Genomic DNA, 144179 nt, shown 5'->3' with positions numbered 1-144179 from the left:
TCGATAAGACATACTAATGCAAATTTTCTGGTTCTCTAAGACCAACGCTCGGATACCAACTGAAATGTCCCGTTCTTATTCATTAAAAACGTTCCATATTAATTGATTTCGTTGCGAGGTTTTGACCTCTATATGAGATGTTTTTCAAAGACTGCATTCATTTTAAAACAAACCATAACCTTTATTTCATCAATAAAGGTTTAAAAAGCTTTACGTAGATTATCAAATAATGATAATCTAAAATATCCTGTTTACACACGACCATTACATAATGGTTTACAATACAAATATGTTACAACAAAATAAGTTTCTTGAATGCAGTTTTTACACAATATCATACAAGCATGGACTCCAAATCTCGTCCTTATTTAAGTATGCGACAGCGGAAGCTCTTAATAATCACCTGAGAATAAACATGCTTAAAACGTCAACAAAAATGTTGGTGAGTTATAGGTTTAACCTATATATATCAAATCATAATAATAGACCACAAGATTTCATATTTCAATACACATCCCATACATAGAGATAAAAATCATTCATATGGTGAACACCTGGTAACCGACATTAACAAGATGCATATATAAGAATATCCCCATCATTCCGGGACACCCTTCGGATATGATATAAATTTCGAAGTACTAAAGCATCCGGTTCTTTGGATGGGGTTTGTTAGGCCCAATAGATCTATCTTTAGGATTCGCGTCAATTAGGGTGTCTATTCCCTAATTCTTAGATTACCAGACTTAATAAAAAGGGGCATATTCGATTTCGATAATTCAACCATAGAATGTAGTTTCACGTACTTGTGTCTACTTTGTAAATCATTTATAAAACCTGCATGTATTCTCATCCCAAAAATATTAGATTTTAAAAGTGGGACTATAACTCACTTTCACAGATTTTTACTTCGTCGAGAAGTAAGACTTGACCACCGGTTGATTCACGAACCTATAACAATATATACATATATATCAAAGTATGTTTAAAATATATTTACAACACTTTTAATATATTTTGATGTTTTAAGTTTATTAAGTCAGCTGTCCTCGTTAGTAACCTACAACTAGTTGTCCACAGTTAGATGTACAGAAATAAATCGATAAATATTATCTTGAATCAATCCACGACCCAGTGTATACGTATCTCAGTATTGATCACAACTCAAACTATATATATTTTGGAATCAACCTCAACCCTGTATAGCTAACTCCAACATTCACATATAGAGTGTCTATGGTTGTTCCGAAATATATATAGATGTGTCGACATGATAGGTCAAAACATTGTATACGTGTCTATGGTATCTCAAGATTACATAATATACAATACAAGTTTATTAAGTTATGGTTGGAATAGATTTGTTACCAATTTTCACGTAGCTAAAATGAGAAAAATTATCCAATCTTGTTTTACCCACAACTTCTTCATTTTAAATCCGTTTTGAGTGAATCAAATTGCTATTGTTTCATATTGAACTCTATTTTATGAATCTAAATAGAAAAATATAGGTTTATAGTCGGAGAAATAAGTTACAAGTCGTTTTTGTAAAGATAGTCATTTCAGTCGAAAGAACGACGTCTAGATGACCATTTTAGAAAACATACTTCCACTTTGAGTTTAACCATAATTTTTGGATATAGTTTCATGTTCATAATAAAAATCATTTTCTCAGAATAACAACTTTTAAATCAAAGTTTATCATAGTTTTTAATTAACTAACCCAAAACAGCCCGCGGTGTTACTACGACGGCGTAAATCCGGTTTTACGGTATTTTTCGTGTTTTCAGGTTTTAAATCATTAAGTTAGCATATCATATAGATATAAAACATGTGTTTAGTTGATTTTAAAAGTCAAGTTAGAAGGATTAACTTTTGTTTGCGAACAAGTTTAGAATTAACTAAACTATGTTCTAGTGATTACAAGTTTAAACCTTCGAATAAGATAGCTTTATATGTATGAATCGAATGATGTTATGAACATCATTACTACCTTAAGTTCCTTGGATAAACCTACTGGAAAAGAGAAAAATGGATCTAGCTTCAACGGATCCTTGGATGGCTCGAAGTTCTTGAAGCAGAATCATGACACGAAAACAAGTTCAAGTAAGATCATCACTTGAAATAAGATTGTTATAGTTATAGAAATTGAACCAAAGTTTGAATATGATTATTACCTTGTATTAGAATGATAACCTACTGTAAGAAACAAAGATTTCTTGAGGTTGGATGATCACCTTACAAGATTGGAAGTGAGCTAGCAAACTTGAAAGTATTCTTGATTTTATGAAACTAGAACTTTTGGAATTTATGAAGAACACTTAGAACTTGAAGATAGAACTTGAGAGAGATCAATTAGATGAAGAAAATTGAAGAATGAAAGTGTTTTTAGGTGTTTTTGGTCGTTGGTGTATGGATTAGATATAAAGGATATGTAATTTTGTTTTCATGTAAATAAGTCATGAATGATTACTCATATTTTTGTAATTTTATGAGATATTTCATGCTAGTTGCCAAATGATGGTTCCCACATGTGTTAGGTGACTCACATGGGCTGCTAAGAGCTGATCATTGGAGTGTATATACCAATAGTACATACATCTAAAAGCTGTGTATTGTACGAGTACGAATACGGGTGCATACGAGTAGAATTGTTGATGAAACTGAACGAGGATGTAATTGTAAGCATTTTTGTTAAGTAGAAGTATTTTGATAAGTGTCTTGAAGTCTTTCAAAAGTGTATGAATACATATTAAAACACTACATGTATATACATTTTAACTGAGTCGTTAAGTCATCGTTAGTCGTTACATGTAAATGTTGTTTTGAAACCTTTAGGTTAACGATCTTGTTAAATATTGTTAACCCAATGTTTATAATATCAAAAGAGATTTTAAATTATTATATTATCATGATATTATGATGTACAAATATCTCTTAATATGATATATATATACATTAAATGTCATTACAACGATAATCGTTACATATATGTCTCGTTTCAAAATCATTAAGTTAGTAGTCTTGTTTTTACATATGTAGTTCATTGTTAATATACTTAATGATATGTTTACTTATCATAATATCATGTTAACTATATATATAACCATATATATGTCATCATATAGTTTTTACAAGTTTTAACGTTCGTGAATCACCGGTCAACTTGGGTAGTCAATTGTCTATATGAAACCTATTTCAATTAATCAAGTCTTAACAAGTTTGATTGCTTAATATGTTGGAAACATTTAATCATGTAAATATCAATCTCAATTAATATATATAAACATGGAAAAGTTCGGGTCACTACAGTAAGAATTGTCCAAATCTTTACAAAATTTGAAATCAATTTTTTTTTTTTAAAAAGCTAGCGACGAACAAACAAGGACTGTCATGATATTTTTTTTCTTCGTTTCATTTTTTTTGAATTAATTCAAGGGTTAATATAGATTGATTCTATATTGTTTGAAAAGTCCTAAATCTATTTAATTAATTAGTTGATAATTGGAACCTGGGCTCTAGTTGTTACGATCTTGCAGGAGAAAGAGGTTAAACAAAAAATTAGATAAATACATATAGGATTCTTATAATGTCAGATAAATGAGATAAAGTAGATGGTTAAGAGGGGTATTGGTTTATCGAATGGTTGGAGGTTCGAGCCTGGTTACCGGATTCTTTGTCTAATTTTTTTTTATCGTTTTATAAGTTGGGCCGAGGGTGTATTGCTGATGGGCCGAGTTCCTTTTCTTCGCTTGGGCTTGTAGGTTATACATCAAGGTATAAAGGGTAAATAAACATAAGTGGGAAAATAGAACACAAATGATGAAACAGAGGGATGGTTTGATGGTGATTTGGGATAACAAGAGGTCGAGGGTTCGAATCTGAGGAGTGATATATCTTTTTGAAAGCCTTTGTTAAAACCTTTTTAAGGTAACAATTCATGTCTACTAATTATTATTATTATTATTATTATTATTATTATTATTATTATTATTATTATTATTATTATTATTATTATTATTATTACTACTACTACTACTACTACTATCATTATTATTATTATGAATGTTATTGTTATTGCTAAGTATTATTGATTATTGTTATAATTGTTATTTGTACTAATATTATCATCATTACTTAGTATTATTGTTATTATTATTACTAATATTAATATATGTATTATTATTATTATTATAATTATGATCATTATTATTATTATTATCATCATTATGAACATAATTCCAACTATTTTTATAAATATTATTATTAGTATTATTTTACAAATTGGTTGTATTATTATTGTTATTATCGACGAAAGTATTAGTAATAACATCATTATTATTAGTATGGTTAAAATTGAACTTATTATCATAATTAACAAAATAGATATTTTTATAATTATTATTATTATTGAGAATTAAGAATTATTATCAAAATTAATATTTTCATGACCATTATTATTAAATTATTCATTTTATTAAAAACTACTAATATTATCATTATTGTGAGATTGATTATTGAAAACTTTCGTTAATATGTTTATTAATAGAACTATAAATAATATTATAATTTTTATTAATATTAGCATTAACACTATTAATATTTCAAATATTACCTTAGTATTACTAAAGTACTGTTTTAACTAACAAATAATATATATATAAATATATAAATATATTTATTACATATAACATAATTAAACTTAATATTTTTATATAAGATGAATATAGGTTATTAATATAAAAATTATATCATTAATAATAATAATATATATATTGTTCGATTACAAGTATAGGTATATATATATATATATATATATATATATATATATATATATATATATATATATATATATATATATATATATATATATATATATATATATATATATATATATATATATATATATATATATATATATATATATGAATGATATAGGTTCGTGAATCCAAGGCCAACCCTACACTTGTTCATTGTCGTCATATATATTTTTACTGCAAAATACATTAGGTGAGTTCATTTGATTCCCTTTTACTCTTTACATTTTTGGGACTGAGAATACATGCGCTACTTTTACAACTACTTTATTAAATGCTTTTGAAATACATTTTGAACTGCGAATACATGAAATGCTTTTATAAATGTTTGACGAGATAGACACAAGCAAAACATTCCTCGAATGAATTATGTAGACGTGATAATTGCCACCATTGAATTATGTGGACGTGATAATTGCCACAATTGATATGAATATTTTTCCCCTGATTATTATTGCTTGGTAACCTAAGAATTAGGGAACATCACTAATTTTGAGAATTAGTGCACTCCTAATTGACGTGAATCCTAAAGGTAGCTACCGGGTTTAACACCCCCACCCAGAATGTTCACTAGACGGAAGGGCTAGTGGGTGTGGTGTTTAGTACTTCGAAGTTTATATGATTAGTATACAGACGAGATGTTCTGTTTTGGGGATATTATTATGCGCATTATATGTTAACGTCGGTTACCAAGCGAAGCTATGAAAGAAATGAAAAGTGAATGTTATGTATCGAGAGAATGATTTTATACACAGGTTATGTGTATGTTATTTTTGTGCACGAGATATGTGTACAGTTACTAAGATTTATGAAAGATGATTTCGTACACGAGAAAGGTATACTATATTTAAAAGTAATCGCATGTACATTACAGGTGGGTATAGGATTCAGGCCCATTTGTATTATGCAGCATTTAAATTTTGTGGTCTATCAAAATGATGAATTTTATTGTTTTATGATAAACCTATGAACTCACCAACCTTTTGGTTGACACTTTAAAGCATGTTTATTCTCAGGTATGAAAGGAACCTTCCGCTGTGTATTTGCTCATTTTTGAGACATTATTTGGAGTCGATCATCGCAATGGGACCAGATGTTGGTGACTTCCTCCAGATGGATTAGGACGGGGTATGACAATCACCACCCCTTCCATCACACCTGTCGGACACCGAAGCCACCAAGAACCCACGAACACTACAACTACTATTAAATCTATTCATATATGTTCTAGTCTGTTATTCCTTCTACTACTCGAACCCAAGCTCATCGAACCCCTTTTGAGATTATTGTTTATAGTTTTAAACCGCCTACACAAACCCATATCATCAAACAACAATATTGCTTGTTCTATTTAATGTTTAAACCCGAACACCCACGAAACACGCATCACCCTTATCGTTTTTGATAACACGAACAACCATCTCCTAACACCACTGCAACTTTTATTGATTTAGTTTTTTTTTTCGAACACCATAAACTCTCCACCACCGAGAACACCCAACATCACTAGACCCAATTACCATCTTCAACCCATGTTAAAAACTGTTTCTTGCTGTTGAACCAAGACAAACATCGAAACCCATTTGTTTTGCTACCATTATCTTTGAACTACCATAACCATCTACAACCGTTTTTCGGTTATGATTTACAAAACACCATCACCATGATTGTCTACTACTGCAACACGTCTCTTTTCCTGTTGAAACTAAAAGTTTTTCTTATTTATGTTGTTCACCAATCATCACCACTCCATCGTGTCTATTACTTTCTGTTTCGTTGATAACCTGCAAAACACCACTGTTACTATTACGTTGCTTAACAAACCTCAAATTGATGCAAGACCGAAGCCAAATACCTTGATTGTACTATTGTTACAGCCACTGCTATCGTGTTCCTGTTCAATCTCAAATCACACATGCATCGAATGTCTCTACTTCTATTTCGTTCAATCAACCAAAACCCATTTGCAAATCACTGCTACTGCAGCCTTCTGTTTCCTTCTATTTCCTTCTATTTCTTTTACGAATAAACGATGATGATGATGTAGTGACCCAAACTTTTCCATGATTATATATTAAATGAAAACTATATTTGCATGATTAAATGTTTTCAACATGTTAAGCAATCAAACTTGTTAAGACTTGATTTATTGAAATGAGTTTCATGTAGACAATTGATCACCCAAGTTGACCGGCGATTCACGAACGTTAAAACTTGTAAAAACAACATGATATATATATATATATATATATATATATATATATATATATAACATGATATTATGATGAGTAAGTATCTCACCAAGTACATTAACAATGAGTTATATACATAAAATGAAAGTAGTGAATTAAGAAACGCGAAACGATATATATAACGGCTATCGTTACAACAACGTCTTACTAAATACATATGTATCATGTTAAGATATTAATACACTATGTTTAACATCATGAAATGATAATTACATATATCATTAAGCGTATTAACAATGAACTACACGGGTAAGATGAGACTACTAACTTAAGAATTTCGAAACAATACATATATGTAACGATTATCGTTGTAATAGTATTTTACACATATTTATATGATATTAATATATATTAATACACCATGTTAACATGTTAACATAACAATTTAACATCTCATTTAAGTGTAATAACAATGGATCAATTACATTTAACAAGATCGTTAACTTAAAGGTTCTGAAACAACACTTACATATAACGACTAACGATGACTTAACGACTCAGTTAAATGTATATACATGTAGTGTATTAAGATGTATTAATACACTTTTGTAAGACTTCATGACATATATCAAAGTACTTCTACTTAACAAAAATGCTTACAATTACATCCTCATTCATTTTCATCAACAATTCTACTCGTATGCACCCGTATTCGTACTCGTACAATACACAGCTTCTAAGATGTATATACTATTGGTATATACACTCAATCATCAGCTCCTTAGCAGTCCATGTGAGTCATTAAACATGTGGGAACCATCATTTGGCAACTAGCATGAAATATCTCACAAAATTACATAAAATATTATAAATCATTCATGAATTATTTACATGAAAACAAACTTACACATCCTTTATATCTAATCCATATACCAATGACCAAAAACACCTACAAACACTTTCATTCTTCAATTTTCTTCATCTAATTGATCTCTCTCAAGTTCTATCTTCAAGTTCTAAGTGTTCTTCATAAATTCTATAAGTTCTAGTTTCATAAAATCAAGAATACTATCAAGTTTTCAAGATTACTTCCAAGCTTTCTAATCCAATCCAAGTAATCATCTAAGCTCAAGAAATATTTCTTATTTATAGTAAGATATCTTTCTAATACAAGGTAATACTCATATTTAAACTTTGATTCGATTTCTATAACTATAACTATCTTATTTCGAGTGGAAATCTTACTTGAACTTGTTTTCGTGTCATGATTCTACTTCAAGAACTTTCAAGCCATCCAAGAATCCTTTGAATCTAGATCAATTTTTGTCACTTCCAGTAGGTTTACCTACTAAACTTGAGGTAGTAATGATGTTCATAACATCATTCGATTCATATATATAAAACTATCTTATTCGAAGATTTGAACATGTAATCACTAGAACATAGTTTAGTTAATTCTAAACTTGTTCGCAAACAAAGTTAATCCTTCTAACTTGACTTTTAAAATCAACTAAACATATGTTATATATCTATATGATATGCTAACTTAATGATTTAAAACCTGGAAACACGAAGAACACCGTAAAACCGGACATACGCCATCGTAGTGAAATTGGGGGCTCTTTTGGGTTAAAAAAAATAAAAAGTATCTTAATCTTTGAATTAGAAGTTTGTTTTCTGGAAAAATGATATTACATATGAACATGATACTATATCCAAAAATCATGGTTAAACACAAAGTGGAAGTATGTTTTTCAAAATGGTCATCAAGATGTCATTTTTTCGACGGAAATGACTACCTCTTTAAAAAATGACTTGTAACCTGTATTTCCAACTATAAACTTATACTTTTTCTGTTTAATTTCATAAATTTCAGTTCATTATAAAACCATAGCAACTTGAATCACTCAAAACAGATTTGAAACGAAGAAATGACGGGTAAAATAAAATTGGATAAACTTGCTAGTTTTAGCTACGAAAATTTTGTAACAAATCTAGACTAAACATATCCTAACTAATTTATATTGTATTATACATATTATGTAATCTTGGGATACCATAGACACGTATACAATGTTTTGACATATCATATCGACCCATCTATATATATTATTTGAAACAACCATAGACACTCTATATGCAGTAATGTTTGAGTTAGCTATACAGGGTTGAGGTTGATTCCAAAAATATATATACTTTGAGTTGTGATCTAGCCTTAGACGTGTATACACTGGGTCGTGGATTGATTCAAAATATATATATATACATATATATATATATATATATATATATATATATATATATATATATATATATATATATATATATATATATATATATATATATATATATATATATATATATTGATTTATTTCTGTACATCTAACTGTGGACAACTAGTTGTAGGTTACTAACGAGGACTGCTAACTTAACAAACTTAAATCCTAAAAACGTAATAAAAAATGTTGTGAATATTTTCCGATCATAAATTGATATATATGTACATATTTATTATAGGTTCGTGAATCGACCAGTAGCGAAGTCTTACTTCCCGACGAAGTAAAAATCTGTGTAAGTGAGTTATAGTCCCACTTTTTAAATCTAATATTTTTGGGACGAGAATACATGCAGTTTTATAAATGTTTCACAAAATAGACACAAGTACGTGAAACTACATTCTATGGTTGAATTATTAAACCGAATATGCCCCTTTTTAGTCTGATAATCTAAGAATTAGGGAACAGACACACTAATTGACGCGAATCCTAAAGATAGATCTATTGGGCCTAACAAGTCCATCCAAAGTACCGGATGCTTTAGTACTTCGAATTTATCATGTCCGAAGGGAGTCCCGGAATGATAGGGGATATTCTATATGCATCTTGTTAAGGTCGGTTACCAGGTGTTCACCATATGAATGATTTTTATCTCTATGCAGTTTGTGAAATGCCTGATACGATATGTGTATTTATGAGAAATGAAATCTTGTGGTCTATTATTACAATTTGATAAATATATAAGTTAAATCTATAACTCACCAACATTTTTTGTTGACGTTTTAAGTATGTTTATTCTCAGGTGATTCTTAAGAGCTTCCGCTGTTGCATACTAAATTAAGGACAAGATTTGGAGTTCATGCTTGTATAATATTGTTTAAAAACTGCATTCGAAGGCATATATTGATGTGTAATATTATTGTAAACCATTATGTAATGGTCGTGTGAAAACGCTATATTTTAGATTATCATTATTTGAAAATCGTAGTAATATTTTAAAAGTTATGGTTTATTTTAAAATCGAATGCAGCCTTTGAAAAACGTCTCATATAGAGGTCAAAACCTCGCAACGAAATCAATTAATATGGAACGTTTATAATCAATTTGAACGGGGCATTTCAGTTGGTATCCGAGCGTTGGTCTTAGAGAACTAAAAATTTGCATTAGTGTGTCTAACTGAATTTGTTAGGATATATTAATGAGTCTGGACTTCGACCGTGTTTTCTTTAAAAACGATTGCTTAACATTTTTTTTGTTGGAAACTATATATTATTAACATGTAAATATTATGTGATATATTAATCTCTTAACGTAATTGATATTGTGTGATAGATGTCTACCTCTAATACAAATCCCATCGACTCACCTAATAATAATGAAGAGTCAAATATATATTGGGAAGATTCACAAATTCCCGAAGAGGAACCGGAAAAAGTGGAATCGGAAGAAGAGGAACCCGAAGAAGAAGAGGTTCCGGGGGAGGAAATATTAGAAACCACTGAAAAATAGATAAAAAAAAGAAAATCCTCAACCAATGGACCAAAATTAATAATGGTCAATGATGTTTCCACCGAGGAAGCAAAATATTGGGAAGATTACCAATTTTCCGATGAATCGGATCCCGATGAGGATTCCGATGATGTTATAGAAATTACCCCGAAACAATTTGAAAAGGCAAAAGAAAATAATAAGGGAATACTAATGGGTAAGGCCGCAGAAGAGTTTTCAATATTAATGCGGCAGAAGCGCAGGAAGACCCGGAGCTTGTTACGGGTACGTTTCTTATTGACAATACATCTGCTTATGTTTTATTTGATTCGGGTGCGGATAGAAGCTATATGAGTAGAGATTTTTGTGCTAAATTAAGTTATCCACTGACGCCTTTGGATAATAAATTTTTACTCGAATTAGCAAACGGTAAATTAATTACAGCAGATAATATATGTCGGAATTGAGAAATTAAACTGGTTAGTGAAACATTTAAGATTGATTTGATATCAGTAGAGTTAGGAAGTTTTGATGTGATAATTGGTATGGACTGGTTGAAAAAGGAGAGAGCAGAAATGAAGGAACTCCAAAGCCAATTACAAGAACTTTTAGAGCTTGGTTTCATTCGACCAAGCACATCACCATGGGGAGCTCCTGTTTTGTTTGTCAAAATGAAGGATGGTACATTCAGGTTGTGTATCGACTATCGAGAGTTGAACAAACTTACCATCAAGAACCGTTATCCACTACCGAGAATCGATGACTTATTTGATCAACTACAAGGCTCTTCGGTTTATTCAAAGATCGATTTACGTTCTGGATATCATCAAATGTGGGTGAAGGAGGATAATATTCTGAAAACAGCTTTTAGGACGCGTTATGGTCATTACGAGTTTATGGTTATGCCATTTGGTTTGACTAATGCACCAGCTGTGTTCATGGACCTTATGAACCGAGTGTGTGGACCATATCTTGACAAGTTTGTCATTGTTTTCATAGATGACATACTTATCTACTCAAAGAATGATCAAGAGCACGAAGAACATTTGAGAAAAGTGCTAGAGTTGTTGAGGAAAGAAAAACTGTACGATAAGTTTTCAAAGTGTGCATTTTGGTTGGAAGAAGTTCAATTCCTCGATCACATAGTGAACAAAGAAGGTATTCAGGTGGATCCGGCAAAGATTGAAACCGTTGAAAAATGGGAAACCCCGAAAACTCCGAAACACATACGCCAATTTTTAGGACTAGCTGGTTACTACAACAGATTCATCCAAGATTTTTCCAAAATAGAAAAAACCTTAACTGCATTAACGCATAAAGGGAAGAAATTTGAATGGAAGGATGAACAAGAAAAAGCATTTCAATTGTTGAAGAAAAAGTTAACTACGACACCTATATTGTCATTGCCTGAAGGGAATGATGATTTTGTGATATATTGTGAAGCCTCAAAGCAAGGTCTCGGTTGTATATTAATGCAACGAACGAAGGTAATTGCCTATGCGTCTAGAGAATTGAATATTCACGAGCAAAATTATACGACACATGATTTGGAACTAGGCGCTGTTGTTTTTGCATTAAAGACTTGGAGGTACTACTTATATGGGGTCAAAAGTATTATATATACCGACCACAAAAGTCTCTAACACATATTTAATCAGAAACAACTGAACATGAGGCAGTGTAGGTGGATTGAGTTATTGAATGATTACGATTTCGAGATTCGTTACTACCCGGGAAAGGCGAATGTGGTAGCCGATGCCTTGAGTAGAAAGGACATAGAACCTATACGGGTAAAAGCTATGAATATAATTATTCGTACTAACCTTACTACTCAAATAAAGGAGGCGCAACGGGGAGTTGCAAAAGAAGGGAATTTGAAGAATGAAATACCCAAAGGATCGGAGAAACACCTTAATATTCGAGAAGACAGAACCCACTATAGAGGTGAAAGAATTTGGGTGCCAAAGTTTGGAGATGTGAGAGAAATGGTACTTGGGGAAGCACATAAAACCAGATACTCAATACATCCCGAAGTGGGAAAGATGTACAAGGACCTCAAGAAACATTTTTGGTGGCCGGGTATGAAAGTCGATATTGCGAGATATGTAGGAGAATATTTGACGTTAAGGTCAAAGCTGAACATCAGAAACCATCAGGTCTACTTCAACAACCTAAAATCCTGGAATAGAAATGGGAAAACATTACCATGGATTTCATTACTAAATTTCTAAGGACTGCAAGTGGTTATGATACTATTTAGGTAATAGTCGATCGTCTCACCAAATCAACACATTTTCTGCCAATGAGAGAAGATGACAAAATGGAGAAGTTGGCACGATTATACTTGAAAGAAGTTATCTCCAGACATGGAATACCAATCTCTATTATCTCTGAAAGGGATGACAGATCTGTTTCAAGGTTTTGGCAGATATTACAGCAAGCATTAGGAACTCGTCTAGACATGAGTACTGCCTATCATCCACAGACTTGAAGACATGCTATGAGCATGTGAGATTTTGTAAACAGTTGGGATCGACATCTACCATTAGCAGAATTTTCCTACAACAACATTTACCACTCGAGTATCGAAATGGCACCGTTCGAAGCACTTTATGGTAGAAAGTGTAGATCTCCGATTTGTTGGAATGAATTGGGGGATAGACAAGTTACGGGTCCAGAGATAATCCAAGAAACTACCGAGAAAATCATTCAAATTCAATAACGGTTGAAAACCGCTCAGAGTCGACAAAAGAGCTACGCGGACCTTAAAAGGAAAGATATAGAATTTGAAATTGGAGAGATGGTTATGCTTAAGGTTTCGCCTTGGAAAGGCGCTGTTCGATTTGGTAAACGGGGGAAACTAAATCCAAGATACATTGGACCATTCAAGATTTTAGATCGTGTCGGACCAGTAGCCTACCGACTTGAATTACCTCAACAACTCGCCAATGTACATAATACCTTTCACGTCTCGAATCTGAAGAAGTGCTTAGCTAAAGAAGATCTCACTATTCCTTTAGATGAAATTAAAATCAATGAAAAACTACAATTCATTGAAGAACCCGTCGAGATAATGGATCGTGAGGTTAAAAGGCTCAAGCAAAATAAGATACCGATCGTCAAGGTTCGATGGAATGCTTGTAGGGGACCCGAGTTCACCTGGGAGCGTGAAGATCAAATGAAGCTGAAATACCCATACCTATTTCTAGAAGATTCGTCAACACCTTCAACAGCTTAAAATTTCGGGACGAAATTTATTTAACGGGTAGGTACTGTAGTGACCCAAACTTTTCCATGATTATATATCAAATGAAAACTATATTTGCATGATTAAATGTTTCCAACATGTTAAGCAATCAAATTTGTTAAAACTTGATTTATTGAAATGAGTTTCATGTAGACAATTGACCACTCAAGTTGACCGGCGATTCACGAACGTTAAAACTTGTAAAAACAACGTGATATATATATATATATATATATATATATATATATATATATATATATATATATATATATATATATATATATATATATATATATATATATATATATATATATATATATATAATATATATATACATCATAATATCATGTTATATATATATATATATAACATGATATTATGATGAGTAAGTATCTCACCAAGTACATTAACAATGACTTATATACATAAAATGAAAGTAGTGAATTAAGAAACGCGAAACGATATATATAACGACTATCGTTACAACAACGTCATACTAAATACATATGTATCATATTAAGATATTAATACACTATGTTTAACATCATGAAATGATAATTACATATATCATTAAGCGTATTAACAATGAACTACACGAGTAAGATGAGACTACAAACTTAAGGATTTTGAAACAATACATATATGTAACGATTATCGTTGTAATAGTATTTTACACATATTTATATGATATTAAGATATATTAATACACCATGTTAACATAACAATTTAACATCTCATTTAAGTGTAATAACAATGGATCAATTACATTTAACAAGATCGTTAACTTAAAGGTTCCGAAACAACACTTACATATAACGACTAACGAAGACTTAACGACTAGTTAAATGTATATACATGTAGTGTATTAAGATGTATTAATACACTTTTAGAAGACTTCATGACATATATCAAAGTACTTCTACTTAACAAAAATGCTTACAATTACATCCTCATTCATTTTCATCAACAATTCTACTCGTATGCACCCGTATTCGTACTCGTACAATACACAGCTTCTAAGATGTATATACTATTGGTATTTACACTCAATCATCAGCTCCTTAGCAGCCCATGTGAGTCATTAAACATGTGGGAACCATCATTTGGCAACTAGCATGAAATATCTCACAAAATTACAAAAAATATTATAAATCATTCATGAATTATTTACATGAAAACAAACTTACACATCCTTTATATCTAATCCATATACCAACGACCAAAAACACCTACAAACACTTTCATTCTTCAATTTTCTTTATCTAATTAATCTCTCTCAAGTTCTATCTTCAAGTTCTAAGTGTTCTTCATAAATTCTATAAGTTCTAGTTTCATAAAATCAAGAATACTATCAAGTTTGCAAGATTACTTCCAAGCTTTCTAATCCAATCCAAGTAATCATCTAAGCTCAAGAAATCTTTCTTATTTACAGTAAGATATCTTTCTAATACAAGTTAATACTCATATTTAAACTTTGATTCAATTTCTATAACTATATCTATCTTATTTCGAGTGGAAATCTTACTTGAACTTGTTTTCGTGTCATGATTCTACTTCAAGAACTTTCAAGCCATCTGATGTGCGTAGAGGTGTATACGAAATAGCTTATATTTTACTAGGAAATACTATTAAATATGATACAATTTTACACAAGTTATTTAGTTATTTATAGAGTGGATATACCTAAACCTTGCTAAAACACTTATAGGCAGTGTACCTAATCGTACAGTAGTGTAGTTTTTAGTAAGTCCGGTTCGTTCCACAAGGATCTAGCCAAGTTTAACGCTATATTTTTAAAACTATATTTATATATAAATATGTATATAGGTAGTATTATAATTATAAAAGGGGGTTTTTACCGTTTAATGACTGGTTTTTCGATTTTAAAACTTTAGTCGCAGTTAAAACCTAATGTAAAATAAAAATAACTTAATTTAAAGCGTAAAGTAATTGACAATAATTAAAGTGCGATAAATTAAAGTGTGATAAAATGACAATAAATAAAATTGCGATAATTAAAAGTGCAATTAAATAAAATGACAGTAAATAAAAATGCGATGAAATATGAAATAAAGGAATTATGCTTTTTTAAACTTCCGTAATCATGATGTTTGACGTGTTGATTTTAATTTATTACCATGGATTAATTGTCCTTTGTCCTAGATTATTCGATATGTCCATCTGGTTTTTGTCCATAACAGTCCATCAGTCATAAATATAAAGTGCAAGTATCCTCGTCAAATTATCCTTATATCCGAAGTCAAATATTCCAACTAATTGGGGACTTAAACTATAATTACACCAATTTTCCTTGTATATAATTCACCCCTGTTTTAATAAATCCATTAACTATTAATCCATTCCCGTGTCCGGTTAAATGAACGATTATTAGTACTTATAAATATCCCGCCCATCGTGTCCGATCGAGTGTATGTGGTTATTTATAGGTACGTCCAATTGTAATTTTTATATTAAATTAATGAACTATCATTCAATTAAACAAATATCAAGATCATTAATAGCCCATAGTCTAATTTCCACAAGTGTCGTTCTTTTGTCCAAACCCCAATTATGGTACAAAGCCCAATTACCCCGTCTTTAATATTTAGCCCAACATCACGATTACTTCAATTTAAATAAGCATAATAATAACTTAGCTACGAGACATTAACTTCGCTAACATACCCTTATTATTATTATTAAATTAAAATTAAAATTATAAATTATATATATATATATATATATATATATATATATATATATATATATATATATATATATATATATATATATATATATATTGTAGAGATTGAGAGATAGATTGAAAAAGGATGTGTTAAAATCGATCAGAATGCGCGACTTTTATAGCCCCACATTTCACTGTAGATCTCCGCAAGTGCTGAACTTTTAAGCTTTAAACCTCCGGGAGTGCGGAGGTCTGGAATCCAGCTCACAAATTGAATTAAACGTGGGCTGCTTTGATTAAAATAATATATATATATATATATATATATATATATATATATATATATATATATATATATATATATATTATATATAATATTATATTCTTGTGCATAGTTAACTTGTAATTTTTGGTCCGTTGCGTCGCGCACTGAAAGTTGGTTCATGTCTCGGTTCCGGATTTTCGAACGCCTTTTCGTACAATTTAATATCTTGTACTTTGTATTTCACAGCTTGTACTCTTATAATTTTTAGACGTTTCTCATCAATAATTTGAACCACTTTGATTGTACTTTGTACTTTTTAGCTTTTTGGTCATTTGCGTCTTCAATTCGTCGAATCTGTCTTTTGTCTTCACCTTTTATTATTTAAACGAATATCACTTGTAAATAGAACAATTGCAACTAAAAGCTTGTCTTTCTTGAGGGATAATGTTATGAAATATATGTTCGTTTTTAGCATTATCAAATATTCCCACACTTGAGCGTTGCTTGTCCTCAAGCAATATAGTCTTGAAATAAAAATACTAGAATCACTTCTTTATTCTTCACACTTTGTACATCAGTGATTTTTATACGGCGGTATGAACAATGGTAATAACAATGTGGTTTACAGTCCCACATGACTATAAAAATTTAGATCCTTTAGGAAATTGGATCTTTATGAAAACATTTGATCTTTTGTAAATTCAATCTAGCTTTTACCCTGGATAAGTTTTCCGGAATAACCCTTCACCGTTGTTTGCAAAATGTTTTTGTGGGTTTCAAATTTGAAAATTTTAGCTCAAAACTTGCGATTTTAGCTCAAAATTTTATGCTAACCTTGTATTGGGAAAGCAACACGTCCAGTATACTTGCTCCGTATATTACCTTTCGGTAAACTACCGTCCGGTTGTAAAGGAAAGCGTTGAACAAGCAACTGTTAAGGCAATGTCCAGTGACATGCTTTTGATTATGGTCTATATCGTGTCGGATGCAATTACTATCCTTTGTAGGAGCAATAGTAAAGCTCACCCTATGGTTTTTCGGTCTGGCACAAGGTCCTGTCTTTGACCATGCTATGCAACCACCATTCTTACGATTGACACCCGATTTGGTTCTGGTGACCTAATGAATTCTAGGTGAATTCCTAGGATTTTACGTTCAATGGTAATGAACGCATTGAAAATAGGGTTTTCAGAAAACAAATCGATTTGTAATTTGACCAAAATATTTTCTCGTTCAAGCTCGTGTTTAGATATCATCGAATTCCATGAGTTTGAATTCTCAATCTTTAAGGTCAATCTTAAGGATTGAGTAATATCAGGCTTAAAAGCTGATTTTTGATCTTTAAGGAGATTATCCTTTATGGGGATCTGATTCATTAGTCTTATAAGCTAATTTGCACGGTGCCCCCCATTGTACGAGACAGATCCTCTCATGGATTAGGATAAGTCTGACCACTTGGCGACCCTGTTTGATGCTGAGGTCCGTGGATTTCCAGCTTATTTTCAAGAAAACTTTTCAAGGTTTTTTATAGACTCTACAACTGGTCTGGACGACAACTTCCTGACCTAAATCAAGAAGCGCGTGTCTTTTTCTCGGAAGACTTTACTTCCTTTTAATGATGGAATTGATTCATCGTGTAGATCCATCTTTTTTTCAAATATATTACAATTTACCGGGTAAAACAGTTAATTTCGTCCAAAACAAAAGTATCTTCAATTATTTGTACAAAAATATATGACATATGTTCTAAATAACTTGGTAAATTTTTCCCACACTTGGCTTTTATTTTCCTTTCTTTGCCTTTTTATTTTCCTCTATTCCATTTTAAATGAATTCTAACATTTTGGGTTGTTTCTCAATTTATGTCCTTTACGAGGTAACAATAATTTCGGTGTTAACACCTAATTTTATCGTTCATAAATATGTATAAACATGATTTTGAGTTCATTTAATTGAAAATTTTGAAAATTTTTACTAGAATTGGGTAGTCAGTATATAAGACTAGGGCTGTTCTTTATTATCAGAGAGCACTAGATTCTAATACAACTACTGCATTACTAGTATTTTTTAATGGTAACCAAGTGTTTAAATTAAAATTTTAAAAACCCGAAAGAATTTAACCCCTTCCCACACTTAAGATCTTGTAATGCCCTCATTTGCAAGAAATCAGTACAATTTAAATTATTGAGGGTGATTAGCGTTGAAAAATGATTAAATTTTACCAAAGTTTCCAAACTTATTGGCGTTTGTTTGTTAAATGATAAATGGTGCACATCATTTGTTCATTCCGTCTTGTTGTTATATCACATTTGTTTTTCGTTTTATCGTCAAAATTAGTAGCTTTTGCTGAACTTAATGCCAGTCTTTGAAAGTGTGCTGTTTTACCCTGTTGTGTACATAAGATAAACTACAAACATACATAATATTTTTATTTTTATTATTATTTTTTAATAAAATCTTTATTTATTAAAACAATTTAAATGAATAATTTTTTAAAATTTTGTTTCCTTTTACTTTAGGTTGTTTCGGTATGTTTACCTAGTCCGTCCCTCGACAAAATTTAAATTTTGTCATTTTTAAAGCGATTGTTTTAAAAGCAAAGATTTTTGAGTTTTTTTTAAATTTTTTTGGCATACTTTAAATCAAATAAGATTAAAAATAATGATAATAAAATTTCTCGTCCCACCCTCGGGTAAAGCAATTTCGATTCAATGACCTAGTCTTCAACTCACGACGAATTTTAAATATCAAATTTTTAACTTAATGAAATAAAGTAAATTTTTGTTTTTAAGTTCACATCAAACTTAAATTTAAAATGCATAAAATTAAAAATTCATATAAATATAATTAATATTTTTGTACATTAATTTTACAAACTTATATTAAAAATATTAATTTTTAAACTATTTAAAAACTTAAATATATTGATTTTAAAAATTTACATTAATAATTTAATATTTATATATTAATTTTAAAGACAAGGAAAAAATTAAAATTAAAAATCTTTTTGGTCTTTTATCCCACTTTAATCAATCAAATATTATCAAAAATATACGCTCCTCTTTTCGGTAAAGTAATTTCGGTTCCATTACCTAGTTTTACTCCTGACGAATTTCTGAAATATTTTGGATTGATTGATTAAAGATATTTATACCTTAAGAATAAACGGTAAATTTCGCAGTGATGTAATAAATTTTTGTATGATATCAATAATTTCGGTTTCGCATACCTAATTTTATTGAATACCAATTTAATACTTTATAGCGAACGATTTAGCGTTTATTATCAAAAGGTTAAAAGCAATAAAAATAAAAATAAAAACTGTACATACTTACCTATGAGAAAGAATTCTCATAGACCTGCTTTAGCCGACTCATATGAGAGTCGTGTGATTTGATTTTCCATAGCTACGTAAGCGTAACCTCAATTCTTCAATATCTTTTCTTCTAAATATATGAACGGTCCTTCTCTGCATAGAGTAACAAATTCGGTATTTGAATATGTTTGATTATTTGAACATTTACCTTCGTGTGACCATTTTCCGCATTTATAACATCTTTCAAGGTGTCGTGCTCTTCTTTTTGTTGCGGATTTTGATTTTCCTTTACCAAAATGTATCTTATGATGATCTTTCCTGAGTTCTTTCCTTACTTCGTCACATCTGCTTCTTATTACTGACACTAGGTCACTCGGGAGTGTGTCATTATTACATTTAGTGATCAAAGCGTGTAGCATTAGACCATGGTTTAAATCAAAGGAATTCTTCATCTCGTAAAACCTAAAAAAAATAAAAATTCAGAATGGAGGGAGAAGACAAGTTCTTTAGGGTCTGCTAGGGAAAGACCATTCAGATTCCATTCTCGGAAACTACACGAAAACAGAATATCTAACTCTAACAGAAATATATATTACCCTAAAAAGATTCGAACCTTCCCACACTTAGTTAGATGTAGTATCGAAATTGTGATTAACTTCATCTTCAACTTTCATCGGATTATCTATGTAATGTTTAACTCTGTAACCATTAACCTTAAATTCAACCTCATTTGAATTTATTAATTCTATTGTTCCATATGGGAATACTCTTTTGACTATGAATGGTCCAGACCATCTTGATTTCAATTTTCCATGAAATAGCTTGAATCGTGAATTGAAAAGAAGAACTCTGTCTCCTTCTTTAAATTCTTTTGAACTTCTGATTCTTTTATCATGCCATTTCTTCATTCTTTCCTTATAGATTAACGAATTTTCGTATGCTTCATGTCTTAATTCTTCTAATTCGTTTAGTTGACTTAACCGTAGACGTCCGGCTTCATGTAAATCAAGATTACATGTCTTCAAAGCCCAAAATGCTTTGTGCTCAATTTCTACTGGAATGTGACATATTTTTCCGTAAATGAGTCTAAACGGTGTGGTTCCAATTGGAGTTTTGTAGGCTGTTCTAAAAGCCCAGAGTGCACCCTCCAATTTCATGGACCATTCCTTCGGATTTGATCCTACGGTTTTCTCTAGAATACGTTTTAAAGCTCGATTGGTATTTTCAACTTGTCCACTTGTTTGTGGAAGATAAGCAGTTGAGATTTTATGAGTTACTCCATATCTTTTAAGAATTTTCTCAAGTTGATTATTACAGAAATGAGTACCCCGATCACTTATTAAAGCTTTCGGTATTCTAAACCTTGCAAAAAGACGTTTTAAGAAGTTGACTACAACTCGTGCATCATTAGTCGGGAGAGCTTGTGCTTCCACCCATTTAGATACATAATCAATGGCAACGAGAATGTAGAGATTATTATGAGATTTTAGAAATGGACCCATAAAGTCAATACCCCGAATGTCAAATACTTCACATTCTTGAATGACATTTTGTGGCTTTCATCACGTTGACTTATTTCTCCAGCCCTTTGACAAGCATCGCAATATTTACAAAGAAGGTGTGCGTCTTTGAAAATTGTAGGCCAATAGAATCCAGCATCGTAAACTTTTCTTGCTGTGAGTTGAGGCCCATAATGCCCTCATGTTGGTCCTGTGTGACAATAGTTTAAGATTTGATTGGCTTCATCCTCGAATACACATCGGAGTATTATTCCATCGGGACAACTTTTAAACAAATGTGGATCTTCCCAAAAATAGTGTTTTATATCACTAAAGAATTTCTTTCATTTTTGGTACGACAACCCTTTTTCAAGGAATCCACATACTAAGTAGTTTGCATAGTCTGCAAACCATGGAATTTCACTATAATCTATCTTCAATAGATATTCATCAGGAAAGTTATCTTGTATGGCCGATTCATTTAGAACTTCTAATTCGGGATTTTCAAGACGAGAAAGATGATCAGCGGCGAGATTTTCTGCTTCCTTTTTGTCTCGAATTTCAATATCGAACTCTTGTAAGAGTAAGATCGAACAGATTAATCTTGGTTTGGCATCTTGTTTTGAAAATAGGTATCTAAGAGCAGAATGGTCGGTATAGACCACCGTTTTAGCTAGATCTAGATATGAACAAAATTTGTCAAAAGCAAAGACAATAGCAAGGAGTTCTTTTTCAGTAGTTGTGTAATTTGTTTGTGCTCCTTGTAACGTCTTACTAGTGTAATAAATAGGTTGAAATCGTTTTTCAATCCTTTGTCCTAAAACGGCTCCCATTGCAAAATCACTTGCATTGCACATGAGTTCAAATGGAAGATTCCAATTTGGAGTTATCATGATCGGCGCATTAGTGAGTTTTTCTTTAAGAATATTAAAAGATTTGATGCATTCATCTGAAAAGATGAATGGAGCATCCTTTTCTAGGAGTTTATTCATAGGAGTGGCAATTTTAGAAAAATCTTTTATGAAATGTCGGTAAAAACCGGCATGCCCTAGAAAACTCCTAACTCCTCTAACATTGGTGGGATGTGGAAGTTTAGAAGTTACATCTACTTTAGCTCTATCCACTTCAATTCCTTCCTTTGAAATTTTATGACCAAGAACGATGCCTTCTTTAACCATGAAATGGCATTTCTCCCAATTAAGAACTAGATTTGATTTTTCGCATCGAATAAGCATTCGTTCAAGATTGACTAGACATGTTTCAAAAGTATCACCGAAGACTGAAAAGTCATCCATGAAAACTTCCATGCATTCTTCTATCATGTCGTGAAAAATCGCCATCATGCACCTTTGAAAGGTTGCAGGGGCATTGCAAAGTCCAAATGACATGCGTTTATAAGCAAAAGTACCATAAGGGCACGTGAACATGGTTTTCTCTTGGTCCTCGGGTGCTATTGGAATTTGAAAATATCCGGAAAAACCGTCAAGAAAACAATAGTAACTATTTCCGACTAATCTTTCCAACATTTGATCAATGAAAGGTAAGGGAAAGTGATCTTTTCTGGTGGCGTCATTTAATTTTCTATTATCAATACAAACACGCCATCCTGTTACAGTCCTAGTAGGAATAAGCTAATTTTTTTCATTTGTGATGATAGTCATGCCACATTTCTTAGGTACGCATTGAACTGGGCTTACCCATGGACTATCAGAGATTGGATAAATTAAACCTGCATCTAGCAGTTTAATAATTTCTTTCTTAACAACATCTTGCATATTAGGATTTAGTCTTCGTTGGCGTTGCACATAGGTTTTATGGCCTTCTTCCATAAGGATTTTATGTGTGCAATACGAAGGACTTATTCCTTTAATGTCATGAATCTTCCATGCAATAGCTGGTTTATGAGCTTTTAATACAGAAGTGAGTTGAGATTTTTCATTTTCAGTAAGAGAAGACGATATTATTACAGGTAATTCAGATTCACCTTGTAAATAAGCATATTCCAAATGGTTTGAAAGTGGCTTTAACTCTAATGTCGGTGGTTCTTCTATCGATGATTTGTATCGATATCTGTCTTCTTCTTTTAGCATTTGAATTTCTTCTGTTGTTGGTTCATATCCATTAGCCATGAGTGCGGCTAACATTTCAGCTTTATCAATTGGTTCAGTTCCTTCTCCTAAAGAACATTCTCCTGTTCCTTGTAGTTCTGTAAATTCTTCTAACAATTCTGCATGTGAATCTATAGTTTGAATATAATAACATGTATCATCTGCAGATTTCGGTTTTTGCATGGCTCTATCCATAGAAAAGGTAACACTCTCGTCCTCTATACTTAGGGTCAGTTTCTTACCGAACACGTCTAATATTGCTTTAGCCGTGTTTAAGAATGGTCTTCCTAATATGAGAGGAACTCGAGAATCTTCTTCCATGTACAGAATAACAAAATCTACTGGAAATACTAAAGTACCAACTTTAACTAGCATGTTCTCCATTATCCCTCTAGGATATTTTACTGATCGATTGGCTAGTTGTATGCTTATTCGTGTTGGTTTCAATTCTCCAAGGTCTAGTTTAGCGTATATTGAATACGTCATTAAATTTATACTAGCACCTAAATCTGCCAATGCTTCTATTGAACTAAGACTTCCCAGAAAACACGGAATCGTGAAACTTCCTAGATCTGATAATTTTTCTGGTATCTTATTTAATAGTACTGCAGAGCAATTAGCATTCATTGTAACAGCTGAGAGTTCTTCCATTTTCTTTCTATTTGTGATTAGATCTTTCAGGAATTTAGCATATCTTGGCATTCCTAAAATTACATCAATGAAAGGAAGATTTACATTTATTTGTTTAAACATATCCAAGAATTTGGATTGCTCGGCTTCAAGTCTTTCTTTTCTCATTTTACTCGGGTAAGGAAGTGGTGGTTGGTATGGTTTAACATAAGGTTTAGCCTTAACTGTGTTATCTTCATTAACCTTTTCAACTACCGGTTCTTTTTCCTTTTCTTGCTCAGACTGTGGTTCTTGTGTAGTAGGAATAGAGTCATCAGAAATTACAGGTATTTCAGGTGGTTTAAGTGTGATACCACTTCTTGTGGTAATAGCTTTAGCTGTTTCATTCCGGGGGTTAGCATTTGTATCACTAGGTAAACTTTCCGGTTTTCTTTCACCTATCAACCTTGCTAGGTTGCTTACTTCTTGTTCCAAATTTTGGATAGAAGCTTGTTGATTTCTAAATGCTTGAGCATTTTTTTCAATCGTTTGTTTCTGAGATGTGAAAAACTGCGTTTGAGATTCAACTAGCTTTGACATCATATCTTCTAAATTTGGCTTTTTATCATCGGTTTGTGGTGGTTTGTTTTGAAAAATAGGTCTTTGCTGATTGTAAGTATTGTTGGATACTTGTTGATTGCTAGGACCTTGTTGGTTATTGTATGGAACATTTCGGTTATAATTCTGATTTTGATTGTAAATTGGTCTTGGCGGTTGATAATTATTCTGATAATTATTTCCAGGCCTTTGGTTAATATATGAAACATTCTCTCTTTGTTCCATTGTTTGTTCAATACTGAGATAATCTTTTGTCAAATGTGGTCCTCCACACTGCTCACAACTAATTCGTATTGAGTGAATATCTTTAGTCATCTTTTCCATTCGTCTCTTGACAGCATCTATCTTTGCGGTAATGGAATCAAAGTCATGGCTAGAATCGGCTCTAGCTGCTTTAGATGATCTAATGATATCTTTTTCTTGGTGCCACTCATGTGAGTGGGAAGCAGTGTTATCAATAATTTTGTAAGCTTCAGTTGCGGTTTTCTTCATAATGGAAACACCAGCTGCTATATCGATGTCTTTTCTTGTAGTGATGTCGCATCCTTGGTAGAATATTTGTACTATTTGATAAGTGTCTAAACCATGTTGCGGACATCCTCTCAACAACTTTCCAAATCTTGTCCACGCCTCATATAGAGTTTCATTTGGCTTTTGTGTGAACGTAACTATTTCTCCTTGAAGTCTTACTAAAAGGACCCGTTCATATACATTATAAACGATTCACAATAGTTAATTACATTGCGAGGTATTTGACCTCTATATGATACATTTTACAAACATTGCATTCATTTTTAAAAGACAAACTTTCTTTACATCGAAAATTGACAGGCATGCATACCATTTCATAATATCCACTATCCAACTATAAATTGATTTAATAATAATCTTTGATTAACTCAATGACTCGAATGCAACGTTCTTCGAAATATGCTATGAAAGACTCCAAGTAATATCTTTAAAATGAGCAAATACACAGCGGAAGATTTCTTTAACACCTGAGAATAAACATGCTTTAAAGTGTCAACCAAAAGGTTGGTGAGTTCATTAGTTTATCATAATCATTTATTTCCATCATTTTAATAGACCACAAGAATTTCATTTCCAGTTCTCATAAATATACGTCCCATGCCTAGAGACAAAAATAATCATTCATATGGTGAACATCTGGTAACCTACATTAACTAGATACATATAAGAATATCCCCTATCATTCCGGGATCCTCCTTCGGACATGATATAAATTTCGAAGTACTAAAGCATCCGGTACTTTGGATGGGGTTTGTTAGGCCCAATAGATCTATCTTTAGGATTCGCGTCAATTAGGGTGTCTGTTCCCTAATTCTTAGATTACCAGACTTTAATAAAAAGGGGCATATTCGATTTCGATAATTCAACCATAGAATGTAGTTTCAATTACTTGTGTCTATTTCGTCAAATATTTATAAAAGCGCATGTATTCTCAGTCCCAAAAATATAAAGGGTAAAAAGGTAAATGAAACTCACCATACTGTATTTCGTAGTAAAAATACATATAACGTCATTGAACAAGTGCAAGGTTGGCCTCGGATTCACGAACCTAAATTAATTATATATATTTATGTGTTGGTCAATATTTGTCTAATAAATTAGGTCAAGTCATAGTGTACCACATTCCTAATGCTCGAGACTAATATGCAAAAGTCAACAAAAGTAAATTTGACTCAAAATAATTTCCAAAAAACTATACATGATTAATATATAGTTTAAATATCGTCGTTTTATATTTTTAAATATTTTTAAAAGATTTATTAGAGTAAATAATATAATTTATTTATTAATAAATAAAATTTTATATTAAATTTATATAATAAAATATACTTTTATATATATTAAGTAATAAAATTTATAGGGTTCATTTAATATCATAAAGATAATATGATAGGTATTATTAAAGTAAGTTATTACACGTAGTAAAATATGTTTGTATCACATATTTATTTGATAAAATAATATCTATAATGATAGTAAGTAAAAGTTGTATTATTTTGTAATAATAATTATTATTATAAAAATATCAATATTTATAATTACTAAGATGACATTATGATAAAACGATAATTCTAATTATGATAACTTTAATATTTATGATAATTTTTAATATTATCTTTAAAATAATAATTCTATTTAAAATAATAATAATAATGATATTTTATAGTAACAATGACATTTCTATTAAAATGATAATTTTTGTTAAAATGATAGTTTTAATACTAACGATACTTTTAATAATAATAGTAATGATAAAAATAATAAGAACGATAATTTTATCTAAATCAATATCTTATAATATTTTAATTTCATCATGATACTCTTACCCATTATTTCCTAATCGTTTCGTTTAATAGCTTTTAATCGTCTTTTATATCGTGTTCATAATAATGATAATAATAGTAATCAAAATAATTAGGTGTTACAAATATTTGTTTTAATTACACTAATATTAATAATGATAGTTACTATAACATTATTAATGATAATACTAATAATTATCTTAATGATAATATAGTAATAATAATAATAATAATAACAAACAATAACTATTTTTAAATAATGATATATATATTAATAATGATAATAATAATAATACCAATAATAATAATAATAATAACAGTAATAATTGGATAATAATAATAATACTAATTATAACTTTAACGATAATAACGATAGTAATAATAATAAAAAAAATATAACAATTTTTAATGATAAATCCCTTTTATTGATAAAGATAATAATAATGATAATAATAAGATAAAACTAGAACGACAATAAAAACGACGATAATAATAATCATTTTTAATAAAAATATCGAAAATTCAATTGATTATAACTTCTAATCCGTTCATTAAAACCATTCGATATCTAAAGGAAAAGTTCTTAATATTTCGCTAGCTTTTCAAGGACATGCATATCTTATACCTTATATCAACTTCAAGTGTAACTAATTCAAGATTCAACCTCACCTGTCTAAGGGCAATATCAAAAGTACAAGCATGCATAATCCTAAATACTCGAGCACTAGTCAGGGATGCACTATTAGTATGTAAAAGTTAAATTATGAGTACTCACGTATCAATATTGAGATTCAATATTGCAGGAAAGGTACGTAGGCGCAACGGAAATGATAAACACTATATTGAGCTCACAAGCATACCCATGAACCATATACTCAATCACCTCCATAGCTATAACCCATAATTTCCTTATTCCTATCCCACTCGAAAAACAATTTCAAAATCACTCGGACAGCACTCCTTCGTAATATTTTATGTATACTAATAATATCTTAAAATAATACGGAGTAAATATATATATGTAAATCGATTGAGAGAGTTTAGAGAAAAATATTTTCAAGTTTGTATGAAATAATGAAACCTATTGAATTTTATTTATAATAGATTTTTGAATTATTAAAGTGAATTATTAAATTATGAATTATTAAAGTGAATTATTAAAGTATGAATTATTAAAGTGAATTATTAAAGTATGAATTATTAAAGTGAATTATTAAAGTGAATTATTAAAGTATGAATTATTAAAGTGAATTATTAAAGTTAAAGTAAAGTAAAAATAAAGTAAATGTAAAGTTTAAGTATAGCAAAAGTATAAAACTATGTACGTATAATACGCATATAAATATATATAATATTAATTTAAATCGTTATATATATATATTTAATAAAATAAAATATAAATATCGTTATCTTTATCATACTAGTTAAGTAATGAGTTGTCAAAAGTGGTTCTAGATATTTATAAAAGTTATGTACGTTTTAATAATAAAGTTCTTTTTAAACTAAAAACTTTTTTGTACGTTTGAAACTAAATAGATCAATCGAGTCTTTATGAGATTCAATCTTCCACTATCCTTTGTCTAGTTCTCAATGATTGACAATTTGTTCTTATTTATAAATCACTTTACCATTTTTCGAATATTGTTAAAATGGAAAGATTTCTCAAATCAACGTGGGCCTTTCAATAGAGACTTGTAATCATAATGCAATATATCTGATAATTCAATCATTTGATCTTATCTTCTAATTCCATTGATAAACATTTTGAAACAGATACAATCATATAAAGTATTTAATCTAATATTTTGTTTACGTTTCAAGTTATAATATATATACACATATACATATATAATCATATTCGTTTAATGGTTCGTGAATCGTTGGAACTTGGTCGAGGTTGAATGAATGTATGAACATAGTTTAAAATTCTTGAAATTTAACTTAACAAATATTGCTTATCGTGTCGGAAACATATAAAGATTAAAGTTTAAATTTGATTGGAAATTTCCGGGTTGTCACACTTACGGCTTTAGATGCCGAAAAGAATTGTTTAAGAAATTTTTCAACTAAAACATCCCATGTATCAATCGCCCCTTCAGGTAACGATTCTAACCTATCTTTGGCTTCTCCCTTTAAAGTTCAGGGAAATAACATGAGGTATATCTGTTCATCCTTAACTTCTCTGATTTTAAATAGTGTACAGATCCTATTAAAAGTACGAAGATGTTCGTTTGGATCTTCCTTCGGCGCACCACTAATATGGCATTGATTAGTTACCATGTGTAGGATTTGTCCTTTAATTTCATAATCTGGCGCATTAATGTCTGGTTGAGTAATTGCATGACCTTGGCCAGTGCGTTTAGCTCTCATTCGGTCTTCCATACTTAAAGGTTCCAGATTTTCCATGATTGAATTTGTTAAATCTGAATCACTAGAGGATTCTGATTTAATGGTTTGTTCCTCGACAATCTCTATTTGAATGATTGGTGATTTCGGAGGAAAGATTAATGGTTCAGGATCTCTGAATTATCCTGAATATCCTCCGGATTCTCAATTGTGAGGTCAGGTTCAAAAAATGGATTATCGGAAATTTTAATTGGAGTACTTGGTCGACTTGATGACGATTCTAAAGAAAAATCAACGGCGACAATATTGGCTAGATGTCTTGATCTGGTTACAGGTGGTGAACGTATAAAAGGTGGTGAACGTTTTGCTCGGTGCATTCACTGAATATCCTATTAGTTATAAAAGATAAAAAATTATATAAGTTATCAAATTAATAGACTTTTCTGATTTTGCCCATGTTTTGAATAGCCAATAGATGCAGCAGGTAGCCAGGACCCTTTAAATCGGAATCTCACAACTCGCCACTAACAAATCCAACTATTACTACGAACCAGAAAATTTTGGATGTCTATCAATTTAACCGCTTAAAATAATTTTTCGTTGAAATTTTAAAGAAATTAAAGAAAATTATATGTCCTAAAACTAGAACGTCGAGAAATAAGAAAGAAAAAGAGTGCGTCGAAAAACGTTGAAAAATAAAAGATCGAAAAATAATAAAAAAACGTAGCGCGTCAAAACATAAAATGCTAAAAATTAAAAATTAAAAGTTGCGTCTAAAAGTATTAAAGCTTAAAAGGAATTCTATATCCAAAACGGCAATAACTTAAGGTACTAAAATCTTAAAACGGCGTCTCAAAATTCTAAAACACATATATCTTAGTCTAAAGAAAAAGCACTTAAGTGATTTTACGGCAAAGCCTAAAAATCTAGAAATAAAAATAACTATGGCAAAACTATATTAAAACTAATTACGAGCGATAAAAATAAAAATTACGTACTAAATAATAAAAATATACAATTTATAAAAAGAGACAAAAAATGATAAAATTACTAATTTTTATAAAAATATTATTTTTATATTATTATTTTTATAAAAGTATTAATTTTATAAATAATAAAACTAATTTAAACTAAATATTACAAATTAAATAAAATTAAAACTAATTAATAAAATAACTAACCCTAATTAGGGTTTAATAATAATAATATTTATTAATTTAAACCCTAAATCGTAATAATTACTGTCCAATGTTTGACCTGTCAGAAACCTCCGCGAGTGCGGATCCCAGCTGGCAAAAAGTACCGCGAGTGCGGATTATGCAGACTCAGCTGAGGTGCAGGTCAAATTTGTGCAGATTTAGTGTTTTTTTTATTATTATATTTTTTTGTATATATAAAATATAAATATAACTTATTACTTTTTTTATAACTTTTTCACAATAAATAAAAAAATAAACTTTTTAATTTAACTAAACTTAAAAATATATAGATATATTTTTCTTTTTCTTGTATTTTTAATATTTAAAATGTATATTTTTACAGAAATAGATTACGACTTAATAAAAATCTTTTTTATAGCATTGCGCTTTCGGCGTTTAGGGTTCCCGGCAACGGCGCCAAAAATACTTGATGTACATAGAGGTGTATACGAAATAGCTTATATTTTACTAGGAAATACTATTAAATACGATATAATTTTACACAAGTTATTTATTTATTTATAGAGTGGATATACCTAAACCTTGCTACAACACTTATAGGCAGTGTACCAAATCGTACAGTAGTGTAGTTTTTAGTAAGTCCGGTTCGTTCCACAGGGATCTAGCCAAGTTTAACGCTATATTTTTAAAACTATATTTATATATAAATATGTGTATAGGTAGTATTATAATTATAAAAGGGGGTTTTTACCGTTTAATGACCGGTTTGTCGATTTTAAAACTTTAGTCGCAGTTAAAACCTAATGTAAAATAAAAATAACTTAATTTAAAGCGTAAAGTAAATGACAATAATTAAAGTGCAATAAATTAAAGTGCGATAAAATGACAACAAATAAAATTGCGATAATTAAAAAGTACGATAATTAAAAGTGTAATTAAATAAAATGACAGTAAATAAAAATGCGATGAAATATGAAATAAAGGAATTATGCTTATTTAAACTTCCGTAATCATGATGTTTGACGTGTTGATTTTAATTTTTTACCATGGGTTAATTGTCCTTTGTCCTGGATTATTCGATATGTCCATCTGGTTTTTGTCCATAACAGTCCATCAGTCATAAATATAAAGTGTGAGTGTCCTCGTCAAATTATCCTTATATCCGAAGTCAAATATTCTAACTAATTGGGGACTTAAACTATAATTACACCAATTTTCCTTGTATGTAATTCACCCCTGTTTTAATAAATCCATTAACTATTAATCCATTCCCGTGTCCGGTTAAATGAACGATTATTAGTACTTATAAATATCCAGTCCATCGTGTCCGATCGAGTGTATGTGGTTATTTATAGGTACGTCCAATTGTAATTTTTATATTAAATTAATGAACTATCATTCAATTAAACAAATATAAAGATCATTAATAGCCCATAGTCTAATTTCCACAAGTGTCGTTCTTTTGTCCAAACCCCAATTATGGTACAAAGCCCAATTACCCCGTCTTTAATATTTAGCCCAACATCACGATTACTTCAATTTAAATAAGCATAATAATAACTTAGCTAAAAGACATTTATTTAAAAAGGTTGAACATAACTTACAATGATTAATAATAGCGTAGCGTTACACGGACAGAATTTCGACTTACACACTTACAACATTCGCTAACATACCCTTATTATTATTAAATTTAAATTAAAATTATAAATTATATATATATATATATATATATATATATATATATATATATATATATATATATATATATATATATATATATATATATATATATATATATATATATATATATATATATATATATATCGTAGAGATTGAGAGATAGATTGAAAAAGGATGTGTTAAAATCGATTAGAATGCGCGACTTTTATAGCCCCACATTTAACTGTAGATCTCCGCGAGTGCTGAACTTTTAAGCTTTAAACCTCCGCGAGTGCGGAGGTCTGGAATCCAGCTCACAAATTAAATTAAACGTGGGCTGCTTTGATTAAAATAATATATAATATATATATAATTAATTATATATAATATTATATTCTTGTGCATAGTTAACTTGTAATTTTTGGTCCGTTGCGTCACGCACTGAAAGTTGGTTCATATCTCGGTTCCGGATTTTCGAACGTCTTTTCGTACAATTTAATATCTTGTACTTTGTGTTTCACGGCTTGTACTCTTGTAATTTTTAGACGTTTCTCATCAATAATTTGAACCACTTTGATTGTACTTTGTACTTTTTAGCTTTTTGGTCATTTACGTCTTCGATTCGTCGAATCTGTCTTTTGTCTTCACCTTTTATTATTTAAACGAATATCACTTGTAAATAGAATAATTGTAACTAAAAGCTTGTCTTTCTTGAGGGATAATGCTATGAAATATATGTTCGTTTTTAGCATTATCACCATCCAAGAATCCTTTAAAACTAGATCAATTTTTGTCACTTTCAGTAGGTTTACCTACTAAACTTGAGGTAGTAATAATGTTCATAACATCATTCGATTCATATATATGAAACTATCTTATTCGAAGATTTGAACATGTAATCACTAGAACATAGTTTAGTTAATTCTAAACTTGTTCGCAAACAAAGTTAATCCTTCTAACTTGACTTTTAAAATCAACTAAACACATGTTCTATATCTATATGATATGCTAACTTAATGATTTAAAACCTGGAAACACGAAGAACACCGTAAAACCGGACATACGCCGTCGTAGTGAAATCGGGGGCTGTTTTGGGTTAAAAAAATAAAAAGTATCTTAATCTTTGAATTGGAAGTTTGTTTTCTGGAAAAATGATATTACATATGAACATGATACTATATCCAAAAATCATGGTTAAACACAAAGTGGAAGTATGTTTTTCAAAATGGTCATCAAGATGTCGTTTTTTCGACGAAAATGACTACCTCTTTAAAAAATGACTTGTAACCTATATTTCTGCCTATAAACTTATACTCTTTCTGTTTAGTTTCATAAATTTTAGTTCATTATGAAACCATAGCAACTTGAATCACTCAAAACGGATTTGAAACGAAGAAATGACGAGTAAAACAAAATTGGATAAACTTGCTAGTTTTAGCTACGAAAATTTTGTAACAAATCTAGACTAAACATATCCTAACTAATTTATATTGTATTATACATATTATGTAATCTTGGGATACCATAGACACGTATACAATGTTTTGACATATCATATCGACCCATCTATATATATTATTTGGAACAACCATAGACACTCTATATGCAGTAATGTTTGAGTTAGCTATATAGGGTTGAGGTTGATTCCAAAAATATATATACTTTGAGTTGTGATCTAGCCTTAGACGTGTATACACTGGGTTGTGGATTGATTCAAGATATATATGTTGATTTATTTCTTTACATCTAACTGTGGACAACTAGTTGTAGGTTACTAACGAGGACTGCTAACTTAACAAACTTAAATCATAAAAACGTAATAAAAAATATTGTGAATATTTTCCGATCATAAATTGATATATATGTACATATTTGTTATAGGTTCGTGAATCGACCAGTGGCCAAGTCTTACTTCCCGACGAAGTAAAAATCTGTGAAAGTGAGTTATAGTCCCACTTTTTAAATCTAATATTTTTGGGATGAGAATACATGCAGTTTTATAAATGTTTTACAAAATAGACACAAGTATGTGAAACTACATTCTATGGTTGAATTATTAAACCGAATATGCCCCTTTTTAGTCTGGTAATCTAAGAATTAGGGAACATACACCCTAATTGACACGAATCCTAAAGATAGATCTATTGGGCCCAACAAGCCCCATCCAAAGTACCAGATGCTTTAGTACTTCAAATTTATCATGTCCGAAGGGAGTCCCGGAATGATAGGGGATATTCTATATGCATCTTGTTAAGGTCGGTTACCAGGTGTTCACCATATGAATGATTTTTATCTCTATGTAGTTTACGAAATGCCTGATATGAGATGTGTATTTATGAGAAATGAAATCTTGTGGTCTATTAATACAATTTGATAAATATATAGGTTAAACCTATAACTCACCAACATTTTTTGTTGACGTTTTAAGCATGTTTATTCTCAGGTGATTGTTAAGAGCTTCCGCTGTTGCATACTAAATTAAGGACAAGATTTGGAGTCTATACTTGTATAATATTGTTTAAAAACTGCATTCGAAGGCATATATTGATGTGTAATATTATTGTAAACCATTATGTAATGGTCGTGTGAAAACGCTATTCAATATTTGATAATCGTCGTAATATATTAAAAGTTATGGTTTGTTTTAAAATCGAATGCACATTTGAAAAATGTCTCATATAGAGGTCAAAACCTCGCAATGAAATCAATTAATATGGAACGTTTATAATCAATATGAACGGAACATTTTAGATGATGATAATGAAACATGATAATTCGATGCAAGATGATGTATGTGATTTGATCATATGATGAAGAGAATAACCCACCACCATCGTGTTTGTAAACTGTCGGCTAGGAATACCCCCAAAACCAAAAACATTCGATTCTTATTTGATCAATAATCTACTGCTAGTGCGTATTCTATCTTCACTTGTGGCCGACAAATCCATAAACCAAATAACCCCACTTTTAATTTAATAAAGGTTGAAGTATCACGTTTCTATTAAAACCTATCGACTTTAAACCACACTTGGGCCGTGATTTTATGGTGTTAATGGACTTAATAGGTAGACTTCTAATTAGATTAGGTTGGGCCAAGCATTGTTTGGTTAACGGACTAGAAACAGAAAACCAAATCAATGGGTATAAGGGAGAAAACAGTCGTATAGGTTATAAGGATACAAACCGTGAATTAAAATAGAAAAGAAATAGTGGAGCAGTGGTTAATGGGGTGTGTGCTTATTCAAGAGGTCCTGGGTTCGAACCCAGGCCACCACAATATTTTTTAAATTATCAGAAGAAGCTGGGCTATGTTAAAAGCTTGGGCCTGTTGGGCCGAATACTTGTGTTTCGTGTTGGGCCAAGTGTGATTGAGCTGATTCAGGCTTAAAACAGAAAATGGATTAAAATAATTTGTTTGGGTATTAAATCCGGAAAGTAACAAATGGAGCATTAGTTAAGGATGTTAACGGGTTAGCGGGACGTCGCGGGTTCAAACCCGGACTTGGGCATTTGTTTAGGACAACTTCTTTGAGGTAGTTTACTTATTACTCATTATTATTATTATTATTATTATTATTATTATTATTATTATTATTATTATTATTATTATTATTATTATTATTATTATTATTATTATCATTAACATTAAAATTAATATTTTAATTAAAATTATTACTATCATTGTTATTATTGTCATTAACATGATTTTTATATATAAATTTATTTACATTATTTTTATTATCACTATTATTATCATTAGTATTATTATTATTACAGTATTATTATTACTACAAACATAATAACATTATTATATAAATATTACATATAACAAATTATTGATTTTTGATATAATACCAACTACAAATATATATATATATATATATATATATATATATATATATATATATATATATATATATATATATATATATATATATTGTAATATAATTATATGTATGAATATTGATTATTTACAAAATAATTATATATAAAATATAACTGTAGATATAAAATATAAATAAAGTATATATATTTATATAACTGCAACACTTAATATATATAAATTATGTAGGAGGAATTATCTGATTATATGTGTTAATATATATACTTGATATAGGTTCGTGAATTCGAGGCCAACCCTGCATTGTTCAGTTCTGTCGTATGCATATTTTTACTACTAAATATCGTATTGTGAGTTTCATTACTCTCTTTTTAAATGCTTTTGCAATATTTATTTTTGGGACTGAGAATACATGCGCTATTTTTATAAATGTTTTACGAAATAGACACAAGTAATCGAAACTACATTCTATGGTTGGATTATCGAAATCGAGTATGCCCCTTTTTAGTCTGGTAATCTAAGAATTTGGGAACATACACCCTAATTGACACGAATCCTAATGATAGATCTATCGGGCTCAACAAGCCCCATCCATGTCACGGATGCTTTAGTACTTCGAATTTATCATGTACGAAGGATGTCCCGGAATAATGGGGATATTCTATATGCATCTTGTTAAGGTCGATTACCAGGTGTTCAATCCATATGAATGATTTTTATCTCTATGCAGTTTGCGAAATGCCTTATATGAGAATGATGTTTATGAAAAATGAAATCTTGTGGTCTATTAAAATTATGGAAATGATTGATTACAATAAACTAATGAACTCACCAATCTTTTGGTTGACACTTTTAAGCATGTTTATTCTCAGGTATGAAAGAAATCTTTCGCCGTGCATTTGCTCATTTTAAGGATATTACATGGAGTCGTTCATGACATATTTCAAAAGACGTTGCATTCAAGTCGTTGAGTTCAACAAGACTATTATTTAGTCATTTATAGTTTGGATATATTATGAAATGGTATGCATGCCGGTCAACTTTCGATGAAATGAAAGTTTGTCTTTTAAAAACGAATGCAATGTTTGTAAAACTTATCATATAGAGGTCAAATACCTCACAATGAAATCAACTATTTTGAATCGTTTATAATCGGTATGAACGGGTCATTTCAGTTGGTATCAGAGCGGTGGTTTTAGCGAACCAGGTCTTGCATTAGTGTGTCTAACTGATAGTTGTTAGGATGCATTAGTGAGTCTGGACTTCGACCTTAGCTGCATGTCAAAAAGTTTTGCTTATCATTTCGTGTCAAAAATTACCTGCTTATCATTCTTAGGGAATCACTTGCTTATCATTCTTAATTTAGACATATTTTACTGCCTGGATTGCATGATTAGTGTACATACAAAAATTCATATCTTAGCGTATCTGTTGCTGTAAGCTTTGCCTTACATATTCCATAAATTCCTCCATAATTTACAACATCTCTTGTTCTAGATATAGATATTCTATGTAATTAGAATATCATCCAATATCCGAAAATCATTTCATACCAAAAAACCCTTACTCAATCGTACGAAATGGAACTCACCACTAGTTCAAGTTCTTCGGAATCCGACAGCTATTCCGACATGGATGTTCATCTAAGCTCCGAAAGCAGCGTCACCGGAATGAATAAACCAATCAGCCATCATCAATTCTGGATGAATTGGGGATGGGTTCGTAGTCGACTTAATCAATGGAGATGCGAAGAAGGCGATCCTTTCCACCAACTAAATTGCCCTCTTGACGAAGAACCTAAAGCACTTACCGGCGAACCAGTCTGAAACACCATTTTCACCCTCATTTCCCGAATATCTTACCACAATTATATTCTATCTAAAATTCTAAACCTTATTCATCTGCTCGTTACGACCGACAATCATCCCGGAATAATAGAAGAAGTCAACGAACTTCACGCTCGAGTAATCAATTTGGAGAATATGGTGCAAAATTTACCAGCTTCAACAGCATCACAGACACCAACATTACCATTAGTAACAGCACTAGTACCATCAACAATCCATACCTCGAACTTAATCATCATTCTACGAATTGGTCTACATTATTTATCTTCGTTCTTCATGATGATTATGTAATCTCTAATGTTTTAGAGATTATGTATCCTAGATCTAACGATAAATCAAATGAGTCTAATATCATATTGACTCATTAAATCCATGATTACATCTGAAGAAAATATATATGTATATATGTTTTCATAAAGGTTGTAATTAAAAATTCTTTTGTACAAACTGTTAATGGTGAGAATATTTTAACGGGTAGGTAATACCCGAGGAATATTTAGATTTCACATTAATAAGTTACACTGTATATTCTTCGAATCTGATTCAACAGTCATTTACTATCCTACTTACATCCACAAGATATACGAATCCGTTCACCACAGAATAACCATTTTCATTCAATTTCATATTTGGATTTTGACTTATCAGAATCCAACAAGTGGCATAATGAAGAAAACATTGGACAAAATAAAATTTGTTAGAAACAAACAAATTAACTATGAGAAATTTTGTTAAGAATCCACGATAACAATATCCTAGCTAACTGTTCCTAATTCCTTATTACATTTTAATTATCGCAAATTTTAATTCTCGCAATTTTATTTATCGTCATTTAATTTCCGTTATTTATTTTACGCACTTTATTTATCGTCATTTAAATACTGTTATTTACGCATTTTAAATATCGGGACACGTATACAATGTTTTGACATATCATATCGACGTCATCTATATATATTATTTGGAATAACCATAGACACTCTATATGCGGTAATGTTTGAGTTAGCTATACAGGGTTGAGGTTGATTCTAAAATAATATATATACTTTGAGTTGTGATTGAATCTGAGACATGTATACAATGGGTCACGATACATATTAATTAATTCGAATATTATATATTAAACTATATATCAATTATTGAATTACTAACTGTGGACTACTAACTGTGGACTACTAACATTAGACAATTAAAATGAATTAAAATATTGATTATAACATATGAAACTAAAAATTTCTTTAAGTTGCCACTTGATTTCATCTTAAAACATCATTTGTATATTAACGATTACAATCTGCGTTCAAACCTTTCATGATTCTTGAAAACACCTCAATCGAGAGGATGAACCAACCGCACTTCATCTTCAGAAGAAAAGATTGATGCATATAGTTATGCACCTGAAAACACTCGGAACCTGAGTAAACGTTTAACACGTATCTGTGTTAGCTCCTTTGGCATTGTTTTTACCGAAAATAACTTTGCAATTCCTTTTCACAGTAGCCAGTTTTGTCACAGCTCCAGCAAGTCAACTTCGACTTTTCGTTCGAAACAACCTTATTATAACCTTGATATATATGCGTGCTCTATTATTGTTATCGGAGAACCTTTTATATTTCCCCATATTACCAGCAGACGTACCAGCAACCTTGTTGCTCCTTGGCTTAAATATCTCCGACAAATCACTATATTTATCTATTGAAGTCTTATCATATACTCATCCGCATCTTGTAACGAGAATTGCCATACCAATTACCGAGAATTAGTAATCAGTATTTTTAATCTCGCAGTGTTTCTACATCAACAGTTATATGAATAAGTATAACATTTACCTCTTAGAATTATGATCTTCAACTCTGAAATTCTGAAAAGGATCCAGACTATGAATCAATACTCGGAATGTTGAAAAAGCTGAATGAAGTCGCAAAAACTGTAAACGACCTTAACAGTCAGAAGTTTGATGATAAAGAATAGTATGTGTAGTGACCCGAACTTCTCCATGTTTATATATATTAATTGAGATTGATATTTACATGTTAAATGTTTCCAACATGTTAAGCAATCAAACTTGTTAAGACTTGATTAATTGAAATAGGTTTCATATAGACAATTGACCACCCAAGTTGACCGGTGATTCACGAACGTTAAAAGTTGTAAAAACTATATGATGACATATATATGGTTATATATATAGTTAACATGATATTATGATAAGTAAACATATCATTAATTATATTAACAATGAACTACATATGTAAAAACAAGACTACTAACTTAATGATTTTGAAACGAGACATATATGTAACGATTATCGTTGTAACGACATTTAATGTATATATATCATGTTAAGAGATATTCGTACATCATAATATCATGATAATATAATAATTTAAAATCTCTTTTGATATTATAAACATTGGGTTAACAACATTTAACAAGATCGTTAACCTAAAGGTTTCAAAACAACATTTACATGTAACGACTAACGATGACTTAACGACTCAGTTAAAATGTATATACATGTAGTGTTTTAATATGTATTCATAAACTTTTGAAAGACTTCAAGACACTTATCAAAATACTTCTACTTAACAAAAATGCTTACAATTACATCCTTGTTCAGTTTCATCAACAATTCTACTCGTATGCACCCGTATTCGTACTCGTACAATACACAGCTTTTAGATGTATGTACTATTGGTATATACACTCCAATTATCAGCTCTTAGCAGACCATTTGAGTCACCTAACACATGTGGGAACCATCATTTGGCAACTAGCATGAAATATCTCATAAAATTACAAAAATATGAGTAATCATTCATGACTTATTTACATGAAAACAAAATAACATATCCTTTATATCTAATCCATACACCAACGACCAAAAACACCTACAAACACTTTCATTCTTCAATTTTCTTCATCTAATTGATCTCTCTCAAGTTCTATCTTCAAGTTCTAAGTGTTCTTCATAAATTCCAAAAGTTCTAGTTTCATAAAATCAAGAATACTTTCAAGTTTGCTAGCTCACTTCCAATCTTGTAAGGTGATCATCCAACCTCAAGAAATCTTTGTTTCTTACAGTAGGTTATCATTCTAATACAAGGTAATAATCATATTCAAACTTTGGTTCAATTTCTATAACTATAACAATCTTATTTCAAGTGATGATCTTACTTGAACTTGTTTTCGTGTCATGATTCTGCTTCAAGAACTTCGAGCCATCCAAGGATCCATTGAAGCTAGATCCATTTTTCTCTTTTCCAGTAGGTTTATCCAAGGAACTTAAGGTAGTAATGATGTTCATAAAATCATTCGATTCATACATATAAAGCTATCTTATTCGAAGGTTTAAACTTGTAATCACTAGAACATAGTTTAGTTAATTCTAAACTTGTTCGCAAACAAAAGTTAATCCTTCTAACTTGAATTTTAAAATAAACTAAACACATGTTCTATATCTATATGATATGCTAACTTAATGATTTAAAACCTGGAAACATGAAAAACACCGTAAAACCGGATTTACGCCGTCGTAGTAACACCGCGGGCTGTTTTGGGTTAGTTAATTAAAAACTATGATAAACTTTGATTTAAAAGTTGTTATTCTGAGAAAATGATTTTTATTATGAACATGAAACTATATCCAAAAATTATGGTTAAACTCAAAGTGAAAGTATGTTTTCTAAAATGGTCATCTAGACGTCGTTCTTTCGACTGAAATGACTACCTTTACAAAAACGACTTGTAACTTATTTTTCCGACTATAAACCTATACATTTTCTGTTTAGATTCATAAAATAGGGTTCAATATGAAACCATAGCAATTTGATTCACTCAAAACGGATTTAAAATGAAGAAGTTATGGGTAAAACAAGATTGGATAATTTTTCTCATTTTAACTACGTGAAAATTGGTAACAAATCTATTCCAACCATAACTTAATCAACTTGTATTGTATATTATGTAATCTTGAGATACCATAGACACGTATACAATATTTCGACCTATCATGTCGACACATCTATAAATATTTCGGAACAACCATAGACACTCTATATGTGAATGTTGGAGTTAGCTATACAGGGTTGAGGTTGATTCCAAAATATATATAGTTTGAGTTGTGATCAATACTGAGATATGTATACACTGGGTTGTGGATTGATTCAAGATAATATTTATCGATTTATTTCTGTACATCTAACTGTGGACAACTAGTTGAAGGTTACTAACGAGGACAGCTAACTTAATAAACTTAAAACATCAAAATATATTAAAAGTGTTGTAAATATATTTTGAACATACTTTGATATATATGTATATATTGTTATAGGTTCGTGAATCAACCAGTGGCCAAGTCTTACTTCCCGACGAAGTAAAAATCTGTGAAAGTGAGTTATAGTCCCACTTTTAAAATCTAATATTTTTGGGATGAGAATACATGCAGGTTTTATAAATGATTTACAAAATAGACACAAGTACGTGAAACTACATTCTATGGTTGAATTATCGAAATCGAATATGCCCCTTTTTATTAAGTCTGGTAATCTAAGAATTAGGGAACAGACACCCTAATTGACGCGAATCCTAAAGATAGATCTATCGGGCCCAACAAGCCCTATCCAAAGTACCGGATGCTTTAGTACTTCGAAATTTATATCATATCCGAAGGGTGTCCCGGAATGATGGGGATATTCTTATATATGCATCTTGTTAATATCGGTTACCAGGTGTTCACCATATGAATGATTTTTATCTCTATGTATGGGATGTGTATTTAAATATGAAATCTTGTGGTCTATTATTATGATTTGATATATATAGGTTAAACCTATAACTCACCAACATTTTTGTTGACGTTTTAAGCATGTTTATTCTCAGGTGATTATTAAGAGCTTCCGCTGTCGCATACTTAAATAAGGACGAGATTTGGAGTCCATGCTTGTATGATATTGTGTAAAAACTGCATTCAAGAAACTTATTTTGTTGTAACATATTTGTATTGTAAACCATTATGTAATGGTCGTGTGTAAACAGGATATTTTAGATTATCATTATTTGATAATCTACGTAAAGCTTTTTAAACCTTTATTGATGAAATAAAGGTTATGGTTTGTTTTAAAATGAATGCAGTCTTTGAAAAACGTCTCATATAGAGGTCAAAACCTCGCAACGAAATCAATTAATATGGAACGTTTTTAATCAATAAGAACGGGACATTTCAGTTGGTATCCGAGCGTTGGTCTTAGAGAACTAGAATTTTGCATTAGTGTGTCTTATCGAGTTTGTTAGGATGCATTAGTGAGTCTGGACTTCGACCGTGTTTACTTGAAAAATGATTGCTTAACAAATTTTGTTGAAAATTATATATTTTTAACATGTGAATATTATGTGATATATTAATCTCTTAACGCGTTTGATATTATGTGATAGATGTCTACCTCTAGAACAAGTCCCATTGACTCACCTAATAATAATGAAGAGTCAAATGTAAATTGGAATGATTCGTGGACTGATTCACAAGTTCCCGAAGAGGAACCGGAAGAAGAGTCGGAACCGGAAGAAGAATCGGAACCGGAACCGGATGAAGAAATAGAACTGGTGGGGGAAATAATAAAACGGTTAAGTAAAAGAAAATCCTCAACCAACCGACCAAGGTTAATTATGGTCAATGGTGTTTCCGCCAAAGAAGCAAAATATTGGGAGGATTACCAATTCTCCGATGAATCGGATTTCGACGAGAATTCCGATGATGTTAGAGAAATTACACCAACTGAATTTAAAAAGGCAAAAGAAAATAATAAGGGAAAGGGCATAAAAATAGAGAAATCTAATTCCAACCCCGATGAACTTTATATGTATCGTCAACCCCCGAAGTCCTTAAGTTGTAACAATGACCCAGGAACCTCTAAACCACCAGGTTTTTCTAAACCGTTGTGGAAAATAACAGCTAGTATTAGGGGAACATCATATATCCCTAGAAACTTGGTAAAACGAACCAAAACCGAAGAAGAAGAAACAAGCGAGTCGGAATAAGATAGTTGTATTCGTGTGGTGTAATATATGTAATATAGTGTGCTTATGCTTTATGATATATGTAAAAATTGCTTGTATTAATAAGTATTTTTTTTATGAATCTAACTCTTGTCTATTTTACAGTATAAAAACACAAAATGGATAGACAACCCAATATTTTAAGAGACCTACCCGGAGACATGATTGATGAAATCTTGTCTAGAGTCGGTCAGAATTCTTCGACACAACTATTTAAGGCGAGATCAGTTTGTAAGACATTCGAAGAACGTTCCAACAATGCCTTGGTTTATAAAAGGCTTTCGTTCGAAAGATGGGGGATATCACATTGGGAAATCCATAAGTTACGATGTGTTTACTTTGACGCATATATTGCGGGGAACCCAAATGCTATTTTACGCAATGGGTTAAGAAATTATTTTGACTCAATATATCCGAATATTGGACTTCGTGATTTAGAAAAAGCGGCTAACATGCAACATAAAGAAGCATGTTATGCTTACGGATTAGTAATGTTCGCTTCTCACCAAAGTGAGAACAAGAACATCGGGCTACAACTATTAAACAAAACGTTTCCACAAGTGACGGAGTCGGTAATTGGGGTAAGAAATGAGGTTTTTAGATTGTTACGGGACTGTTGGACATTACGTAACCCTCGTCCCTTTGATGACATTACAACACGCTGTCTTATCGACGGCCATAACGGTTATGTTCCACAAGACCAAGGATGGGAAGTAGTCCTAGTAAAACCAGAATGCATGACTTGTTTCTGGACGTATGAATTACGTGTCTTTATTGCCTTTGCTGAACGACTTGTGTACTAGCTAGAATTATCTTCACAACTATCTTGTATCAAAGTTATTGTGTGCTATATTTCATGCTTTATGTAAAATAAGCGGTATTGTAAGTTTGTAAAATATTGTATAAAAGTTTGAACGCGAAATATTATTATAATCAGTTTTTCATATAGAATTGTAGTAGTTGAATTGTATATTAGCTACTAAGTATGAACTTAACGGGTAGGTACTACCCGAATTTAAACTTATAAAACGCTAATATGAAGAAAAAGCTTTTATAAATGAGTTCATATTATGCTACGAAATACTATTAACTACTCTTAATATTCTGTATGATTAACTTGTTCCATTTGATAATTTTGAAGGAAATGGCACCGACTACTCGACACACCGTGAATATGAATGAAGAGGAATTCCGTACTTTTCTCGCTTCAAACATAGCCGCAGTACAGGCTGCGCTACATACCAACAATAACCTTGGATCTAGCAGTACAAGAAATCGTGTAGGATGCACCTACAAAGAATTCACTGCCTGCAAACCTTTGGAATTTGATGGAACCGAAGGACCGATCGGATTGAAACGGTGGACCGAGAAGGTCGAATCGGTGTTTGCCATAAGTAAGTGTACTGAAGAGGACAAAGTGAAGTACGCTACGCATACCTTCACAGGTTCTGCGTTAACATGGTGGAATACCTATCTAGAGCAAGTGGGACAAGACGATGCGTACGCACTACCGTGGTCAGCATTCAAGCACTTGATGAACGAGAAATACCGTCCCAGAACCGAGGTCAATAAGCTCAAGACAGAACTTAGAGGGTTACGAACCCAAGGATTTGATATTACCACGTACGAAAGACGATTCACAGAATTGTGCCTATTGTGTCTGGGAGCATTCGAAGATGAGGAAGAGAAGATCGACGCATTTGTGAAAGGATTACCGGAAAGAATCCAAGAAGATATAAGTTCACACGAGCCCGCCTCCATACAACAGGCATGTAGAATGGCTCACAAACTAGTGAACCAGATTGAAGAAAGAATTAAAGAACAGACTGCTGAAGAGGCCAATGTGAAGCAGGTCAAAAGAAAGTGGGAGGAAAACGGTGATAAGAATCACCAATACAACAACAACAGCAATTACAACAATAATCGCAACAATTATCCCAACAATCGCAACATCAATCGCAACTACAACAAACGGCCCAACAACAACAACAACAACAACAACAACAGCAGCAACTACAACAATCATCCCAACAACAATAGTAACCGCAACAACAACAACAATCAGAAGCAGCTATGCCAAAGGTGTGAAAAGTATCACTCGGGGTTCTGCACCAAATTTTGCAACAAGTGTAAAAGAAATGGTCATAGCGCGGTGAAGTGTGAGGTCTACGGACCAGGGGTTAATAGAACGAAAGGAACAAATGGTGTCGGAACGAGTAATGGCGGAGCAAGTAGTGTCGGAGCAAGTTATGCCAATGTAGTTTGTTATAAATGTGGAAAACCGGGCCACATTATTAGAAATTGCCCGAACCAGGAGAACACAAATGGACAAGGCCGCGGAAGAGTTTTCAATATTAATGCGGCAGAGGCACAGGAAGACCCGGAGCTTGTTACGGGTACGTTTCTTATTGACAATAAATCTGCTTACGTTTTATTTGATTCGGGTGCGGATAGAAGCTATATGATTAGAGATTTTTGTGCTAAATTAAGTTGTCCATTGACGCCTTTGGATAGTAAATTTTTACTCGAATTAGCAAATGGTAAATTAATTTCAGCAGATAATATATGTCGGAATCGAGAAATATTACTGGTTAGCGAAACATTTAAGATTGACTTGATACCAGTAGAGTTAGGGAGTTTTGATGTGATAATCGGTATGGACTGGTTGAAAGAAGTGAAAGCAGAGATCGTTTGTTACAAAAATGCAATTCGTATTATACGAGAAAAAGGAAAACCCTTAATGGTGTACGGAGAAAAGGGCAACACGAAGCTACATCTTATTAGTAATTTGAAGGCACAAAAACTAATAAGAAAAGGTTGCTATGCTGTTCTAGCACACGTCGAGAAAGTACAAACTGAAGAAAAGAGCATCAATGATGTTCCCGTCACAAAAGAATTTCCCGATGTATTTCCGAAAGAATTACCGGGATTACCCCCACATCGATCCGTTGAATTTCAAATAGATCTTGTACCAGGAGCTGCACCAATAGCTCGTGCTCCTTACAGACTCGCACCCAGCGAGATGAAAGAACTGCAAAGCCAATTACAAGAACTTTTAGAGCGTGGTTTCATTCGACCAAGCACATCACCGTGGGGAGCTCCTGTTTTGTTTGTCAAGAAGAAAGATGGTACATTCAGGTTGTGTATCGACTACCGAGAGTTGAACAAACTTGCCATCAAGAACCGCTACCCACTACCGAGAATCGACGACTTATTTGATCAACTACAAGGCTCGTCTGTTTATTCAAAGATTGACTTACGTTCCGGGTATCATCAAATGCGGGTGAAAGAAGATGATATTCCAAAGACTGCTTTCAGAACACGTTATGGTCATTACGAGTTTATGGTCATGCCGTTTGGTTTAACTAATGCACCAGCTGTGTTCATGGACCTTATGAACCGAGTGTGTGGACCATACCTTGACAAGTTTGTCATTGTTTTCATTGATGACATACTTATTTACTCAAAGAATGACCAAGAACACGGTGAACATTTGAGAAAGGTGTTAGAAGTATTGAGGAAGGAAGAATTGTACGCTAAGTTTTCAAAGTGTGCATTTTGGTTGGAAGAAGTTCAATTCCTCGGTCACATAGTGAACAAAGAAGGTATTAAGGTGGATCCGGCAAAGATAGAAACTGTTGAAAAGTGGGAAACCCCAAAAACTCCGAAACACATACGCCAGTTTTTAGGACTAGCTGGTTACTACAGAAGGTTCATCCAAGACTTTTCCAGAATAGCAAAACCCTTGACTGCATTAATGCATAAAGGGAAGAAATTTGAATGGAATGATGAACAAGAGAAAGCGTTTCAGTTATTGAAGAAAAAGCTAACTACGGCACCTATATTGTCATTGCCTGAAGGGAATGATGATTTTGTGATTTATTGTGATGCATCAAAGCAAGGTCTCGGTTGTGTATTAATGCAACAAACAAAGGTGATTGCTTATGCATCTAGACAATTGAAGATTCACGAACAAAATTATACGACGCATGATTTGGAATTAGGCGCGGTTGTTTTTGCATTAAAGACTTGGAGGCACTACTTATATGGGGTCAAAAGTATTATATATACCGACCACAAAAGTCTTCAACACATATTTAATCAGAAACAACTGAATATGAGGCAGCGTAGGTGGATTGAATTATTGAATGATTACGACTTTGAGATTCGTTACCACCCGGGGAAGGCAAATGTGGTAGCCGATGCCTTGAGCAGGAAGGACAGAGAACCCATTCGAGTAAAATCTATGAATATAATGATTCATAATAACCTTACTACTCAAATAAAGGAGGCGCAACAAGGAGTTTTAAAAGAGGGAAATTTAAAGGATGAAATACCCAAAGGATCGGAGAAGCATCTTAATATTCGGGAAGACGGAACCCGGTATAGGGCTGAAAGGATTTGGGTACCAAAATTTGGAGATATGAGAGGAATGGTACTTAGAGAAGCTCATAAAACCAGATACTCAATACATCCTGGAACGGGGAAGATGTACAAGGATCTCAAGAAACATTTTTGGTGGCCGGGTATGAAAGCCGATGTTGCTAAATACGTAGGAGAATGTTTGACGTGTTCTAAGGTCAAAGCTGAGCATCAGAAACCATCAGGTCTACTTCAACAACCCGAAATCCCGGAATGGAAATGGGAAAACATTACCATGGATTTCATCACTAAATTGCCAAGGACTGCAAGTGGTTTTGATACTATTTGGGTAATAGTTGATCGTCTCACCAAATCAGCACACTTCCTGCCAATAAGAGAAGATGACAAGATGGAGAAGTTAGCACGACTGTATTTGAAGGAAGTCATCTCCAGACATGGAATACCAATCTCTATTATCTCTGATAGGGATGGCAGATTTATTTCAAGATTTTGGCAGACATTACAGCAAGCATTTGGAACTCGTCTAGACATGAGTACTGCCTATCATCTACAAACTGATGGGCAGAACGAAAGGATGATACAAACGCTTGAAGACATGCTACGAGCATGTGTTATTGATTTTGGAAACAGTTGGGATCGACATCTACCGTTAGCAGAATTTTCCTACAACAACAGCTACCATTCAAGCATTGAGATGGCGCCATTTGAAGCACTTTATGGTAGAAAGTGCAGGTCTTCGATTTGTTGGAGTGAAGTGGGGGATAGACAAATTACGGGTCCGGAGATTATACAAGAAACTACCGAGAAGATCATCCAAATTCAACAACGGTTGAAAACCGCCCAAAGTCGACAAAAGAGCTACGCTGACATTAAAAGAAAAGATATAGAATTTGAAATTGGAGAGATGGTCATGCTTAAAGTTGCACCTTGGAAAGGCGTTGTTCGATTTGGTAAACGAGGGAAATTAAATCCAAGGTATATTAGACCATTCAAGATTATTGATCGTGTCGGACCAGTAGCTTACCGACTTGAGTTACCTCAACAACTCGCGGCTGTACATAACACTTTCCACGTCTCGAATTTGAAGAAATGTTTTGCTAAAGAAGATCTCACTATTCCGTTAGATGAAATCCAAATCAACGAAAAACTTCAATTCATCGAAGAACCCGTCGAAATAATGGATCATGAGGTTAAAAGACTTAAGCAAAACAAGATACCAATTGTTAAGGTTCGATGGAATGCTCGTAGAGGACCCGAGTTCACCTGGGAGCGTGAAGATCAGATGAAGAAGAAATACCTGCATCTATTTCCAGAAGATTCGTCAACACCTTCAACAGCTTAAAATTTCGGGACGAAATTTATTTAACGGGTAGGTACTGTAGTGACCCGAACTTCTCCATGTTTATATATATTAATTGAGATTGATATTTACATGATTAAATGTTTCCAACATGTTAAGCAATCAAACTTGTTAAGACTTGATTAATTGAAATAGGTTTCATATAGACAATTGACCGCCCAAGTTGACCGGTGATTCACGAACGTTAAAACTTGTAAAAACTATATGATGACATATATATGGTTATATAAATAGTTAACATGATATTATGATAAGTAAACATATCATTAATTATATTAACAATGAACTACATATGTAAAAACAAGACTACTAACTTAATGATTTTGAAACGAGACATATATGTAACGATTATCGTTGTAACGACATTTAATGTATATATATCATATTAAGAGATATTCGTACATCATAATATCATGATAATATAATAATTTAAAATCTCTTTTGATATTATAAACATTGGGTTAACAACATTTAACAAGATCGTTAACCTAAAGGTTTCAAAACAACATTTACATGTAACGACCAACGATGACTTAACGACTCAGTTAAAATGTATATACATGTAGTGTTTTAATATGTATTCATACACTTTTGAAAGACTTCAAGACACTTATCAAAATACTTCTACTTAACAAAAATGCTTACAATTACATCCTCGTTCAGTTTCATCAACAATTCTACTCGTATGCACTCGTATTCGTACTCGTACAATACACAGCTTTTAGATGTATGTACTATTGGTATATACACTCAAATGATCAGCTCTTAGCAGCCCATGTGAGTCAACTAACACATGTGAGAACCATCATTTGGCAACTAGCATGAAATATCTCATAAAATTACAAAAATATGAGTAATCATTCATGACTTATTTACATGAAAACAAAATAACATATCCTTTATATCTAATCCATACACCAACGACCAAAAACATCTACAAACACTTTCATTCTTCAATTTTCTTCATCTAATTGATCTCTCTCAAGTTCTATCTTCAAGTTCTAAGTGTTCTTCATAAATTCCAAAAGTTCTAGTTTCATAAAATCAAGAATACTTTCAAGTTTGCTAGCTCACTTCCAATCTTGTAAGGTGATCATCCAACCTCAAGAAATCTTTGTTTCTTACAGTAGGTTATCATTCTAATACAAGGTAATAATCATATTCAAACTTTGGTTCAATTTCTATAACTATAACAATCTTATTTCAAGTGATGATCTTACTTGAACTTGTTTTCGTGTCATGATTCTGCTTCAAGAACTTCGAGCAATCCAAGGATCCATTGAAGCTAGATCCATTTTTCTCTTTTCCAGTAGGTTTATCCAAGGAACTTAAGGTAGTAATGATGTTCATAAAATCATTCGATTCATACATATAAAGCTATCTTATTCGAAGGTTTAAACTTGTAATCACTAGAACATAGTTTAGTTAATTCTAAACTTGTTCGCAAACAAAAGTTAATCCTTCTAACTTGAATTTTAAAATAAACTAAACACATGTTCTATATCTATATGATATGCTAACTTAATGATTTAAAACCTGGAAACACGAAAAACACCGTAAAACCGGATTTACGCCGTCGTAGTAACACCGCGGGCTGTTTTGGGTTAGTTAATTAAAAACTATGATAAACTTTGATTTAAAAGTTGTTATTCTGAGAAAATGATTTTTATTATGAACATGAAACTATATCCAAAAATTATGGTTAAACTCAAAGTGAAAGTATGTTTTCTAAAATGGTCATCTAGACGTCGTTCTTTCGACTGAAATGACTACCTTTACAAAAACGACTTGTAACTTATTTTTCCGACTATAAACCTATACTTTTTCTGTTTAGATTCATAAAATAGGGTTCAATATGAAACCATAGCAATTTGATTCACTCAAAACGGATTTAAAATGAAGAAGTTATGGGTAAAACAAGATTGGATAATTTTTCTCATTTTAACTACGTGAAAATTGGTAACAAATCTATTCCAACCATAACTTAATCAACTTGTATTGTATATTATGTAATCTTGAGATACCATAGACACGTATACAATGTTTCGACCTATCATGTCGACACATCTATATATATTTCGGAACAACCATAGACACTCTATATGTGAATGTTGGAGTTAGCTATAAAGGGTTGAGGTTGATTCCAAAATATATATAGTTTGAGTTGTGATCAATACTGAGATACGTATACACTGGGTCGTGGATTGATTCAAGATAATATTTATCGATTTATTTCTGTACATCTAACTGTGGACAACTAGTTGAAGGTTACTAACGAGGACAGCTAACTTAATAAACTTAAAACATCAAAATATATTAAAAGTGTTGTAAATATATTTTGAACATACTTTGATATATATGTATATATTGTTATAGGTTCGTGAATCAACCAGTGGCCAAGTCTTACTTCCCGATGAAGTAAAAATCTGTGAAAGTGAGTTATAGTCCCACTTTTAAAATCTAATATTTTTGGGATGAGAATACATGCAGGTTTTATAAATGATTTACAAAATAGACACAAGTACGTGAAACTACATTCTATGGTTGAATTATCGAAATCGAATATGCCCCTTTTTATTAAGTCTGGTAATCTAAGAATTAGGGAACAGACACCCTAATTGACGCGAATCCTAAAGATAGATCTATCGGGCCCAACAAGCCCCATCCAAAGTACCGGATGCTTTAGTACTTCGAAATTTATATCATATCCGAAGGGTGTCCCGGAATGATGGGGATGTTCTTATATATGCATCTTGTTAATGTCGGTTACCAGGTGTTCACCATATGAATGATTTTTATCTCTATGTATGGGATGTGTATTGAAATATGAAATCTTGTGGTCTATTATTATGATTTGATATATATAGGTTAAACCTATAACTCACCAACATTTTTGTTGACGTTTTAAGCATGTTTATTCTCAGGTGATTATTAAGAGCTTCCGCTATCGCATACTTAAATAAGGACGAGATTTGGAGTCCATGCTTGTATGATATTGTGTAAAAACTGCATTCAAGAAACTTATTTTGTTGTAACATATTTGTATTGTAAACCATTATGTAATGGTCGTGTGTAAACAAGATATTTTAGATTATCATTATTTGATAATCTACGTAAAGCTTTTTAAACCTTTATTGATGAAATAAAGGTTATGGTTTGTTTTAAAATGAATGCAGTCTTTGAAAAACGTCTCATATAGAGGTCAAAACCTCGCAACGAAATCAATTAATATGGAACGTTTTTAATCAATAAGAACGGGACATTTCAGTATGTTAGCGAAGTTCAGAAAAATTTTGATACTGAAAAACGAATTGAGCAAACCATGAAGGAGACTAAGGACAAATACAAGGACTAAACTTGTACATAAAGAATCCAGATGATTCTGTTTTTGATGAAATCTTTAGCGAATACCTTGTTCCGTAATTGTTCTAAATCATTGTGAATGAATTTCTTCATCACATTTTGATTGTAGAATTATAAGATATCATCGTATATTTCATTATAAATATCCTTGATATTTCTGAAGATATTTTCATAACTATTCTTATCTGAAATCATTTATCTCTTCACGATATCAGTGTTACATCAGAAAGGAAACCATTTTAGTTTTTTTTTTTTAAATTCTGAAAAATTCAAAATTTAAAATATGAATGTTTTTGAAGTAGTGTTGGGAACTGAAGCATGAGTTAGTATAATATAATGACACTTGATCAACGTGATTATATTACCGTAAGTCATGCTGAGTTTCTAATGAAACGTGATGATTCCCAGACCATAACGTCATCAGATGCCATGTTACACGACTCTTACATTCTACCTAATCTCCAAACATATCGAGAACATATATTCTTGATAGTTCTATCTTTTCTCTTAAATTCTGGTAATTTAACCAATCAAGATCGTACGATTACAATCTCTCTATTAGAACGTTAGTCATGTTCATTCGAGACTTCATACTTACGAATTCTGGACCATTATTCGTTTGACTTAAAGTCGGGAAGAGAAAATAAAAGGATGGAACTCCAAAATATAATGGAAATGAAGAGAGTGGATTTATAGTGAAATATTCGACATAGCAAATGAAATAGATTATCGCATTTAATCAAAGCGGATCCTAAATTCATTAATTATCGAAGAACCAAATCTAATTACGAAGATTTTCTCTAAATCACTTGAATTCTGGAAATCAACCGTGACTACGTCACCGGCTAAGACGAACCTACATTTACTCATTTCACTCTTTTGTGATAGCTTCGCTCGTACTCTTCACAAAAATCAAATTGTTTTGTCTATATTACCCGATGATGATGAAACTTTAATTTTCAGCTCGTATGCGTCATGAAAACATACTTATTGTCAGCCATGACCATCACAATCAAATTTCGGGACAAAATTTCTTTAACGGGTAGGTACTGTGACGACCCGGAAAATTTTGACCAATTTTAAACCAAACTCATGATACGATTTTATATTTTTGACACGATATGCAAAGTCTGTTAGGTTGAGTCTCAAAAATTTTGAACTGTTTCATATATTCAATTAACCTTTGACAATTCTAGACGATTCATGAACAACTAATTGTAAATAGATACATATAGAATTACAAATATGTATGTATATATATATATATATATATATATATATATATATATATATATATATATATATATATATATATATATATATATATATATATATATATGTATTTTGAAATATAAATTGAAATAATATATGATTTAACTATTAGAAATAAATATGTAAAATAAAACAAGATATAATAAAATTTATTATTAAAATGAAATCTATATATACATATATAAAGTATATATGGAACATAATTATTAATTAATTTTAACACTCGTTCGTCATCTCGTTTGATATTAGACAAGTTAAATACGAAATTAATAAGTGAATAAGTATATATAAACAATTTTATATATATATATATATATATATATATATATTATAATATATAAGTTCTATATATAATTATTATATGTATATTGTAATTTATAAATATTATATGTAAAATTTATAATATCTATTTTTTTATAGTTATTATATAGTTATAATTATTATTATATTAATATTAATATATTATATTATATATAATAGAAATAGATAACTGATATAGATAATAGATAACCTGATATTATATCCGACACCTTTATATCACTATCTCCTTTCTCTTTTTTCTGTTATACTTGTGACCCTCAATCAATATTTTCTTGTCTGCTACAATCAATCAATTGATTATCATCACCAATTTCATCTATATCTATATGTATGCATGATTGAGTTTAGGTGATTTTCATATAACGCGTTTAGTAAATTTACATAATTATTATTATTGTATTCACCCACTTGATTATGTTTTTGTGGAACACAACACCACATATGTATTATATATACACATATAATTTTACAAGACATCTATATGCTTATATTCCTCCTAGATCACTAAAACACCCACATGCATACTTGATCAATACTTGATCACCTCAATATCAAAACAACCACATCTCTGATCACCTTCTATGCTTCTTGAACCATCGACACCGCCATCACCAACCCTTCCATCACACCCGTCGGACACCGAAATCACCAAGAACCCACGAACACTACAACTACTGTTAAATCTATTCGTATATGTTCTAGTCTGTTATTCCTTCTACTACTCGAACCTTAGCTCATCGAACCCCTTTTGAGATTATTGTTTATAGTTTTAAACCACCTACATAAACCCATATCATCAAACAACAATATTGCTTGTTCTATTTAATGTTTAAACCCGAACACCCACGAAACACCCATCACCCTTATCTTGTTTGATCACACGAATAACCATCTCCTAACACCACTGCAACTTTTATTGATTTTGTTTTTTTTTTTCGAACACCATAAACTCGCCACCACCGAGAACACCCAACATCACTAGACCCAATTACCATCTTCAACCCATGTTAAAAACTATTTCTTGCCGTTGAACCAAGTAAAATATCGAAACCCATTTGTTTTGCTACCATTATCTTTGAACTACCATAACCATCTACACCCGTTTTTCGGTTATGATCAACAAAACACCATCACCATGATTATCTACTACTTTAACACATCTCTTTTCCTGTTGAAACTAAAAGTCTTTCTTATTTATGTTATTCAACAATCATCACCACTCCATCGTGTCTATTACTTTCTTTTTCGTTGATAACCTGCAAAACACCACTGTTACTATTACGTTCCTTAACAAACCTCAAATTGATGCAAGACCGAAGCCAAATACCTTGATTGTACTATTGTTACAGCCACTGCTATCGTGTTCATGTTCAATCTCAAATCACACCTGCATCGAATGTCTCCACTTCTACTTCGTTCAATCAACCAAAACCCATTTGCAAATCACTGCTACTGCAGCCTTCTATTTCCTTTTGTTTCTTTTACGAATAAATGATGATGATGATGATGATGATGATGATAATGAAACATGATAATTCGATGCAAGATGATGTATGTGATTTGATCATATGATGAAGAGAATAACCCACCACCATCGTGTTTGTAAACTGTCGGATAGGAATACCCCCAAAACCAAAAACATTCGATTCCTATTTGATCAATAATCTACTGCTAGTGCGTATTCTATCTTCACTTGTGGCCGACAAATCAATAAACCAAATAACCTCACTTTTAATTTAATAAAGGTTGAACTATCTCGTTTCTATTAAAACCTGACGACTTTAAACCACACTTGGGCCGTGATTTTATGGTGTTAATGGACTTAATAGGTGGACTTCTAATTAGATTAGGTTGGGCCAAGCATTGTTTGGTAGAAACAGAAAACCAAATCAATGGGTATAAGGGAGAAAACAGTCGTATAGGTTATAAGGATACAAATCATGAATTAAAATAGAAAAGAAATAGTGGAGCAGTGGTTAATGGGGTGTGTGCTTATTCAAGAGATCCTGGGTTCGAACCTAGGCCACCACAATATTTTTTTAAATTATCAGAAGAAGCTGGGCTGTGTTAAAAGCTTAGGCATGTTGGGCCGAATACTTGTGTTTCGTGTTGGGCCAAGTGTGATTGAGCTGATTCGGGCTTGAAATAGAAAATGGATTAAAATAATTAGTTTGGGTATTAAATCAGGAAAGTAACAAATGGAGCATTGGTTAAGGATGTTAACGGGTTAGCGGGACGTTGTGGGTTCAAACCCGGACTTGGGCATTTTTTTTAGGACTACTTCTTTGAGGTAGTTTACTTATTACTCATTATTATTATTATTATTATTATTATTATTATTATTATTATTATTATTATTATTATTATTATTATTATTATTATTATTATTATTATTATTATTATTATTATTATTATTATTATTATAATAATAATAATAATTATTATTATTATTATTATTATTATTATAATTATTATTATAATAATAATAATAATAATAATAATAATAATAATTATTATTATTATTATTATTATTATTATTATTAATGTTATTATCATTAACAATAAAATTAACATTTTAATTAAAATTATTACTATCATTGTTATTATTGTCATTAACATGATTTTTATATATAATTTTATTTTTATTATTTTTATTATCACTATTATTATTATTAGTATTATTATTATTACAGTATTATTATTACTACAAACATAATAACATTATTATATAAATATTACATATAACAAATTATTGATTTTTGATATAATACCAACTACAAATATATATATATATATATATATATATATATATATATATATATATATATATATATATATATATATATATATTGTAATATAATTATATGTATGAATATTGATTATTTACAAAATAACTATATATAAAATATAACTGTAGATATAAAATATAAATAAAGTATATATATATTTATATAACTACAACACTTAATATATAAATATTATGTAGGAGGAATTATGTGATTATATGTGTTAATATATATACTTGATATAGGTTCGTGAATTCAAGGCCAACCCTGCATTGTTCAGTTCTGTCGTATGCATATTTTTAATACAAAATATCGTATTGTGAGTTTCATTACGCCTTTTTTAAATGCTTTTGCAATATATATTTTTGGGACTGAGAATACATGCGTTGTTTTTATAAATGTTTTACTAGACACAAGTAATCGAAACTACATTCTATGGTTGGATTATCGAAATCGAATATGCCGCTTTTTAGTCTGGTAATCTAAGAATTAGGGAACAGACACCCTAATTGACGCGAATCCTAATGATAGATCTATCGGGCTCAACAAGCCCCATCCATGTCGCGGATGCTTTAGTACTTCGAATTTATCATGTCCGAAGGATGTCCCGGTGTGATGCCCCGTACTAAATCATCATGTACGGACCATCAACAACAGGATCATTACAAGGTTAAGTACTATATGCGTTTTCAAAAAGAGTTTGCATTAATAATTAAAAGTGATGTCAAACCAACATCGAAAGTTTTACATTCCAAAAGTATGCTTCACTAAGTAGAAGCAATAATTAAGTGTACGTGACCCCAAATGGTCGTTACAAGTCATAATTCAAAAGTACTAATGTTTGAATGCAAAGTAAAGTAGTTCGTGCGTGGACAACTCTAAGCAGCGGGTGTCTACAGTACAACAAGTAAGACAGCGAAAGCAACCTCAAGCACCTGAGAAATACATGCTTAAAAACGTCAACACAAAGGTTGGTGAGCTATAGTTTAAGTATAACAGTATGTAAGGTAGGCCACGAGATTTCAGTGCTACAAAGAGCGTTTCAAAACAGTATGATAAAGTATATGTTAACCGTGGGCACTTGGTAACTAACTTAACGTTTATACCCCCTGAAAGTACACTTGGCAAGTGCGTATGTTTACGAAGTATTAAACACTCGTTAAATGCTAGTGCTACTAGCCCGAGTGGGGATGTCAAACCCTATGGATCCATATCTAAGATTCGCGTTCACCGGTTCAAAAACCAATGACTAAACGTTACCAAGCTAAAGGGAATGTTTCTGCCGTTATATAACCCACACATATATAAAGTTTAAGTACTCGTGCCTAGTATGTAAAACATAAAATCCGCATGTATTCTCAGTTCCCAAAATAAGTTAAAGTAAAAAAAAGGGAATGCTATAACTCACAATGATAATGTAGTCGTAAAGTCGGTTCGGAAAAGGTGTGCAAGTAATCGGTCCGAAGGTCCTCAACCTAAGGCAAATAGTACTAAGTCAGTAAATCATCTTAATAGGTTTAAAAGTATGTAAATAAGGTCTTAAGGGTCATCATCATTCATCATCAAACAAAAGGCGTAAAGTAAGTTTCGTTTATGAAAGTAGTTTACAACAAAGGCTGACTTCAGTCAGTCACCACGGCCTCTACCCTTACTGAATTAAATTGAGGCCAGTGGCCATGGCACCGTCTATGAGTCCCTTAAGTTTGGTAAAATTTACAGAAGTAAACTCTTCTTGGTTTGACCGTGGCGACGGTCTAAGTGCGAGTAGGTCAGAAATTTCTGCACAACGTTAAAGGACATAGTGACGATCGGAGGGCCATAAATCCTAAACCGTAACTCGGATTAAGACGAGTCCTATATGAAAAGTTATCTACTCGAAAATTTCTATCTAAAAAACATGGTTAGAACAGCCCAGGTCTGCTGGTATGTTACAGAAATAGCAGGTCAGTAGGTTTTGGACAGAAACAGTGAGTTTAAAAGGGTTCCGGTGGTCTTGGTGCTTGATGTTCATCATGGTTCTCATCCTTGATGCATATAGCTTCAAGTGTACAACTCATTGATGTATCTACATCATCTTAACCAAGTCTTGACCATCATAACCCTAGTGCAAGTTTAAGACATGAAGCACAACTCACTTAAGAGTTGCATGTAGTTTGATGAACCAAAGTTACATCAAAGTCTTAGGTTTGACACTTACATGAACTATAAGACTAATAATAAGTTACAAACTTGAAAATGAACTTATGAAATCAAGATCTTAAAATGTAGAACATAGTTCTTAGTTAGATCTTAAAGATCCAAGACTCAAAAGTCTAGATCCAAAGTTATATTTAAAGAAAACTTATTTGTGTGTTCTTGAACTTTCAAAGTTAACTTAATTTGTTCAAGAGATATGAGATCAAGACTAACTTGTAGTACTTGACCATATAAACTAACTACATGAAATTAAAGTGCATAAATTGAAGAAGTAAACTTAAATAAACAAGAAAAGGTTCATGGTTGGTCATACTTTAAAGATTCAAACCAAAGTTTGATCTTTAGAAAGTAAACTTTAAAGTTTACTTCATGAGCTTCAAGTATGTCTTTAATCAACACAAGAACTTTATAATCTTTGAAACATTATATGTAGAACCTACACTAGAGAGTTTTGTTCTTGAATGTTCTTGTTAAAACAAGATAAAAGATGAATCAAACTAGAAAGTTAGATTCTTGAAACATGTAAGTAAATAACAACAATTAACAAGACAAGTTACATTAACAACAAAGAACAACAAATGATGATGATGATTTGCATGTATGTATACGGTTTTAGGGAGAAAAGAAGAAGAGAAAATGTCTTCAAGTTTACTTACAAAGAGCAAAGAAACCTTGAGAGAAAAAGAGAGAAAGATAATTGCAAGTAGAAGTGTGTTTGAGAAATGAGAGAAATGTGAGTGAAGTAGTAAACAAGAAAATGAAACAAAACACTCCTAAAGGGAGCTTAGGGCTACAGTTTTTACAGCAGAAAATGGGGGGAGGGAGAAGTTTTGTGGTCACTAGAATGTAAAGCATCATAAAGGTGGTTATTAGATGGTTATACATGGGGAAGATGTCTAACTAGATTCCAATTGTTCTTAGACTAACTAGTTACATCTAAAATGATACTTACACTTTGAAAGAGTGGGCTAACTAAGTCCACTTAATAGGTAGGGTGGGCTTGGAAGCCCAATAACATGAGTCCATTACACTAACAAAGCCCAAGTTCAAATAAATCACAAGTTAAACCAATTAAAGCCCAAGTAACTAACTAATAGCCTTAGTTAATTAAAATGATTAATAAATTTAATCATGAATGTAAATAATATCTAAAAATATTATTCGTGAAAGTTCCGGGTGTCACAAAGACGTTTCGGGCACTTAAAAGTCAAGTACGGGCAATCATGGTAACATGTAAATGTAATAACATACATTCGTTTAATCACACGTATTAATAATAATAATTATTAATAAATTAACGTTGGAAATTCCAGGGTCGTTACATTACCCACCCGTTAAAGAAAATTTCGTCCCGAAATTTAAGCTGAGGTAGATGGAGGAGTCGGGAAAAGGTGAGGATACTTCCGCATCATTTGATCCTCTCGTTCCCAAGTAAACTCGAGTCCTCGTTTGGCATTCCATCGTACTCGGACGATCGGAATCTTATTACGTTTCAAAGTTTTGATCTCACGATCCATAATTTCAACAGGTTCCTCTACAAAGTGGAGTTTGTCATCAATTGTAAGTTCTTCCAGTGGTATGATAAGTTCAGGTGCAGCAAGACACTTCTTCAAGTTTGACACGTGGAAGGTAGGATGAACGGAGCTCAATTGTGCTGGTAGATCCAAACGGTATGCAACGGGTCTAACACGTTCCAAGATTTCGAAAGGACCAATGTATTGTGGGTTCAACTTTCCACGTTTTCCAAAACGGATCACACCTTTCCAAGGTGCAACCTTCAACATTACACGATCACCAATGTTGAATTCAAAGTCTTTACGTTTAAGATCGGCATAACTCTTTTGACGATCGCGGGCAGTCTTAAGTCTCGCTTGTATCTGAGCAATCTTCTCCGTCGTTTCGTGGACTACCTCGGGTCCGGTGATTTTCTTTTCGCCTACTTCGGCCCAACAAATAGGAGATCGGCACTTACGGCCATACAATGCTTCAAAAGGTGCAGCATTAATGCTAGAGTGATAACTGTTGTTGTACGAGAATTCGGCGAGTGGCAAATGTCTTTCCCAGGCCTTTCCAAAATCAATGACACATGCACGCAGCATGTCTTCCAAGGTCTGAATCGTTCGTTCACTTTGCCCGTCAGTCTGAGGATGATAAGCAGTACTCATGTCAAGACGAGTTCCCATGGCTTCTTGCAAGGAACGCCAAAATCTGGAAGCAAAACGGGGATCGCGATCTGAGATGATCGATAAAGGTACACCATGACGAGATACAACTTCTTTGATGTATAATTGGGCAAGTCTTTCCATTGTATCAGTTTCCTTCATCGCTAGAAAGTGTGCAGATTTGGTAAGGCGGTCAACAATAACCCAAATAGTATCGTATCCGCCCACCGTCTTTGGTAGCTTGGTGATGAAATCCATTGTTATCCGTTCCTACTTCCATTGTGGGATTTCTGGTTGTTGAAGTAAACCAGAAGGTCTCTGATGTTCGGCTTTAACCTTCGAGCAAGTTAAACACTTACCAACATAAGTCGCAACGTCCTTCTTGAGATTCGGCCACCAATACTGTTCTTTAAGGTCGTGGTACATTTTGCCCACTCCAGGATGAATCGAATATCTCGATTTGTGTGCTTCATCAAGTATAAGGTTCCGTAGATCTCCATAAAGAGGTACCCAAATTCTTCCGGCATAACATCGAAGTCCAGACTCCCTAACCTCGAATCAAGAGACAAGTATGTTCAAATGTTCATGAGATATGTTCTCCTCCTTGAGAGCCTCATCTTGGGCTACTCTGATCTGGCTGTTGAGGTTCGAATGGATGGTGATGTTCAGAGCCATAACACGAAGAGGTGCCGTCCTCTCCTTTTGGCTTAAAGCGTCAGCTACAACATTGGCCTTGCCAGGGTGATAACGGAGTTCACAATCGTAGTCGTTGAGCGTCTCGATCCATCGACGCTATCTCATATTCAGTTGCTTCTGATCAAAGATGTGCTGGAGACTCTTGTGATCGGTGAAGATAGTGCTCTTAGTTCCATACAAATAATGTCTCTACAATTTGAGCGCAAAGACAACGGCTCCGAGTTCAAGATCATGCGAAGTGTAGTTCCGCTCGTGAATCTTCAATTGGCGGGAGGCATAGGCAATAACCTTTGATCGTTGCATCAGTACACAACCAAAACCACTCTTCGATGCATCACAATAAACAACAAAGTCATCACTGCCTTCAGGAAGTGATAGGATAGGTGCGGAGGTTAACTTCTTCTTCAAAGTTTGGAATGCTGATTCGTGTGCGGGTTCCCAAATGAACTTCTTGCCCTTGTGAGTCAGCGCGGTCAAAGGACGCGCAATCAGAGAAAATCCTTCGATGAATCTTCGGTAATAACCGGCGAGACCTAAGAATTGGGGAATATGCGTCGGAGTAGTGGGGGTCTCCCACTTGCTGATGGCTTCAATCTTGGCGGGATCAACTTTGATACCCTGGTCGCTTACAACATGACCCAAAAATTGTATTTCCTTTAACCAAAATTCACACTTGGAGAATTTGGCGTAAAGTTGCTCTTGTCTTAAGAGTTCAAGCACTAATCGGAGGTGTTGCTCATGTTCTTCTTCGCTCTTAGAGTAGATGAGGATATCATCTATGAAGACGATAACAAACTTGTCCAAGTAAGGCTTGCAGACACGATTCATGAGGTCCATGAACACGGCAGGTGCATTTGTCAAACCGAATGGCATCACGAGAAACTCATAATGACCATAACGGGTCCTGAATGCAGTTTTCATCACGTCACTTTCCTTCACCCTCAGCTGGTGATATCCGGATCGCAAATCGATCTTTGAATAAACGCTCGATCCTTGTAGTTGATCAAAAAGATTGTCAATTCGTGGAAGAGGATACCGATTCTTGATAGTCAATTTGTTGAGTTCACGGTAGTCGATACACATACGGAAGGATCCATCCTTCTTCTTCACAAACAACACAGGTGTGCCCCAAGGCGAGAAGCTTGGTTGAATAAATCCTCGGTCTAACAGCTCTTGTAGTTGACTCTGTAATTCTTGCATCTCGGAAGGTGAGAGTCTATAAGGTGCGCGAGCTACAGGTGCTACTCCTGGCACTAAATCAATCTGAAACTCTACGGCTCTCTGCGGCGGCAATCCAGGCAATTCCTCTGGGAAGACATCAGAAAATTCGTTCACAATTCGAACATCGTTCACGCTCTTCACCTCAGTTTCTACCGCTTTCACATGTGCTAGGACAGCAAAACGTCCCTTCTTCATAATCTTTTGCGCTTTCACGCAACTAATGAGGTTCAACTTCGAGGTACATCTCTCTCCATAGATAACCAGTGGTTCGCCATCTCCTTGTGGTATGCGAAGTGCTTTATCTCCACAGATAATATCGGCCTTTATCTTGCTCAACCAATCCATACCGACGATCACGTCAAAACTTCCCAGTTTAATAGGTATCAAATCAATTTCGAAATTTGCACCAACTATGTTGATAATAGCTCCTCGACTAATGTGGTCAACTTTTTCAAGTTTACCGTTGGCGACCTCGACAAGCATACTTTCTTTTAACGGGACTAATGACCAATTAATCTTATGGCAAAAATGTCTACATACATAACTTCTATCCGCACCAATATCAAACAAGACAGAAGCTAAAAGATTGTTGATTGTGAATATACCTGTCACCAAGTCGGGGTTATCGTGTGCATCCCTTGCATTAACATTGAAGGCTCAACCTCGGGGTGGTCCTCCGTCTTTTCGCTTGTTTGGGCACGCATTTCTAAAATGGCCCGTCTGTCCACATTCGTAGCACTTCTTCGGTCCATTGGTGTTTGGCTTCCCATTCAAAGTAGTGACCTTGCAGTCCTTCCCGATGTGCCCAGCCCGTTGGCACTTCTCACAGACAAAATTGCAATACCCAGTGTGGTGCTTGTAACACCTCTTGCATTGTGGTAAGGTTCCTTTATAGTTCAGGTTGGTGTTGGTGTTATTGGGATTAGGGTTTCCACCATTGTTGTGCCTCTTGGCGGGGGTTTGATCGTAGTTTCTCCCCCTGTTGTTGTTGTTGTTGTTGTTGTTGTTGTTGTTGTGGTTGTTATGGTTGTTGTCCCATTTCCTCTTTTCGCTACTACCAGCTTCAAACTTAGCCTTCTCCGGCTCATCAATAAGAATCTGATTCATGAGAGTATGCGCCATGCGCATTGCTTCGGGAACATTCGGTGGTTTGGATGAGGTGACATTTCCTTTGATGGACTTAGGGAGTCCCGAGAAGTATTTCTCCATGCGCTTGAATTTGGGGGTGACCATGGTCGGACACATAAGAGCCAACTCCAAAAACCTACGATTGTACCTGTTAAGGTCGTTCCCTACGGCCTTCAACTGCATGAATTCAATTTCCATCTTCTGAATTTCGGTTCTCGAACAATACTCATCAATCATAGCCGCCTTGAATTCCTCTCATGGCGTAGCATACGCCTCATCGATACCTTTCGCTTGAGCTAACGTGTTCAACCACGTTAGCGCGCCGTCAGATAGCGTGCAAGATGCAAACTTGGTCTTATTGTCCTCTGAACAGTTGCTAACTCGGAATACTGATTCAAGTTTCTCGAACCATCTGGTGAGACCAACTGGTCCCTCGGTGCGGCTGAATTTATGCGGTTTGCAGCTCTGGAATTCCTTGTATGTACACCCATTTTGAACGGGTGGAATAACCGGTGGTGGTGGCGGTGGAGCTTCGAGATTTCTTTCTGCTAGGGCTGCAGCGACCCGTTCGTTGATCATGTCCTCAATCTGGGCGGCGGTAGGTGTGGATCTTCCGTTAGCCATGGTATTCTAAACAAAAATTTTGACTCAAGTCAAAATCCAGCATTCGATATGTAGTAATATAGTACATAGTAACCAACATGGAATCAAAACATCACACGTTATTAAATAATGCATCTAGGTACAAATACCACAGAATCATCGTACATCAATGTAAATAGAACATCGTGCAAGAATTAAATAACGCAAAGTTCCATTCATTAATAATAATAAGTTTCATACATCTGAATAAGTTCGTACAATACATATGAAATACATGAAACTATATCTAGATTACATCATGAAATCTAAATACAAGGTCCTACGGTGAAGGCGGGTGAACTGCTCCTCGAGCTAACTGCTCCTCGAGCTCAGTGATTCGAGCTCGGAGAGTCTCAATCTCCCTCATCAGTTCCTCGTTAGAGGGAGCTGGTGGGGCAGGTGGTGCAGGTGGGGCGGGTGGTGCGGGTGGTGTCGGTGGTGCTGATGTAGATGGTCCGGCTCCGGATGTAGATGGTACGTCCCTAGATGTAAGTGGTCCGTATCTAAATCTAGGTGGTACGGTTCCAGGAATAGTCAATACGTAACGGGGAACCTTACGTATCTGTGGGTCGGCAGGGTATGGCACAACTCGTTTACGAGCAGTAACCCTACGACGATGGCCAAATGCATCAGTAAAAGCACGACCTCCATTCACCCCTGGAGTGACGGTGCCGTCGAAACGGTACCGCTTCTTCGGCGGGGTGGAGGGTGCCTGAATAGGTCTATCGGCAGGATCCTCATCATCACTGGAGTCATCTGATGATGAAGAATCGGCGGATGATGAGTCATCTGAATCGTGTGGTGGTGACACTGGTGGCTGAGCTGGTAATCCGAAGCGTCCGAAGGCGGCCAACATCTGTCTGTGTCTGCCTGGCGGAATCACGACTAAACGTCCGTCGGGAGTGCGTCGGCAAGGCGTGCGCATGTGGTTACGAAACGGCCCTTCCCCGAACTCCACGGGGATCTCAATACCACCAATGCGGGGCTGTGACCTCGAGGGTCCGGGAGCAGACACTGGGGCAGGTGCACTAGTACCAGCTCCGGAAGTAGAAGCGCCGGGATCACTAGTGGGTGTCGGGGCCAGTGTATCGGCAGTAGCAGCAGCAGGTGTAGCAGTAGGTAGGGTGACGGGGTCTGAGTCTGTACTGCCCGAAATGCCAGCAGGTGGAACATCCGACATCTGAACAAGGAAAAATAAATTTTCCATGTCAGTATGTCATAAAGCAAGCAAATAATAGGCCAACAGTTTAAATCATGTATAACGGTAACTAGCATGGCAATAACAGTAATTCGTATGAAAGTAGCATACAATCAAAAGCAAGTAGCATCATGCAGTAGTGAAATCATGTAATAGCATATGGCATATAGCAGTAACAGTAAGCAGCAGCGTGCAGTAAGTTCAGCAGAAACACGTAAACTAGCAAGTTGTAGATTAGTCCTATTAGTGAATCCTACTCGGTTCGGTCTTAGACTCACTAATGCAACCTAATTCCCTACAACCAATGCTCTGATACCAAATGTGATGCCCCGTACTAAATCATCATGTACGGACCATCAACAACAGGATCATTACAAGGTTAAGTACTATATGCGTTTTCAAAAAGAGTTTGCATTCATAATTAAAAGTGATGTCAAACCAACATCGAAAGTTTTACATTCCAAAAGTATGCTTCACTAAGTAGAAGCAATAATTAAGTGTACGTGACCCCAAATGGTCGTTACAAGTCATAATTCAAAAGTACTAATGTTTGAATGCAAAGTAAAGTAGTTCATGCGTGGACAACTCTAAGCAGCGGGTGTCTACAGCACAACAAGTAAGACAGCGGAAGCAACCTCAAGCACCTAAGAAATACATGCTTAAAAATGTCAACACAAAGGTTGGTGAGCTATAGTTTAAGTATAATAGTATGTAAGGTAGGCCACGAGATTTCAGTGCTACAAAGAGCGTTTCAAGACAGTATGATAAAGTATATGTTAACCGTGGGCACTTGGTAACTAACTTAACGTTTATACCCCCTGAAAGTACACTTGGTAAGTGCGTATGTTTACGAAGTATTAAACACTCGTTAAATGCTAGTGCTACTAGCCCGAGTGGGGATGTCAAACCCTATGGATCCATATCTAAGATTCGCGTTCACCGGTTCAAAAACCAATGACTAAACGTTACCGAGCTAAAGGGAATGTTTCTGCCGTTATATAACACACACATATATAAAGTTTAAGTACTCGTGCCTAGTATGTAAAACATAAAATCCGCATGTATTCTCAGTTCCCAAAATAAGTTAAAGTAAAAAAAAGGGAATGCTATAACTCACAATGATAATGTAGTCGTAAAGTCGGTTCGGAAAAGGTGTGCAAGTAATCGGTCCGAAGGTCCTCAACCTAAGGCAAATAGTACTAAGTCAGTAAATCGTCTTAATAGGTTTAAAATTATGTAAATAAGGTCTTAAGGGTCATCATCATTCATCATCAAACAAAAGGCGTAAAGTAAGTTTCGTTTATGAAAGTAGTTTACAACAAAGACTGACTTCAGTCAGTCACCACGGCCTCTACCCTTACTGAATTAAGGTGAGACCAGTGGCCATGGCTCCGTCTATGAGTCCCTTAAGTGTGGTAAAATTTACAAAAGCAAACTCGTCTTGGTTTGACTGTGGCGACGGTCTAAGTGCGAGTAGGTCAGAAATTTCTGCACAACGTTAAAGGACATAGTGACGATCGGAGGGCCATAAATCCTAAACCGTAACTCGGATTAAGACGAGTCCTAAATGAAAAGTTATCTACTCGAAAATTTATATCTATAAATCATGGTTAGAACAGCCCAGGTCTGCTGTTCTGTTACAGAAACAGCAGGTCAGTAGGTTTTGGACAGAAACAGTGAGTTTAAAAGGGTTCCGGTGGTCTTGGTGCTTGATGTTCATCATGGTTCTCATCCTTGATGCATATAGCTTCAAGTGTACAACTCATTGATGTATCTACATCATCTTAACCAAGTCTTGACCATCATAACCCTAGTGCAAGTCTAAGACATGAAGCACAACTCACTTAAGAGTTGCATGTAGTTTGATGAACCAAAGTTACATCAAAGTCTTAGGTTTGACACTTACATGAACTATAATACTAATAATAAGTTACAAACTTGAAAATGAACTTATGAAATCAAGATCTTAAAATGTAGAACATAGTTCTTAGTTAGATCTTAAAGATCCAAGACTCAAAAGTCTAGATCCAAAGTTATATTTAAAGAAAACTTATTTGTGTGTTCTTGAACTTTCAAAGTTAACTTAATTTGTTCAAGAGATATGAGATCAAGACTAACTTGTAGTACTTGACCATATAAACTAACTACATGAAATTAAAGTGCATAAATTGAAGAAGTAAACTTAAATAAACAAGAAAAGGTTCATGGTTGTTCATACTTTAAAGATTCAAACCAAAGTTTGATCTTTAGAAAGTAAACTTTAAAGTTTACTTCATGAGCTTCAAGTATGTCTTTAATCAACACAAGAACTTTATAATCTTTGAAACATTATATGTAGAACCTAAACTAGAGAGTTTAGTTCTTGATTGTTCTTGTTAAAACAAGATAAAAGATGAATCAAACTAGGAAGTTAGATTCTTGAAACATGTAAGTAAATAACAACAATTAACAAGACAAGTAACATTAAAAACAAAGAACAACAAATGATGATGATGATTTGCATGTATGTATACGGTTTTAGGGAGAAAAGAAGAAGAGAAAATGTCTTCAAGTTTACTTACAAAGAGCAAAGAAACCTTGAGAGAAAAAGAGAGAAAGATAATTGCAAGTAGAAGTGTGTTTGAGAAATGAGAGAAATGTGAGTGAAGTAGTAAACAAGAAAATGAAACAAAACACTCCTAAAGGGAGCTTAGGGCTACAGTTTTTACATCAGAAAATGGGGGGAGGGAGAAGTTTTGTGATCACTAGAATGTAAAGCTTCATAAAGGTGGTTATTAGATGGTTATACATGGGGAAGATGTCTAACAAGATTCCAATTGTTCTTAGACTAACTAGTTACATCTAAAATGATACTTACACTTTGAAAGAGTGGGCTAACTAAGTCCACTTAATAGGTAGGGTGGGCTTGGAAGCCCAATAACATGAGTCCATTACACTAACAAAGCCCAAGTTCAAATAAATCACAAGTTAAACCAATTAAAGCCCAAGTAACTAACTAATAGCCTTAGTTAATTAAAATGATTAATAAATTTAATCATGAATGTAAATAATATCTAAAAATATTATTCGTGAAAGTTCCGGGTGTCACAAAGACGTTTCGGGCACTTAAAAGTCAAGTACGGGCAATCATGGTAACATGTAAATGTAATAACATACATTCGTTTAATCATACGTATTAATAATAATTATTATTAATAAATTAACGTTGGAAATTCCAGGGTCGTTACACCCGGAATGATGGGGTTATTCTATATGCATCTTGTTAAGGTAGATTCCCAGGTGTTCAATCAATATGAATGATTTTTATCTCTATGCAGTTTGTGAAATGCCTGATATGAGAATGATGTTTATGAAAAATGAAATCTTGTGGTCTATTAAAATTATGGAAATGATTGATTATGATAAACTAATTAACTCACCAACCTTTTGGTTGACACTTTTAAGCACGTTTATTCTCAGGTATGAAAGAAATCTTCTGCTGTGCATTTACTCATTTTAAGGATATTACATGGAGTCGTTCATGACATATTTCAAAAGACGTTGCATTCGAGTCATTGTGTTTAACAAGATTATTATTAAGTCATTTATAGTTTGGATATATTATGAAATGGTATGCATGCCGGTCAACTTTCGATGAAATGAAAGTTTGTCTTTTAAAAACGAATGAAATGTTTGTAAAACTTATCATATAGAGGTTAAATACCTCGCAATGAAATCAACTATTGTGAATCGTTTATAATCGGTATGAACGGGTCATTTCACCAGAAATTATTCCGCGCTCGCATACCTTTCCTATGTAGGGTTAGGAAGGAAAAACAAGAAGCGCAATTCTGGGATATTATTAAGAATTTGCATTTGAATGTATGACTAGTAGATGCTTTAGTAGAAATACCAAACTCCGCTAAATTTTTCAATGAACTGCTTTCAAACAAAGAGAGATTAAGAGAGATAGTTAGCTTGCCCTTAAGTGAAGAATACTCGTTATTGTTACAACATGGAATTCCCCCTAAGTTAGGAGATACATGAAGATTTACGGTACCTTGCTACCTGCAAGATGTCCAAATTAGCAATGCGTTAGCAGACTGAGGAGCCAGTGTAAACCTAATGCCCTATTCATTATTCAAAAAGCTAGGATTAAATGACTTAAAGCCTACCTGAATGACTATCCAACTCGCGGACAGATCAGTTAAGATTCCTAGGGGAATAGCTGAAGATGTCCTAGTTAGAGTGGATAAGTTCGCATTTCCCGTTGATTTCGTCATTATGGATATTGAGGAAGACACGAAGTTCCCACTCATTCTTGGCAGACCATTCCTGAATACTACCAAGGGCGTAATTGATGTGCACGAGAAATCATTGAAATTATGGGTTGGAGGAGAAGAAATCACATTCAATGTTGATCGTCTCATGAGCCATCCTAGAGAAGAGGATGTGAATCTCTCTGATTCTTTTCAAAAATGCGTCAACGAATACTTGGAAGAAACCATGGCTATATGTAGTCAATATCAAATTTCTAAGGATCTGTTCTTTACACCTCCTGAAGGAAATCGCGACAACCATTCAGCCATAAACCTTATTCAACACAAATCTCCCCTCTCTGAAAGTAATTTTCTTGGCAAGACTATTCAAATAGCACCACTAGGACAAGGCATTCCTTTACCTCTATTAAGGAGAAGACTGAATGAAGAGACAAATTTCATTCTGGTATATCAGGAACCCCAGCCAAAGGAGGACCATGAGGAGTTTCCCGAACCTACCTTAGAAACTAAAGAAGACGTTTCTGAAGTGGAAGCATTAACATGGACAATTTCTAGAAAATAAGAACAGATAGCATCAGTGACTGCCACTAAAGAATCAAAATTTCGGGAGTAGTATGACTCGTTAGACCGAAAGGAGATATCTAGGATAAAGCCATCTATCGAGGAACCTCCAGAATTGGAATTAAAGAAGTTACCCGACAATCTGGAGTATGCATTCTTAGAAGGAGAATCGCAACTCCCTGTAATCATCTCGAAAGACCTCAAGCCACAAGAGAAGGCGAAATTGATTCAAGTTTTGAAATCATATAAGAAGGCAATTGCTTGGAAGATCTCCGACATAAAAGGGATCAGCCCCAACTATTGCACCCACAAGATTTTCATGGAAGACGATTTCAAACCTTCAGTTCAGAGGCAAAGAAAGGTCAACCCTATGATTCATGAAGTCATCAAGAAAGAAGTAATTAAAATTCTGGACGCCGGTCTGATCTATCCCATCTCTGATTCGCCATGGGTTAGTCCTGTTCAAGTGGAACCCAAAAAGGGAGGGACAACCGTAATTCAAAATGAGAATAATGAGCTTATTCCAACTCGGGAAGTCACCGGTTGGAGGGTTTGCATAGATTATCGTAAACTAAACGATGTAACCCGAAAGGATCATTTTCCATTACCTTTCATCGATCAAATGTTGGAACGTCTATCAGGAAATGAATACTACTGTTTCCTTGACGGTTTTTCCGGCTACTTTCAAATTCCCCTCGATCCAAAGGACCAAGAAAAGACAACCTTTACCTGTCCTTATGGAACATTTGCCTATCGATGCATGCCCTTTGGGTTATGCAATGCACCAGCTACATTCCAGTGATGCATGGTAGCAATATTCCACGACATGATTGAACGTTGTATGGAAGTCTTCATGTGTCATGACCCGGAAATTTTGGTCAAATTTAAACTCTGATAACTCCGACAAGATAAGCAAATTGATGTGTTGCATTAAAATATTTTTTTTCATACATTTAATTAACCATTGGACTATACCCTACGATTCACGAATAACCTATAATTTAAAACTCGAACACGTCATGATTTATATATGATTTTACTTTCTTAAATGAAAATGTTTTATGATTTAATAATTTCTATTATTATAACCTCTTAATAAAATGATTTTGAATATAATTAGTTCTAGAAAACTAAATTTAATAATATTTATATATGAAATGATAAAAAAATTTACTATTAAACGATGATATTTCAAATTAAAAAATTTACGTATTAAGTCATTTTATTTTTATGATATAATTTTTGTAATTTTTTTTTTAAGAAACGAAGTTAAATTAAAAATGTACAATTTGTAAAGCACAACGTACAACAACGTGTAGCTTAAATAGTTAAATTTAACTTAATTCATTTACTATTTATTGAATAGTAAATGAAACGAAATTAATTCATTTACTATTCACATAAAAGTGACATGATAGAAATTATTAATTATAAGCTAGATAATATACCCCTGAAGTATTTAATAAATACAACTTTTTAAAAATTTATGATTCCAATTTGATTCTAAATTTATTATTATATTATTATATTTTATTTCAATATTATTATATTATTATATTTATTATATTATTATATTAAAATTTATATTATATTATATATCTTTGTCCAGTCAAAAACTAGGAAAACACATATTACGCTTATAAACTTTATAAACGAACCTTTTTACAACTAATTTTTATAAAGCTTAAGACCAAAACATATATATATATATACAAATATAAAAAGTGGAATTTTTATCTATATTTTTACCCGTCAATTATTAGCAACAGAGTACGAAATACCGGTCCGTGAAAACTGTCGGTAGAATGAGACAAAGGCGGCTACTTTTTAAATTCACACATTTTCAAATTTTAATTTTTTTATTATTATATTGAATTATTGATTATTATTATATTATTATATTTTATTTCAAAATTATTATATTATTATTTTATTAATCTATATATATGAATGATCGACACTAATAATTTCACACAACTTCAGTTTCTCGTTCAATTCATTTTCACATAGAAATAGATATTTACTCCGTATCAAATTCATCAACACAATTTTATTATTATTATTATTATTATTATTATTATTATTATTATTATTATTATTATTATTATTATTATTATTATTATTAAGATTAATATTATTATTATTAATCTTATTATTATCATTAGTAGTATTATTATTATTAGTATACACATAAAAAAACTACGACGGGGTTATGTTCAAGAGATTTCAAACGGGTTTTCAAATGTGTTATAGCTTAGGAGGTTATGGGTAATGTTCGGGGGAATTGTTCGTGAATCAAAGGCCAACCTTGCATTTATCATTTCTGTTGCGTCTACATACTTTTCCTACAATATTGAACCACAATATTGATATGTGAGTTTCATTTGCTCCCTTTTTAAATGCTTTTGCAATATATATTTTTGGACTGAGAATACATGCGTATTTTATAACTGTTTTACGAAATAGGCACAAGTACTAAAACTAATTCTACGTGGGTTTAAACCAAAAATATCCCCTTAGCTTGGTAACTATAACTACTGGTGTATGACTGGTAGGCGCGAATCCTAAAGATATATGTATTGAGTCTGACAAACCCCATCCTGACTATGGGATGCTTTAGTACTTCGAGGTTTATATAACACACCTGATTTGGTGTACTTTCAGAGGGTAAAACATGAACGTTAAGGCTTGTTACTGGGTGCCTACAACTTATAGAATGCTTTTTATACACTTGCGCGTGTATGGTTATTTATGAAACTGAAATCTTGTGGTCTATTATAACTATTGAAAATCATTATTTATAATAAAACTATGAACTCACCAACCTTTTTGGTTGACACTTTAAAGCATGTTTATTCTCAGATATTAAAGAAGCTTCCGTTGTTTAACTGCTATGTGCATGGAGTCTTACGTGGCATATTTTTCAAGGAAACTTTGCATTCAAACGTTAATATGTATTATATTTTGAATGTTTAGTCAACTGATGTATTATTATGAACGATCATTTATTGGGATTGTCTATATGTAGAAATCACCACAGGTCGAAAATATTTATGTAAATGCTTTAAAAATGTATACAGAGTTTAAAACTTTCTTATATAGAAAGCGCGTCTTTTGAAATGAATGCAATGTTTGTAAAACGTATCATATAGAGGGCAAACCTCGCAATGGGACCGATGAATGATGTGCTGCGTCAATAGGGATTTTGGCGGGCCATCACAGTTGGTATTAGGGCGTTGGTCTTAGTGAACCAGAATTTGTATTAGTGTGTCTAACCAGTAGTTGTTAGAATGCATTAGTGAGTCTGGACTTCGACCGTATCTGCATATTATAAATTTTGCTTATCATTTCTTGTCAGAAATTACATGCTTATCGTTCTTAAGTTTAGACGCGTTTTCCTGCATTTATTGCATAAATAGTGTATAGACGAATTCCTATCTTAGCATATCTGTTACTGTGGACTTTGCTTGGCATCTTCCAAAGATTCCTCCTTAATTTATGGGATTTTGATATTATATATACATATGTAAATTATGAATTGAAGAATACCAAATCTAAGTCCTATAATCTATTTCATACTAAAAATTCTTTCCCTGATTATACAAGATGGATCCTACATCTAGTTCAAATTCCTCGGATTCTGACAGCTATTCCGATATGGAATTCGACCTGAGCTCCGAAAGCAGCGTAACCGGAATGGAACAACCAATTAGCCATCATTTATTCTGGATGAATTGGGGATTGGTTCGTAATCTACTTAACCATTGGAGACAAGAAGAATGTGATCCCTTCCATCCACCACATTCACCTCTTGCCGAAGAACCTGAAGTACTTACCGGTGAACCTGTTCGAAATACCCTTTTCTCTCTCATTTCCAGAGTATCTAGTCACGATTATATACTATCCCAAATTCTGAATCTTATTCATCCGCTCGTCCGAACTGACAATCATCCCGGTGTAATAGAAGAAGTCAACGAGCTTCGCGCTCACGTGACGGCTTTGGAGAATATGGTGCAAGGATTACAAGCACCATCAACAACACAAGTATCGCTAACAACATCCACATCGGAAGTCTCAATACCACAAACACCAGCAGCATCACCGACATCAACAATACCATCATCAACATCAACAGTATCATTACCACCACCAACAACCACATCCGCATCCCACACCTCAATATCGCATCTAAAATCTATACTTCGAGCATCAACATCATATGCACCATAGGTACCAAGGAGTACCAACAACAACAAACGATGAAGTATCGAATCATCACTTCATTGAAGCAATATTCTGCAGAGAATATGTAATTACTAAAAAAAATTTAGAGATTACTTATTCTAGTTCTTACCATAAACCAGAAGAGTAGATGGATAGAGATGATAGAGAAAACCCTGACAAGAATGGTGTGTGATCTACAAGCTAGACTGGTTATACAAGCACTACCAGAAGTACCACTAGCATCACTATTAGTATCACCAACACCAGTAACACCGGTAGCACCACAAGCTCCACCAACTCCATAACCACCGACGATATCGACACCACAATCACTGAGGAGTATACTGGAATAACGAGTTATGAAGTATTAACTCATTATTTTTAAAGAATTTATATATTATATATATGAATTTTGGAAACCATAATATATTTTTTCGTACTAAGCTATTAAGTATGAATTGAAAAAGGGCAGATACTACTCGGTTAATTCATATTACTAATATGTTATGATGTACATCCTTAGTTAACTACAATCTCTATTTCAAACCAATGAATTCCATTTCATAATAAATAAAGTGTATTATTCAACTACATGTTTGATTTTACACTCCCATTTTCGATATACTCGAAACTTTCCAGAAAACATCATTCGTACCTTGCGGAATTCACAAGAATTTCATGAGCATCAACATCCTTCACCAAGGAATATCAATAAGAATAAATAAAGATGTATTAATTACATTAGTGAAATACTCCGCAAAGATTATGTAATCTCTAAAGTTTTATGGATTATTCATTTCTAGTTCCATCCGTAAACCGAATAAGATTAATATAATATTAACTCATTAAATTCATATTACATCTAAAGAAAATATACATACATATATTTTCATAAAGACTGTAATAAAAATTCTTTTATACAAAATATTACTTGTGAAATTTTATTTTAAAGGGTAGGTAATACCCGAGAAATAATTAAGTTCACATTAATATGTTACGCTGATGTTTTGACAATCGTTAATTATACTCTCTCCTTTCATAGCAATATACATCATTTCACAAAAATCAAGACAACCATTTTCCATGCCAATTCAATTACATATTCTGATTTTGACAAATCAAAATCCAAATCAAGATTTAAGAATTGTCATCAATCTTAAATTCCTACATCCTTCGAAACCATACTTTGAATTCAAAATGTTATTCATAAAACCGAGGAGAATATTATTCGTATCTATCATAATTCGCGATGATTTCACCTCCACCATCATATACTAACGGATACAACTTGCGTTCAAACACTCAAATTCAAAATTCTTGAAAGCACCTCAGATTGAAAATCAACGAATCGGACTCGTTATATATGAGAATGCGGATGAAGCAGCCAAAGCCGTTGATGGTCCTAATAGTTAAAAGTTGATAATAAAGAAAAGTATGTTAGAAAAGAAATTTGGAACTGAAAAACGGATTGAACAAACTATGAAGGAGGTTGTTGACAAATCACAAGGACTAACCCTTACCTAAAGAATTTAGATAATTCAGTTTCTGATGGAAATCTCAGAAGATACAATCTCTTTACATATTCTAAATCCTTGCAGAAGAATTTTCTTCATCATCCTTTGATTTTAATTTTTTTTTAAATTCTAAGATATCATCATATCTTCCGTTATAAATATCCTCAATATTTCTGAAAAATACCTCCATAACTATTCTTGTCTGAAATTAATTATCTCTTCGCATTATCTGTATTACAACATCACAGAAACTATTTTAGTTTCAAAATTTTTGTAACATTCGAATTTAAGTTCATTGATATTATAGAGTAGTGTTGGAATGAAAGCATGAGTTAGTGTAATATAATGACGCCCGATCAACGTGATTATATTATAGTAAGTCATGCGAAAGTTCTAATGGCACATGATGAAGGTAGTACTTGATCAACATTACCCTCACCATGTACCATGTTACGCGAATCTTTTATTTTACTTAACATTTGAACATACCAAGAATGCATTTTCTTGATAGTTCTATACTTTCTGTGATTCCAGTAGTTTGCTAATAAAATCGTGCCATTACATTTTTCTTTCTGCTTATAATACTAGTTATACTCATTTGAAATCCTATCTATCGTATTTATGGAGAAATCTTTATCATTTCATTTGTATTTCTCAATATTGAGAAATTTATTGAACTTGTGCTTATCATAAAATGGAACCCGACCCATTTAGGGTACTCGAAATACTCCATTCATCGATCTTATCAATTTCTTTAATAATGATTATACTAACAATCGAATTAATTTAAAGAATTCAAGTTATATCATATTTTGTGATACGAAAATATCCTCGTTTTCGTTATCAACTTTCCTTAGACAAATTTCAGGACGAATTTTCTTTTAACGGGTAGGTACTGTCATGACCCGAAAATTTTGGTCAAATTTAAACTCTGATAACTCCGACAAGATAAGCAAATTGATGTTTTGCAATAAAATATTTTTTCATTCATTTAATTAACCATTGGACTATACCCTACGATTCACGAATAACCTATAATTTAAAACTCGAACCCGTCATGATTTATATTTGATTTTACTTTCTTAAATGAAAACGTTTTATGATATAATAATTTTTATTATTATAACCTCTTAATAAAATGATTTTAAATATAATTAGATCTAGAAAACTAAATTTTATAATATTTATATATGAAATTATAAAAAATTTACTATTAAACGATGATATTTCAAATTAAAAATTTTACGTATTAAGTCATTTTATTTTTATGATATAATTTTTGTAATTTTTTTAAGAAACGAAGTTAAATTAAAAATGTACAATTTGTAAAGCACAACGTACAATAACGTGTAGCTTAAATAGTTAAATTTAACTTAATTCATTTACTATTCATTGAATAGTAAATGAAACGAAATTAATTCATTTACTATTCACATGAAAGCGACATGATAGAAATTATTAATTATAAGCTACATAATATACCCATGAAGTATTTAATAAATACGATTTTTAAAAAATTTACGATTCAAATTTGATTCTAAATTTATTATTATATTATTATATTTTATTTCAATATTATTATATTATTATATTTATTATATTATTATATTAAAATTTATATTATATTATATATCTTTGTCCAGTCAAAAACTAGAAAAACACATATTACGCTTATAAACTTTATAAATGAACCTTTTTACAACTAATTTTATAATATATATATATATATATATATATATATATATATATATATATATATATATATATATATATATATATATATATATATATATATATATATATATATATACAAATATAAAAAGTGGAATTTTTATCCATATTTTTACCCATCAATTATTAGCAACAGAGTACGAAATACCGGTCCGTGAAAACTGTCGGTAGAATGAGACAAAGGAGCTACTTTTTAAATTCACACGTTTTCAAATTTTAATTTTTCTATTATTATATTGAATTATTGATAATTATTATATTATTATATTTTATTTCAAAATTATTATTTTATTATTTTATTAATCTATATATATGAATAATCGACACCAATAATTTCACACAACTTCAGTTTCTCGTTCAATTCATTTTCACAAAGAAATAGATATTTACACCGTATCATATTCATCATCACAATTTTATTATTATTATTATTATTATTATTATTATTATTATTATTATTATTATTATTATTATTATTATTATTATTATTATTATTATTATTATTATTATTAAAATTAATATTATTATTATTAATCTTATTATTATCATTAGTAGTATTATTATTATTAGTATACACATAAAATACTACGACGGGGTTATGTTCAAGTGATTTCAAATGGGTTTTCAAATGGGTTATAGCTAAGGAGATTATGGGTAATGTTCGGGGGTATTGTTCGTGACTCAAAGGCCAACCTTGCATTTATCATTTCCGTTGCGTCTACATACTTTTCCTACAATATTGAACCACAATATTGATACGTGAGTTTCATTTGCTCCCTTTTTAAATGCTTTTGCAATATATATTTTTGGGCTAAGAATACATGCGTATTTTATAACTGTTTTACGAAATAGGCACAAGTACTAAAACTAATTCTACGTGGGTTTAAACCAAAAATATCCCCTTAGCTTGGTAACTATAACTACTGGTGTATGACTGGTAGGTGCGAATCCTAAAGATAGATTTATTGGGTCTGACAAACCCCATCCTGACTATGGGATGCTTTAGTACTTCGAGGTTTATATAACACACCTGATTCGGTGTACTTTCAGAGGGTAAAACATGAACGTTAAGGCTTGTTACCGGGTGCCTACAACTTATAGAATGCTTTTTATACACTTGCGAGTGTATGGTAATTTATGAAACTGAAATCTTGTGGTCTATTACAACTATTGAAAATCATTATTTATGATAAAACTATGAACTCACCAACCTTTTTGGTTGACACTTTAAAGCATGTTTATTCTCAGGTATTAAAGAAGCTTCCGCTGTTTAACTGCTATGTGCATGGAGTCTTACGTGGCATATTTTTCAAGGAAACTTTGCATTCAAACGCTAATATGTATTATATTTTGACTGTTTATTCAACTGATGTATTATTATGAACTATCATTTATTGGGATTGTCTATATGTAGAAATCACCACAGGTCGAAAACCTTTATCTACATGCTTTAATAATGTATACAGATTTTAAAACTTTCTTATATAGAAAGCGCGTCTTTTGAAATGAATGCAATGTTTGTAAAACTTATCATATAGAGGGAAAACCTCGTAATGGGACCGATGAATGATGTGCTGCGTCAATAGGGATTTTGGCAGGCCATCACATCATGGACGACTTCTCATTCTTTGGTAGTACCTTTGATTAGTGCCTTTAAAAACCTTGACAAGATGCTCACCCGGTGTGAAGAGTCAAATTTAGTTCTAAATTGGGAAAAATGTCACTTCATGGTTAAAGAAGGGATAGTTTTAGGACATAAGATTTCAAAAGCAGGAATAGAAGTTGATAAGGCTAAGATTGAGACCATTACTAAACTTCCAGAACCTACCACAGTAAGAGAGGTAAGGAGTTTCCTAGGACACACCGGTTTTTACCGATGCTTCATTAAGAATTTTTCAAAGGTCACACGACCTCTCACTCATCTCCTAGGAAAGGAAGTCCCGTTTGTCTTCGATGAAGAATGTCGAAAAGCATTCAACTATCTGAAGGAACAGCTAACACATGCACCCATCATGATAGCTCCTGATTGGAGTCTACCGTTTGAAATCATGTGTGATGCGAGTGACTTCGCAGTTGGATCTGTGCTTGGACAGCGGGTAGATAAGCACTTTCATCCAATCTATTACGCAAGCAAAACTTTAACCGGAGCTCAAGAAAATTACATTACCATAGAAAAGGAGCTGCTAGCTGTAGAATTTACCTTCGACAAATTCCGTTCATATCTCATCCTATCCAAAACTACAGTCTATACAGATCATTCATCCCTCAAATATCTATTCATTAAGCAAGATGCAAAACCAAGACTCCTACGATGGATCTTACTCCTTCAAGAATTTGATATTGAGATTAAAGATAAGAAAGGAGCAGAGAACATCACATCAGACCATCTTAGTCGTTTGGAGAACCCAGCGATGGAAAAAGTTGCTGAACAAGATATCAGAGATAAATTTCTGGAAGAACAGCTTATGAGTTTAGGACAAACTCACATAGGATCACAATTTACTGATACTCCTTGGTATGCTGACATGGCCAACTACCTAGTTGCCGGAGTAGTACAGAAGGGAATGAGCACCTCCGGAAGAAGGAAGTTCTTCAGGGATACCAAGTACTACTACTGGGAAGATCCTTACATGTTTAGAATTTGCCCTGATCAGATAATCAGGAGGTGCGTAGATGAAAAACAAGCAGCAGAGATTCTTCACCAATATCACCATGGACCAACTAGAGGTCATCATGGAGCAAACTTAACCGCAAGAAAAGTCTATGAATCAGGATTTTATTGGCCGTCTATATTCCGAGATGCGCAAAAGCTTGTAAAGCGTTGCGATGCATGCCAAAGCCAATGTATTGTGTCTATGAAGAATGAGATTGGTCGGACTAATATCCAAGCTTGCGAGATCTTCGACATATGGGGATTAGACTTTATAGGGCCATTCCCAAAGTCTAATGGGAAAGAATATGTCCTCATAGCAGTAGATTACGTCTCCAGATGGGTCGAAGCCCAAGCATTTCCAACTAATGATGCCAAAGTCATCACCAACTTCCTGGAGAGACTCTTCTGCCGATTTTGAGCTCTTCGTGCAATAATAAGTGATAGAGGCACACACTTCTGTAATACTCAGTTTATGAAGGTGATGCAACAATACGGAGTTACCCACAAGATGTCCACTGCCTATCATCCGCAGACTAATGGACAAGCAGAGGTCACGAACAGAGCACTCAAAAGAGTCTTAGAACGAACTATCGGCCATCATGGAAATAAATGGGCCGAAAAACTAGACGATGCTCTGTGGGCATTCCGGACTGCTTACAACAATCCTCTAGGGACTACACCCTACCGCATGATCTATGGAAAAGCCTGTCACCTTCCGCTGGAACTTGAATATAAAGCTCTCTGGGCATTGAAGACCTGCAACCTCGATCCCTCAGTTACCGCAAAGCATCAGAAGATGCAGATGAACGAACTCGCCGAATTAAGAGACCAAGCATACAAAACGTCATACATCTACAAGGAATGAACGAAGCTTACGCATGACGCAAAATTGATTCCTACAAAGTTCGCTCCTGGAGATAAAGTTCTGCTCTTTAATTCTCGGTTCAAGAAGTTTCAGGAAAATTTAGATCAAGATGGAGTGGCCCATACAAAGTTGTACATGCTTTTCCACATGGAGCCGTGGAATTGGAAGGACCTACTGGCAACTTCAAAGTCAACGGCCACCGCCTGAAAGCTTATCTAGAAGACCATGATAAGGAGGAGCACCTCTTCTCCTTTGATCCATTCTGAAGATCTGACAAGGAAAAGTCGAGCTATAACGACTTGATAAACAAAGCGCTCTGGGGAGGCACCCCTTGCTTATCCTTTTTATTATTATTTAATTTTATTTCAATTATTTTTAGTCTTAATATATTATCTCTGTGTACTAACAACAAAGCACCATACTTACGTTAAGACTAACTGAATGAGTTTATCCTAACATATCATATAGTTTAAGGGACGTTGATTAAACCGTCCGTTGATATGTTAGGGGAAACTATACCCTATCCTAAGCTTATCACTAAGTGTGGGATTCCAACCCAATATTGAGCTTAGATACATTTTCCGACATGTTCAAACTCTAAGTGTGGTATTTTAGGTCCCTAAAATCTAAGAATGAACATTAGGGACAATGTTCCTCTAAGTGTGGGATAGTGGTGTAGTACACCGTTATTAGCTATGGGATGCTCGGAAAATGTTCTTAACTTAAAATTTTACTAAGCTTTTCGAGTATACCTACTATTTAGATTCTTTGTCCTCAACATAAATTTTTCAAAAATTTTGACTAAATGATACTGTCTGAAAAAGTACTTTCAAAAATCAAGCGTGTTTGTTCTAAAATTAAGACAAATGAGGACATAAATCTTCTTAAGGATGAACCGGTTCTCTAAAAGAGCATTGCAAGACTAGGCATTATCAACCCAATATAATTGTTGTGAGGCACCCCAAAAATGGCCCAATAAGTATTCATTTTTAATGCTTCACTATCTTTTCCGTTGAGAGTGCCGATGTTAGCATTTAGAGTTAGAACTTGACCTTGACATACATTTCGAGGCCAATGGTTAGTAAGCGCCATATGTGGTGTAGGTGCGATACTCCTTCCGAAATCATTCTGAATAGAGAAGACAAAAACCATCCGTTTTCATTTTCACTCCACGCATTTAAATTGACCAACTCACGCCAAAGAGTTGATGAATCAGAAAATAATATCACACTCCCAGTTAGGGCCTCGAAGAAATGTGACTTAATACCAAAATATACCAACATATTATAATAACGAGAACAATACTAAATGAGAAAATCAAACTTTATTGAGAGTACGCAGCGGAAAATGAAATGTCGTTACAACAGAATAATGTAATTGTTTAAATGCAATAGTAATAAATGCGAAAATCTCTTGATCCTATGTCCAAGTAGCATCACATAAGCAGTAGATAAGTAAGCTTGAATCAAACAGCACCTGAGACAAAACATGCTAAAGTGTCAACCAAAAAGATTGAGTGAAGTTCATAGGTTTAACAAAAGTTTGACCATTGTTTTAGACCACAAGATTTAGTTTGTAAAGTTGATCTCCCGCAGGATCTAAAGTTATGCTAAAGCGTGATATTTAGACTAAACGTTTAAGTTTGCCCCATGACAAGTTGTGTCTGTCCTTGTCGGTTTTAATTTCATTATCAAGTAATACAAAGATTTAGTCAAATGTATCGGGGACGTTACTCCCGATAGGCCTACCCCCAATAATTAAGCATGCAGCAAAAATTAAAAATATCACTGTAGGGACTAAGTCGGACATAATTGGGTATAGCATAGTTTAACAGTTTGGTACTTGTGTCTAAAGTGTAAAAGTAAAAAACAGCATGTGTCTCACCCCAAGTAAAGTAAGTAAGTTTGCTAGCAATAAAGAGGGGCTATGAATTCACCTTAGTAAGTAGAGAGTGAGTTATTCCTCGGAATAGAGAGTTGAACGAGTGAGCAGAACAGTCAACCTATTGACATTTAAGAGTAGTTAAGTGTTTTGCCCATGTTTGAGTTTAAGTACGTGTTTATGTATAGTTTGTTTCACTAAGTTTCTATTCCTAGTAAGTTTTTATTTTTAGAAAGTTTCCTATTTTTAGTAGGTTCCTTATTTTAGTAAGTTTCTATACTTAGAAAGTTTCTACTTAAAGAGTGTTTTTCATTTTAGGATACTTGTCGTATTAGATAAGCTTCTAATCACCCCTTTCCCTTCGAATGGCCATTTCAGATCTAGGGGCTTGAGCTATAGGACCCTTTAAATCGGAAATCCAAACCCTCTGCCTAGAGTCTCGTAGAAACCATTCTTCAAGAAAGTTAGAAGATCTATACATCTCTAATACATATCCCAAAAAGCTTTTATGTGTTACAATATAAGTAGTAGGTTATAGGTGCTAATAATAGTAATAGTGTATATATGTTAATTAATAGTATAAGTAGTATTATGGTTTCATTAATTAGCGTTAGTTATTTAAAGTAGTATTTAACTAACTAGGGTTTAGTAATTAATGTCCTAGGGTTTCATGGTTTAATAAATTAGGGTTTTATTTAATGTAGTAATGATTAGGTAATGATTAGGGTTTAATAATTAAAGTGATATTAATTAATTAGGGTTAGGTTTAATGAATTAGGGTTTAATAATTAATTAGGTTTTTAATAAAACTAGGGTTTTGATTAAAGTAGTATAATTTAAATTAGGGTTTAGGTTTAATGTATATATATATATGTATGATGTCGTGTATATATATATGTATACAAAAATTTATTTTTTACATGTATATATGTATATGTGTCGATATATATGTATATGTATATGTAGTTATTTTGTTTCCTTAATTAACCACTAACAAATCTCCTAATTCAATCTAGGGTTTTAAAGATCAAAGTTTCTTCTCCCTTTTTTTTTAGTCGACATGTATATATATATATATGTATAGATTTATCTTTTTTTTACATGTAAAGATCTAGGTGTTTATGTAATTACTTATGTATAACATGTTTATAATATGCATACGAATTAACAAAGATCAAAGTTTATGAAAATAGTTTAGGGTTTATGTTATACCTTTGAAGATCCAAGAAGATTAATAAAGAAAAGAAGAACTTGATGAAGATAGAAGATCAAAGCCTTGAATATCTTGAAGAACACCTTGAAGATTCTTGAAGATCACGAAGAACGCGAAGAACACTTGAAGATTACTTGGAAACCCTCAAGGATTTCGATGGGTGGTGGTGTTTCAGTTTTTGGCCGAAATCTAGAGAGGGAGAGAGAGAGAGATTTGAGAGTGAGATTTGATTGTGATTTGGTACATGGAATGGTTTAGCCTAGGTCCCTATTTTTAGGAGTGTTAGAATTATTCTAGAATTAGGGTTTTATAAGGAATTACTTTGGGAACAAGTTAGACTTGGAGAAGGGGTTAGGAGGGATGCATGGGCCGAAATTTTAAGGGGTATGAGGGGAATTTTACCCTCTAAAAATCGGTTAGGGTTTAGGGGAATTAGGGTTTACATTTTTCACTTAAGTCCTTGTACTTTAATTTAGCTTAATAAACCCTTAATTATCCAAGTTTATTTATTTTAATTACACAAGTCTTTTAGTTATATATTTACTCACAAAAGTTTATTAACTTATTATTTTTATTAACTTGTACAAAGTCAATTATCGTATTTTATAATTCTTAACGCTTAACCTTTATCGATTAAAGTTTAATTATTTTATTGGGCATTTAATAAGGAAAAGTATTGAACGGAAAAATGAGAAATATAGAATGGAAAAATGAGAGTCATTATAGTACCTCTCAGTTATTGAAAACTTCGTCCCGAAGTTTTTAGGTAGATTCCTCGTTTGCATCAGCAGTTGAGAAGAGATGGGGATATTTCCGTTTCATGTGGTATTTGCGTTCCCAGGTATATATTCGGGGCCTCTACGCGAATTCCACTAGACTTTAACGATAGGTATGTTGCTTTTACACATTCTTTTGACTTCTCCTTCCATGATTTCTATAGGTTCTTCAACGAAGTGCATTTGCTCATTAATGCGAACATCATCTAGAGGAATAACAAGTGTGTCATCAGCAAGCCACCGTTTGAGATTTGAGACATGAAACACATCATGTACTTGACTGAGTTCGGTTGGTAGTTCTAATCGATATGCCACAGGACCGACTCTTTCAGTGACTGTGAAAGGTCCAACATATCGTAGACTGAGTTTGCTTCGTTTACCGAAACAGACAACACCTTTCCAAGGGGATACTTTCAACATGACTTTATCTCCAACTTGGTATTCGATGTCTTTTCATTTCCTATCAGCATAGCTCTTTTGTCGGCTACGGGCAGTTTCTAAACGTTGCTTAATCTGAACGATCTTTTCGGTAGTTTCGTGGATAATTTCAGGACCAATTAAATGCCTGTCCTCAAGTTCATCCTAACACAGAGGGGATCTAAACTTCCGTCCATATAAAGCTTCAAAAGGTGCAGCTTTAATGCTAGAGTGATAACTGTTATTGTAGGAAAATTCAATCAAAGGTAGGTGTCTATCCCAACCTTTGCCGAAATTGATTGTACAAGCACGTAGCATATCTTCCATGGTTTGAATAGTCCGTTCACTTTGACCATCAGTTTGAGGATGATAAGCTGTACTCATGTCGTGTTGAGTTCCAAGAGCAGATTATAAAGTTTTCCAGAATCTAGAAACAAATCGACTGTCGCGATCAGAAATAATCGAGATAGGAACACCATGACGTGAGATGATTTCTTTAATATAAAGCTGTGCTAATCTCTCCATCTTGTCAGTTTCCTTGATCGGTATGAAATGTGCAGATTTAGTAAGATGATCAACTACGACCCAAATAGTATCGTTACCGTTTGCAGTCTTAGGTAACTTAGTAACAAAGTCCATAGTGATACATTCCCACTTCCACTGCGGAATATCAGGTTGTGTCAACAGACTAGAAGGCTTTTGATGCTCTGCCTTGACCTTCAAACAAGTAAGACACTTACTAACATAAGTAGTAATGTCGGCTTTCATGTTAGGCCACCAGTAGAATTGCTTCACATCCTGATACATTTTACTGGAACCGGGATGAATAGAATATCTAGTCTTATGAGCTTCATCCAAGACTAGTTCACGGAGATTACCGAAATGAGGAACCCAAATTCTGTTGCCAAAGTACCGTATACCATTAGCTTTCACTTGAAGTTGGTTCTCGAAACCAATGGGTCCTTCACCTTCGATAAGTGTCGGTTTAATGGCTTCCAATTGAGCTTCACAGATTCTTGAGATAAGATTTGATTTGATTTTCAGGTTTAGAGCACGAACACGTTTAACATCGTCTTTCCGACTAAGGGAATCGGCAACTACATTCACCTTGCCAGGATGATATTTCAGCTCATAGTGATAATCATTCAATAACTCGAGCCATAGGCTTTGCCTCATGTTCAGCTGTTTTTGATCAAAGATGTGTTGAAGACTTTTATGATCAGTCTACACCGTAAAATGGGTACCATACAAATAATGTCTCCATATCTTTAATGCAAATACCACAGCACCTAACTCAAGGTCATGTGTGGTATAGTTCTCTTCATGTTTCTTCAACTGCCTAGATGCGTAGGCAATAACCTTTTCACGTTGCATTAAAATACAACCAAAGCCTTGCTTCGAAGCATCGCAGTAAACAACAAAGTCGTCAGTACCTTCAGGTAAAGATAGAATCGGGGCTGTGGTTAATTTCTCCTTCATAATCTTGAAAGCAGATTCCTGTTCTTCGGACCACTAAAATTTCTTCCCTTTTCGAGTTAGCTTCGTAAGAGGTTTAGCAATGAGAGAAAAATCTTTTATGAACCTTCAATAGTAACCGGCAAGTCTCAAAAACTGGCGAATATGTTTCGCAGTCTTTGGTATCTCCCAGTTCCGAATAGCAGCAATCTTAGCTGGATCGACATGTATTCCGTCTCTATCAACAACATGTCCAAGGAATTGTACGGTTTTGAGCCAAAACTCGCACTTAGAAAATTTAGCATAGAGTTGTTCCTTTCTTAAGAGTTCAAGAATCATACGCAAATGTTGCTCATGTTCTTTCTCACTCTTAGAATAGATCAAAATGTCATCAATGAAAACAATGATGAATTTATCGAGATAAGGCTTGTAGACACGATTCATAAGATCCATGAATATAGCAGGAGCATTGGTCAAACCAAAAGGCATGACACAGAATTCATAATGTCCATATCGAGTACGAAAAGCAGTCTTAGGAATATCGGATTCCTTGAGTTGGAGTTGGTGATAACCAGATCTTAAATCAATATTTGAATAGACGCTTGACCCTTGAAGTTGGTCGAATAGATCATCAATACGCGGCAACGGATAACGGTTCTTGATAGTAAGCTTGTTAAGTTCGCGATAATCTATACACATCCTTAACGTACCATCTTTCTTCTTAACAAACAGAATAGGAGCTCCCCATGGGGACGAGCTAGGACGAATGAAATCTTTATCCAATAGTTCTTGGAGCTGGTTGGATAATTCCTTCATCTCGGAGGGTGCTAAATGATACGACAGCACTAGGAGTTAAATCAATTTGAAATTCAACTTGTCGAGGAGGTGGAAGACCAGGAAGATCTTCGGGAAACACATCGGGAAAGTCTTTAACCACTGGTACATCTTCAATACGCTTCTCTTTTGATTCAATCATCTTAACGTGAGCTAAAATAGCTGGATAAACTTTCATAAGGTATTTACGAGTTTTAATACAGGAGATGATGTTGAGATTGGAACCACTCTTTTCACCTTGGATGATGAGAGTCTCTCCATTTTCCAATGGAACATGAACAGTTTTATCGTAACACATGATAGCAGCATGTGATGGACGTAACCAACCCATTCCGACTACAACGTTAAAACTTCCGAGCTCAACCGGCAGAAGGTCTATCTTAAATTCCTTATCGGCTAAGATTAAGTTGCAGTTTTTATAGATTTTATCGACTTGCATAATCTTTCCATTGGCTACTTCTACTAATCGTTTAGTTTCTAAGGGTTAAGGCTTTTCAGTAAATAGGAAAAAAAAATCACTAGACACATAACTTCGGTCGACACCAGTATCGAATAAAATAGTTGCATAAAAATTATTGACAATTACGTACCCGTGATGACCTCATCCTCATCTCGAGCTTCAGCAGCAGTGATAACAAACGCACGACCCTTTGTAGCAATAGCATTAGCTCCAGTTAGCGGGATTATCCTTCTTCTTAGGACAATTAGGACTCATGTATCCCTTTTCTCCACAAGTATAGCAGGTAGGAGGAGCTTTGGTTGGAACAATAGCCTTATCCTTTGGAGTAGTCTTACACGTCTTAGCAACGTGTCCCACTTTCTTACACAACGCACAAACCGCAGTACACTTCCCCGGGTGATGCCTCTCACAACGAATACAGAAGGGATAAGTACCCTTATAATTTGACCTTGTGTTTTCCGCAGGCTTCTTATTATCATTCTGAGCAGAACCTTGAGATGGTTCAAACTTACTCTTACCATCATTACCCTTGGTTTCAACCTGCTTATTGGCCGACGCTCTTCTTCTCTTGGCCAACATCAGATTTTGTACCATAAGAATCACAGTATCCAGAGTAACCTTCTCGGCAGCTATAACATTCCCTTGAACATCCTCAGGAAGACCTTCTATATACCGCTCAATTCTTCTAGCTTCGGTAGGAAACATCTCAGGACATAGAGTAGAAAGTTCTAAATAACGATTGGTGTAGTTCTCAATATTAGTACCCTTGACCTTGAGTTCCCAGAACTCAGCTTCAAGTTTTTGAACTTGACTCCTCAGGCAAAATTTGTTGACCATCATGCTTTTGAGTTCGTCCCATGGAATTGCATTAGCATTATCAATTCCTACGGACTTTGCATGAGCTGAACACCAAGTTAAAGCATTACCACCCAATGAGCTAGTGGCATACTTTACTCGATCGTCATCACCATAGTTACAAATACGAAAAATAGATTCCATCTTCTCGAACCAACGGACTAGTTCGACAGCTTCCTCAGTTCCCTTAAATGCAGGAGGATGACAGTTTGAAAAATCCTTGTAGGAACAAGGTTTCGGTTGAGGATTAACATTGTTAGCTTGATTGTTGCCTTGTACGGCAGTGAGTAGTTGTTGGAATTGCTCAATAGTCAAGACGATATTGTTAACAGTAGGTGCAGCTGGTCGAACCATGATGTCGCTACATAAGTGAACATAAGTTGGATAAGTTAACAAATTATAGGGTTGAGCAATTACAAGTAGGAATAAGATAAAGTATTAATATCACATGAAATAAATAAAACACTTTATTTTATTAAGGAACGAGGCATTAAATAAGCCTTAATACACGATTCGGAATTAGAAATAGTTTTAAGGCATAGCCTTTATATAGATGGAAAAATAGGAAAGATAACTAAAGAATATTAAGATTGAAATAATCTTCATATTTCTTCTTCTCGTCCTCAAACTGCTTCATCAATTTTTCCATGTTATCCTTCACAAGTTTCTCTAGCCTTTCGGTTTGAGATTCGAGAGACTCTTTGATAATTTCCTTCAAGATTTTGTTTTCTTTTTCTAGGTTGTTTAGACGCACTTCTATTCGAGCAACATGATGTCTACTAAACTCCCTATTATTCTCACAGCTACTCTGAAGGTTGATGATATCAGTCTTCACCCTTACATGCTTCTCGTTATTACAGAATAATGGACTGATAGAGGGTTCGGGTTGCTTTCTCTTTAGAATTGAGTTTTCAGACGATTCTTCAATTGGTTCTTCTTCAGGTTCGTAATTTGAGAAGTTGCTGTCATAGTTAGGGAGGTTTTGAAGAGCATCCCATTCAGGAGTACTCATCGGTTTATGTACCAATGAGTGAAAAGATCCAGAGTTAACAGAATCAGCAGGGCTTTCTCCTTCTCTTTTAGATCCTTGAGTTGGGTGAAATTCAGGAGGAGCAGGTAGAGTATCCGGACTATAGTTTGGTGAAGCAGGACTATAAGAAGGACTTCGAACAGGTCTTGATGTTTCAGAGTGTCCAACACCTACTTCGGTGGTAGGGTTGTGAGTTGCCTTATTGGGCTTGTTAACGCTTGAGCTTGACATCCTATCATTAGGAAAGAGACTTTGATTAGAATCTTTTAGTCAAGTTTTAGGAAGCATAATTGTTAAGATTATAGGGCAATCCTAAGTGCTTTAAAGTCTAAGGCAGGAAAGGTTATAGTTTCCTAGATTGCTAAGGCACCCTAGCTAGCAAATAAAGCACACATAAAGATGCAATCCTGGTTCTCTATAATAGCCTGGTTATGCTCTGATACCAATCTATGATGTTCGGTGTCGCAGAGTGGGGAATTTTTCATCCCAATTAGTGCCGTTCTTTCATGACCACTAAGTATACTCGGACACTGATTCTACGGCTAACCTCTCAGCAAAATGGCCAACCTAAAAGGCCCGCGAGGGGCAAGAGCCAATGCTTCATCATAGGTAACACTGTGAGAACCCCCTCTACGATTAACCCGCTAATAAGCGCATTAAACCTGGCTCTAATACCAATCTATCACACCCCCAGTTAGGGCCTGGGCGAAATGTGACTTAATACCAAAATATACCAACATATTATAATAACGAGAATAATACTAAATGAGAAAATCAAACTTTATTGAGAGTACGCAGCGGAAAATGAAATGTCGTTACAACGGAATAATGTAATTGTTTAAATGCAATAGTAATAAATGCGAAAATCTCTTGATCCTATGTCTAAGTAGCGTCACATAAGCAGTAGATAAGTAAGCTTGAATCAGACAGCACCTGAGATAAAACATGCTAAAGTGTCAACCAAAAAGGTTGAGTGAAGTTCATAGGTTTAACAAAAGTTTGACCGTTGTTTTAGACCACAAGATTTAGTTTGTAAAGTTGATCTACTGCAGGATCTAAAGTTATGCCAAAGCGTGATATTTAGACTAAACGTTTAAGTTTGCCCCATGACAAGTTGTGTCTGTCCTTGTCGGTTTTAATTTCATTATCAAGTAATACAAAGACTTAGTCAAATGTATCGGGGACGTTACTCCCAATAGGCCTACCCCCAATAATTAAGCATGCAGCAGCAATTAAAAATATCACTGTAGGGACTTAGTCGGACATAGCCGGGTATAGCATAGTTTAACAGTTTGGTACTTGTGTCTAAAGTGTAAAAAGTAAAAAACAGCATGTGTCTCACCCCAAGTAAAGTAAGTAAGTTTGCTAGCAATAAAGAGGGTCTATGAAGTCACCTTAGTAAGTAGAGAGTAAGTTATTCCTCGGAATAGAGAGTTGAACGAGTGAGCAGAACAGTCAACCTATTGACATTTAAGAGTAGTTAAGTGTTTTGCCCATGTTTGAGTTTAAGTACGTGTTTATGTATAGTTTGTTTTACTAAGTTTCTATTCCTAGTAAGTTTCTATTTTTAGAAAGTTTTCTATTTTTAGTAGGTTCCCTATTTTAGTAAGTCTCTATACTTAGAAAGTTTCTACTTAAAGAGTGTTTTCCATTTTAGGATACTTGCCGTATTAGATAAGCTTCCAATCACCCCTTTCCCTTCGAATGGCCATTTTAGATCTAGGGGCTTTAGCCATAGGACCCTTTAAGTCGGAAATCCAAACCCTCTGCCTAGAGTCTCGTAGAAACCATTCGTCAAGAAAGTTCGAAGATCTATACATCTCTAATACATATCCCAAAAAGTTTTTATGTGTTACAATATAAGTAGTAGGTTATAGGTGCTAATAATAGTACTAGTGTATACATGTTATTTAATGGTATAAGTAGTATTAGGGTTTCATTAATTAGAGTTAGTTATTTAAAATAGTATTTAACTAGCTAGGGTTTAGTAATTAATGTCCTAGGGTTTCATGGTTTAATAAATTAGGGTTTTATTTAATGTAGTAATGATTATGTAATGATTAGGGTTTAATAATTAAAGTGGTATTAATTAATTAGGGTTAGATTTAATGAATTAGAGTTTAATAATTAATTAGGTTTTTAATAAAACTAGGGTTTTGATTAAAGTAGCATAATTTAAATTAGGGTTTAGGTTTAATGTATATATATATGTATGATGTCTTGTATATATATATATGTATACAAAAATTTATTTTTTACATGTATATATGTATATGTGTCGATATATATGTATATGTATATATAGTTATTTTGTTTCCGTAATTAACCACTAACAAATCTCCTAATTGTATCTAGGGTTTTAAAGATCAAAGTTTCTTCCCCCTTTTTTTTTCTTGTCGACATGTATATGTATATGTATAGATTTATCTTTTTTTTACATGTAAAGATCTAGGTGTTTATGTAATTACTTATGTATAACATGTTTATAATATGCATACGAATTAACAAAGATCAAAGTTTATGAAAATAGTTAAGGGTTTATGTTATACCTTTGAAGATCCAAGAAGATTAACAAAGAAAAGAAGAACTTGATGAAGATAGAAGATCAAAGCCTTGAATATCTTGAAGAACACCTTGAAGATTCTTGAAGATCACGAAGAACGCGAAGAACACTTGAAGATTACTTGGAAACCCTCAAGGATTTCGATGGGTGGTGGGGTTTCGATTTTTGGCCGAAATCTAGAGAGGGAGAGAGAGATTTGAGAGTGAGATTTGATTATGATTTGGTACATGAAATTGTTTAGCCTAGGTCCCTATTTATAGGAGTGTTAGGATTATTCTAGAATTAGGGTTTTATAAGGAATTACTTAGGGAACAAGTTAGACTTGGAGATGGGGTTAGGAGGGATGCATGGGCCAAAATTTTAAGGGGTATGAGGGTAATTTTACCCTCTAAAAATCGTCTAGGGTTTAGGGGAATTAGGGTTTACATTTTTCACTTAAGTCCTTGTACTTTAATTTAGCATAATAAACCCTTAATTATCCAAGTTTATTTATTTTAATTACACAAGTCTTTTAGTTATATATTTACTCACAAAAGTTTATTAACTTATTATTTTTATTAACTTGTACAAAGTCAATTATCGTATTTTATAATTCTTAACGCTTAACCTTTATCAATTAAAGTTTAATTATTAAGTTTAATTATTTTATTGGACATTTAATAAGGAAAAGTATTGAATGGAAAAATGAGAAATATAGAATGGAAAAATGAGAGTCGTTATAAATACTCACCCACAAATTTACTATCAAATACGTTACCCTTTCCATCCTCTTTCCTTTCTCATTTCCAAAATCTAGAAATATAAAGAGATAGATCGACCAAGTTTACTTCAAACACTTGTCGAAAAATTCCGAAATTCTAGAGTGTTTTTGATAGGTCATAAAAGACCTAATTATGGTGAAATACGTTTCTCTCTGGGCACAAGAAGATATAGACAAAGTTATGAAGATACGATATATAAAAAAAATGATGAACAAAGTCTCCAATAAAGAGAAGAGAAAAGTCTTTAAATAAAAGCATAAATTCCCCAAGAAATTGAAGATTGTGACCCAGGAGGATTGCATAAAAGAAGCTAAGTAAATTCTTCACTGAAAATCAGCAACCTCTAAAGAAACTCTTCAATAAAAATAGAGTACCACCTTTCTTAGAAACATTATATCATCATGAAACCGAAATCTATCGAATCTCTCTAAATTTCAATGATTCGAAAATCACCCTTTTCACCATATCAAAACCTTCGCTTTTCTCTGCAAACCAACCTTTAACCCGCTCTTCCTCTTGAAAGAATGATTAGGGAGAAGATCAGTGTCGTCCTTATCTAACCGGTGGAGATTTGATTCTTTGTCAAGCTTATGACAATACTTGCAACATGACTGGCTCTGAGCGAATTCATTTCTTAGATTGATAGGGAACCTCAAAACACTTGAGTGATTTGAGTGACCCGTGTAAGGAAGCCAAAGTCATGTAACATCCCCTCATGCTTGCAGAGATAGTTTCTAACCCTTTTAGAAGACGGTTTGTCTGATCTTGCTCTTATAATAAATAACAAGCCACTTGAATAATAGAACGGAAACCTCAAAAGCACCCTTGAACTCAAAATAAAAGAGAGGTTTGCTTGAGGACAAGCAAAGTCTAAGTGTGAGATATTTCATATCGGCTAAAAAGTCACATTTTTACCCCCGATATTAGCCCCATTTATGATCAAGTAATTGACTTTATCATCCAAATAAGCATTTATTTGCTTCATTTGGTAGATTATGTCATTACGAAGGGTATGTTTCAAGAATCACTTAAAATGGATGAAAAACGAGGAAAAAAGAGCAAAACCTGCTAAGACAATTAACTCGCGTTTAAGTAACTTATTTTATAATTTTTGGAAAAGTTTATTTACTTAATCTCATGTTTTAGGATATTTACACTGCACCATAATGCGGTCTCAAGAATTGCACCCCGCTTGAGGGATTCTTAGTTGATAAGGAACTGTTTATTTAGACACATAAAGGATTGGACCGTTAGGAAAACCGAACGTGTTCATGGAAGTCAGCTTGACTTGGCAATGATGTTCTTTGTGAAGCGACCCATCCTAATCTATATGAAAGAATAATTACATTTGGTTACATCGCGAGGTATATGACCTCTAAATGATACATTTTACAAACATTGCATTCGTTTTTAAAAGATAAACTTTCTTTACATCGAAAGTTAACGGCATGCATACCATTTCATAATATTTCCAACTATAATTGACTTAATAATAATCTTGATGAACTCAATTACTCGAATGCAACGTCTTTTGAAATATGTCATGAATGACTCCAAGTAATATCTATAAAATGAGCAAATGCACAGCGGAAGATTTCTTTCAAACCTGAGAATAAACATGCTTTCAAGTGTCAACCAAAAGGTTGGTGAGTTCATTAGTTTATCATAGACATTCATTTCCATCATTTTAATAGACCACAAGATTTCATATATTTAATTGTACACGTAACCCGAGTACAAAATAATACGCGTAACCCGCAAATTAAAAATCATTCATATGGTGAACGCTTGATAACCGACTTAACTTTAATGCATAGAATATCCCCAAATAGAACCTCTCGTCTGTATAATAATAATAATCTCGAAGTACTAAAGCATCCGTACCCCGGATGGGACTTGTCGAGGTCCATAGATCTATCTTTAGGATTCGCGTCAATTAGGGGCCATACCCGTTTCCTAATTATTAGGTTACCAAGATAAAAGAGGTGATATTCAATATTCATAATCCAGCCATAGAATATAGTTTTTGATCACTTGTGTCTATTTCGTAAAGCATTAACAAAATCTGCGCATGTATTCTCAGTCCCAAAAATATATATAAAAAGGGACTAATAAAACTCACAATACAGTATTTTGTAGTAAAAAATATTCATACGACAGAACTGAACAATGCAGGGTTGGCCTCGGATTCACGAACCTATATCATAATATATATATATATATATATATATATATATATATATATATATATATATATATATATATATATATATATATATATATATATATATATATACTAACACATATAATAGTAATCGAACAATTTATGTATTATTAGTGTATTAATTATCACTTTAGTTATGTTTTTCATTAATAACTTAATTAGTTACATTTATTAATATTTATTCTAAAAATATTAATATAGTTACGTTATATGTAATAAATATGATTTTATATAACTAATAGTTATTCGATAAAATAATATTGATAATAGTAGATAAAAGGTGTTTCATCCTATAATAATAATAATAATAATAATAATAATAATAATAATAATAATAATAATAATGATAATGATAAAAATGATACTTTTAATAATAATGATAGGAAAATGATAATTTTAATAATACTTTTAATAATAATAATAATAATAATAATAATAATAATAATAATAATAATAATAATAATAATAATAATAATAATAATAATAATAATAATAATAATAATAATGATAACTTTACTGAAAATGATAATTTTAATATTTTTAGTAATAAAAATGATAATAACAATATTAGTAATAATAATAACTTTAATAACTATAATAATAATACTTTTACTAATAATGATAATAATAATTATAGTCATATTAGTACTTATTTTTATATTAGTAGTAATAATGTTAATACTAATATGTAATGATATTAATAATAATTTGTAGTATGATAGTAATAATAATACATAACTTAACAATAATAATAATAGTAATCTTATTGGTAATTTTAATTATTAATATTAAATGATAACTATTATTACTAGTAATAATAATACTAATAATTATAATATCAATCATAATAATTTCTAATAATAACATAACAATAATAATAATGATAATAATAATAATAATAATAATAATAGTAATAATAATAATAATAATGATAATGATAATAATAATAATAATAATAAGTGAAACTACCTTAATAGCTTTTTCTATAAAAAATGTCACGAACGAGGCTCGAACCCGTGACCTCCCACTCACACACAACACCCATAACCATTGAACCATATTCATTTTTCTGAATAATACTCAAACCAATTTAATTATAACCCGTTATAATTCTGTTATATTTTTTTCTTCTCCATCTTCTTCAAAGTTTCAGTCGACCAGTGATCAAAACAAAATTCATAGCAGGTTCATTACTTATTGAAATTTACACAGAAACGTTCCCCAAAGAATGATGATATTAATTTAAAACAGGAAGATTAAAAAAATTGAGCTTGAACAGAAATAAATCACGATGAACACTCAAACATTGATTTTGAAATTCACACGGTTTTAGCTCATTCTTTCAACATAAATTAGGTTGTAAATGACTCATAGAAACTTTATGAATTCTCAATTGATTCTGAAACATCAAACAGAATTCAAATTTTTAAGATGAACACGAAGTTTGACTTTTTAAAAATTATGGTTTAACTCCAAAATTCGTAATCAAGAGAAAGAATTAAAAGCTGCGATTTTCTAGATAGGTTGAACGATAGATTTCTAACATGACTACGTTTACACATTTTGAAATTTTAGTCGAATTTGAGGTAATGCTTAAAAGCTATGGCAAACAGAGTGTTTGCTTCAGTTTTTTTTTTCTTCTTGAATTGCCAGAGTAATTGACGGTATATAGAGAGAATAATTAAATAAGTGAAGCTAGTGAGAATGATATGATCGTTTTGTTTGGTTTAGGCAATGAGATGGACATCTAATAAACTAAAGACAGGATATTCGATTCCAAAAAAAAAAATTATAGAAATTACAGAAATTAGATAAGGACGTGAAACAGAATTTTGTCTAGATCCTTGATTGAATTCGCGTTTAAATCTGATAAGGGACAGGATCAAGATTTCCTACAAGTTTATTTGATATAGAATCTTAATTAATTTTGTGAGTTTATAAAATTAAAATTTTATATATTTATAATTATATTGTTAATACAATAATATTCATTTTATATATTGTATCTGTATATATATCAGTGTATATAAATCTGATTTTATATACTTGTATATATTTCTGTATTTATATAATTATATGTATATATATGTATTTATAAATTATGATTTATCTTATTAATTAATAATTATAACTATAATAATACTCTTAATGTTATAATTACTAATAATAACACTTTATAATAATATAATATTAATAATATAGATGATAATAATATCCATAATAATAATAATATTAATTATAATGTTACTAATATTATTATTAATTATATTATTAGTGATAATAACGTTAGTGATAATAATATCATAATAATTTATTTCTCATACTACATAACTATATATAATAATATCCCTAATACTGATTTTAATATTAATAGAAATTTGTATAGTGATAAGAGTAATAATATTGATATAACAATTTTATTTTAACTTGTAATATATTAATATTACATATTATTTACAAAATTTTATAATTTATATAATGTAATAACTTATATTGAGTAGTAGTTTCTTATATATATATATATATATATATATATATATATATATATATATATATATATATATATATATATATATATATATATACATCACAATATACAATTAATAAATATTGCTAGAAATCACATATATACATATAGATTCGTAATAATATTTTGTATATATTTATATATATTTATTTACAAAAAATTGTTCGTGAATCGTCAAGAGCAGTCGATGGTCAATTGAATATATAAACAGTTCAAAAATTTTGAGACTCAATATTACGAAATTTGCTTATCGTGTCGAAACCATATAAAGATTATGTTTAAATTTGGTCAGAAATTTTCGGGTCGTCACACTTTGTGGTTAAACTCTTTTTAAGGGCCTAACTATCTTTTAAAACCAATCATTAACGAAAGCATTGAAACACATCACGTCTCTCGGATATGGTAAACCATGTATTCTATTATACTTAAGAAAGTTTAGACCATTGTGGAATGTTAATGCTTCACCCAACCGAGTCGCTCAATTGGATGAGCTGTCTGAATGTGTATGCCTGTAGTCAGACTGCACGGGCGTCGGGGGTAAGGGACGTTGCTGTCTATTCAGAATCTTCAAGCCTAATGCAGTACCCAGTAACATGTCTTATGACATGGGCGTTTAGGACCAGTGTAATGAATACAAGGCCTCTGCCTATTCATGAGCCAGCATTCCATAATCTCAGCAGAATAACTGATGAAATCATAGTATGCACTAACTTTAACCTTATCTGAATTACGAATTTTATCGCATTTACTTTATCTGTCTTATAAATTAGAAAATCCCAAAATTAAGTAACCACTACTCCTTCATAACTATCTTAGGCTTAAATATAGGTTCGATTCTACTGATATCTCAAAAATACGACTCTAGGTCATACTTCCCTTACTCATGCTAAGGAGTAGTACGATTTAGGCCCCGCTAAATATAAATTTAAAACAGTACCACTGTGATGACCCGGGAATTTCCGATCAAATTTAAACCTTAATCTTTATATGTTTCCGACACGATAAACAAAATCTGTAATGTTGAGTCTCAAAAAATTTAAAATTTTATTCATGTAATCAATTACCCTTCGACCACTTCCAACGATTCGCGAATAAATAGTCATAAATATATATATATATATATATATATATATATATATATATATATATATATATATATATATATATATATATATATATATATATATATATATATATATATATATATATATATATATAGGAATATTATTTGTTAACATATAATAATATTAAATCTATTGATTTAAAAATATGTAATTAGCACTTAAACTATATATATATAAAAATAGTATATTGGAAATACATATAATTGGTATCGAATTCATGTAGTAAACGATTGTAACGCTCAATGGTTATTTAAACAAGTTAAGGTATAATAGTTATATTAATTTCATTAAGATAAATATTAATATTAATATCAGTATTAATAATACTATTAAAATTATAATACATAATATGTAATCTGATACAAGTAATTTGTTACATTATTATTATAATTTTTTTATTATTAATATCACTAAAAGTCATTATTATTATTATTTTTACTACTAACAATTATCATTTATATTATTGTTATCATTGTTAGTGTCATTGTTATTAGTAAAAATTATAATTGTAGTTAATATGATTATCAAAAATATTATCATTAATTTGATTACTAAAAATTTTCATTTTATTTAAAGTTATTATTTTCATCAATCTTATTTGGTATAATTATGATATTAATATCATTATTATTTTTATTATCATTATTATTGGTTTTATTAATATTATTATTATTATTATTTATTAATCATTAATATTAGTAAATTAAATAAAATAGGAAAAGTACAAATCTGTTAGAGATATCAATCAAACTATTCTATATTCTCAACCCTATCTCCAAATTGATTCAAAAACGTAAAAGGATAAACAGATACCAACAAAATCGGTTTGCCATCACATTCAACTTTCTATTTTTTTTTTATTTCTGTACCAGATAAATAATCTGTTGACTACCTATTGCAATAAATCAAACGAGTTAACATTGTTTTTAACATAACTCATTCGAATCCTTCATTCCATTGAACCATCACCGAGACCCAATCACCAAGTAATCACCATGCTCAAACAACTTTCTTCAACACCAAAACCGAGACCACCACCCACAACTTTGAACCACCCATCTTGAACACACCACAAGCACCATCTCCTATTACACGTGGTATTCTTGCAGATGCAATCGTTTCGTTTTCAGTTTCGCAGCCATCACGACCCAAACATTCCGAGTTCTTCTGTTGCAACCATCACATGTAACAATTCTCTTACTCTCTCTTCTTGAAACATAATCAATCACCACCGAAGGTTACCACCACCTTAACCCACAACCGAACACCACCAAGAACCACTTGAAACCGCCAACACCATTACACCAATCAATCCTACCGCTTCGTTTATATATTTATTTATTTTGTTCTTGCCTTGCTCGATACCCACAACCTGCTGTCCGGCTTCTGTTTTGTTTACAACTGCTAACCATCAACTTTATTGCTGTATAAAGGAAATGATAGGTTAAAGTCATATATATATATATATATATATATATATATATATATATATATATATATATATATATATATATATATATATATATATATATATTTATTTATTTATTTATTTCTTCTGTGATCGACATAATGAGTCACCAAAGGGATAAATATATATAACAAGTAGCTATATTTAAAGTGCTTTCGGTGGAACCCCTTGTGAAAACCCAAACAACCCCACTTGAAGAAAACCGAATCCTATGTTGAATTGATAACCTGCGTTTTTTTTTTATCCTTTGGGCCGACATATACCAAAGGTGATGACCACTTGTGCCATTTGGTGACTTAAGATTTTTATAAAAGATCTCGGTGGAGCCAGGATAACACATGTACGTACACCTTTTAACAACCACAATGTGATTTAATTCCTTAGTTTAAATCAATCGATGCTTTTATAGTTGGGTCTGTTAAATTGAATTTGATACTCTAATGGGCTGGTATTCGATTTAAGTTGTTGGACTATTGAACCGGGCTTTTACTAGCAAAGTAGGCTTAAGAAATCTTGGGGCTATAGGAAGTGGGTTTGTAGACTATGTTGTGATATGCATTTTTTTTTAAAACCGAAACTCAATAAGAAACCCTTGACTAGCAGCTTCTGCTATTGCTACACTTCATTGTTATGATGAAATTGTAATAGAATGATACATGAATCGATGATGATGAAATGATAATGGCGATATAGTTACACGAGAATGATCATAGGAAAAAGAATGAACGAGGAGGTTAAAAACGATAGTGATACATAAAATCACGAAAGAGAAGAGAAATAGTAATGATGAGGGAGATGGTATATGTTGTTGTGATTCTGTGATCACGAAGTCAGAATGATAATACTGATTTAATGATGAAAGTCGCAGTTATGATCTTTGTATATAAGTTGATCGACGTGGGAATTGAAGAAGAAGATTAGGGAACAAATGGAAGCGGTGTATTACGGGTTATAAATAAATTAGTGGGCTTTAATTCCAGAAAATGGGCAACGGTCCGATGGTTTGATGAGTGTGTTTGGATTCGAGAGGTCATGGGTTCAATTCCTGCTCGTGACAATATTTTTTTTAGACAAAGCTTGTAAGGTAGTTTCAATACTAAACCTTATTATTATTATTATTATTATTATTATTATTATTATTATTATTATTATTATTATTATTATTATTATTATTATTATTATTATTATTATTATTATTATTATTATTATTATTATTATTATTATTATTATTATTATTATTATTATTTAGGTTATTATTAGTAGTATCATTTTGACTAAAACCAATATTGTTATTATTATCATCATCAATATTATAAATATTATTTTTGCTAAAAATATCATTTTTAGCATTTTTATGAAAAGTAACATTTTAGAAAAAGTATTATTTCTATTAAAAGTTATTATTATCAATATTATTAGAAATAAAATTTTTTAATAAAATTATCATTTTTATCACTATTAGGATTATTATTATTATCATTATTATTATTAGTATCATTAATTATTAATATATATCAAATAAAGATTTTCTATATAAAATATATTCATGACATAAAACATAACTACATTAATATCAATATTACATATTATACTAAATAATATTTTAATAAGTAATTACGATATTAAAATTTAATATGATAAGTATTATTTATATAAAATATATAGATTAAATATAAATTTATCTATATAACATATAATATAACAAGTATATTATTAATTAATATATAAAATTGTTCGATTACTAGTTGGTGTTAATATATATATACCAATGATTTAGGTTCGTGAATCCAAGGCCAACCCTATACTTGTTCAATGATGTTATATGTATTTTTACTACAAAATACATTAGGTGAGTTTCATTAATCCCTTTTTAAATGCTTTCGCAATTTATATTTTTGGGATTGAGAATACATGCGCTGCTTTTATAAATGTTTTACGAAATAGACACAAGTAATCGAAACTACATTCTATGGTTGGATTATCTAATCGAATATGCCCTTTTTATTAAGTCTGGTAATCTAAGAATTAGGGAACAGACACCCTAATTGACGCGAATCCTAAAGATAGATCTATCGGGCCCAACAAGCCCCATCCAAAGTATCGAATGCTTTAGTACTTCAAAATTTATATCATGTCCGAAGGAGGATCCCGGAATGATATATGCATATTGTTAATGTCGGTTACCAGGTGTTCAATCCATATGAATGATATTTTTGTCTCTATGCATGGGACGTATGTTTACGAGAAATGGAAATATGAAATCTTGTGGTCTATTAAAATTATGAAATGATTATTTATGTTAAACTAATGAACTCACCAACCTTTTGGTTGACACTGGAAAGCATGTTTATTCTCAGGTATAAAAGAAGTCTTCCGCTGTGCAATTGCTCATTTTAAAGATATTACTTGAAGTCATTCATAACATATTTCAAAAGACGTTGCATTCGAGTCGTTGCGTTCATCAAGATTATTATTAAGTCAATTATAGTTAGATATATTATAAAATGGTATGCACGCCGTCAACTTTTGATGTAATGAAAGATTGTCCTTTCAAAAACGAATACAATGTTTGTAAAATGTATCATATAGAGGTCAAGTACCTCGCGATGTAATCAACTGTTGTGAATCGTTTATAATCGATATGGACTTCGTCCGGATGGATTAGGACGGGCGTTTCAGTTGGTGTCAGAGCGGTGGTCTTAGCGAACCGGGTCTGCATTAGTGTGTCTAACTGATAAGTCGTTAGGATACATTAGTGAGTCTGGACTTCGACCGTGTCTGCATGTCAAAAAGTTTTGCTTATCATTTTAGTCGAAAATCATCTGCTTATCATCCTTAGAAAATTACATGCTTATCATTCTTAGTCTAGACACATCCTACTACAATGATTGCATGAATAGTGTATAGACAAAAATTCGTATCTTAGTGTATCTGCTAATTCATATCTTAGCATATCTGTTACTGTAGACTTTGCCTGACAACTTCCGTGAATTCCTCCGTAACTTATGGAAGTTTAGTATTATATATGCATATGTAAATTATGTATTACAGGGTACTATTCTACATCCTATAATCTATTCTTATCAAAAATCCTTCATCTGATCGTACGAAATGAATCCCTCAACCAGTTCGAGTCCCTCAGATCCCGATAGTTATTCCGATAGTTATTCCGACAGCTATTCTGATATGGATTTCCACTCGAACTCCGAAAGCAGTATAACCAGAATGAATCAACCAATCATCCATCCCCAATTCATCTAATGGGTTCATAGTCAACTTAATCACTAGAGATGCGAAGAAGGCGATCTCTTCCATCAACCGAATTCACCTATTGGCTAAGAACCTGAAACACTTACCGGCGAACCAGTCCGAAACACCAATTTCACCATCATTTCCCGAATATCTCGCCATGATTATATACTACCTCAAAATTCTAAACCTTATTCATCCGCTTGTTCCTATCGACAATCATCCCGGTATAATAAAAGAAGTCAACGAGCTTCGCACCTGAGTTGTAGCCGTGAAAAATATGGTAAAAATGTACCAGCTTCAGCAACAGTACCAACACCAACAGTACCACCAACAACAACATCCGCATCCCAAGCCTCAATTTCACAATCTGTCCCACGAACATCAATATCATACGCACCATAGATACCAAGGAGTACCAACGGCAATGAACGATGAAGTATTAATCCATAACTTCATCAATATTCTGCGAAGAATATGTGGATCCTAATAGTTTTAGAGATTACTTATTCTAGCTCAACCCGAAAATCAAATGAGTCTAATATTATGTTAACTCATTAAATCATAATTACATCTGAAGAAAATATATATGAATATATGTTTTCATAAAGATTGTGATTAAAAATTCTTTTGTACAAACTATTAAGGGTGAAAATATTTTAACGGGTAGGTAATACCCGAGGAATATTTAAATTTCACATTAATAAGTTACACTGTACATTCTTCGAATCTGATTCAACGGTCATTTACTATCCTACTTACATCCACAGATATATGAATCCGTTCACCACAGCATAACCATTTTCATTCAAATTTCATATTTGGATTTTGACCTACCAGAATCCAACAGGTGGCATAATGAAGAAAACATTTGATGGAATAAAATTTGTTAGAAACAAACAAATTAACTATGAGAAATTTTGTTAAGAACCCACGCTAACAAAATCCTAGCTAACTATTCCTAGCTAACTGTGGACTAATCAGTTGAGGAATACCAACAGTGGACAATTAAAATGAATTAAAATATTGATTATAACATATGAAACTAAACAAATCTTCAAGTTGCCACTTGATTTTATTTTAAACCCCATTCGTATCATCACAATTACAATCTGCGTTCAAACCTTTCATAATTCTTGAAAACACCTCAATCTAGAGGATGAACCAACCACACTTCATCTACGGAAGGAAAGATTTATGCATATAGTTATGCACCTGAGAAACTCTCGACAACTGAGTAAAAGTTTAACACGTAGCCGCGTCAGATCCTTTGGCATTTATTAGCAAAAATAACTTTGCGATCCCTTTTCAAGGTAGCCAATTTTGTCACAACTCCAACAAATCAACTTCGACTTTTCATTCGAAGTAGCCTTACTATAATCCTGATATATACGATCACCCTTTTGATAGAATTCTTTTATATTCCACCATATTACCAGCAAACATACCAGCAACCTCGTTACTTCTTGGCTTAAATCTCTCTGACAAATCATTATATTTATTCATTGAAACCCTATCATTTACTCATCCGCATCTGGTAACGAGAACTGCCATACCAATTACCGGGAATCAGCAATCAGTACTTTGAAAACTCACAGCATATCTACATCAACAGTTATATGTATAACATTTATCTTTTAGAATAATGATCTATCATCTGAAATCCTGAAAAGCACTCAGTCTACAAATCAAATACTCTGAATGTTGAAAAAGTTGAAGGAAGCAGCAGAAACCGTAAGACAACCGTAAATGACCTTAACCGTCGAAAGTTGATGATAAAGAATTGTAGGTTGGCAAAGCTCAGAAAAAGTTTGAAACTGAAAAACTGATTGAGCAAACTATGAAGAAAGCCATGGACAGATCACAAAGAATAAGTTTGACTTCAAAGAATCTAAGTGATTCAGTACCTGCTGAAGTCATTAACGAATACCTTGCTTCCGAATCTAAACCCTTACGGATAAATCTTCTTCATCATCCATTGATATTAGAAATTCCAAGATATCATCGTAGCTTTCATTATAAATATCCTCCATATTTCTGAAGATATACTCATAACTATTCTTATCTGAAATTATTAATCTCTTCCTGATATCAGTGTTACATCATATAGAAACTGTTAGTTTCTACATTCTGTAAACTTTCGAGTTTAAATATGAATGTTATTGAAGTAATGTTGGGAACTGATGCATGAATTAGTATAATATAATGACACTTGATCAACGTGATTATATTACAGTAAGTCATGCTGAGTTTCTAATGGAACGTGATGATTCACAGATCATATCGTCATCACGTGCAATGTACACAACTCTTTCTTTCAAATTAACTTCTGAACATATCAAGAAAATGCATTCTTGATAGTTCTATCATCTGTAATTTTGATAAATTTAAAAATCAAATCGTGTTATCATGTTCCACCCTGCTTAGAACATTATAATCATTCGAAACTCTATATCTACGAATTCTGGACCATTCTTCGCTTGAATTGAAGTCGGGAAGAGAAAAACAAGAGCATGGAGCTCCGAACATAACAATAAATATAAATTCGATCACAAACACAGAAATTACAAACCGTGTATATCAATACGTATAGCAAGATAAAGACACGGGAGAATTAGAAATACTATAACCCCAAGGTAATAGTAGAAGTGAATAGAATCCTCCGGTGGGAGTTGGAAAAGAATAAAGACAGATACGATAGTCGGAATAAGAACAAGGATCAGAACTGGATGAAGCATATTGACTGATAATTTGAAAGTATGAATTTAAATATAGAAAATGGGAGTGGTGAGAAGTAATGGAACGGGAGAAGTTCGTTTATAGTGGAAATACCCCACCGAGCAATCGAGATAGATCATCGCATTTAATTAAAGAGATCTTAATTTCCTCATTCGTCGAAGAATCAGATCTTATAGATTTTTCATGATTTTCTTTTAAATCCCTTGAATTTCGGAAATTCAACAGTAACTACATCAAAAGTTAAGGCGAACAGTTATTTCCACATTTCACTCTTTTACGATAGCTTCACTTATACTCTTTGCGTGATCGAATTGTTTTATCTATATTTGTCAATAATGATAAAACTCTATTTATCAACTCATATTCGTCATGAAAACATATTTATTGTTAACCATGACAACCACACACAAATTTCGGGACGAAATTTCTTTAACGGGTAGGTACTGTGATGACCCGGGAATTTCCGATCAAATTTAAACCTTAATCTTTATATGTTTCCGACACGATAAGCAAAATCTGTAATGTTGAGTCTCGAAAAATTTAAAATTTTATTCATGTAATCAATTACCCTTCGACCACTTCCAACGATTCGCGAATAAATGGTCATAAATATATATATATATAGATATATCTATATATATAGGAATAATATTTGTTAACATATAATAATATTAAATCTATTGATTTAAAAATATGTAATTAGCACTTAAACTATATAAATATAAAAACAGTATATTGGAAATACATATAATTGGTATCGAATTCATGTAGTAAACGATTGTAACGCTCAATGGTTATTTAAACAAGTTAAGGTATAATAGTTATATTAATTTCATTAAGATAAATATTAATATTAATATCAGTATTAATAATACTATTAAAATTATAATACATAATATGTAATCTGATACAAGTAATTTGTTACATTATTATTATAATTTTTTTTATTATTAATATCACTAAAAGTCATTATTATTATTATTTTTACTACTAACAATTATCATTTATATTATTGTTATCATTGTTAGTGTCATTGTTATTAGTAAAAATTATAATTGTAGTTAATATGATTATCAAAAATATTATCATTAATTAGATTACTAAAAATTTTCATTTTATTTAAAGTTATTATTTTCATCATTCTTATTTGGTATAATTATGATATTAATATCATTATTATTTTTATTATCATTATTATTGGTTTTATTAATATTATTATTATTATTTATTAATCATTAATATTAGTAAATAAAATAAAATAGGAAAAGTACAAATCTGTTAGAGATATCAATCAAACTATTCTATATTCTCAACCCTATCTCCAAATTGATTCAAAAACGTAAAAGGATAAACATATACCAACAAAATCGGTTTGCCATCACATTCAACTTTCTATTTTTTTTTTATTTCTGTACCAGATAAATAATCTGTTGACTACCTATTGCAATAAATCAAACGAGTTAACATTGTTTTTAACATAACTCATTCGAATCCTTCATTCCATTGAACCATCACCGAGACCCAATCACCAAGTAATCACCATGCTCAAACAACTTTCTTCAACACCACAACCGAGACCACCACCCACAACTTTGAACCACCCATCTTGAACACACCACAAGCACCATCTCCTATTACACGTGGTATTCTTGCAGATGCGATCGTTTCATTTTCAGTTTCGCAGCCATCACGACCCAAACATGCCGAGTTCTTCTGTTGTAACCATCACATGTAACAATTCTCTTACTCTCTCTTCTTGAAACATAATCAATCACCACCGAAGGTTACCACCACCTTAACCCACAACCGAACACCACCAAGAACCACTTGAAACCGCCAACACCATTACACCAATCAATCCTACCGCTTCGTTTGTATATTTATTTATTTTGTTCTTGCCTTGCTCGATACCCACAACCTGCTGTCCGGCTTCTGTTTTGTTTACAACTGCCAACCATCAACTTTATTGCTGTATAAAGGAAATGATAGGATAAGGTCATATATATATATATATACATATATATATATATATATATATATATATATATATATATATATATATATATATATATATATATATATATATATATATATATATATATATATATATATATATATATATTTCTTCTATGATCGACATAATGAGTCACCAAAGGGATAAATATATATAACAAGTAGCTATATTTAAAGTGCTTTCGGTGGAACCCCTTGTGAAAACCCAAACAACCCCACTTGAAGAAAACCGAATCCATTGTTGAATTGATAACCTGCGTTTTTTTTTTATCCTTTGGGCCAACATATACCAAAGGTGATGACCACTTGTGCCATTTGGTGACTTAAGATTTTTATAAAAGATCTCGGTGGAGCCAGGATAACACATGTACGTACACCTTTTAACAACCACAATGTGATTTAATTCCTTAGTAAAAATCAATCGATGCTTTTATAGTTGGGTCTGTTAAATTGAATTTGATACTCTAATGGGCTGGTATTCGATTTAAGTTGTTAGACTATTGAACCGGGCTTTTACTAGCAAAGTAGGCTTAAGAAATCTTGGGGCTATAGGAAGTGGGTTTGTAGACTATGTTGTGATATGCATTTTTTTTTTTTAAACCGAAACTCAATAAGAAACCCTTGACTAGCAGCTTCTGCTATTGCTACACTTCATTGTTATGATGAAATTGTAATAGAATGATACATGAATCGATGATGATGAAATGATAATGGCGATATAGTTACACGAGAATGATCATAGGAAAAAGAATGTACGAGGAGGTTAAAAACGATAGTGATACATAAAATCACGAAAGAGAAGAGAAATAGTAATGATGAGGGAGATGGTATATGTTGTTGTGATTCTGTGATCACGAAGTCAGAATGATAATACTGATTTAATGATGAAAGTCGCAGTTATGATCTTTGTATATAAGTTGATCGACGTGGGAATTGAAGAAGAAGATTAGGGAACAAATGGAAGCGGTGTATTACGGGTTATAAATAAATTAGTGGGCTTTAATTCCAGAAAATGGGCAATGGTCCGATGGTTTGATGAGTGTGTTTGGATTCGAGAGGTCATGGGTTCAATTCCTGCTCGTGACAATATTTTTTTTAGACAAAGCTTGTAAGGTAGTTTCAATACTAAACCTTCTTATTATTATTATTATTATTATTATTATTATTATTATTATTATTATTATTATTATTATTATTATTATTATTATTATTATTATTATTATTTAGGTTATTATTAGTAGTATCATTTTGACTAAAACCAATATTGTTATTATTATCATCATCAATATTATAAATATTATTTTTGCTAAAAATATCATTTTTAGCATTTTTATGAAAAGTAACATTTTAGAAAAAGTATTATTTCTATTAAAAGTTATTATTATCAATATTATTAGAAATAACATTTTTTAATAAAATTATCATTTTTATCACTATTAGGATTATTATTATTATCATTATTATTATTAGTATTATTAATTATTAATATATATCAAATAAAGATTTTCTATATAAAATATATTCATGACATAAAACATAACTACATTAATATCAATATTACATATTATACTGAATAATATTTTAATAAGTAATTACGATATTAAAATTTAATATGATAAATATTAGTTATATAAAATATATAGATTAAATATAAATTTATCTATATAACATATAATATAACAAGTATATTATTAATTAATATATAAAATTGTTCGATTACTAGTTGGTGTTAATATATATATACCAATGATTTAGGTTCGTGAATCCAAGGCCAACCCTATACTTGTTCAATGATGTTATATGTATTTTTACTACAAAATACATTAGGTGAGTTTCATTAATCCCTTTTTAAATGCTTTCGCAATATATAGTTTTGGGACTGAGAATACATGCGCTGCTTTTATAAATGTTTTACGAAATAGACACAAGTAATCGAAACTACATTCTATGGTTGGATTATCTAATCGAATATGCCCTTTTTATTAAGTCTGGTAATCTAAGAATTAGGGAACAGACACCCTAATTGACGCGAATCCTAAAGATAGATCTATCGGGCCCAACAAGCACCATCCAAAGTACCGGATGCTTTAGTACTTCGAAATTTATATCATGTCCGAAGGAGGATCCCGGAATGATGGGGATATTCTTATATGCATATTGTTAATGTCGGTTACCAGGTGTTCAATCCATATGAATGATATTTTTGTCTCTATGCATGGGACGTATGTTTACGAGAAATGGAAATATGAAATCTTGTGGTCTATTAAAATTATGAAATGATTATTTATGTTAAACTAATGAACTCACCAACCTTTTGGTTGACACTGGAAAGCATGTTTATTCTCAGGTATAAAAGAAGTCTTCCGCTGTGCAATTGCTCATTTTAAAGATATTACTTGAAGTCATTCATAACATATTTCAAAAGACGTTGCATTCGAGTCGTTCAGTTCATCAAGATTATTATTAAGTCAATTATAGTTAGATATATTATAAAATGGTATGCACGCCGTCAACTTTCGATGTAATGAAAGATTGTCCTTTCAAAAACGAATGCAATGTTTGTAAAATGTATCATATAGAGGTCAAGTACCTCGCGATGTAATCAACTGTTGTGAATCGTTTATAATCGATATGGACTTCGTCCGGATGGATTAGGACTGGTGTTTCAACCACCCCCTTGGTGGTTGATTCTGGCGCGCTGCGGCCCGACGACACCGCACAAATAAAACCGTCCGTTTCGGCCGTATCAAGGGGGAGTCTAGTTTTTATAGTCGCTCTCTAGTAATCTATAGGAGATTAGTTCTCTCTCTAGTTTCTAGAGAGAGAAAAGTACAGAGATTAGGAAAAATAATTATCTCTCTATAGTCGCTCTCTAGTGATCAATAGGAGAATAGTATGTAGTTAGTAGTAGAAGCTATCAAGCATTGTAACACTATAGATATTATGAAGAAATACAAGTGTTATTCTGCCGACATTATTTGGTAACATCTATCCTTTCTTTTATTAATTTATTATAATATTCTTTTTTGACGTTGTGATTTATTAATATTAGAAATGCTTATTGCCATGATGTGTGAGTAATTGCTTGATTGTTTGCCATAATTTAATAATGTTAGTTAAGGATGATTATCATTTCGTATTCGCTTTCTGTCTATGATATTAAACCTCGTTATTATCGTCCTTCCACCAATAAACGTGATTAAAACCTTTTATAAAGTCGACATTATAAAGGTAATTAATTATCTGTGTTTATGCATTGGTCAAGGTATGAACCCATCGGAAATACTATAAAGTACATGGGGAATTACCATAGGACCAGATCAAGACATTGGTCAAGAGTATAAGACTCGAGGAAATAATGTTGCAATAGTAGAGTATAGTGTTAATGTACTATAGGACCACTTGAGCATGGTCAAGGTTAGAAGCTATGAAACTACTATAAGTCTAGTACATGGTGGATAACTAAGAGATTTATTGGGTAGATTTAAGTAAGGGCTGGTTTAAATCATAAATGGGAATTCAATGCACTAAAATACAAACTAAGCTTAGAAATCTTTAAGGATGACTGAGAACTATCAGAGGTTCTAATTTGTCTACAAACCCTTAGATTTTACCAAACCATTGACATAAAGGAATTCGAAAGACAATCATAACTACTCACTTGGGTGATACACTAAGGTGTTAAGTATATGGCTATGCTACTTTATTCGTGCGCCCAAGGTATGCACTACATCCAAGATGGGCCGCTTGTATCCTTAACCCGGATAAAGCGTCGGGAGTTGAGCACAGTCCATCCGATCAAAATCTTCAAAGCCTAGTTCCTCGTGACATGCTAATCGGGAAACCGCTTATAGGGAATATAGTGTTCACACCAAGGTATATCTATCCAAGGAGTGTCTCATAATCATCCCGACACTACGTTATCTTACATCATGGTGAACCACGTCTTCTCTGTCCTTAATTGTTCATGCTAGCTAGCTTATTGTAATTATATTGCTTTAATATCTTAAATACAATTATAAATCAAATCAACCCAACTATTACCTTTACATAATTTGATATTCCGGATAAAGTGGTGTCTAGAATAAACCGGTTGGACTTGGTTATTGGATTTTCTGAACAGTCGCCAATTTATTGGGACCAAAAGGATCCTGCCTCTCCACACAAGGTGTACCTGGCTACTAGTCTTGGATACTAAATTGTGTATAAACTCAATCTTAATTACTAAATTATCTTAATAAGCTCCGTTTCAAATTCGACCGCTCAAGGAACGACCCTAGGTCATATTTTCCCTTGCTAACCCATAGGAAGGAATAATAGATCTAGGCCCAGCATATATAAATTAAACAATCAACTTCTTCTATTGATATCCTGAATTGACGTTTTGAGACCTAACGACACCGCATAAATAAACCGTCTGATACATGCATATCATAGGTAGAGTTAATTTTTGGCGCCGCTGTCGGGGAGCGGTAGTACGATTTGGAGCCTGTTTAGATTATTTAGTTTTTAAGAGACCCTTTTGACTAAGACTAGTTTTGTCAGAAGTTACTAGTTTTCCGTAGTTAGGATAGATAATATTAGCTTAATTTAGATTAATTAAAGATTAAAATGGACTTCCTTATTAGTGAACCTTTAGGATGGTTTAACCTACTTAGACCGCTAAGAATTCTTCTGACACATCCTTTCTTCTATCTGATATCATACATTGTACCCATCTGACGAGATCCACACTTACCTACCGATAGTTCGACGTTGGCCGCACGCATCACTCTTGTTGACATCACCAAACCCTCGTTAGAAGGACGAGGAGGACCGATACTCTATCCAGAGGTTAACGGAGCGTCTTTTGTGCTTAAGCATATTATCATACAACTCATTCAAAACCATTGCCAGTTCCATGGCTTACCAAATGATGATCCCAACTCTCACTTAGAAAGATTCCTCTCCTTATCCAACTCATATAAGCAAAACGGGGTTGAACAAGATGCAGTTCGTCTATATCTGGTCCCCTATTCCTTAACTCTTCATGCAAAAACCTGGTTCGAGGGGTTAGAACCTAACTCTATCACCTCATGGGAGGAAATGGCAATAACTTTCTTAATCAAGTACTTCCCCCATCAAAACAAATCAGACTTAGGAATGATATCGTAAACTTTCAACAAGCATACGATGAATCACTCTACACTGCATGGGAAAGATTCAAACATTTGCTTTGAAGATGCCCGAACCGCCGTCTTGAGAGCTCTGATCAGATTTTGACCTTCTACAAAGGTCTGAATCAGAACAACAAGTCTACTCTTGATGCTATTTCTCAGGGTAACTTCATGAACTTCACTGCTGACGAGGCCTGGAGATTGATCGAGGAGATGACTATGCACCATCACGATTGGAACACGGAAGAGCACATTTCATCAGCAACACCGCTTTCTGCCTCTGATTCTATCGAAAATAAAACCATCATATTTCTATCGAACCAAATAGAAAACCTCACCAAAGAAGTCGGAGAGCTAAAGAAACTCCCGCAACATGTGTCTCAAGTGCAATTATGCTAGAATTGTACTGACCCACATCTGGCCAAGGTATACGAGGCTAAATGTGAGGACTCGGTTGTCTACTCTGATAAGATCCTAGCTCATCCGCACAACCAACCTACCAACCCCACTACCCCACCAGAGACAAGTTCAGACGATGTCCTACTGCGAATCATCCACATGATCACAGCAAGACAAGACGCAGCTGACTTAGTCATGACTAATCACTTGAGTAGTCTTGAAAATCATAAAAGCCAGCTAAATCAACGTCTCGATTCTCTAAATTGTCCTAAAAATGACTCAAAGGTGGCACATAGCCAACCTTTAGTTTTTTCTCAGGGGAAGAAACTAACTAATACCCGTTCAATAGTAGTCATTGAGTCATCACCTAAACCTACTGGGAAAACACCCATTCCATTCTCGGTTGGTCTCAAGCAAAGACATAACAAGATGAAATCATTCAAGCTTGACGGTAAATTTTTGGACACTGTGTCTAAAACTCCTCATAGTAAGAAGTATTTTAGGAAACTCCTAGGGGATACCGAACGATTTACCCTTCCTTGTTCTATCTATCAATCTAGTACTATCTATTCTCTCGCCGACCTTAGTGCCAGCATCAATCTCATGCCCTACTCACTATTCCAGAGACTCGAAATTGGAAACCTTAACCCTACAAAAATGAGCATCCAGCTAGTTGATCTAATGACCCATCCTAATCCATCTGGACGAATACATTACATTTGGTTACATCGCGAGGTACTTGACCTCTATATGATACATTTTACAAACATTGCATTCGTTTTTAAAAGACAAACTTTCATCACACCGAAAGTTGACGGCATGCATACCATTTCATAATATATCCACCTATAAATGATTTAATAATATTCCTGATGAACTCAATGACTTGAATGCAGCGTCTTTTGAAATATGCCATGAATGACTCCAAGTAATATCTCTAAAATGAGCAAATGCACAGCGGAAGATTTCTTCCATACCTGAGAATAAACATGCTTTAAAGTGTCAACTAAAAAGTTGGTGAGTTCATAAGTTTATCGTAAACAATAAAATTCATCATTTTGATAGACTACAAGATTCAAATACAGTACACCTATCTCATGTACGAAACCATTTTCATAAATCTTAGCAACCGTACACATATCTCGTGCACAAAAATAACATACACATAACCTGTGTATAAAATCATTCTCTCGATACATAACATTCACTTTTCATTGCTTTCATAGCTTGGCTTGGTAACCGACCTTAACATATAATGTGCATCAATAATATCCTCAAAATAGAACATCTCATCTGTATAATAAATAAACCTCGAAGTACTAAACACCATGCCCACTAGCTCTTCCGTCTAGTGAACATTCTGGGTGGGGGTGTTAAACCCGATAGCTACTTTAGGATTCGCATAAATTAGGGCCATACCCGATTCTAATTCTTAGGTTACCAAGCAATAATAATCAGGAAGAAAATATTCACAACAATTAGTGGCAAATATCACGTCCAACTAATTCAATAATAATCCACAGAACTTCTGTCTGCATAATAATTCATTCGAGGAATGTTTTGCGTGTGTCTATCTCATCAAACATTTATAAAAGTATTTCATGTATTCACAGTTCAAAATATATTTCAAGAGCATTTAATAAAGCAGTTGTAAAAACAGCGCATGTATTCTCAGTCCCAAAAATATAAAGAGTAAAAGGGAGCAAATGAACTCACAATACTGTATTTTATAGTAAAAAACATATGACGAAACTGAACAATGCAGGGTTGGCCTCGGATTCACGAACCTATATTAAGTATATATATATATTAACACATATAATCGTAATCGAACATATTTATATATTATATCTTAAATTATGTATTATATATATTTAATTTGTGTATGTACTCAAAATGATTAATATTTATATAGTTATATCAATATATATTAATAATTGTTAAAAATGTTAATATGATTAGGGCATACTTATATGTAATATTACTATAGGTATATTTTTATATCAATAATAGTAACAAAGGTTGTATTCAATTATAATGTTAATATTATTAATAATAATAATAATAATAATAATAATAATAATAATAATAATAATAATAATAATAATAATAATAATAATAATAATAATAATAATAATAATAATAATAATAATAATAATAATGATGCTAATACTAATAAAAATATTAATTTTAGTAATAATAATAATAATAATAATAATAATAATAATAATAATAATAATAATATTAATATTAATATTAATAGTAATAATAATAAAAATAAAAATAGAATACAACCTTTGAAGAACATGCTTTCTAAAAAAAACAAATGTCGCAGACTAGGCTCGAACCTAAGACCTCTTGCTAAGCACAAACACCCCTAACCCTTACTCTATCCATTCCTTTCTGATTTAAGTGGTACTCAAACTTATTTAACTCGTGTACCAGTCCCTTCCTCCTTTAGATTAGTCGATTTCCAGGCCCAACAGCAAAAGGATTTCTGGCCCATCACTATAAATAATTATACGGCCCCATAAATATTCTAATCACAACTCAGCCCAAAAAATATAATAAAGGACCCATAACTGAATTGTGTGATCTTTGAAATAAGCTAAAAAAAACATGTGGGCTCGTCTGGAAAATAGGAAAACCAACATATCATTATCTGGTCACACATCATCATCCTTATCATTAATAACGAATTCATCATCATTCTTTATGGTATCTTCATCATCATCAAACGCCAATTATCATTCTATGTATTATCACCATCATCATCAAATTTGTATCATAAACATCATCATCTTCCCATTATCTAGTAGCAGTTAATGGTGATGGTGTGATTTAATTCGTGGGTTTTCAAGGGATAAAGGTGGTGGAAAAACAGTAGCCTTTTTAGTGGTGGATGTTCTTGGCTATCAATCATAAAAAAATATAGAAATCTTGCAGCTAGTAGTGGGTTTATGGGGTGTTCTCGAACGAAATAAGAAACAAAAAAAAATGTGACGATGGTGATGGTGATCGTTTGAGAGAAGAAGGGTATAAGTGATGGTTTGATCACATCGAGCAACGAGCAACAGAATACAACAGTTTTGGGTTCGATCATAGATAGGAACTAGCAACAGTACCAGATGTAGTAGTAGCAGGTATACGGTGGTCTTTGATTATGACTATCCGGACGCAGCAGCAACAATAGATAATGAAATGATGAGGTGGTTTTGTATTTTCATTTAAAATAGAAGAAAAGATCTTAAATAAATGGGTTTTCGATGATGGTGAGCAATGAGTGTTGTGGTGGTCTCCGATGGTTGTTTCAATGGTGGTGAGGTTTATGGTGGTAGTTGTAAACGGGTTTTAATGGTGATGATTCGGTGGAGGTGGTGTTTTGGTTATGGTGAAAGTGGCCGATGATGATGGTGCACATTTTGAAGATGATATCGGTATTGTGATAGTTTGAGTTGAGAATTGTGGTGGGTTTTCTCATCTCTGCATCTATTATCTATAGATATCTATATGCTTATATCAATATATGTATTTTATAATATATAAAGAGTTTGGGTAGATGGTGGGAGGTATTGAAAACAAAAACAGTACTCAAATCCCGTGAATTTCCCTTGCCTATATCCTACCGACAGTTAACTCGGGTATTATCTCGTGTCCATTGCTAAACAGTTAAAATATAAAAGTGTTCCTAAAAATCTCTAATTTTTAAATTGAGTCCATTTATTTATTCTGGTCATTATGGTATAAAATTCAATCATTAATTATTATGTAAAAATTACATTAATTATTCACTCTCAACCCCAAATAAAATATAGTTATTGTTAAAATTTATCAAATAACTTCTAAATATATTATTAATAAGCCTATAATTTATAAAACTCATTTTCGGATCACTGTTTATTTTAAAATCACACAAGTTCCTTTTTAACTCGTTTACTATCGATTTGAAAGACAATTAAGCGTTACCGTTGTTTACTAAAACTTCTAAATCACAAATTATATATATTTAATATACTTTTTATGTATATATAGATTTATTTTAATAATAGATTTTATTATTTCTTATATCATCTTACAATTTAGTTCTTACAATTAAATCATATATTATATCAAACTATATTTCAAATTATATATATAAATATATATGTATCTATTTATTTACAAGTAATAGTTCGTGAATCGTCGAAAATGGTCGAAGGTCAATAGAATATATGAAATAGTTCAAAAATTTTGAGACTCAACATTACAGGCTTTACTTATCGTGTCGAAATAATATAAAAATTAATTTTAAATTTGGTCGGAAATTTCCGGGTCGTCACAGTACCTACCCGTTAAAGAAATTTGGTCCTGAAATTTGATCGAGGTTGTCATGCCTAACAATAAAAATGTTTTCATGACTCATATGAGCTGATAAATAGAGTTTTATTACCATTGAGTAATAAGGATAAAATAATTCGGTTATTCGAAGAGTACGAATGAAGCTATCACAAAAGAGTGAAATGAGTAAACACAGTTTTGTCTTAACCGGTGACGTAGTCATGGTTGATTTTCAGAATTCAGGGGATTTAGGAAAAATCTTCGTAATCTAAAAGATTTTATTCTTCGGTGAATAATGAAATTAAGATCTCTATAATTAATTACGGTGATCTGCCTCGATTACTCTGTCTAATATTCCCATTATAAATTAAGCTCTTCTGTTCCATTATTCTCACCATTCTTATACTTTCTTTCTTAGTTCATACATCCAAAAGATTGTGAAAATGCTTAATTCCATTCTAATCCTTGATTTTTTTTTTTATTTTTTTTTTTCATTTCTGTCATCCTTCTTTTCAATTTTCCACCAGAAAAATCTGTTTACTTCTACTATTACCTTGGGGTAATACTATTCTTAATTCTACCGTGTATTTATATTGCTATTTATACTAATATCCACAGTTTGTAACCTCCGTGTTGTTATTAGGCTTTATATTTTCTCTTATATTTTGGAGCTCTTTGCCTTTTTATTCCCTTCTCGACCTCTAGTAAGGCGAGTAATGGTCCAGAACTCATAAGTATGGAGTTTCAAATGAACTTCATGTTCTAAACAAGAAAGAACGTAATAGCACGATTTGATTTGACAAATTACCAGAATCACTGAGAATAGAACTATTAAGAATATATTTTCTTGATATGTTCAGAAGTTAAGCTGAATGAAAGAGTTATGTAACATGGCACATGATGACGTTATGATCTGTGAATCACCACGTTCCATTAGAAACTCAGCATGACTTACTGTAATATAATCACGTTGATCAAGTGTCATTATATTATACTAATTCATGCTTCAGTTCCCAACACTACTTCAAAAACATTTATAATTTAAACTCGAAGGTTTACAGAATATAGAAACTAAACAGTTTCCTTTATAATGTAATTCAGATAACGCGAAGAGGTAAATGATTTCAGATAAGAATAGTTATGAAAATATCTTCAGAAATATCGAGGATATTTATAATGGAAGATACGATGATATCTTAGAATTTCTAATATCGATGGATGATGAAGAATATTGTCCGCAAGGGTTTAGAGCAACGAGCAAGGTATTCGTTAATGACTTCAGCAGATACTGAATTATTTGGATTCTTTGAAGGCAGGTTTAGTCTTTTTGATTTGTCCACAGCCTCCTTTATGGTTTGCTCAATCTGTTTTCCAGTTCCAACATTTCTGCGCTTTGCCAGCATACAATTTATTTTTTTTCATCAAACTTTTGGCTGTTAAAGTCATTTACAGTTTTTGCTGCTTCATCAGTACTTTCTAAAATTCAAAGAACTGATTCGTACACTGGGTGCTTTTCAGAATTTCAAAATGAAAGTTCATAATTTTAGGAAATGAATGTTATATGTATACATATAATTGTTGCTATAGACATGCTGCGAGATTTGATATACTGATTGTTGATTCTTAGTAATTGGTATGGAAATTCTTGTTATAGGATACGGATGAATATATGATAGGGTTTCAATAATATAATGATTTTTCGGAAAGTCAAAGATCAACGAAGTTGTTGGTGAATTTACTGCTAAAGTAGTGAGATATAAACGGTTCCCCAGTAACGATGACGAAAGGGCAATAGTATACATCAAGGTTATAATAGGACTAGTACAATTGAAAAGTCGAAGTTGACTTGCTGGAGCTGTGACAAAATTGGCTAATTTTGGAGAGGGATTGTAAAGTTATTTTCGGTAATAACAAAGCCAAGGGATTATAGATTCGTGTTAAATTTCTACTTAGGTTCCAAGAGTTTTCTAGGTGCATGACTGTATGCATCAATCTTTTCTTCCGTAGATGAAGTGCGGTTGGTTCATCCTTTCGATTGAGGTGTTTTCAAGAATCATGAAAGGTTTGAACGCAGATTGTAATCGTCAAGATACAAATGAGATTTAAGATGAAATCAAGTGGAAAACTTGAAGAATTGTTTAGTTTCATATGTTATAATCAGTATTTTAATTCATTTTAATTGTCCAATTTTAGTAGTCCATAGTTGATAGTCCACAGTTAACAGTCCAATAATTCATATATAGCTTAATATATAATATTCGAATTAATTAATACGTATCGTGACCCGTGTACATGTCTCAGACTCGATCACAACTCAAAGTATATATATTATTGTAGTATCAACCTCAACCCTGTATAGCTAACTCGAACATTACTGCATATAGAGTATCTATGGTGATTCCAAATAATATATATAGATGCGTTGATATGATATGTCAAAACCTTGTATGCGTGCCCCGATATTTAAAGTGCGTAAAATAAATAACAAGAATTAAATGACGATAATTAAAATTGCGAGAATATAAACTGCGATAATTAAATTGCGATAAATAAAATGTAATCAGTTAGCTTGGAACAGTTAGCTAGGAACAGTTAGCGTGGATTCTTAACAAAATTTCTCATAGTTAATTTGTCTGTTTCTAACAAAATTGTATTTTGTCATATGTTTTCTTCCTTATGCCACTTGTTGGATTCTGATAGGTCAAAATCCAAATATGAAATTGAGTGAAAATGGTTATTCTGCGATGAACGGATACGTATATCGGTGGTTGTAAGTAGGATAGTAAATGACTGTTGAATCAGCTTTGATGAATGTACAGTGTAACTTATTAAGGTGAAATCTAAATATTCCTCGGGTATTACCTACCCGTTAAAATATTTTCACCATTAACAGTTTATACAAAAGAATTTTTAATTACAATCTTTATGAAAACATATATACATATATAATTTTTTCAGATGTAATCATGGATTTAATGAGTCAATATGATATTAGACTCATTTGATTTACCGATAGAATAAGAATATATAATCTCTAAAACATTATAGATTACATAATCGCCATGTCGAACGAAGATAAATGATGTAGAAAGTCATGTAGAACGTTGATTATGTTCGAGGTACAGAATGAGATGTTGATGCATGGATTGTTGATGGTACGGGTGCTGTTACTGATGGTACTGTTGGTGTTGCTGATGTTGCCGAAGCTGGTATGTTTTGCACTATATTTTCCAAGGCTACAACTCGGGCGCGAAGCTCGTTGACTTCTTCCATTACTCCAGGATGATTGTCGGTTGGAATGAGTGAATGAATAAGGTTTAGAATTTTAGATAGAATATAATCGTGGTGAGGTATTCAGAAAATGAGGGTAAAAATGGTGTTTCGGACTGGTTCGCCGGTAAGTGCTTCGGGTTCTCCGTCAAGAGGTGAATTCGATTGGTGGAAAGGATCGCCTTCTTCGCGCCTCCATTGGTTAAGTTGACTACGAACTCATCAGATGAATTGGGGATAGATGATTAGTTGATTCATTCTGGTGACGCTGCTTTCGGAGTTTAGGTGAACATCCATGTCGGAATAGCTGTCGGAATAACTATCGGAATAGCTATCGAAATCTGAGGGACTCGAACTGGTTGAGGGATTCATCTCGTATGATCAGATGAAGGATTTTCGATAAGAAATAGATTATAGGATGTATATTATTACCCTATAATACATAATTTACATATGCATATATAATACTAAAATCCCATAAGTTACGGAGGAATATACGGAAGTTGTCAGGCAAAGATAACAATAACAGATACGCTAAGATATGAATTTATCTATACACTGTCTATGCAATAGAGGCAGTAAGACATGTCTAGACTTTAAGGATGATAAGCAAATAATTTTCGACACTAAATGATAAGCAAAACTTTTGACATGCAGACACGGTCGAAGTCCATACCCACTAATGCATCTAAACAACTATCAGTTAGACACACTAATGCAGACCTGGTTTGCTAAGATCACCGCTCTGATACCAACTCTAATGACCTGTCCTAATCCATCTGGACGAATACATTACATTTGGTTACATCGCGAGGTACTTGACCTCTATATGATACATTTTACAAACATTGCATTCGTTTTTAAAAGACAAACTTTCATCACATCGAAAGTTGACGGCATGCATACCATTTCATAATATATCCACCTATAAATGACTTAATAATATTCCTGATGAACTCAATGACTTGAATGCAGCGTCTTTTGAAATATGCCATGAATGACTCCAAGTAATATCTCTAAAATGAGCAAATGCACAGCGGAAGATTTCTTCCATACCTGAGAATAAACATGCTTTAAAGTGTCAACCAAAAAGTTTGTGAGTTTATAAGTTTATCGTAAATAATAAAATTCATCATTTTGATAGACCACAAGATTCAAATACAGTACACCTATCTCGTGTACGAAACCATTTTCATAAATCTTAGTAACCGTACACATATCTCGTGCACAAAAATAACATACACATAACATGTGTATAAAATCATTCTCTCGATACATAACATTCACTTTTCATTGCTTTCATAGCTTGGCTTGGTAACCGACCTTAACATATAATGCGCATCAATAATATCCCCAAAACAGAACATCTCATCTGTATAATAAATAAACCTCGAAGTACTAAACACCACGCCCACTAGCTCTTCCGTCTAGTGAACATTCTGGGTAGGGATGTTAAACCCGGTAGCTACCTTTAGGATTCGCGTGAATTAGGGCCATACTCGATTCTAATTCTTAGGTTACCAAGCAATAATAATCAGGGGAAAAATATTCACAACAATTAGTGACAATTATCACGTCCAACTAATTCAATAATAATCCACAGAACTTCTGTCTGCATAATAATTCATTCGAGGAATGTTTTACTTGTGTTTATCTCATCAAACATTTATAAAAGTATTTCATGTATTCATAGTTCAAAATATATTTCAAAGGCATTTAATAAAGGAGTTGTAAAAACAGCGCATGTATTCTCAGTCCCAAAAATGTAAAGAGTAAAAGGGAGCAAATGAACTCACAATACTGTATTTTGTAGTAAAAATACATATGACGAAACTGAACAATGCAGGGTTGGCCTCGGATTCACGAACCTATATTAAGTATATATATATATATATTAACACATATAATCGTAATCGAACATATTTATATATTATATCTTAAATTATGTATTATATATATTTAATTTGTGTATGTACTTAAAATGATTAATATTTATATAGTTATATCAATATATATTAATAATTGTTAAAAATGTTAATATGATTAGGACATACTTATATGTAATATTACTATAGGTATATTTTTATATCAATAATAGTAACAAAGGTTTTATTCAATTATAATGTTAATATTAATAATAATAATAATAATACTAATACTAATAATAATAATAATAATACTAATAAAATATTAATTATAGTAATAATAATAATAATAATAATAATAATAATAATAATAATAATAATAATAATAATAATAATAATAATAAAAATAATAATAATAATAATAATAATAATAGTAATAATAATAAAAATAAAAATAGAATACAACCTTTGAAGAACAAGCTTTCTAAAAAAACAAATGCCGCAGACTAGGCTCGAACCTAAGACATCTTGCTAAGCACAAACACCCCTAACCCTTACTCTATCCGTTCCTTTCTGATTTAAGTGGTACTCAAACTTATTTAACTCGTGTACCAGTCCCTTCCTCCTTTAGATTAGTCAATTTCCAGGCCCAACAGCAAAAGGATTTCCGGCCCATCACTATAAACAATTATACGACCCCATAAATATTCTAATCACAACTCGGCCCAAAAAATATAGTAAAGGACCCATAACTGAATTGTGATCTTCGAACTAAGCTAAAAAGGAAAAAAAAACATGTGTGCTCATCTGGAAAACAGGAACAACAACATATCATCATCTGGTCACACATCATCATCCTTATCATTAATAACGGCTTCATCATCATTCTTTATGGTATCTTCATCATCATCAAATGCCAATTATCATTCTATGTATAATCACCATCATCATCAAATTTGTATCATAAACGTCATCATCTTCCCATTATCTAGTAGCAGTTAATGGTGATGGTGTGATTTAATTCGTGGGTTTTCAAGGGATAAAGGTGGTGGAAAAAAGTAGCCTTTTTAGTGGTGGATGTTCTTGGCTATCAATCATAAAAAAATATAGAAATCTTGAAGCTAGTAGTGGGTTTGTGGGGTGTTCTTGAACGAAATAAGAAACAAAAAAAATGTGACGATGGTGATGGTGATCGTTTGAGAGAAGAAGGGTATAGGTGATGGTTTGATCACATCGAGCAACGAGCAACAGAATACAATGATTTTGGGTTCGATCATAGATAGGAACTAGCAACAGTACCAGACGTAGTAGTAGCAGGTATATGGCGGTCTTTGATTATGACTATCCAGACGCAGCAACAACAATAGATAATGAAATGATGATGTGGGTTTGTATTTTCATTTAAAATAGAAGAAAAGATCTTAAAAAAATGGGTTTTCGATCATGGTGGGCAATGAGTGTTGTGGTGGTCTCCGATGGTTGTTTCAATAGTGGTGAGGTTTATGGTAGTAGTTGTAAATGGGTTTTAATGGTGATGATTCGGTGGAGGTGGTGTTTTGGTTATGGTGAAAGTGGCCGATGATGATGATGCACATTTTGAAGATGATAGCGGTATTGTGATAGTTTGAGTTGAGAATTGTGGTGGGTTTTCTCATCTCTACATCTATTATCTATAGATATCTATATGCTTATATCAATATATGCATTTTATAATATATAAAGAGTTTAGGTAGATGGTGGGAGGTATTGAAAACAAAAACAGTACTCAATTATTAAATCCCGTGAATTTCCCTTGCCTATATCCTACCGACAGTTAGCTCGGGTATTATCTCGTGTCCATTGCTAAACAGTTAAAATATAAAAGTGTTCCTAAAAATCTCTAATTTTAAATTGAGTCCATTTATTTATTCTGGTCATTATGGTATAAAATTCAGTCATTAATTATTAAATAAAAATTACATTAATTATTCACTCCCAACCCCAAATAAAATATAGTTATTGTTAAGATTTATCAAATAACTTCTAAATATATTATTAATAAGACTATAATTTATAAAACTCATTTTCGGATCACTGTTTATTTTAAAATCACACAAGTTCCTTTTTAACTCGTTTGCTATCGATTTGAAAGACAATTAAGCGTTACCGTTGTTTACTAAAGCTTCTAAATCACAAATTATATATATTTAATATACTTTTTATGTATATATAGATTTATTTTAATAATAGATTTTATTATTTCTTATATCATTTTACAATTTAGTTCTTACAATTAAATCATATATTATATCAAACTATATTTCAAATTATATATATAAATATATATGTATCTATTTATTTACAAGTAATAGTTCGTGAATCGTCAGAAATGGTCGAAGGTCAATTGAATATATGAAACAGTTTAAAAATTTTGAGACTCAACATTACAGGCTTTACTTATCGTGTCGAAATATTATAAAGATTAAGTTTAAATTGGGTCGGAAATTTTCGGGTCATCACAGTTGACCAATCCACTAGATATCCTAAGGGAATAGCTGAGAATGTCATGGTTAAGGTCGACAAATTCCTCTTTCCGACCGACTTTGTGGTTATGGACTATAAAGAAGACATGAAAACCCCTATCATCTTAGGAAGGCCTTTCATGAATACAGCCAACGCGATCGTTGATGTTTATTCACGGAATATCACCTTGAGAGCCCGTGGAGAAGAAGTCACCTTCACGATCGACGAGTCTATATGTCTTTCTGATGGGAACGCCGAAGTAAATACCATCTCCACTAGAAAAGTCACCTTCTATTCCGAGAATGAAGAGAAGAAGATAGAAGTAGAAGACAAGAAGAATAACCACTCCACACCTACCCAATCTTCACTCCCACCTTATATTGATCTTTTAATGACTGGAGAGGATTTAGTTCTAGAAGAACTCTCTGAACCAATTATTCTTGAAATTCCTGACCAGAGTGACGAGGAGGTGGATGAAGAAATAGAAATGGAAAGCCCGAATGAGAAGAAAGAGATGGAGGATTCTAGTATCGAAGTAGTTTCTAATGTTGTAACCATATTAGAGACATCAATGGACATCGTCCCACCTCCATATCTTAGAGTACAACATTACGACCAACCCGAAGTCACAAAGAAGAAAGACGGGTTTTGCGTCAGGGCTACCATATAAACCATCACTCAAATACATAACGACATACACATCATGGAGTGATGAGGACCTGTTTGACCAACCTGTACAAATCAAGGAGGTAAAAGAAGTTGATAGCTTTGTTATACCTCAAGTTAAATAAAGCATTCACTTCGAACCACCTTCTCCTCTCATTGGACATACCTTATTCTATGTCCATTTCAATCTCATCGGTATGTTCCAATATTACCTCTTGTGTCCACTGATGGATGCAAGGGACCCGCCTAGATTGAAATGTCCCGTTCTTATTGATTAAAAACGTTCCATATTAATTGATTTCGTTGCGAGGTTTTGACCTCTATATGAGACGTTTTTCAAAGACTGCATTCATTTTAAAACAAACCATAACCTTTATTTCATAAATAAAGGTTTAAAAAGCTTTATGTAGATTATCAAATAATGATAATCTAAAATATCCTGTTTACACACGACCATTACATAATGGTTTACAATACAAATATGTTACATCGAAATCAGTTTCTTGAATGCAGTTTTTACACAATATCATACAAACATGGACTCCAAATCTTGTCCTTATTTTAGTATGCAACAGCGGAAGCTCTTAGTATTCACCTGAGAATAAACATGCTTTAAACGTCAACAAAAATGTTGGTGAGTTATAGGTTTAACCTATATATATCAAATCGTAACAATAGACCACAAGATTTCATATTTCAATACACATCCCATACATAGAGATAAAAATCATTCATATGGTGAACACCTGGTAACCGACATTAACAAGATGCATATATAAGAATATCCCCATCATTCCGGGACACCCTTCGGATATGATATAAATTTCGAAGTACTAAAGCATCCGGTACTTTGGATGGGGTTTGTTAGGCCCAATAGATCTATCTTTAGGATTCGCGTCAATTAGGGTGTCTGTTCCCTAATTCTTAGATTACCAGACTTTATAGAAGGGGCATATTCGATTTTGATAATTCAAGTTAGATGTACAGAAATAAATCGATAAATATTATCTTGAATCAATCCACGACCCAGTGTATACGTATCTCAGTATTGATCACAACTCAAACAATATACATTTTGGAATCAACCTCAACCCTGTATAGCTAACTCCAACATTCACATATAGAGTGTCTATGGTTGTTCCGAAATATATATAGATGTGTCGACATGATAGGTCGAAACATTGTATACGTGTCTATGGTATCTCAAGATTACATAATATACAATACAAGTTGATTAAGTTATGGTTGGAATAGATTTGTTACCAATTTTCACGTAGCTAAAATGAGAAAAATTATCCAATCTTGTTTTACCCATAACTTCTTCATTTTAAATCCGTTTTGAGTGAATCAAATTGCTATGGTTTCATATTGAACTCTATTTTATGAATCTAAACAGAAAAAGTATAGGTTTATAGTCGGAAAAATAAGTTACAAGTCGTTTTTGTAAAGGTAGTCATTTCAGTCGAAAGAACGACGTCTAGATGACCATTTTAGAAAACATACTTCCACTTTGAGTTTAACCATAATTTTTGGATACAGTTTCATGTTCATAATAAAAATAATTTTCTCAGAATAACAACTTTTAAATCAAAGTTTATCATAGTTTTTAATTAACTAACCCAAAACAGCCCGCGGTGTTACTACGACGGCGTAAATCCGGTTTTACGGTGTTTTTCGTGTTTTCAAGTTTTAAATCATTAAGTTAGCATATAATATAGATATAGAACATGTGTTTAGTTGATTTTAAAATTCAAGTTAGAAGGATTAACTTTTGTTTGCGAACAAGTTTAGAATTAACTAAACTATGTTCTAGTGATTACAAGTTTAAACCTTCGAATAAGATAGCTTTATATGTATGAATCGAATGATGTTATGAATATCATTACTACCTTAAGTTCCTTGGATAAACCTACTGGAAAAGATAAAAATGGATCTAGCTTCAACGGATCCTTGGATGGCTCGAAGTTCTTGAAGCAGAATCATGACACAAAAACAAGTTCAAGTAAGATCATCACTTGAAATAAGATTGTTATAGTTATAGAAATTGAACTAAAGTTTGAATATGATTATTACCTTGTATTAGAATGATAACCTACTATAAGAAACAAAGATTTCTTGAGGTTGGATGATCACCTTACAAGATTGGAATGAGCTAGCAAACTTGAAAGTATTCTTGATTTTATGTAACTAGAACTTGTAGAATTTATGAAGAACACTTAGAACTTGAAGATAGAACTTGAGAGAGATCAATTAGATGAAGAAAATTGAAGAATGAAAGTGTTTGTAGGTGTTTTTGGTCGTTGGTGTATGGATTAGATATAAAGGATATGTAATTTTGTTTTCATGTAAATAAGTCATGAATGATTACTCATATTTTTGTAATTTTATGAGATATTTCATGCTAGTTGCCAAATGATGGTTCCCACATGTGTTAGGTGACTCACATGGGCTGCTAAGAGCTGATCATTGGAGTGTATATACCAATAGTACATACATCTAAAAGCTATGTATTGTACGAGTACGAATACGGGTGCATACGAGTAGAATTGTTGATGAAACTGAACGAGGATGTAATTGTAAGCATTTTTGTTAAGTAGAAGTATTTTGATAAGTGTATTGAAGTCTTTCAAAAGTGTATAAATACATACTAAAACACTACATGTATATACATTTTAACTGAGTCGTTAAGTCATCATTAGTCGTTACATGTAAGTGTTGTTTTGAAACCTTTAGGTTAACGATCTTGTTAAATGTTGTTAACCCAATGTTTATAATATCAAATGAGATTTTAAATTATTATATTATCATGATATTATCATGTATGAATATCTCTTAATATGATATATATACATTAAATGTCTTTACAACGATAATCGTTACATATATGTCTCGTTTAAAAATCATTAAGTTAGTAGTCTTGTTTTTACATATGTAGTTCATTGTTAATATACTTAATGATATGTTTACTTATTATAGTATCATGTTAACTATATATATATATCCATATATATGTCATCATATAGTTTTTACAAGTTTTAACGTTCGTGAATCACCGGTCAACTTGGGTGGTCAATTGTCTATATGAAACATATTTCAATTAATCAAGTCTTAACAAGTTTGATTGCTTAACATGTTGGAAACATTTAATCATGTAAATATCAATCTCAATTAATATATATAAACATGGAAAAGTTCGCGTCACTACAGTACCTACCCGTTAAATAAATTTCGTCCCGAAATTTTAAGCTGTTGAAGGTGTTGACGAATCTTCTGGAAATAGATGCGGGTATTTCTTCTTCATCTGATCTTCACTCTCCCAGGTGAACTCGGGTCCTCTACGAGCATTCCATCGAACCTTAACAATTGGTATCTTGTTTTGCGTAAGTCTTTTAACCTCACGATCCATTATTTCGACGGGTTCTTCGATGAATTGAAGTTTTTCGTTGATTTGGATTTCATCTAACGGAATAGTGAGATCTTCTTTAGCAAAACATTTCTTCAAATTTAAGACGTGGAAAGTGTTATGTACAGCCGCGAGTTGTTGAGGTAACTCAAGTCGGAAAGCTACTGGTCCGACACGATCAATAATCTTGAATGGTCCAATATACCTTGGATTTAATTTCCCTCGTTTACCAAATCGAACAACGCCTTTCCAAGGTGCAACTTTAAGAATGACCATCTCTCCAATTTCAAATTCTATATCTTTTCTTTTAATGTCAGCGTAGCTCTTTTGTCGACTTTGGGCGGTTTTCAACCGTTATTGAATTTGGATGATCTTCTCGGTAGTTTCTTGTATAATCTCTGGACCCGTAATCTGTCTATCCCCCACTTCACTCCAACAAATCGGAGACCTTCACTTTCTACCATAAAGTGCTTCAAACGGCGCCATCTCAATGCTTGAATGGTAGCTGTTGTTGTAGGAAAATTCTGCTAACGGTAGATGTCGATCCCAACTGTTTCCGAAATCAATAACACATGCTCGTAGCATGTATTCAAGCGTTTGTATCGTCCTTTCGCTCTGCCCATCAGTTTGTGGATGATAGGCAGTACTCATGTCTAGACGAGTTCCTAATGCTTGCTGTAATGTCTGCCAGAATCTTGAAATAAATCTGCCATCCCTATCAGAGATAATAGAGATTGGTATTCCATGTCTGGAGACGACTTCCTTCAAATACAGTCGTGCTAACTTCTCCATCTTGTCATCTTCTCTTATTGGCAGGAAGTGTGCTGATTTGGTGAGACGATCAACTATTACCCAAATAGTATCAAAACCACTTGCAGTCCTTGGCAATTTAGTGATGAAATCCATGGTAATGTTTTCCCATTTCCATTCCGGGATTTCGGGTTGTTGAAGTAGACCTGATGGTTTCTGATGCTCATCTTTGACCTTAGAACACGTCAAACATTCTCCTAAGTATTTAGCAACATCAGCTTTCATACCCGGCCACCAAAAATGTTTCTTGAGATACTTGTACATCTTCCCCGTTCCAGGATGTATTGAGTATCTGGTTTTATGAGCTTCTCTAAGTACCATTTCTCTCATATCTCCAAATTTTGGTACCCAAATCCTTTCAGCCCTATACCGGGTTCCGTCTTCCCGAATATTAAGATGCTTCTCCGATCCTTTGGGTATTTCATCCTTTAAATTTCCCTCTTTTAAAACTCCTTATTGCGCCTCCTTTATTTGAGTAGTAAGGTTATTATGAATCATTATATTCATAGATTTTACTCGAATGGGTTCTCTGTCCTTCCTGCTCAAGGCATCGGCTACCACATTTGCCTTCCCCGGGTGGTAACGAATCTCAAAGTCGTAATCATTCAACAATTTAATCCACCTACGCTGCCTCATATTCAGTTGTTTCTGATTAAATATGTGTTGAAGACTTTTGTGGTCGGTATATATAATACTTTTGACCCCATATAAGTAGTGCCTCCAAGTCTTTAATGCAAAAACAACCGCGCCTAATTCCAAATCATGCGTCGTATAATTTTGTTCGTGAATCTTTAATTGTCTAGACGCATAAGCAATCACCTTCATTCGTTGCATTAATACACAACCGAGACCTTGCTTTGATGCGTCACAATAAATCACAAAATCATCATTCCCTTCAGGCAATGACAATATAGGTGCCGTAGTTAGCTTTTTCTTCAATAACTGAAACGCTTTCTCTTGTTCATCATTCCATTCAAATTTCTTCCCTTTATGCGTTAATGCAGTCAAGGGTTTTGCTATTCTGGAAAAGTCTTGGATGAACCTTCTGTAGTAACCAGCTAGTCCTAAAAACTGGCGTATGTGTTTCGGAGTTTTCGGGATTTCCCACTTTTCAACAGTTTCTATCTTTGCCGGATCCACCTTAATACCTTCTTTGTTCACTATGTGACCGAGGAATTGAACTTCTTCTAACCAAAATGCACACTTTGAAAACTTAGCGTACAATTCTTCCTTCCTCAATACTTCTAACACCTTTCTCAAATGTTCACCGTGTTCTTGGTCATTCTTTGAGTAAATAAGTATGTCATCAATGAAAACAATGACACACTTGTCAAGGTATGGTCCACACACTCGGTTCATAAGGTCCATGAACACAGCTGGTGCATTAGTTAAACCAAACAGCATGACCATAAACTCGTAATGACTGTAACGTGTTCTGAAAGCAGTCTTTGGAATATCATCTTCTTTCACCCGCATTTGATGATACCCGGAACATAAGTCAATCTTTGAATAAACAGACGAGCCTTGTAGTTGATCAAATAAGTCGTCGATTCTCGGTAGTGGGTAGCGGTTCTTGATGGTAAGTTTGTTCAACTCTCGGTAGTCGATACACAACCTGAATGTACCATCTTTCTTCTTGACAAACAAAACAGGAGCTCCCCACGGTGATGTGCTTGGTCGAATGAAACCACGCTCTAAAAGTTCTTGTAATTAGCTTTGCAGTTCTTTCATCTCGCTTGGTGCGAGTCTGTAAGGAGCACGAGCTATTGGTGCAGCTCCTGGTACAAGATCTATTTGAAATTCAACGGATCGATGTGGGGGTAATCCCGATAATTCTTTCGGAAATACATCGGGAAATTCTTTTGCAATGGGAACATCATTGATGCTCTTTTCTCCAGTTTGTACTTTCTCGACGTGTGCTAGAACAGCATAGCAACCTTTTCTTATTAGTTTTTATGCCTTCAAATTACTAATAAGATGTAGCTTCGTGTTTCCCTTTTCTCCGTACACCATTAAGGGTTTTCCTTTTTCTCGTATAATGCGAATTGTATTTTTGTAACAAACGATCTCTGCTTTCACTTCTTTCAACCAGTCCATACCGATTATCACATCAAAACTCCCTAACTCTACTGGTATCAAATCAATCTTAAATGTTTCGCTAACCAGTTTAATTTCTGGATTCCGACATATATTATCTGCTGAAATTAATTTACCATTTGCTAATTCGAGTAAAAATTTACTATCCAAAGGCGTCAATGGACAACTTAATTTAGCACAAAAATCTCTACTCATATAGCTTCTATCCGCACCCGAATCAAATAAAACGTAAGCAGATTTATTGTCAATAAGAAACGTACCCGTAACAACTCCGGGTCTTCCTGTGCCTCTTCCGCATTAATATTGAAAACTCTTCCGCGGCCTTGTCCATTCGTGTTCTCCTGGTTCGGGCAATTTCTAATAATGTGGCCCGGTTTTCCACATTTATAACAAACTACATTGGCATAACTTGCTCCGACACTACTTGCTTCGCCATTACTCGTTCCGACACCATTTGTTCCTTTCGTTCTGTTAACCCCTGGTCCGTAGACCTCACACTTCGCCGCGCTATGACCATTTCTTTTACACTTGTTGCAAAATTTGGTGCAGAACCCCGAGTGATACTTTTCACACCTTTGGCATAGCTGCTTCTGATTGTTGTTGTTGTTGCGGTTGTTATTGTTGTTGGGGTGATTGTTGTAGTTGCTGTTGTTGTTGTTGTTGTTGTTGTTGTTGTTGTTGTTGTTGTTGTTGTTGTTGTTGGGCCGTTTGTTGTAGTTGCGATTGATGTTGCGATTGTTGGGATAATTATTGTGATTATTGTTGTAATTGCTGTTGTTGTTGTATTGGTGATTCTTATCACCGTTTTCCTCCCACTTTCTTTTGACTTGCTTCACATTGGCCTCTTCAGCAGTCTGTTCTTTAATTCTTTCTTCAATCTGGTTCACTAGTTTGTGAGCCATTCTACATGCCTGTTGTATGGAGGCGGGCTCGTGTGAACTTATATCTTCTTGGATTCTTTCCGGTAATCCTTTCACAAACGCGTCGATCTTCTCTTCCTCATCTTCGAACGCTCCCGGACACAATAGGCATAATTCTGTGAATCGTCTTTCGTACGTGGTAATATCAAATCCTTGGGTTCGTAACCCTATAAGTTCTGCCTTGAGCTTATTGACCTCGGTTCTGGGACGGTACTTCTCATTCATCAAGTGCTTGAATGCTGACCACGGTAGTGCGTAAGCATCATCTTGTCCCACTTGCTCTAGATAGGTATTCCACCATGTTAACGCAGAACCTGTGAAGGTATGCGTAGTGTACTTCACTTTGTCCTCTTGAGTACACTTACTTATGGCAAACACCGATTCGACCTTCTCGGTCCACCGTTTCAATCCGATCGGTCCTTCGGTTCCATCAAATTCCAAATGTTTGCAGGCAGTGAATTCTTTGTAGGTGCATCCTACACAATTTCCTGTACTGCTAGATCCAAGGTTATTGTTGGTATGTAGCGCAGCCTGTACTGCGGCTATGTTTGAAGCTAGAAAAGTATGGAATTCCTCTTCATTCATATTCACGGTGTGTCGAGTAGTCGCTGCCATTTCCTTCAAAATAGTCAAATGGAACAAGTTAATCATACAGAATATTAAGAGTAGTTAATAGTATTTCGTAGAATAATATGAACTCATTTATAAAAGCTTTTTCTTCATATTAGCGTTTTATAAGTTTAAATTCGGGTAGTACCTACCCGTTAAGTTCATAGTTAGTAGCTAATATACAATTCAACTACTACAATTCTATATGAAAAACTGATTATAATAATATTTCGCGTTCAAACTTTTACACAATATTTTACAAACTTACAATACCGCTTATTTTACATATAGCATGAAATATAGCACACCATAAATTTGATACAAGATGGTTGTGAAGATAATTCTAGCTAGTACACAAGTCGTTCAGCAAAGGCAATAAAGACACGTAATTCATACGTCCAGAAACAAGTCATGCATTCTGGTTTTACTAGGATTACTTCCCATCCTTGGTCTTGTGGAACATAACCGTTATGGCCGTTGATAAGACAGCGTGTTGTAACGTCGTCAAAGGGACGAGGGTTACGTAATGTCCAACAGTCCCGTAACAATCTAAAAACCTCATTTCTTACCCCAATTACCGACTCCGTCACTTGTGGGAACGTTTTGTTTAATAGTTGTAGCCCGATGTTCTTGTTCTCACTTTGGTGAGAAGCGAACATTACTAATCCGTAAGCATAACATGCTTCTTTATGTTGCATGTTAGCCGCTTTTTCTAAATCACGAAGTCCAATATTCGGATATATTGAGTCAAAATAATTTCTTAACCCATTGCGTAAAATAGCATTTGGGTTCCCCGCAATATATGCGTCAAAGTAAACACATCGTAACTTATGGATTTCCCAATGTGATATCCCCCATCTTTCGAACGAAAGCCTTTTATAAACCAAGGCATTCTTGGAACATTCTTCGAATGTCTTACAAACTGATCTCGCCTTAAATAGTTGTGCCGAAGAATTCTGACCGACTCTAGACAAGATTTCATCAATCATGTCTCCGGGTAGGTCTCTTAAAATATTGAGTTGTCTATCCATTTTGTGTTTTTATACTGTAAAATAGACAAGAGTTAGATTCATAAAAAAAATACTTATTAATACAAGCAATTTTTACATATATCATAAAGCATAAGCACACTATATTACATATATTACACCACACAAATACAACTATCTTATTCCGACTCGCTTGTTTCTTCTTCTTCGATTTTGGTTCGTTTTGCCAAGTTTCTAGGGATATATGATGTTCCCCTAATACGAGTCGTCGTTTTCCACATTGGTTTAGAAAAACCTGGTGGTTTAGAGGTTCCCGGGTCATTGTTACAACTTAAGGACTTCGGAGGTTGACGATACATATAAAGTTCATCGGGGTTGGAATTAGATTTCTCTATTTTTATGCCCTTTCCCTTATTATTTTCTTTGCCTTTTTAAATTCAGTTGGGGTAATTTCTATAACATCATCGGAATTCTCGTCGGAATCCGATTCATCAGAGAATTGGTAATCCTCCCAATATTTTGCTTCCTTGGCGGAAACACCATTGACCATAATTATCCTTGGTCGGTTGGTTGAGGATTTTCTTTTAGTTAACCGTTTTATTATTTCCCCCACCGGTTCTATTTCTTCATCCGGTTCCGATTCTTCTTCCGGTTCCGATTCTTCTTCCAGTTCCGACTCTTCTTCCGGTTCCTCTTCGGGAACTTGTGAATCAGTCCACGAATCATTCCAATTTACATTTGACTCTTCATTATTATTAGGTGAGTCAATGGGACTTGTTCTAGAGGTAGACATCTATCACATAATATCAAACGCGTTAAGAGATTAATATATCACATAATATTCACATGTTAAAAATATATAGTTTCCAACAAAATTTGTTAAGCAATCATTTTTCAAGTAAACACGGTCGAAGTCCAGACTCACTAATGCATCCTAACAAACTCGATAAGACACACTAATGCAAAATTCTGGTTCTCTAAGACCAACGCTCGGATACCAACTGAAATGTCCCGTTCTTATTGATTAAAAACGTTCCATATTAATTGATTTCGTTGCGAGGTTTTGACCTCTATATGAGACGTTTTTCAAAGACTGCATTCATTTTAAAACAAACCATAACCTTTATTTCATAAAGGTTTAAAAAGCTTTATGGAGATTATCAAATAATGATAATCTAAAATATCCTGTTTACACACGACCATTACATAATGGTTTACAATACAAATATGTTACATCGAAATCAGTTTCTTGAATGCAGTTTTTACACAATATCATACAAACATGGACTCCAAATCTTGTCCTTATTTTAGTATGCAACAGCGGAAGCTCTTAGTATTCACCTGAGAATAAACATTCTTTAAACGTCAACAAAAATGTTGGTGAGTTATAGGTTTAACCTATATATATCAAATCGTAACAATAGACCACAAGATTTCATATTTCAATACACATCCCATACATAGAGATAAAAATCATTCATATGGTGAACACCTGGTAACCGACATTAACAAGATGCATATATAAGAATATCCCCATCATTCCGGGACACCCTTCAGATATGATATAAATTTCGAAGTACTAAAGCATCCGGTACTTTGGATGGGGTTTGTTAGGCCCAATAGATCTATCTTTAGGATTCGCGTCAATTAGGGTGGATGTTCCCTAATTCTTAGATTACCAGACTTTATAAAAGGGGCATATTCGATTTCGATAATTCAACCATAGAATGTAGTTTCACGTACTTGTGTCTATTTTGTAAATCATTTATAAAACCTGCATGTATTCTCATCCCAAAAATATTAGATTTTAAAAGTGGGACTATAACTCACTTTCACAGATTTTTACTTCGTCGGGAAGTAAGACTTGGCCACTGGTTGATTCACGAACCTATAACAATATATACATATATATCAAAGTATGTTCAAAATATATTTACAACACTTTTAATATATTTTGATGTTTTAAGTTTATTAAGTCAGATGTCCTCGTTAGTAACCTACAACTAGTTGTCCACAGTTAGATGTACAGAAATAAATCGATAAATATTATCTTGAATCAATCTACGACCCAGTGTATACGTATCTCAGTATTGATCACAACTCAAACTATATATATTTTGGAATCAACCTCAACCCTGTATAGCTAACTCCAACATTCACATATAGAGTGTCTATGGTTGTTCCGAAATATATATAGATGTGTCGACATGATAGGTCGAAACATTGTATACGTGTCTATGGTATCTCAAGATTACATAATATACAATACAAGTTGATTAAGTTATGGTTGGAATAGATTTGTTACCAATTTTCACGTAGCTAAAATGAGAAAAATTATCCAATCTTGTTTTACCCATAACTTCTTCATTTTAAATCCGTTTTGAGTGAATCAAATTGCTATGGTTTCATATTGAACTCTATTTTATGAATCTAAACAGAAAAAGTAAAGGTTTATAGTTAGAAAAATAAGTTACAAGTTGTTTTTGTAAAGGTAGTCATTTCAGTCGAAAGAACGACGTCTAGATGACCATTTTAGAAAACATACTTCCACTTTGAGTTTAACCATAATTTTTGGATATAGTTTTACGTTCATAATAAAAATCATTTTCTCAGAATAACAACTTTTAAATCAAAGTTTATCATAGTTTTTAATTAACTAACCCAAAACAGCCCGCGGTGTTACTACGACGGCGTAAATCCGGTTTTACGATGTTTTTTGTGTTTCCAGGTTTTAAATCATTAAGTTAGCATATCATATAGATATAGAAAATGTGTTTAGTTGATTTTAAAAGTCAAGTTAGAAGGATTAACTTTTGTTTGCGAACAAGTTTAGAATTAACTAAACTATGTTCTAGTGATTACAAGTTTAAACCTTCGAATAAGATAGCTTTATATGTATGAATCAAATGATGTTATGAACATCATTACTACCTTAAGTTCCTTGGATAAACCTAATGGAAAAGAGAAAAATGGATCTAGCTTCAACGGATCCTTGGATGGCTCGAAGTTCTTGAAGCAGAATCATGACACGAAAACAAGTTCAAGTAAGATCATCACTTGAAATAAGATTGTTATAGTTATAGAAATTGAACCAAAGTTTGAATATGATTATTACCTTGTATTAGAATGATAACCTACTGTAAGAAACAAAGATTTCTTGAGGTTGGATGATCACCTTACAAGATTGGAAGTGAGCTAGCAAACTTGAAAGTATTCTTGATTTTATGTAACTAGAACTTGTTGAATTTATGAAGAACACTTAGAACTTGAAGATAGAACTTGAGAGAGATCAATTAAATGAAGAAAATTGAAGAATGAAAGTGTTTGTATTTGTTTTTGGTCGTTGGTGTATGGATTAGATATAAAGAATATGTAATTTTGTTTTCATGTAAATAAGTCATGAATGATTACTCATATTTTTGTAATTTTATGAGATATTTCATGCTAGTTGCCAAATGATGGTTCCCACATGTGTTAGGTGACTCACATGGGCTACTAAGAGCTGATCATTGGAGTGTATATACCAATAGTACATACATCTAAAAGCTGTGTATTGTACGAGTACGAATACGGGTGCATACGAGTAGAATTGTTGATGAAACTGAACGAGGATGTAATTGTAAGCATTTTTGTTAAGTAGAAGTATTTTGATAAGTGTATTGAAGTCTTTCAAAAGTGTATAAATACATATTAAAACACTACATGTATATACATTTTAACTGAGTCGTTAAGTCATCGTTAGTCGTTACATGTAAGTGTTGTTTTGAAACCTTTAGGTTAACGATCTTGTTAAATGTTGTTAACCCAATGTTTATAATATCAAATGAGATTTTAAATTATTATATTATCATGATATTATCATGTATGAATATCTCTTAATATGATATATATACATTAAATGTCTTTACAATGATAATCGTTACATATATGTCTCGTTTAAAAATCATTAAGCAAGTAGTCTTGTTTTTACATATGTAGTTCATTGTTAATATACTTAATGATATGTTTACTTATCATAGTATCATGTTAACTATATATATATCCATATATATGTCATCATATAGTTTTTACAAGTTTTAACGTTCGTGAATCACCGGTCAACTTGGGTGGTCAATTGTCTATATGAAACATATTTCAATTAATCAAGTCTTAACAAGTTTGATTGCTTAACATGTTGAAAACATTTAATCATGTATCAATCTCAATTAATATATATAAACATGGAAAAGTTCGGGTCACTACATAGATTTCCTGAGAAATAAGGCTAGGGTCAGGCTCGTGAGTCGAACAAAAATAAGCGCTTCTCGGGAGGCAACCCGTGTGTTTATTTTTCTATAGCTTTAGTAGTAGTTAGATTAGGATAATTAGGTTAATTGAATAAATGAGAAAGTGAAACTTAAAATAAAATTTTCAACGTTTCTTAGGACAAATTCACTTCTCCTACTTGTTTTGAACTTAAATGCACTATTTGCTACATTATTTCAAAAGTCTTAAAATTAAAGGCAGTCAACACTTTAAGTGTGGGATTAAGCTTTTTAGTCATACACTGATTTGTTGAATTTTCAAAAACCTCAAGTTTTCAAAAAACTTTTTCATCAAAACGCAAATCAGTGAGTATATGCCCTAAAGTTTAATCACCTGTCTAGGTTTGATCTTTTCCATTTTTACAAGTAATAAACAGTTATTGATGCCTGAGGTGGAGACTCTTTGAATAATGATGAAACGACAAGGAAACACGTTGATTATTTCATTACAAGTTATTGGTGGATGTTGTATGGAGGATGAGAACGCCCTAATGAGCTCGAGTAGACTTCAAGAAGACCGATTCGAATCCAGCAGAAGATGGTTCTAACTCTGTCTACCTTCAGATCCTCAGCTCACAACCGCACCCAAGGGGAGTAATTTATTTCTTTCTCTTCGTTTGTTTATTTTGCTTCGTTATATCCTTAAACTGTGACATCCTTAAACTGTGACAACCCGGAAATTTCTGACCAAATTTAAACTTTATTTTTATGTTATTCCGACATGATAAGCAAAGTTTGTTCAGTTGAATTTCAAAAATCTTAAACGATGTTCATACATTCATTTAACCTCGACCAAATTCCAACGATTCACGAACCATTATTTAAATGGATATGATTATATATATATGTATATATATTATAACTTGAGAATATTAACAAAGTATTAAACGTATAATACTTTACATGAACGTATTTGTTTCAATATGGTTATCAATGGAATTAGAAGATAATATCAAATGATTGAGTTATCTGAAACATTGTGTTATGATTAAGGGTCTCTGTTGTGAAGTCCACTGTGATTCAAGAAATCATTTCATTTTTAACAGTATTCAAAATAAATGGTAAAGTGATTTATAAGTGAGAACAAAATGCCAATTATCGAGTACTAGACAAATATTAGTGGACATTCCTGTTTGATTTCCAATTCATGCTTTATAACATTTTCCTCGTGACTTTGATAAGATAACCATTTTAACTTTCATTTTATTTAAATATAAGAATAAGAATGTGTAGTGTAAGTAAATTATTTGTTGTATATTGACAAGTTAAGTAAATCAACGTTTTACATTAAATGATTTTTAACCATTGAACTTTATCTTATACTTCACCAACAAACGACGATTTAGAAAACTAGAAATTTGTTATGTGTCATATATCATTTTACTTTTTTAAAATATTTTATGATATAATGATTTCCATTATTTTAAACTTCTGAAATGATTCTTAAATATATTTAGTTTTGGGAAAACAAATTATTATATTTATTTAAGTTAGTTTTAAACGTACTAAAATGTTTTCAGTATTAAAAAGAACTTTAATATTTAAACGTTTCAAAGATAATTATTTTGTGAACCTGGAAGAACTTGATTAAAGCTTTGTATTATAACTTTGTATATATATTATACCTATTTCAAAAAGATAAGAATATTACTTAGTAATAATTTTCGAAACGATATTAAACTATATAAAGAATTTTGAAATATATTTAGTTTTGAAAAATTATATATTATATTATTAAATAAATATTACAAATTTATATTTCATAATGAAAGTGTATATATATATATATATATATATATATATATATATATATATATATATATATATATATATATATATATATATATATATATATTACAAAATGATTAAATATGATATTAACGTTAAATATATAAACGTTTTGATACTATTTTATATATATGTATATATATATTAAAACGACGATTCAAAGAGGCAAATGACCAAAACACTTAAATGATTAAGTTACACTTTGAGTGATATAGTTATTAGTGAATTAATTTTAATTATTAATAAAGGTACACGTCGCGTAACGTAATGTGCAAGTTTTCTATGCGTACGAAAATGCGTTCGAGAAACCGGAACCGGGACGTAAGTCGAGCGTCAATGTATAAAACTTTGGAACTAAAATTACAAGTTAACTATGCACGTGAATATAATTTAATATATAATTAATTACATAAATTAAATATATAAATATATATTATATATTATAAAACCGTCGGCAACTACAAGTTAAACAAATGAGTGCAGTCCAGCTAGGCCATGCGATCGCATGGCCATTGTACCCCTAACCCATGCGATCGCATGGAAAAGGGAAAGTGGTCAGGTTCTATAAAACGCGATGTTTGGTACCGAATTCA

The sequence above is a fragment of the Rutidosis leptorrhynchoides genome, chromosome 3, assembly GCF_046630445.1.
Source record: "Rutidosis leptorrhynchoides isolate AG116_Rl617_1_P2 chromosome 3, CSIRO_AGI_Rlap_v1, whole genome shotgun sequence".
In the NCBI taxonomy this organism is placed as follows: domain Eukaryota; kingdom Viridiplantae; phylum Streptophyta; class Magnoliopsida; order Asterales; family Asteraceae; genus Rutidosis; species Rutidosis leptorrhynchoides.
Note: the sequence above shows the minus strand (reverse complement) of the source record.